Source organism: Bufo gargarizans, chromosome 9 (assembly GCF_014858855.1).
Source record: "Bufo gargarizans isolate SCDJY-AF-19 chromosome 9, ASM1485885v1, whole genome shotgun sequence".
NCBI lineage: Eukaryota > Metazoa > Chordata > Amphibia > Anura > Bufonidae > Bufo > Bufo gargarizans.
In genome coordinates, this window is record NC_058088.1 from 76484672 (window position 1) to 76628850 (window position 144179).

At 44.1% G+C, this 144179-nt stretch overlaps 1 protein-coding gene across 2 annotated transcripts; it reads right to left on the reverse strand.

Annotated features, from left to right (window-relative positions):
- Positions 1–9105: 9105 nt before the first annotated feature.
- Positions 9106–114325, reverse strand: CD99L2 (CD99 molecule like 2). Of its 2 annotated transcripts, XM_044306556.1 has the most exons (12): positions 114154–114325; positions 75950–76009; positions 62985–63029; positions 60610–60687; positions 54849–54905; positions 51386–51445; positions 49431–49478; positions 47954–48022; positions 46253–46303; positions 19374–19493; positions 15566–15631; positions 9106–12262 (listed from the first exon to the last, which is right to left on the reverse strand). In XM_044306556.1, exons 1-12 carry the CDS (start codon positions 114212–114214, stop codon positions 12198–12200), a joined length of 780 nt encoding a protein of 259 aa, XP_044162491.1. In that variant the 5' UTR covers positions 114215–114325; the 3' UTR covers positions 9106–12197. The 2 variants fall into 2 exon arrangements, with proteins under 2 accessions (XP_044162491.1, XP_044162492.1); XM_044306557.1 differs by lacking the exon at positions 49431–49478.
- Between the last annotated feature and the right edge of the window lie 29854 nt (positions 114326–144179).

Consider the following 144179-nt stretch of genomic DNA (forward strand, 5'->3'; position numbering starts at 1 on the left):
GTGAATGAGTCCGCATCCAACCCGCAAAAAATGTGGTTAAGATGCGAACAAAAATAAGTTTGTGTGAATGAGCCCTAAAACAAATCTTCATCCAACAAGGTACTTTATGAGTTGGGAAACCCTGCCCTACAGGAACCTGTGCAATGTCCATATTGCCTTCAGGGGTATTTTCCCACAATGCATGTATACCTCAAAACTTTAGTCTTTACCTCACACATTTTTTTGCTTGCAGAGTTAAAAAAGAAAAAGAAAAACATGTATAATTTGCAATATGTTATAGGACAGCATTTTTTTTTTATCATGCTCTTAAAAGCAGGAAGCTGCTGACTACAGCAAGTGTGTATGTAAAGTGAGGGAAGGCAGTTTTGGCCTCAGAGAACTGGCAGAGGAACCATCTTGAGAAGATCCTCATATTGTAGGGGTTAAAACAGCCATAAAAACAGTGGTATGTGAAGAAACTAAAGATTGCTTCATGCTGCAGCAGCAGTAACATACCGTATATACTCGAGTATAAGCCGAGGCCCCTAATTTTACCCAAAAAAATGGGAAAAATTAGTGACTCTAGTATAAGACTAGGGTGGGAAATGCAGCGTGTATGTGTATATAATGCACACACTCTACATTATATACACACATCTGCAAGAGGGTGACTCAGATTGATGGGAGTCTGACTCCCTGTATTTAATGCAGAGTGTGTGCATTATATACACACACACACACACACACACCCACACACCATTAAATACAGGGAGCCATCCACAGATCTCCCCCCTAAACAGTGCCATCCACAGATCCCCCCTCCCCTAAACAGTGCCAGGATGGCACTGTTTAGGGGAGGGGGGGGATCTGTGGATGGCACTGTAGGGGGATCTGTGGATGGCACTGCCATCCACAGATCCCCCTCCCCGACGCTCACAGCAGTATATTTATAAAGTATAAGCAGTATATTTATCAGTATTCTTTATTTATCAGTATTCTTTGGATATCTTACTTTATCGTTGCTCCGGTAATACGTCACTCTGAAGCGCCCCGGGAGCCGCACGGATGGTAAGTATACTGCTCCCCCGCTCCTACTATGGCAACCAGGACTTTAATAGCGTCCTGGCTGCCATAGTAACACTGAAAGCATTTTGAAGACGGATCAGTCTTCAAATGCTTTCAGTACACTTGTGTTTTTCCGGATCCGGCGTGTAATTCCGGCAAGTGGAGTACACGCCGGAGCCGGACAACGCAAGTGTGAAAGAGGCCTAACACGTTTTTTTTTTTTTTTTCTTCAGGCAGAAACAAAAATTTGCACAGAATTTCGACAAGACCGTCCACACCCCTGTGCAGATTATCTTTATAGTGGCCAGACATTATTCTGAGATCACCAACAGTTTCTTTTTCTGTTTTAGTCTACACTACGTGCAGAATTATTAGGCAAATGAGTATTTTGACCACATCATCCTCTTTATGCATGTTGTCTTACTCCAAGCTGTATAGGCTCGAAAGCCTACTACCAATTAAGCATATTAGGTGATGTGCATCTCTGTAATGAGAAGGGGTGTGGTCTAATGACATCAACACCCTATATCAGGTGTGCATAATTATTAGGCAACTTCCTTTCCTTTGGCAAAATGGGTCAAAAGAAGGACTTGACAGGCTCAGAAAAGTCAAAAATAGTGAGCTATCTTGCAGAGGGATGCAGCACTCTTAAAATTGCAAAGCTTCTGAAGCGTGATCATCGAACAATCAAGCGTTTCATTCAAAATAGTCAACAGGGTCCCAAGAAGAGTGTGGAAAAACCAAGGTGCAAAATAACTGCCCATGAACTGAGAAAAGTCAAGCGTGCAGCTGCCAAGATGCCACTTGCCACCAGTTTGGCCATATTTCAGAGCTGCAACATCACTGGAGTGCCCAAAAGCACAAGGTGTGCAATACTCAGAGACATGGCCAAGGTAAGAAAGGCTGAAAGACGACCACCACTGAACAAGACACACAAGCTAAAAAGTCAAGACTGGGCCAAGAAATATCTCAAGACTGCTTTTTCTAAGGTTTTATGGACTGATGAAATGAGAGTGAGTCTTGATGGGCCAGATGGCTGGATTGGTATAGGGCAGAGAGCTCCAGTCCGACTCAGACGCCAGCAAGGTGGAGGTGGAGTACTGGTTTGGGCTGGTATCATCAAAGATGAGCTTGTGGGGCCTTTTTGGGTTGAGGATGGAGTCAAGCTCAACTCCCAGTCCTACTGCCAGTTTCTGGAAGACACCTTCTTCAAGCAGTGGTACAGGAAGAAGTCTGCAAGGTAAGAAAAACATGATTTTCATGCAGGACAATGCTCCATCACACGCGTCCAAGTACTCCACAACGTGGCTGGCAAGAAAGGGTATAAAAGAAGAACATATAATGACATGGCCTCCTTGTTCACCTGATCTGAACCCCATTGAGAACCTGTGGTCCATCATCAAATGTGAGATTTACAAGGAGGGAAAACAGTACACCTCTCTGAACAGTGTCTGGGAGGCTGTGGTTGCTGCTGCACGCAATGTTGATGGTGAACAGATCAAAACACTGACAGAATCCATGGATGGCAGGCTTTTGAGTGTCCTTGCAAAGAAAGGTGGCTATATTGGTCACTGATTTGTTTTTGTTTTGTTTTTGAATTTCAGAAATGTATATTTGTGAATGTTGAGATGTTATATTGGTTTCACTGGTAAAAATAAATAATTGAAATGGGTATATATTTGTTTTTTGTTAAGTTGCCTAATAATTATGTACAGTAATAGTCACCTGCACACACAGATATCCCCCTAAAATAGCTAAAACTAAAAACAAACTACTTCCAAAAATATTCAGCTTTGATATTAATGAGTTTTTTGGGTTCATTGAGAACATGGTTGTTGTTCAATAATAAAATTAATCCTCAAAAATACAACTTGCCTAATAATTCTGCACTCCCTGTAAAGTATTATATTGCCTTTTTGTTAAGAAAAAAAAAAAAATAAACCCTAATTTCACCTGTTTTTCTTTGACCAGGGATCAGCAACCTCTGGCAAACTAGATGTTCTGAAACTACAATTCCTAGAATGCTCCATTTACTTCTATGGGAGTTGTGAGAATAGTCCAGCATGTTTGCATGCTGGGAGTTGTAGTTTCACAGCAGCTGGAGCGCCGAAGGTTGCTGAACTCTGCCTTAGACTCTCAGTTTAAGCAAGTTGATTTGCTTGCATTTCATCTCATCCTTATCTTTAATTTAAATGTATACAAATGTTTTGATCACATAGGAGAACCCAATACAGATAATGCTAGAGAAATGCTTAACACCTTCTGTCAAGTAGGTTGGAGAAACCGCAGTGGTATGAGGACGCTCATGTACGTCTCCCACCAAGCAATGATTATATAGAAAGCTTCTCTCTTTTCTTTACAGTACCACCATTTGATTAGAGCAAATCTTGCTATGAAATAACAGCCTTCTGCTATCAGAACGTGAGCATATATTGCCAATTTTCTTCATAGATCATTGGTGTCCATGTAGTATGGCCAGCTTATCAGCAGAACCTTCTAGCAAGATGAAACCATAAAAAAATGTCCTCAGACCGTTATAACAGCAAACTTTACTGTTCGCACCATGTATGTAGGAAGGGATTGTGTTATAGCATACGCTAAGTCCAGACACAACCATCAGCTTGATGATTTATTGCGTTTGGTTGCATCTTTGCTCTTGTGAATGGGGTTGAGCTGCAGTGCCAAGGGGGGTGGTTTTCTTGATCTGTACAACCCCTTTGAAGCGGTTTCCAGGATTTTGATATTGATGGCCTATCCTATCATCAAGATCCTAGACAACCCCTTTAAGCTTATCGACTAAATTTGGCATCTCCCATAACCATCAGGCTTTAGCTTGGGTCTTCAGCAGTGGATACCCATTACATGTCTGACAAAGTTATTATCCAGAGGGTTACTCCAAGGTGTGGACTTGTGAGGCCTTCTGGTTTGTGGGCAACTTTAAAAACAAAACGCTATTCTGGTTAGAAAAGGATATGAGGTAACTACTAGATCAAAGGGGTCCTACCTCTGGGACCACCACCAGTCACAAGAACAGAGGCCCCCACTGAAATACATAGAGTGCCAGGTCGGAATTGTGCGTCCATTTCAGGGGGCCATTTTCCTCCTAGCTGTAGAAACCCCACTGATCAAATAGTTATACTCTATCCCAGTGATGGCTAACCTTGGCAATCCAGCTGTGGTAAAACTACAACTCCCAAGATGCCCCCCTTGCTTGGCTGCTCTCAGAACTCTGTAGAAATAAATGGAGCATGCTGGGAGTCATAGTTTCACCACAGCTGGAGTGCCAAGGTTAGCCATCACTGCTCTATCCTGTGTATAGGGGATATGTTTTTCTAACCAAATACCCCTTTAAAGGGCAGAAGTTTGACAACATGACGTGTTTGAAAGGCGACATCCTATCAATGTAGTCAGCCAAAAATGCATTTGGTTTTACCATGTTTCCCACAGTGTGGTAAGTGGCCACACCGTTTTTACAGGTGAAACATGTAAAATGTATTTTACCTGTAAAAAAATAAAATAAAAAATGCACTGCACCTTAAATGCTACATGTGAATACATCCTATCAAAGTGACCCATTCTACTACATGGACATCACAGGGCTATTATGAAGCTGTTATCAGTAGAGTGAATGAATTGGCTGAGCCAACTATGTAGAAGGGATGTCCACATACATTTGGCCACCATAGATGAGATAAGAAAATACTGTAACGGAGCCTTCAATGTGACGCACTTCAAATAAAAACAAAACCGTCACACCGATGACGACGGGGCTATTTGGCAGGCCGGCACATTTCCCGACACTTCATTTTCTTTGTCTACAGAATCTCTTCATATCCTGAACAGAAGCTGTTTTACAAACTCGCATTAATTGTATTTGGTGACCTTGCTCCCGAGTAAGTGAAGCAGAATATTGATTCTTGGCTGCACGTCCGTATAATTTCCTTAACAGTCAGAACGTTCTTGTTAAGAGGATCAGATTTGCACATACAGACTACAAAATTAGTTGCATATTGCAGCATCCATCCATCACCGTAGGGAGCGATACAACATGCCGAAAACCACCACACGCCATAGTGAGGCCTGAGTGAAAGTGAATGAGAATAAGAGGGAAACGGCGCATCTCTATTTACTGCGGTCATCGGGTGTTATTCACACATGGCAAATTTGTTAACTGAAATTCATGTGACTGTGCGTGGACCATTACAAACCCTATTCAGACGACTGGTACATACTGCAAAAACAGCCCCATTCAGATGTATGGAACAGTCTTTCAGTTGCAGAAATTTCTGCAGCAAATCTGCCACTTGTGAATGTAGCCGTATGCCCTTCATTATGCAGAAAAGCACTAAAATGATAAAGAATGCATTATGGGGCAACAAACCAGGTCATTATATTGTTAAACAGCATCTCTAAGCATAACCAACCCTGTTAAATCAGACCTACCGCCTGTTAGGGTTGATCATGCAGAGTAAAAGAATCCTTTAGGCTATGTTCACATCCATTTTGTAACTCTGGTAGTCTGTTCCAGCAGAGGACCAGACTACCGGAGTTACCGCATGCAGCATAGCCAGGCACTGTCTGATTCCAGTTCACTACAAATGCCGGCTTTCTGCCGGAGAGATACCAATGCAGCAGAAGGCTCCCAGAGGGTGGAGAGGAGGCTTTCTGGCCTATGACAAATGCTTGGCTCAAGGGATGACTTTTCAATAGATCGCAGCAAGGTAGCTGCTCTGCTACGCAGGAAACCCTGACCCATTCCCGAGAGCTTGTGACATGCTGCAGCCTGTGCAGCAGCACACCATTCCTGTGCCTGTGCAGCAGCACACCATTCCTGTGCCTGTGCAGCAGCACACCATTCCTGTGCCTGTGCAGCAGCACACCATTCCTGTGCCTGTGCAGCAGCACACCATTCCTGTGCCTTACATTTATATCTATGGCTCTCCAGCACCCTGCCCACAATTCTGAATGTGCTATGTAACGATGGCAACACTCACTTTAATCTTAGCAAAAGTGTGTATATTATCCCCGATACAGGGATGGTTACGTGGCAATCAAACTACCAGTTTTCTATCACAATCACTAGATGGGGCTAGACAGTCGATGGCTTCAAACTATAGTAATGCAACTATCCATCAGAAGAACAGAAAACAAAAGAAAAAAGATTCTTTATTTTGAGCATCACTTATGCTTTTTTCATCTGTTTTAGCCATTTCCACCTGAAATCCGTTATTTTAGACAGAAAAAAAAAAAAGCACTTCATGAACTTTTTTCCCCTCTAAAATAACAGATCTCAGACGGAAATGGCTTAAACGGCTGCTCAAATTAAAAGATCAGTTTTTTGTTTGTTTTGAAACTGATGTGAATCTAGCCTTACATGCTGTGTCTTATCATTAAAGGGGTTCTGCAGTTTTTTTAAAAACTGATCTGGATAGATCATCAGCATCTGATCGGCGGGGGTCCAACACCCGGGACCCCTGACGATCAGCTGTTTCAGAAGGCAGCGGCGCTGGCAGTAGCGCCACGGCCTTCTTGCTGTTTACCGCTGGCCCAGTGACGTCGCGACTAGTATCAATGGCCTGGGCGGGGCTAAGCTCTGTTCACTTGAATGGAGCTTAGCCCCGCCCCCAGGCCGTTGATACTAGTCATGACGTCACTGGGCTTGCGGTAAACAGCGAGAAGGCCGCGGTGCTACTGCCAGCTCCGCTGCCTTATCAAACAGCTGCGATCAGGATAGATCATCAGTTTAAAAAAACTGCAGAACTCCTTTAAGTATTAGTTTATATAATGCAAATAGATATTGCCGTTACATACCGGTTATGGCGACCCCTGGTGTTCTTTGTATTCCCCCTCAGAACATCCACCTAATGTGATTAGTGCCGGTAAGAAGTCACTTCTCTTGTGCTGGCTCTTACTAGCTGGCCTGTACGATCACTTCACCTGTCGTGTAGAAGACCATACAGACTGTAGTACTGTGTGTGACTACAGACAACGGACCCATGAGGTAGACCGTCTGAAAGGGAATCTTAAGAACACCAGAAGGTACCATAACAAGCTATTCAAATTGAAAAAAATGCTACATTTTTCCTGATCTAACTGGATATGCCATAATGGTCCATTAGTGCAGGTCCCACCACCATGACCCGCTCCTATCGTAAGAACACAACCCACTCTTAGCACCAAGAATGGAGAGGTAGCCAGACATGCACGACTCTCTCCATTCACTTCTATGGGAGTTCTGAAAAAGCTGAGCAAGTATCTTCAGCTATTTTTGGAAATCCCATATTTATGGGGAAAGGTTATGTTTAAGTGCAACTTTGTTCCATATCTTAAGGGCCCATGCACACGACCGTATGTATTTTGCGGTCTGCAAAAAATACGGATGACGTCGGTGTGCATTCCATATTTTGCGGAACGGAACAGCTGGCCCCTAATCGAATATAGTCCTATCCTTGTCCGTAATGCGGACAATAGGACATGTTCTATTTTTTTGCTGAACGGAAATACGAGCATACGGAAACGGAATGCACACGGAGTAACACGGAAAGAAAATATGTTTGTGTGCATGAGCCCTTAAACTTATATTTTGGTGGGCAACAGTCCTACCAATACGCCTTTTTACTGACGTAAACAAAGGGGGTTTAAAACAGATAGCTGGTGTTAATCAATGATAATATGTACCCAAAATGGTGCATTAAAAACTATAACCTGTCCTGCAAAAAATAAGTCCTCATAAAGGTATATTGATGAAAAAACTAAAAAGTTATAGCTCTTGGAATGCAATTTTTAAAAAACGTGCATAGTCACTAAGGGGTTAATACTCCATGTATACCAGCAACAAGAATTTTCATTCTTGGAATATATACATATAAATGTGGTTCATCTGTTGGGAAAAAGCACAGGTTAAACATGAATTTAGCTGTAAAAAAAACAGAATATGTATTTTTAACCCATTTATTTAAATTGGAACATTTATCTTGTTCATCAAAAGCAGACAAATTCATTCAGCTGTGACAGTGACACAAAGTTAAAGGTGACAGGTTTTACACATAAAAGATTTGATTTCATTAGGGTGATCCAATGAGCAAGGCACCAAATTAAGAAATATCCATCACTTAAAGAATCACTCCCACTTAAATCTTTATTCTCTGACCTGTTAGAACATGATGTAAACTATAATGAAGGTAATCTTCTTACCAGAGATTTTATTTGTTTTGTTATAACCTCCCTTCTGATCCTAAGCTGTGTCATGTGACCAGCACTCTGACTCTCCAAATAACACAGCATCTTATGTGTGGACAAGAAGCCTATGGGAGCCTCAATGTCAGTCTCATAGGAATGAATAGTAAGTAACTGACTTCTTGTCCTGTGTCTGTTGGAGATTAGAGTGCTGGTCACATGACACAGCTGAGGATAAGGAGAGAGGTTATAACTCACAAATACATTCACTGGTAAGAAAATGACCTTCACTACAATTTACATCATTTACCTTTCTAACAGGTCAGAAAATAAAGATTTTTGTGGGAGTGCTTCTTTAAAAGAAGGGTGAAATTGAAGACTTCTTCGTAGCTTCTGCTCCCCTCCCCCTTTAGACAATGTCAATCCTGTCCATGGATTGTGTCTGGTATATCATAAACAGCCCGCCCATGGACCACAGCGGTGCTGTGTCTGGAGGAAAGAAATAACATGACCCTTTCTTCTAATCCTGGAGAATACCTTTGGTATTGAGGAATTAAAAATGGCCAAGCTGGCAAAAATTGTATGTAATGGTTGCATCCAGTGTTAATCATCAGAGAGCAGAATCTACTTAAGGCCGAATGCACACGGCCGTGTTCCGCGGCCGAGAGCGGTCCGTGGTATGCCGGGATGGATTCCTGTTCAGAGCAGGAGCGCACGGCGTCATTGGTTGCTATGACGCCGTGCGCTTCATGCCGCCGCTGGACAACAGTAATACAATAGTGTATTACTGTAGTCCAGCGGCGGCATGAAGCGCACGGTGTCATAGCAACCAATGACGCCATGCGCTCCTGCTCTGAACAGGAATCCAGCCCGGCATACCACGGACCGCTCTCGGCCACGGAACACGGCCGTGTGCATTCGGCCTAATGCTGTAACCAGAAAGTGGTTGGAGGAAATTAAAGGGGTTGTCCAAGTTATATTTATTGATGACCTATCCTAAGGATTGTATAGCCAGCAAATGTAGGATGTAGCACCTTTGCAATACAGAATAATAACATTTTGCTGCCTTCACTTTTAATTCCAGTTGGTTTTTCTGTGTTGCTGCTTGGAGACCGTCAACAAGCTGCTCGACATTCTTCTAATTCTTATCCCAGCAGTGTCTCTGGTCTAATTATCATCATAATCCTTTGTAGCAGGAGTAGGCATCACTGCGGCTAATTGGTACAGACCGTTTTTACAAAGTGTGCTGTCATTACACGGCGAGACAAATGCCTTAGGATTTTGATTAACAAGTGAAATATGTTTTTTTTAAAGGTAACCTTTTTTTAATTATTTTTAAGAACAGAATTTATTTGGGTGGTACTCCATGTATAGAGAGTATACTGCTTTTCGTGTTAACAATCAGAAAAGTATTGATCGGCAGTCTCCAGGAAAAGATGAAGCACAGCCCAGAAACCAGGGAGTTATAGGGAAGAGGCATACAGAGCTTTATCTGTGTACAGTCTTAGGCCCCTGCCTTACCTAGGCCTCCAGCAGAGCATTTAAGGGAGTTGTCTGGCCTAGGGGACAACAACCCCAATGGTTGTAACCTGCAGCACAAAAAAAAAAAAAAAAAAACCTCTCTGTGGCCACTCAACGGCACATCACTGCTAGTGACATGTCCTTCTAGAACGTGGCCGCTGATTGACCACACCATTCATGGGACCAAGCTGCTTACAGTCTGGCGCAGACCAGACGTGTGCAGGAATAGGCTGGACCATCAAAAGCTGAATTTTGTTTTTTAATTGGTCACAGGTTACGACAATTGAAGTGGTCAGATACTAGAGTGGACAACCCCAACAATTCCCTACCCTTTAATTATTTAAAAAAATCTTTATTATAGAAATACCAACAATACAAACCATTTTCTAACAAGCATCCACCCCCTATCACCACACCACTATTTGGTAAAGGGGGAGAAAACTCTTTGTATCCCTCATGTTTCAACCATGCCTCTCATATCCATAAAAAATTATCAACCGTTTCTTCTAGCCCACTTCTTTTCCCTTTCTTAGACATTCATTTACCAGGGATTTCACCTTCAAATTAGGAGGTTCCTTTATAATCCAGTTAGTTAATATAACATTCCTAGCTACAAATAACAAAGACATAATTGCTTTTATTCTGTTCACAAGTGGATCCAATTCCAATCTAACTCTAAAAATCCTATCTATTATTTCATACCAGTAGACATGCAACTTGGGACTCCTCCCTTTAATGATAATGAGATGACTCTGCTGACCTTGTCCCATTCTACACTGAAAAACAGAGCCGCTGAAAACAGGAAATATCATCCAATTGTGTGGACGTCAGTAACTAGTGAAAATAAATCTGTGATATTTCAGAATCCCAGTGTGAAGTATCTAAAATATAGTGATAAAAGTGGTATGAAAAAGATCAGGGAACAAGTAGAACATCGCTAAAAACATGTTCTGTAAAGCTCCTCTTTAAAACAGGTCATGTATTAGGTATTCGCCTGTGTTAATGCAGATTAGGAATTTGTGTATTATTAAGCAGACAAGTCATGGTATTAACAATCATAAATAAGAGTGAAGCCATAATAAGGCCTCATGCACACGAACGTATTTTCTTTCCGTGTCCGTTCCGTTTATTTATTTTTTTGTGAACCGTATGCGGAACTATTTATTTTAATGGATCCGCAAAAAAACGGAAGTTTAACCGTGTGTATTCAGTTACTGTATGTCCGTATTTCCGTTCCGCAAAAAAATAGAACATGTCCTATTATTGTCCGCATTACGGACAAGCATAGTACTGTCCTATTAGAGGCCAGCTGTTCTGCAAAATACGGAATGCACACGGATGTCCTCCATATTTTTTGCAGACTGCAAAATACATACCGTTGTGTGCATGAGCCCTAACACTGAATAACTATATAGCCAATATTAATCAAAGGTGAAGCTTCGTTTTAAAGGGTCACTGATTAAAAAGAAAAAAAAAAGAAAATTTTGATATGGCAGAGAGATATCAAACGGTTTGATTAGTGGGAGTGCGGAGACCCTGCCACTCGCTAGAACGAGACGGAAGGCACTCCCTCAACCTCACTACAGTAGAAGTCAATGAGTCCTTCTCTATTCCGTCCCCTGCAGCAAGGAGAGCGTGCAAGCTCTTCTCTCTCCTCGTTTTAGAAATTGGCGAGGTCTGAGATCAGACCCCCCACAAATCAAACTTTTTAATGTCTCTATGACATGAAAACTCGGGGACTTTTTAAAGGCTGTGTCCAACTTCACAAACCATTTTTAAATTGCTCCAATTTATCTAAAATGAAGCATCTGTGCAAATATTCCTAATCAAAAGTTTTCCCATTGCTGTGTTTTGGGCTCCTCTGCTGAGATCTGTGTGTTTCTATGGTAACAGACAACACGCCCTGTAGTCAGATCCTTCTTGCTAACCTAACAGGCAAATAAATAAGAATTTGGGACCAGATGATGGGAGTATGGCTGCAGGATCAGACAACGCAGAGTATGTGGTCTGTTACCATAGACATGGATGTGTTTGTCTGCATAGGAGCTATAGAAACAAACTGATGCATTTGGGCAGAAAATAAAGGGAGTACATAGCATTTACATCTAGTTTGTTCTGCATATTAGAAAGCCATATAAAATAAATTAAAATAACCTAAAAAGCTAAAATGTACAACACATTTAAAGGGATCATCCAAATACAATGGATACAAATCCTAAGCTTATGAGCTATGATCCCCAATAAATAAGAAACAAATGTACAACCCCCAACAGAAATGAGGTGGAGTATTTATGCAAGTGAGTGGCAAGGAAACCAAAAGGATTTTCCCATTGTAATCAGATTCTGTCATTTCGGTAGTGAGATAATAGCGATTAGGCAGCTATAGGAAATACTTTTCCTACTCAGCTGTTTTCATAACGGATACCATGGGTAATATAACTGTCTGGCTGCGTTGTTCACACTTTTGATGGGTCTCCCGTGGGCACTGCAGCAGACTGAGGCTCCAAAGCTGAATATTTCACTGAAAAAGGAAAGGTAAATCTGTTAGACTACAAGGCTCACATAGTCATCGCCAACATCTTATCAAACCCATTTCGCCCAGCTGCTGGGCTATGTTCACATCTGCATTCTGTCTAGGATTCCAGTAATTTTAATTGCAAGAATAGTGCAGCGTACAGCAAAAGAAACCATAATGGAACCCCATTCTAACTTTATTATATGATGGATAAGGCTGAGGGCTCATGTACACAAACTTATTTTCTTTCCGTGTCCGTTCCGTTTTTTTTTGTGGACTATACACGGAACCATTCATTTCAGTGGGCCCGCAAAAAAAAAGGAAGTTACTCCGTGTGCATTCAGTTTCCTTATTTCCGGGAAATAAAACAGAACATGTCCTATTATTGTCCGCATAACTGACAAGGATAGGACTGTTCTATTGGGGGCCAGTTGTTCAGTTACGCAAAATATGGAATGCACACAGATATGATCCATATTTTTTGCAGACTGCAAAATACATACGGTCGGGTGCATGAGCCCTTAGAGTTAGGTCGGGTGCATGAGCCCTTAGTGTTAGGTCGGGTGCATGAGCCCTTAGTGTTAGGTCGGGTGCATGAGCCCTTAGTGTTAGGTCGGGTGCATGAGCCCTTAGTGTTAGGTCGGGTGCATGAGCCCTTAGTGTTAGGTCGGGTGCATGAGCCCTTAGTGTTAGGTCGGGTGCATGAGCCCTTAGTGTTAGGTCGGGTGCATGAGCCCTTAGTGTTAGGTCGGGTGCATGAGCCCTTAGTGTTAGGTCGGGTGCATGAGCCCTTAGTGTTAGGTCGGGTGCATGAGCCCTTAGTGTTAGGTCGGGTGCATGAGCCCTTAGTGTTAGGTCGGGTGCATGAGCCCTTAGTGTTAGGTCGGGTGCATGAGCCCTTAGTGTTAGGTCGGGTGCATGAGCCCTTAGTGTTAGGTCGGGTGCATGAGCCCTTAGTGTTAGGTCGGGTGCATGAGCCCTTAGTGTTAGGTCGGGTGCATGAGCCCTTAGTGTTAGGTCGGGTGCATGAGCCCTTAGTGTTAGGTCGGGTGCATGAGCCCTTAGTGTTAGGTCGGGTGCATGAGCCCTTAGTGTTAGGTCGGGTGCATGAGCCCTTAGTGTTAGGTCGGGTGCATGAGCCCTTACCCTGGGTTCAGACCTGAGCGTTCTGAAACGAGCGCTCTGTATGCGCGATTGTACGGGCGTTTACAATCGCGCATACAGAGACAGGCGTGCACACATTGTCGCGCGTTCCCGAATAGCTATGTGCGGGAACGCGCGACAAACGGCCAAAAAAAAGCTCAAGCACTTGTTTGAGCGTCGGGCGTTTTACAGCACGATCGTACACGCTGTAAAACGCCCAGGTGAGAACCATTCCCATAGGGAATCATTGGTTCTTGCCTGTTGTGCGTTTTACAGCGCGTAGGAACGCGCTGTAAAACGCTCAGGTCTGAACCCAGGGTTAGGGTTATGGCTTCCTCTCCCATTATAAACAGAAGCTCTATCACAGATGTGAACAGAACCTTATCCAACTGTGTGGAAACCTTTAGGTTGCTCGAGTGCACAATTCCCTAGGAACAATTGTTTTTGTGAACAGCAGCAAAAGGAATAGTAGAGAGATAATTGTTTATGCATTAGGGAGATTGGACTGTGAAAATGGTGCAATGTGGTCAATTTGTCAAAATGGTGCACACGGTATTTGATACAACTCAGACGTTTTTGCTTAAAGGGTGACTGAGCTTTCACAAAACTTTTGGTATGTCATAGTGGCCTGAGTTCTAAGACCCTCACTGATCGCTAGAACGAGGAGACAGAAGCACCTGCATAGCCCCACTCTCTCCTTGCTGCAGGAAAAGAAGCGTTATACACTCAATAGAAAGTCTATGGGCCCCTTCCTGCTTGTGTGAGCGAGGAATGATAGAGAGCTATGGGAGTTAGCGGGGGGGTCTCAGCACTCAAACCCCCACCAATCAAAACCTTTGATATGTCTCTATGAGTTATCAAAAGTTTGTGAAAGCTCCGTGATCCTTTAAACCAACTCATCACTGACCTATTCTACCACAATATTGTTTATTTGACTACTCTTACGAGATTACTCTTACGGGGGTCCATTTTTCTGAATACTAAGGCTTCACAGGCACTGGAGGCGCGCAGCTGCTGGAAGGATGTATCCTTCCTGTACAGCTCGTCTTCAGCGAGCACCAGCACCCACATATTTACCGCAGCACGTCCTAGTGAAATGCACGATTTTACTAAAACACACTGACACCAATGACGGGGTACGCCATAATATCGCTGGACGACCAATGACTGAGCCACAGCGGAGGCATGAAAAGACTGGGCTAGGCGAGAGGTCTAGCCCTCGCCCAGCCCCTCTGTGCTCAAATAACTAATTTGCCTATAAATAAAAGTAAAGATATTTCAGCAGTGGTTCAACCTAGAAACAAAAGGTATTAATTTAATCAGCATGATTAACCTTACCATGCAGGTTTAAAAGGAGTGATGACAGACGCTCTTTAAAGTTGTATCCACATGTATTCTCGCTGGATGATCACTGCACCCGACAATCACAAAATGACTGCTCTCAAGTCCCTGCGCCATTTACTGACTGCAGCGCCAGTCCCATACACACAATGACTGGTGGGAGACCCAGTGGTCACATACAATATATATCACCTACCCTGTGATAAATACTGGACACAGGCCAACCCCTTTAAGATTCATAGAAAATATGCCCCAGAGTGGGCATTCATGCCAATTGTTACATATTTATACTCTTCTAGTCATTATCAATCCGTAAACTACATTTTGTTTTTCGGACTTGGCACACGTCTTACTTCAGTGCATGATGTAAAGATGCAGAGAAATGGATTGATCAACATTTTCCCATTCAACATTAAAAGAGGAATACAACATTAAAGGGGTATTCCAGTTACTTTACGTTATCCCTTATCCACAGGACAGGGGATAACTATTAGATCAGTGGGGGTCCTACCACTGGGACCCTCACCAGTGACAAGAACCCCCTCCAGTCCCCTGAAATAAATGGAGCGGCCGATTGGGCATGCACATAGCCGTTTCATTCATTTCTATGGGCATTCCGGAGATAGCCAAGTAGAGCGGCTATCTCCGGAATTTCCATAGAAATTAATGGAATGGCCGCACCGCACGGCATGCCTGACCGGCTGCTCCATTCATTCCAGTGGGTGTGGGGCCTCCGTTCCTGTGATCGGTGGGGGTTCCAGCGGTGGGATCCCCACTGATCTAACCGGTATCCTATATCCTGTGGAAGCTCAACACTTGTCTCACCTTGAGGTTCTTCTGTCATCACATTCTCCATGTTCTCTCCTTTCACATACTCAGCATTAAGTCCCTCTGTGGAATAAATAGGGTACAGTTATCAATCGCGGTTCTACAGGTCGGTATCAGAGGAGACCGCTACTAAACAGAGAAGCAGTGGAACGGCTGTGTCACTTCAGACCTCCATATACTGATCTACAGAGGCCCATTATCCCGCGTTCTGAGCAGCATTAATACAGCTGTCCTTGCTGGCTTCACATATCAGTTTCTTTGTGCTGGAGGCAACAACAAAAAATATCTAACTCTTCTGCACGCCTCATTTGATGTTTTCTGTTGCAGGGACCAAATGATGCTGTGTAGCAGTATGGAGACACCATTATGAAAGGCTTCACAAATACAGAATGGTGCAAACTGTAAATGACTGAACGGAGATTACATCACGGGGAAGTAAATGAGGGAATATAATTAGATGAGCAGTGAAAGCTGTTTGTCTCTGAAAGAGACATGGTATTAATAAGCACTCTACAAGAGGGCTCAGCACAGTTTAATCGTGTGGCGGCAAAATCATGCATGGCTGAAAGTAGCAGGAAAAGGCCCAAGCTACGAGAGGGCGCCATAGTGAATGTAGCACAATTTATATGCCTAGTAGCAGTGCGACGGCCTGACTGCCATGTGACGGTCAGCCGATGTGTCTGCACCAGAGACTGCATGGCCACAATGGCTTTTGGTCTTTAATTAGTACATAAAGAGGTTTTCCAGGGAGAAGAAACATTTTCAAACATCTTCTAGGGAAAAAATAAAAAAGTTTACGTAGCTCAACAATCCCCCACCACTCCTGTTCCAAGGGGCCGAGTCGTCTGCAGTTCTCTACCACCTCTGCACGTGTCCCAGTGTCAGGACATCATCGCTGCAGCAGGGAACCTGGCATCCTTACAATGGAAGCGATTAGGGATCATTGAGGGGGAGTATAACTATTTTTGACCCAGCTCAAAGGATTAAATATTTTGTTCTATGGAAACTCCAATTAAAGGGGTTGGTCAATTTAGACTAATTTTTTTAAATGCTGTAAACAAAAGCAAGCATGTAGTGTCATACTGTCCCCCCCAGGATCCTCCCATGCGCGCTTTCCTCTGAGTACTATTTGGCCCAGTGTATGCTGTAACAGCTTCTAATCAGGAAAAATGTCTTCATTATTTATTTTACTCAAATATATAGCGCTGACATATTCCGCAGCGCTTTACAGACATTAGCATGACACTGTCCCCAATGGGGCTCACAATCTAAATTTCCTATCAGTATGTCTTTTGAGTATAGGAGAAAACCAGAGTACCCGGAGGAAACCCATGCAGACACGTTGGGAACATACAAACTCCATGCAGATGTTGTCCTTGGTTGGATTTAAACCTAGGACCCCACCGCTGCATGAATTAAGTCAGTTTTTGTTGAAGTCGCACAAAGGATTTCGTCGGCTGTCCTGCGGTCCCAGGACAGCAGAGGTATGTCCCGATTTAAACTGTCTCTGTGTTTTGCCAACATCTCCCTGCTCCACCATACACCTAGCCTGCAGCACTGAATAACAGTGCATGGTGGGGGGTTAGGGTCCATTCACTTATCCGCAAAATGGGTCTGCATCCGTTCCTGTGGACCCATTCATTTTTAATAGGGTCTCAAAAGATGCGGACAGCATCCGTTCCGCGGGCCCGCAAAAAAATAGAACATGTCCTATTCTTGTCCGCAGCCAAGGACAAAAAAAAGGCATTTCTATTATAGTGTCGGCCATGTGCGGTCTGCAAAATGCGGAACACACATGGCCAGTGTCCGTATTTTGCGGATCCTCAATTTGCGGACCGCAAAACAGTTGTGGACGTGTGAATGGACCCTTATTATGATCATTCCCCAGCCTTCATTGCACTTGCTGCTGGAGAGAGCAGGATGAGCTCCATTCACCAGAGGAATGGGGCTAGGGGAGGGTTACTTTTTTATTTTATTAACAATACAGGCTTCACTGCTGTAAGGGAGCATTGCTTTCTACTGTGTTGGGACACTAGGGGGGCACACCTACTGTATGCTCATTAAGTGGTGGTGAAGCGTTGCCTGTAACCTCCCAGTGTTTCTGGGCAGCAGATCGCTGTTTACGCCGCATGTTCTGCTGACCAAAAACAATCATTTAGGTGCTCGGCTAATCATCAGGTGACCGGCTGCACCTTTGGATGGGAAACAAACGTTTGCAGCAATGTCTGATTATCTGGACGTGTAAATCCACCTTTAGGGTCACCACATGAAGAGGACAATGAGGACCTCTTGCCTAAAGGAATTTCCTGCAGCTGTCTATTCCTTATGATCCCGTCAAGGTTAGACACCATTTCCTTACAGTTGTGTCATCGGGTCTTAGGCCTTCTGTTCAATATAGAAATGATAATTTCCACATAGTGCATGAAAGCCTACACCACTTGTACTGAGAGGTGTTACTGTATAAACAGCATCTGTTCTGTGAGCTAGCGTTTGGGCTAAATGACTCATGTCACATGCGCCAATTCAGTGATGGCAGCCGTTTGGAGCCGACAAATTGGCAACTAATCGCTGGAAAAGTTCCAGAAGGAGTAAATGTGACATGAAAGCTTATTGTTGGACGTAAACTTATAAACCCGACCCATTTACTATACACCTGTAATTTGCACTCTTCTGAAGTGGTAAGAAAGGGTCCGGGGCTTCACGCCGCCCACCGCATTTACTATAACCTTTGTCAGAAAGAGGTGGAAGTTATAGCTGAAGACTACACCAGGCTGTAACTGGCGTAGTCCTCAGTTTCCAGTGAACGGCAGGGCAGAGATGCGCCTGATTTGTTGAGAGGCATCTGCAGGGAGATCAAGACTGGCGTATGGATGCACGAGTCATGATAAATGCCCCCCTTTGTGTCTACAGCTCGTAAGTAGGGACGAGCAAACTCAAACTTTACAGGTTCGGTGTTTGGGTGGTGAGGGGACTCCGTTATGGACTCGTAGACGGAATGCAAAACGGAAGCCTTTAAGAGGCATTGATCCGTCATAATAGAAGTCTATTGCCAAGCATAACGGATCCGTCTAGTTCCCGTTATGCAGTATGGAAAACAAAGTTCTGCACAAGGGAAACCAAACTGATCCGTTATGCTTGGCCATAGACTTCTATTATGATGGATCTTAACGGCCTCTTAAAGGCTTCCGTTTTTTAATCCGTCTACGAATTCCATTTTATATCCATAACGGAATTCCTAACCCACCCGAAAACCGAACCTGTAAAGTTCAGGTTCACTCATCCCTACTCCAAAGCAGACCTAGATTTATCAGACACCAGAAACTCATGTTTGCAACTTTTTAAATGCCATTTGTGCAAATTTTATTTTAGAAAATAATCTTGAGAAATCTTCCTAAAAGTTTCTGTTGACCAAGTTAGCAAAAAAAAAAAAACTTAGGGGGTAGAGTAATAAATGGTAGCAGGACCAGACTACACAACTGGCTTAGTTGCCCGGATTCCACCTTTCATTTTGGACAGTTCCTTTGGAAAATGAAAGGTGGAATCTGATTGGTTGCTATGGGCAACTAATCCAGTTCTACTTTACACCAGTTTAATAAATGACCTCCATAGTATGTTACTATGGAGATAAACAGATATCAACTGAGTAATACATTTTTAATAAAGACTTTGGGGGTCATTTAAGACCGGTGTTATATTGGGTTGCACTCAATATGCCTCCCACTATACGTCATCCTGTATAACACACCCTGTATGCTCTAGATCATTTGCACCCAAACCCTGGAACAGCAAATGGAAAAGCACATACGTTGAATACTGAAGCAGAATTTCTTTTGTTGATAGGAGATGTAACTGGACACGGCCCCAACTAATGCCATCACCAGAGCGCTTGCAATCCCTGCAATGGTTCCAGTTTCAGCCATATTTCCTGTCACAAGAAAAATTTAATTAAGTCAAAAATGTAATGTTCATGTTAAGTAGCATTTTCTCTCAAATAAAATACGGATGCCAGCCATGTGTGGAACAAGCAGCCCATGATAGAAATGCCACGAAATGAAGCAACAGATGCGGAAGTGACTGGGTCCGCATGTGAGGCCAAACAATGGTTGTGTGCATGAGCCCCAAGACTCTGCCACTGAGAAAGGAGCTGTAAAGTGGAGATTTGTTATTTGCCACCCAGCTTTTCTGATGCCTGCTCCCCTATAAAAAAAAAATACAGCATTCCCTCCACTGATCCTCCAACACCTGGGTCCCTACTGCTCTCCACTTCCTGTCCCAGCACTTGAGATGCTGGAAAGGCCCCGCTAGGCCAATCACTGAATGACGAGCGTCACCTCTCAGACCCTGGCATTTCTGGCACATTTAGCCGGGACACCAAGTGGAGAGCAGCAGGGACAGGAGCAACACCGGAAAACAGCAGCACGGTCAGTGGAGCCAAGTATTGCTGTCATTAACATCTTGACAGTTTTTTATTTTTTATTTTTTTATTATTATTTTTTTTTATTCCCCGCAGAAATACTTTTACAGATGCTGAGTAGTGATGGCTAACCTCCGGCACTCCAGCTGTGGTGAAACTACGACTCCCAGCATGCTTCATTCATTTCTGTGAAGTTCTGAAAACAGCCAAGCAGTTGTGCATCTTGGGAGTTGTAGTTTTACCACAGCTGGAGTGCCGGAGGTTAGCCATCACAGCTTATAGAGTCTTATTCCTCATGCAAGACACCGTACAAATAAATAAGACGCTGATGACGGGGGTCCTGCCTCTATGGGTATCGGGCAAGTCCATATTTCCCCTGCAATGTACAGAAGTCCAGGTCCGCCTGAACGAGAAACAAGCTTTGTAGCAGCTCTCTGCTCTTACTGATAGAGGTCCTCTATTTTAGGGCTCATGCACACGGCCGTAGCTGTTTTTGTGGTCCGCAAATTGCAGGAACACAAGACACAGATACTGGCCTCGTGCATTCCGTATTTTGTGGAATGGCCAGCCCCTTAGAGAACAGTCCTATCCTTGTCTGTAATGCAGACAATAATAGGATATGTTCTATTTATTTTATTTTTTTGAGGAACAGCCATGCGGACATACGGAAACTGAATGCACGCGGAGTCGTTTCATTTTTATTTTTTGCAGCCCCATTGAAGTGAATGGTTCCACATAGGTGCCGCAAAAAAACAGAACAGAAACTAAACAAAAATACATTTGTGTGCATGAGCCCTTAAGCAGACATTGTTAATAAGTCTACCAGACTTAAAATCCAACAGGTGCAGAAGGGGTGCAGAGCCATTCAATTGGGCCGAAAAAGATGCGGATAGCATACCACATGCTGTCCGCATCCAGAGTTCTGTTCCGGGGCCCTATTCTTGTCCACAATTGCGGATAAGAATAGGCATTTCCATCATAGTGCTGGCCGTGTGTGGAATGCACATGGGCCGGTATCAGTGTTTCGCAGATCCTCAATCTGCGGATCGCAAAACACTACAGCCGTCTGAATGAGTCCTTCTTACAAGGACAGCCAAGTGTGCATGCTGGGAGTTGTAGTTTCACAGCAGGCTAAGTGCCGAAGGTTACTGACCCCTGGTTTATCGTATCACCTACAGAACTAGCTGTTCCTAGCGCTGAATATCATTATGACTACGACCAACATCATCGTTTCCCAACTTGCACACCAATCCCTAAAGCGTCAAAAAACAAAATATAGTTCTACAAACCTGTTAAAAGCTTTACATTAGCTATGCTTAACACAATTAACCAGTTCTATTGGTTTTCTAGTTAAAGGCTTTGTACACCTTTGGGGCAATTTTTTTTATTTATTATTGCACCGATTTTGAGCTAAGAACAATTTTTCAAATTGGTCTTTATTAAAAAAATATGGCGTCCTTTTTTCTGTACAGAGCCGACATACTGTTATCGCAATTCATGTGATTTTCTTCTTCTTTATGTGGTGCCAAATCAATTAGGATTTTAAGTATGAGCTCATACAGCTTTCTCAATGAGACCAATACAGGCTGGTATCCTGGAAAATATGCCATCCTTTATTCAAGTAACATACACTTATATAGAAGATGTGAGGTAGACAAAAAGGGTGGTCCTTAACCACCTCCGGACCGCCTAACGCAGATGTGCGGTCCGGAGGTGGCGGCCCTGCGCAGAGTCACGCATATACGCGTCATCTCGCGAGGGCCGGGATTTCCTGTGAACGCGCGCACACAGGCGCGCGCGCTCACAGGAACGGAAGGTAAGCGAGTGGATCTCCAGCCTGCCAGCGGCGATCGCTCGCTGGCAGGCTGGAGATCCGAATTTTTTAACCCCTAACAGGTATATTAGACGCTGTTTTCATAACAGCGTCTAATATACCTCCTACCTGGTCCTCTGGTGGTCCCTTTTGTTAGGATCGACCACCAGAGGACTCAGGTAGGTCAGTACAGTCGCACCAAACACCACACTACACTACACCCCCCCCCCCCCCCCGGTCACTTATTAACCCCTTATAAACCCCTGATCACCCCATATAAACTCCCTGATCACCCCCCTGTCATTGATCACCCCCGCAAAAAGCATACGGACGTCTGAATGGAGCCTTACAGGGGGGTGATCAATGACAGGCGGGTGATCACCCATATACACTCCCTGATCACCCCCTGTCATTGATCACCCCCCTGTAAGGCTCCATTCAGATGTCCGCATGATTTTTACGGATCCATGGATCGGATCCGCAAAACACATGCGGACGTCTGAATGGAGCCTTACAGGGGGTGATCAATGACAGGCGGGTGATCACCCATATACACTCCCTGATCACCCCCCTGTCATTGATAACCCCCCTGTAAGGCTCCATTCAGACGTCCGCATGTGTTTTGTGGATCCGATCCATGTATCCATGGATCCGTAAAAATCATGCGGACGTCTGAATGGAGCTTTACAGGGGGGTGATCAATGACAGGCGGGTGATCACCCATATACACTCCCTGATCACCCCCTGTCATTGATCACCCCCCTGTAAGGCTCCATTCAGACGTCCGCATGATTTTTACGGGTCCATGGATACATGGATCGGATCCGCAAAACACATGCGGACTTCTGAATGGAGCCTTACAGGGGGTGATCAATGACAGGCGGGTGATCACCCATATACATTCCCTGATCACCCCCCTGTCATTGATCACCCCCCTGTAAGGCTCCATTCAGACGTCCGCATGTGTTTTGTGGATCCGATCCATGGATCCGTAAAAATCATGTGGATGTCTGAATGGAGCCTTACAGGGGGGGGTGATCAGTGACAGGGGGGTGATCACCCTGATCACCCCCTGTCATTGATAACCCCCCTGTAAGGCTCCATTCAGACGTCCGCATGTGTTTTGTGGATCCGATCCATGTATCCATGGATCCGTAAAAAATCATGCGGATGTCTGAATGGATCCTTACAGGGGGGGTGATCAGTGACAGGGGGGTGATCACCCTGATCACCCCCTGTCATTGATAACCCCCCTGTAAGGCTCCATTCAGACGTCCGCATGTGTTTTGTGGATCCGATCCATGTATCCATGGATCCGTAAAAAATCATGCGGATGTCTGAATGGATCCTTACAGGGGGGGTGATCAGTGACAGGGGGGTGATCACCCTGATCACCCCCTGTCATTGATAACCCCCCTGTAAGGCTCCATTCAGACGTCCGCATGTGTTTTGTGGATCCGATCCATGTATCCATGGATCCGTAAAAATCATGCGGATGTCTGAATGGAGCCTTACAGGGGGGGTGATCAGTGACAGGGGGGTGATCACCCTGATCACCCCCTGTCATTGATAACCCCCCTGTAAGGCTCCATTCAGGCGTCCGCATGTGTTTTGCGGATCCGATCCATGGATCCGTAAAAATTATACGGACGTCTGAATGGAGCCTTACAGGGGGGTGATCAATGACAGGGGGGTGATCAGGGAGTCTATATGGGTGATCACCCCCCTGTCATTGATCACCCCCCTGTCATTGATCACCCCCCCCCCCCCCCCTGGTAAGGCTCCATTCAGACATTTTTTTTGGCACAAGTTAGCGGAAATTTTTTGTTTGTTTTTGTTTTTTCTTACTAAGTCTCATATTCTACTAACTTGTGTCAAAAAATAAAATCTCACATGATCTCACCATACCCCTCACGGAATCCAAATGCGTAAACATTTTTAGACATTTATATTCCAGACTTCTTCTCACGCTTTAGGGCCCCTAAAAAGCCAGGGCAGTATAAATACCCCACATGTGACCCCATTTCGGAAAGAAGACACCCCAAGGTATTCCGTGAGGGGCATATTGAGTCCATGAAAGATTTAAATTTTTGTCCTAAGTTAGCAGAAAGTGAGACTTTGTGAGAAAAAAACAAAAAAAAAAATCAATATCCGCTAACTTATGCAAAAAAAAAAAAAATTTGAGGAACTCGCCATGCCCCTCATTGAATACCTTGGGGTGTCTTCTTTCCAAAGTGGGGTCACATGTGGGGTATTTATACTGCCCTGGCTTTTTAGGGGCCCGAAAGTGTGAGAAGAAGTCTGGGATCCAAATGTCTAAAAATGCCCTCCTAAAAGGAATTTGGGCCCCTTTGCGCATCTAGGCTGCAAAAAAGTGTCACACATGTGGTATCGCCGTACTCAGGAGAAGTTGGGGAATGTGTTTTGGGGTGTCATTTTACATATACCCATGCTGGGTGAGAAAAATATCTTGGTCAAATGCCAACTTTGTATAAAAAAATGGGAAAAGTTGTCTTTTGCCAAGATATTTCTCTCACCCAGCATGGGTATATGTAAAATGACCCCCCAAAACACATTGCCCAACTTCTCCTGAGTACGGCGATACCACATGTGTGACACTTTTTTGATGCCAAGGTGGGCAAAGGGGCACATATTCCAAAGTGCACCTTTCGGATTTCACCGGTCATTTTTTACAGATTTTGATTGCAAAGTTCTTCTCACACATTTGGGCCCCTAAATTGCCAGGGCAGTATAACTACGCCACAAGTGACCCCATTTTGGAAAGAAGACACCCCAAGGTATTCCGTGAGGGGCATGGCGAGTTCCTAGAATTTTTTATTTTTTGTCGCAAGTTAGTGGAATATGAGACTTTGTAAGGAAAAAAAGAGAAAAAAAATAAAATCTACATTTTCCGCTAACTTGTGACAAAAAATAAAAAATTCTAGGAACTCGCCATGCCCCTCACGGAATACCTTGGGGTGTCTTCTTTCCAAAATGGGGTCACTTGTGGCGTAGTTATACTGCCCTGGCAATTTAGGGGCCCAAATGTGTGAGAAGTACCTTGCAATCAAAATGTGTAAAAAATGGCCTGCAAAATCTGAAAGGTGCACTTTGGAATATGTGCCCCTTTGCCCACCTTGGCAGCAAAAAAGTGTGACACATCTGGTATCGCCGTACTCAGGAGAAGTTGGGGAATGTGTTTTGGGGTGTCATTTTACATATACCCATGCTGGATGAGAGAAATATCTTGGCAAAAGACAACTTTTCCCATTTTCTTTATACAAAGTTGGCATTTGACCAAGATATTTCTCTCACCCAGCATGGGTATATGTAAAATGACACCCCAAAACACATTCCCCAACTTCTCCTGAGTACAGCGATACCAGATGTGTCACACTTTTTTGCTGCCAAGGTGGGCAAAGGGGCACATATTCCAAAGTGCACCTTTTGGATTTCACCGGTCATTTTTTACACATTTTGATTGCAAAGTTCTTCTCACACATTTGGGCCCCTAAATTGCCAGGGCAGTATAACTACCCCACAAGTGACCCCATTTTGGAAAGAAGACACCCCAAGGTATTCTGTGAGGGGCATGGTGAGTTCCTAGAATTTTTTATTTTTTGTCTCAAGTTAGTGGAATATGAGACTTTGTAAGAAAAAAAAAAAAAAAAAAAATCATCATCATTTTCCGCTAACTTGTGACAAAAAATAAAAAGTTCTATGAACTCACTATGCCCATCAGCGAATACCTTAGGGTGTCTACTTTCCGAAATGGGGTCATTTGTGGGGGTTTTCTACTGTCTGGGCATTGTAGAACCTCAGGAAACATGACAGGTGCTCAGAAAGTCAGAGCTGTTTCAAAAAGCGGAAATTCACATTTTTGTACCATAGTTTGTAAATGCTATAACTTTTACCCAAACCATTTTTTTTTTTTGCCCAAACATTTTTTTTTTATCAAAGACATGTAGAACAATAAATTTGGCGAAAAATTTATATATGGATGTCGTTTTTTTTGCAAAATTTTACAGCTGAAAATGAAAAATGTCATTTTTTTGCAAAAAAATCGTTACATTTTGATTAATAACAAAAAAAGTAAAAATGTCAGCAGCAATAAAATACCACCAAATGAAAGCTCCATTAGCGAGAAGAAAAGGAGGTAAAATTCATTTGGGTGGCAAGTTGCATGACCGAGCGATAAACGGTGAAAGGAGTGTAGTGCCGAAGTGTAAAAAGTGCTCTGGTCATGAAGGGGGTTTCACCTAGTGGGGCTGAAGTGGTTAAAGGGAGTCTTTCACCTAAAATGACCATTACACAACACAAACATGATGATAACCATTACATTCCCCATATTATAATCTTACCTTTCATATTGCTGTCCGTCGCCTATTCTCTCTTAAAAACGCTTTTAATCCATATGCTAATCAGGTTCTGAAGGTGCTCAGGGGCGGCGTTTATGCGGCCGGTGCCCAGGCTCCACGGCGCTGTTCAAATCAAACCCCTCCCCTTTCACCCCTCTGGCCCGCCCTCGGTGGTTCGTCAGATACCATCCTCCAGTTAATGACAAATCCGGCGCCTGCGCCCTCCATTACCCACTAGGGCAGAGGCAGCAGAGCGTTTAATGCGCATGCGCCGGCCCGATCTAGCCGGCGGAAGTAAACTACCAAAATATCGGGATGTACGGGCCGGCGCATGCGCATTAAACGCTCTGCTGCCTCTGCCCTAGTGGGTAATGGAGTGTGCAGGCGCAGGCGCCGGATTTGTCATTAACTGGAGGATGGTATCTGACGAACCACCGAGGGCGGGCCAGAGGGGTGAAAGGGGAGGGGTTTGATTTGAACAGCGCCGTTTTTAAGAGAGAATAGGCGACGGACAGCAATATGAAAGGTAAGATTATAATATGGGGAATGTAATGGTTATCATGATGTTTGTGTTGTGTAATGGTCATTTTAGGTGAAAGACTCCCTTTAAAGGGAACCTGTCATGTGGATATTTGATTATAATCTAACTAATTATATACAATCATTAACTACTAAAAAGTGCCTTAGATGTATTCACTTACTGGTGTGACAGATGGTTAGCTCATAATATACACACAAAGATGCCGCATGCCACATGCTAATGAGCCGTTTCGAGTCCAGCGTATATTTAATTCAGAGCTATAGCCACTACCCTGCCCACCTGCTGCTGATTCATATGGCAAATAACTGTCAATCAGCAGCAGGTGGGCGGGGAGAGTCAGGAGCTCATGAATATTCATGACTCATCATTATCAGCTGGAGCTTTTCAATACAAGATGTTGGCAGATTGACTGGGTCAATTAAAGAAAGTGACCCAGCATTTTGTTAAGAGAATCAGTCACTTATTTATGATGCCCTTAGTTAGGACACCATAAAACTGGTGACAGGCTCCCTTTAAAGAAACATTATTGGCTCTTTGACAAAATGGGAGAAGTTTGGCAATTTTATCTCAGAGTTTCATTGGCACATAGGAAAAAACGCAACCTAACTCCCCCTCCCCTCCCACAGTGACCTTCAGACAAAGAAATGCACACGAGGCGCACATATCTGGTTAGCTGACATCTTGTGGACAGAAAAGAGTAATACAATGCATATATATAGAAAAATAAAGCCTGTCTCTCACAATACTCTAGAAGCACCCTGACTTTGTCTTTTCCATCAGGCCAGGAGCACTCATTATAGTTCAGTTCTTATCGTACTCTCAGTCGTTTAGAGATAAGGCTTATAAGATAACCTGCACAAAGTAAAAGTACCAGTCACACAGCTAGAAAAACAGATAACCCTTTGTGACAGAACCGTTCAATATTTTTAATAAAAGCCAATTGAAAAAATATTTTTTGCCAAAAAGGAGTAACAGGCAATCATAAAAAATAAAAATAAAAGACTCCGAAGGTGTACATAGCCTTTAAATATTTTTGTTACAAAATGTGCTTTTCTGTATGTTGGAAAAACAAGACTTTTTTTTTCTTTATATTGTAACTATAGTATACGTCATAGACTTTGCTATAGACTATTCACATACTTTTCATGTTAATGTTCCACATTACACTTGGGGCTCATGCACACAACAGTATTGCTTTTTCAGTGTTTTGCGGTCCGTTTTTAATGGATCCGTTGTTCCGTTTTTTGTTTCCGTTGTGTTTCCGTTTCCTTTCCGTTTTTCCGTATGCCATATACAGTATACAGCAATTACATAGAAAAAATTGGGCTGGGCATAACATTTTCAATAGATGGTTCAGCAAAAACGGAACGGATACGGAAGACATACGGATGCATTTCCGTATGTGTTCCGTTTTTTTTGCGGACCCATTGACTTGAATGGAGCCAAGCACCGTGATTTGCGGACAAGAATAGGACATGTTCTATCTTTTTACGGCACGGAAATACTGAAATACTGAAACGGAATGCACACTGAGACACTTCAGTATTTTTTGCTGAACCATTGAAATGAATGGTTCAGTATATGTTCCGCATACTGAACTAAAAAAAACGGCCGGTATACTGAACGCAAAATACTGTCGTGTGCATGAGCCCTTAAAGAGGGTATGCCCACAGAATCTGGTTATGATATGTCAACACGTTATGTAACAAATGGCAGATCATGAGGGATGCAAATACCAGCAAATACAGTGAATGGTGCTCCCCTAAAACCACCTTGAACAAACCAGTGCGGTCATGTCTTGTATGTGGCTGAATTTACAGCTTATAGCCCTGCTTACTATAAGCTAGCACTGTCCTCTGGTACCTCCATTATTCCCATACACATGTATGCATCTCCAATGCACATCTGTTGATCCATTCAAAGGTGGAGACATAGGAGCAGCAATCTGCTGATCACAGCGGGGTTACATTTAAGGCTCCTTTCACACCTGCGTTCAGGTGTCCGCTCGTGAGCTCCGTTTGAAGGGGCTCACAAGCGGCCCTGAACGCAGCCGTCTGGCCCTAATGCATTCTCAGTGGAGGCGGATCCACTGAGAATGCATCCGCCTGCCAGCGCTCAGCCTCCGCTCCGCTCAGTGAGCGGACACCTGAACGCTGCAAGCAGCGTTCGGGTGTCCGCCTGGCCGTGCGGAGGCGAGTGGATCCGTTCCGACTTATAATGGAAGTCAATGGGGACGGATCCGCTTGAAGATGACACCATATGGCTCAATCTTCAAGCGGATCCGTCCCCCATTGACTTTCAATGTAAAGTCTGAACGGATCCGCTCAGGCTACTTTCACACTTAGAAAATTTTTCTAAGTTATAATGCAGACGGATCCGTTCTGAACGGAGCCACCGTCTGCATTAATATGAGCGGATCCGTTCAGAACGGATCCGATCGAACGCTAGTGTGAAAGTAGCCTAAACCACCAATATTACACAAGTAATGTGGCAATTTACATCAACAATAGGCGCTATTGCCTATGCATCACAGCATTGAACCACTAAAGGATAAAGCCTATTTTGGCCTTAGAACACTGCCCCAATTTTCAATTAGGACACATCACTTGCGGTAATAACTTTTACTTATCCATACCATTCTGAGAGTGTTTTTCGTGGCACATTGTACTTTATATTAGTGGTAAGTTTGGGTCTATAGATGGTTTTTAACTATAAAAAAAAAAAAAAAATCCTAAAATGAATGCTAATTTAACAAACTGCTATTTTTTAAATCTGAATTTCTCCGCTTTTAAAATAGTCATAGCTCACAAAATAATTACTATTTTCCATGTTTCCACTTTATGTTGGCATCATTTCTCAATCGTACCTTTATTTTTTGAACAGGTAAAAGGCTTATAAGTTTAGCAGCAATTATATAAATTTGCAAGACATTTTCCAAATCCTATTTTTTTAGGAACCAATTCAGCTGTGAAGTGGCTTTGAGAGGTCTACAGTTCGGTCCATATATATATTTGAACATTTTTCAAATTTTTGTTCTGCACATTACCACAATGGATTTTGAACAAAACAATTCAGATGCAGTTGAAGTTCAGACTTTCAGCTTTAATTCAGTGGGTTGAACAAAATGATAGCATAAAAATGTGAGGAACTAAAACATTTTTTAAACTTAATCCCTTCATTTCAGGGTCTCAGAAGTAATTGGGCAAATTAAAATAATTGTAAATAAAATGTTAATTTCTAATACTTGGTTGAAAACCCTTTGTTGGCAATGACTGACTGAAGTCTTGACCTCATGGACATCACCAGACACTGCGTTTCCTCCTTTTTAATGCTCTGCCAGTCCTTTACTGCAGCGGTTTTCCGTTTCTGTTTGTTTGTGGGTTTTTCTGTCTGAAGTTTAGTCTTTAACAAGTGAAATGCTCTATTGGGTTCAGATGACTGATTTGGCCATTCAAGAATATTCCACTTCTTTGCATTAATAAACTCCTGGGTTGCTTTGGTTTATGTATTGGGTCATTGTCCATCTGCATTATGAAATGCCGACCAATCAGTTTGGCTGGATTTGAGCATACAGTATGTCTCTGACAACCCCAGAATTCATCCGGCTGCTTCTGTCCTGTGTCACATCATCAATAAACACTAGGGCCCAGTGCCACTGGCAGCCATGCATGCCCAAGCCATCACACTGCTTCTGCCATGTTTTACAGATGATGTGGCATGCTTTGGATCATGAGCTGTACCATGCCTTCGCCATACTTTTTTCTTTCCATTACTCTGGTAGAGGTTGATCTTGGTTTCATCTGTCCAAAGAATGTTCTTCCAGAAGTGTACTGTTTTTTTAAGATGTTTTAGCAAAGTCCAATCTAGCCTTCCTATTCTTGAGGCTGATGAGTGGCTTGCACTTTGCAGTGAACTCTCTGTATTTACTTTCATGCAGTCTTCTCTTTATGGTAGATTTGGATATTGATACGCCTATATCCTGGAGAGTGTTGTTCACTTGGTTGGCTGTTGTGAAGAGGTTTCTCTTCACCATGGTAATTATTCTGCGATCATCCACCACTGTTGTCTTCCGTGGGCGTCCACGTCTTTTTGCATTGTTGAGGTCACCAGTGCTTTCCTTCTTTCTCAGGATGTACCAAACTGTAGATTTTGCCACTCCTAATAGTGCAGCAATTTCTCGGATGGGTTTTTTCTGTTTTCGCAGATGAAGGATGGCTCGTTTCACCTGCATGGAGAGCTCCTTTGACCGCATGTTTACTTCTCAGCAAAATCTTCAAAATGCAAGCACTACACCTAAAATCAACTCCAGGCCTTTTATGTGCTTAATGGAGAATTAAATAATGAATGAATTGCCCATTCCTGCCCATGAAACAGCCTTTGAGTCAATTGGCCAATTACTTTTGGTCCCTTTAAAAACAGGGTGCCACATGTAAAGGAGCTGAAACTCCTAAACGCTTCATAAAATTTTAATGTGGATACCCTCAAATGAAAGCTAGAAGTTTGGACCTTATGTCCATGTCCAGTATATAACTATAACTTGAATATGTTTTAGGGTACTTTCACACTTGCGTTTTTCTTTTCCGGCATAGAGTTCCGTCACAGGGGCTCTATACCGGAAAATAACTGATCAGGTATATCCCCATGCATTCTAAATGGAGAGTAATCCGTTCAGTTTGCATCAGGATGTCTTCAGTTCAGTCGTTTTGACTGATCAGGCAAAAGAGAAAATCGCAGCATGTATGGTTTTCTCTCCGGCGAAAAAAACTGAAGACTTGCCTGAATGCCGGATCTGGCATTTTTTCCCATAGGAATGTATTAGCGCCGGATCCAGCATTCAGAATACCGGAATGCCGGATCCGTCCTTCCGGCCTGCGCAGACCGGTAAAAATGTGAAAAAATGTACAAGACGGATCCGTCTGTCCGCATGACAAGCGGAGAGACGGATCCGTCCTTGCAATGCATTTGTGAGACGACCCCCATAAATCACCCTATTTTAAAAACAGCCCCCTCAAAGTATCCAAAATGGCATTTAGGAAGTTTATTAACTCTCTGGTTGTTCCAAAGGAATAAATGCAAAATGGAGGTGGAATTTAAAAATATAATTTTTTTTTTGCCGATTTTCAGCTTCAATGCATTTTTTGGGACCACAGCAGGTGATAAAATATAATTAAAACCTATTTATTGCCCTGATTCTGCAGTTTTTAGAAATGTCCTATATTTCGTCCCAGAGTGCTAATTGACTCTTAGAATTGAAGGAGTATCTTGATCTTGAGGACTTTAAAGTCTCAAGTTTTTCAGGGACCATTTCAGAAACTTTGAGGTGCTAAAGCATAAAAGAAAACACCCCAAAAGGCCCCATTTTGGAAACTATACCCCCTCAAGGAATTCATTTAGTGGTGCAGTGAGCACTGGGGCATGAAACGCATTAAATTACATGTTAACAATATATAGCTGAAATGTTTTCATTTTTACAAGGGTTAACAGGAGGAAAGGAACCCAAAAATTGTTACAACTTCTCCCATGTACAGGATTACTCCATATGTGGTTGAAACCTGCTGTTTGGACATACAGCAGGGCTTGGGAGGGAAGGGGCGCCATTTGGCTTTTGAAGCGCAGATTTTACTCAAATGGGTTTGGGTGTCATGTCAAATGCCAATACCTGAGGTACCAGTACAGTGGAAACCCCCCAAAATAACCCCATTATTTTAAACTACACCCGCAGGGAATTAAGCTAGGGGTCTAAAGAGCGTTTTTACTCCACAGCGGTTTCATAAAATGTATTAACATTGGACCATGAAAATGAAAAATGATTTCTCTTCCCAACAGTACATCCACTTAGCCCTAAAGCTTAGGACCGGAGGGAGTGCATCATAGTGTCGCTCTAAACCAATGCTACCTCTCTCCACATCAAGCCCACCTGAGCCGTCATGGAGGGAACTTTGCTGCAGAGCCTCGGCACCGGCCTAGAGAATAGGGAGAGCCGTCCCTGTTGGATCCGACCTCAACCTGCACAGGTGAACCATTCCTTTCACAAAGATTCTTCTAAGGGTCCAATCACGCGTCTGTAGAATGGGTCCGCATCCATTCCGCAAATTGGGGAACGGGTGCGGACCCATTCATTCTCCATGGGCAGAAATGGATGCAGACAGTACACAGAGTGCTGTCCGCATCTGCATTTCCGGAGCGCACCCCCGATCTTCCGGTCTGCAGCTTCGGAAAAAAATAGAACATGTCCTATTCTTGTCCGCAATTGCGGACAAGAATAGGCAGTTCTATCGTGGTGCCGGCCGGGTGTATTGTGGATCCGCAATATACTACGGACGTGTGAATGGAACTTTAATCTTCATTACATCAGGGCTAAGAAACCCGCCTCTCTGCAGCTTTTGTTCTGTACAGGGGACAGGAAAAACACTGAAAGTTGAGGATGAGGAGAGGCCTTTTAAACCTCTCTGCGTGTTTTCCTGTCCAAACGAGGGGGGCGGGGGGCAAAGGGATCAATGAGTAAGCTGTAATGGAGACAACTGTGAAAAAGAAAAGAGCAGAGCGTGGGTGCACTGATGGGATTGGACCCACGCTTGATGCACTTAATAGCCCATTTGCATACACCTTAAAACAGTATGGATTACCCAATAAAAGGTACAGTTTTAATAAGGTGAGCTAACCCTAATTCGGCAGTGTGCTGGGTTGAATACATAGTTTCTTGCGGACAGGCTCCCTAGACTCTAAATAACAGGCTCACAACAGCATGTCCTGCACATGGTAGCTGCGGTGCTGGGTCATTTTCAACATTACCCACTTCAAGTAGGAGCAGAAATAAATGAACCCATGTGGTTCTGATATTGATAGTTTACTAATAGTCTATCAGTTTTCTCAATCCTCAGGGCTTATGCACACGGCCGTTGTGCAGCCGTACTCTAGAGGGGGCACAGAGGGCGTTTCTACTCTAGAGGGGGCACAGAGGGCGTTTCTACTCTAGAGGGGGCACAGAGGGCGTTTCTACTCTAGAGGGGGCACAGAGGGCGTTTCTACTCTAGAGGGGGCACAGAGGGCGTTTCTACTCTAGAGGGGGCACAGAGGGCGTTTCTACTCTAGAGGGGGCACAGAGCGCATTACTAATGTGAAGGGAGCACAATGGGCATTACTACAATGGTTGTACAATGAGGGCAATACTACTGTAAGGGGGTACAATTTATTTTTAAAGTAGTGGCGGGCGGGGGGGGGGGCGTGCCAAAGAAAGGACCCGGCCCGGGGTGGCAAACACCGTAGGCACGCCACTGAAGCAGGGAACTACTTCAGTGGCCCCATTTTAGGAGGAGGAGCGGTAACATGTCCGTCACATCTAGGACGCAGAGCACAGAATCTGATATTTATCGCTGTCCACTGTCCGGACACAGATCACACCCGAAATCCCGCGAGACTCGGGACTAACAAACTAGAGGAGCTACAAGCGAGAAGCCGGAAGTGTTCCACGCTGCTTACCCACCTCTTACGTCCATAGAGGCGCCTACAGGACATACTAATGGGAAGGTAGCAAGACTCCGGCTGTGAACTTTATGTGACGGACATGTTACTTGAACAAGTGCGATAATCCGATTTAGTAAAACTTGTACCTAAGGACATTGAGGTACGTGCTGCTATACGAACAGGAGCAGTCATGTTCATATGCTAATTGCCAGACTACACTAATACTGGACTAGAGCGTAAGAGTTTGAAATCTCACTAACAACTTGAGTACATGCGTGGGACATTATAGCGCAACAATACTAACAAATCCTATGATCCAGATAGAGTTGTATTCCAGCGTTTTTGAACATAAGGGATTGTTATTATGCAATAACTCCATTCAGTGGAATCTATCACTATTCATTTTAAATATATAGATTTTATATGTCTATTATAGTTTTTAGTTTTACTGTATAAGATACACGTGTTATACTTGTGATTTGATTAAATTTTATTTACACTGTCATTGTGGTCCAAGTGTTGAGTGCTCGCCCTAAGGGCTCTTTCACACTTGCGTTCTTGTCTTCCAGCATAGAGTTCCGTCGTCGGGGCTCTATGCCGGAAGAATCCTGATCAGTTTTATCCTAATGCATTCTGAATGGAGTGAAATCCGTTCAGGATGCATCAGGATGTCTTCAGATCCGGAACGGAACGTTTTTCGGCCGGAGAAAATACCGCAGCATGCTGCGCTTTTTGCTCCGGCCAAAAATCCTGAAGACTTGCCACAAGGCCAGATCCGGAATGAATGCCCATTGAAAGGCATTGATCCGGATCCGGCCTTAAGCTAAACGTTGTTTCGGCGCATCGCCGGATGCGACGTTTAGCTTTTTCTCAATGGTTACCATGGCTGCCGGGACGCTAAAGTCCTGGCAGCCATGGTAAAGTATAGTGGGGAGCAGTATACTTACCGTCCGTGCGGCTCCCGGGGCGCTCCAGAGTGACGTCAGGGCGCCCCACGCGCATGGATCACGTGATCGCATGGCACGTCATCCATGCGCATGGGGCGCTCTGACGTCATTCTGGAGCGCCCCGGGAGCCGCACGGACTGTAAGTATACTGCTCTCCCGCTCCCCGCTCCTACTATGGCAACCAGGACTTTAATAGCGTCCTGGCTGCCATAGTAACACTGAAAGCATTTTGAAGACGGATCAGTCTTCAAATGCTTTCAGTACACTTGCGTTTTTCCGGATCCGGCGTGTAATTCCGGCAAGTGGAGTACACAACGGATCCGGACAACGCAAGTGTGAAAGAGGCCTAACCTTGATTTGTACTACAAAGCCAGATATAGGTTGGAAGGAAAAAAATATAAAGGAAGGACTTTTCCTTCTTGCTAGATCCACTTGTTTTGGATAAGAAAACTGCCACAAAAAGGTGTTCTCTCACTTCAGCAAATAGCATTTTTCATGTAGAGAAAGTTAATACCAGGCACTTACTAATGTTTTGTGATTGTCCATATTGCCTCCTTTTCTGGCTTGTTTCATTTTTCTATTTCATTGTAAAATGCCAGTTTCCAGAGATTATGCCCACCACTATAATCCAACAGCGGTGGTGGTGCTTGCACACTATAGAACAAAGCGCCGCCCTCTCTGGTGGCTAGGACCATGGGAGTGTGCACAGGCACGTGCGCACCAGCTCCCCCCGACTCTGCGCTGCAGCAGTGAATAATGCTACTGAAAGTGGGGGGAAAATGTCACTGAGTCTTATGGGGCGAATACTAATGCGCGCTCTCATTATGGAAACGCTCATTCGTATCGGCGGACCAGGAAGTGGTGAATTCAGCGCTTCCTGGTCTTCTGCCATCGGCTGTCCTGTGACCTGTCACAGCACAGCACACGGCAGGAAGAAGAGAGAGCGCTGGATTCCTGGGAGCACGCGCCGTCTGGAGCAGGAGAGGCAAGTTGATTTTTCAAATTTTATTTTCTCTGAGGCATGGGGGGGGGGGGGGCTGATCTGAGGCTGAGGGCTAATCTGAGGCATGGGGGTCTCATCTGAGGTCTGAATGGGGGGAGGGGTCTTATTTATATTGGGGCTTTTAGATTAGGTCTGATTGGGGGTCATTCACATTTGGGTCTAAGCTGAGGTTTTATTGTGGGTCTGATCTGCGGTCTTATTAACATTAGGGGTCTGATTCGGGGTCTTATTAACGTTGGGGGTCTGATTAGGGCTGTGAGATGAGGTCTGATCTAAAGTCTAACGAAAAAATAATAATATTCTTATTGTCCTCCTATAAAACCTAGGTGCATCTTACGGGCAGGTGCGTCTTATAGGGCAAAAAATATGGTACCTTTCTCTACATGATAAATGCCGTTTCCTGAAGTGAGAACTCCTTTAAGGAACCAATCTGGTAAACTGCCATATAATTTTACCTGTACATGGTATTGTAAAGTATATAATATTTACTATTTATTTTACTTCCAATAATCACCATGCCCATCTCATCACGTGCTGCTGCCTCTATTCCTCTTAGGGATTATGGGACTGGTCGCATGATCGCCAGGATTCTGGTGCTAGGAGGCGATATTGGGTCTAACTAGACCCAGGAATAGTCACTGCAACTGTGTGCTGTGCTGCCCCAGTTACTGTGGGAGAGTATAGTGTCAAAAATAATATGATAATTAAAAAAATAAGTCCCCGATGATCTTTGGCGGAACATAAATAAAATTAAAAATAAATAAATAAATACAAAAGTTCACATCAGCATTAAAGGGGATGTCTGACTTCAGCAAATGGCATTTATCATGTAGGGAAAGGTCCGACCACCCTACAATCCAGCAGTGCACATAGGCACGCATGCGCAATAGCATGCGCAATGGAAACGAGCTGTGTATAATGCAGTGGAAAAAATTAATCAAGCCAGCACAGTAGACAATATGGGCAATCACTTTACATTAGTAAGTGCCTTGTATTAACTTTTTCTACATGATAAATGCCATTTGCTGAAGTGAGAGGACCGCTTTAAGGCTAGGACTACACAGCAGCACTGGTCGCATGACAACTGGTGCAGCCAGGATCACAGAGTTGATTTATTGTTTTTGTCCGATCTGAGGTCTGAATGGGGGTCTGATCTCAGTGTCTGAAAAGGGGTCTTATCTGGGTATCTGGGTGTCCGATTAACATTGGGGTTCTGAGCTGAGGTCTGATTTTTTTTTTTCTTATTTTCCTCCTCTAAAACCTAGATGCATTTTATTGGCAGATGTGCCTTATAGAGCAAAAAATGCCTTCATGGCAAAAGAAAATCCACTGCACCAGCGCTATCCTGGAAGAACATATGATCTTTATTGTGGTCATGCAGATAAAAGTCCAACTAAGGGTCCATTCACACGTCTGCTTCTTTCCTGATCTGTTCCGTTTTTTGCTGAACAGATCTGGACCCATTCATTTTCAATGGGTCCTGAAAATAAATCTGACATTGTGCTGTCCGTTTTTTTTCAGGACCCATTGAAAATAAATGGGTCCAGATCTGTTCAGCAAAAAAACGGAATAGATCAGGAAACAAACAACGGACGTTTGAATGGACCCTAAACATGCCTCTGGGACCAGCTCCTTCTTCAAGGATAAAGGATAGTAATAAAAAGGACATTTTGGAATCAGTTTATTTCCATATAAGCCCGTTTCTGTTTTAACTTTTTTTTTTTTTTTTAGCGTCTCCCATTTTTCACAGCCTTAAAATAGTTTCAATATCTATTATTATTTATAGCGTATAGGTATTTTAAAAAAATCTGTACACTTAGATTATAGCTAAGCTAATGTTTTTTTTCCATGTCTGTCGAGTTATATGTTGTCCCCATGTTAAACATGCAACTGTTATGGTATTTTTATTTGATTTTTAAAAAGTTTCCACTAGACATAAATGGTCGCATTCCATGTCTGCATAGTTATAATTTTGCCCCAGGTCAAAAAGGGATCTGTTATGGACTATTAATTTTGTGATCTACTTTTCTAATTTTCTTTTGGGTTTTATTGGTTTTAAATCTGTAGACTGGGACTCAATATACATACTTTTTTAGTCCCAGGACATCTTGCAGCTGTTATGCTTTTACTGTGTCAACAAAGACAACAGAACTGCAGTTCTGCAGGGGTGTTGATTTTTGGAACGCCTTTATTAGTGAGATTGTTAGGTTTAGGCCAGAAGCCTAAAAGGAAGTGGAAAACCTTGCCCAGAAATTTTAGTTCTACCTTCCATTCATATAGGTTTTTAACATTCTTCTCTCTTTCAACTTGTGTCACATGATCCATTTAGTTTTACACCTTCTTAGACAAGTCCAGCACTGCTTTTATTAATCTACACCACAATTATTAATCTACCACAATCGCCGTTCCCTTGCCATCGATTGGCACGATTAAGCGTTGTTCTGGAAATTAGAATAGAAAATGAATGTGCAAAAACATTAATGTTAAAAAATAATAATAATTCAGAAGCAGTAAAATAAAATCTAATTTCTTTTTTTTTTTAGGCCAAATGGGAGATTTTAGGTTCCAGGTGGTTTCTAACTGTGCAGAGACTGGCAAATGATTATCCTGTAAAAAATGTAAAATGGCTTGTTCGCTTTTGATAGATATAAACTTAAAAAAAAATTAAATGTAATAAAAAAAAATTCACATTTCCCAATCAAAAATTATTCTCCAAAAAATAAAAATTTTCATCAAACATATCTCAATAGATTATATAAAAAGTCAATAAAAAAAATACAAACAAAAAAAAGTATAAGTTGTAAACATTTTTTACGTTTGATAAAATCTTTACAAATAATACACCTTTAGGCTATGTCCACACTTGACTGGAAATACAACGGAACGACTGTGGATCTCACCTTCTCTATTGAGTAGGCTGAAATGCGCTGTGGAGATCAGTAGCATGAATTGACATGCAGCAGATTTCAAATCTGCACCGCAGCTCAATTTACGGTGTTGCTTCGTTACACAGAGTGTGGAGGAGATTTCAAAATGTCATTTGAATCCATCTTTCATTGGCTTCTATGCAACAATAAATAAATAAAAAATAACGGAAAGCTGCATGCCTTTTTCTGTCATGAAAAAAAAACGGAAACATGACGGATAGGAGGCAGACTAGGCAACAACGGATGCCAAATAAATCCAGTGTACTCTACTGGAATTTATATGAGACCAATCCTTTCTGTTTTTTGTTTTACTGGAACAGGAAAGGAACAGCGGTGATGTGAAATCAGCCTAATTGGGGCTAATTATGGTAGCAAAAAATAAATAGTTATAAGCAGTTTGACATGCAGCTGACAAATAGTGTTGCAGCAATAACTAAAAGGTGCTAAGGATTGCATGAAAATAAAACTAAATATATGTCGTACTAAGTAGACTACATACTGTATATTACATTCACACAGCAGGTATACATAACGCACAGTACAGTATACATGTAAATACTTACTTTTTTTTCTTCCTTCTGATGTTTTGTCTGATCTCCCTTAGCTTGTGTGGATCTTTCATGTCAGACCATTTGTTCTGTAACTCATCGTTTGTCCTTCGAACATGAAATTCTTACTCCAACACGTGCATATAAATCTTCATTAGGTTCACCTTTCATGTTTTCGGAATGTTGCACATGTCAATCATGTTGGTCCATTAACAGGACCAACATTGCAGTCTCGGCATCCAGCAGAGAAGCCATTTTTGTAACAAAATGGAACGCTTCTGTCACGTGACTCTACTGTGATCAATACGTCACGCATACAAAAGAATTGCCCGATTTTATCCATCCACGGCGAACAGAGGTTTGAAGGACGTCACACACCTGGGAACCACCTATGTCTGCCCAGAAGTTCACCTAGACATGAAATGCCTGATAAAGGTGAACGTCACTGTTACTACAAACACAAAACCTATAATAGTTAAGTGTACCTTTCCTATACCAAACAAGCCACGCTGATAACATTTTATCCCCCTCAGCGCAGTAAACTATTTTCACGTTGTTGCTCCCCACTTTCCAAAAGCCATAACTTTTTTTTATTTCTCTGTTCTCCTGTCGACAGGACTTTCTTTTCCGTCCTGCATAACTGAAACCAGACGGATCCATTATGCTTGCCCATTGACATCTATTATAACGGATCAAAACGGAATGCCTCTAAAGGCTTCCGTTTCGAACGCAGTCTCACGAATTCCGTTGTTTTCCGCTATAACAGAAAGCATTAACGAAATTCATAACGCCAATGTGAACCCGTCCCTTACTTTTGGGAGGGGAAAGATAACAAAAAAAAAAAAAAAAGAGTAGATTCAAGCATTTTGATTTTTTTTTTCATCCATTGTATTCATCGTGCAAGATAAATACTTTTATGTTTTAATAGTTCTAATATTTCTGGACACAGCGAGACCAGTTTTTTAAAATTGTTCATTTTATAAGAAAACTAAAAATCACCATGTTTTCTTCATAGTATAAGGCCTCATGTACACAACCGTTATTCTGGTCTGCATCTGAGCCACACTTTTTGCAGCTCGAGTGCGGACCCATTCCCTTCAATGGGGCCGCAAAAGATGCGGACAGCACTCCGTGTGCTGTCCGCATCTGTTGCTCCATTATGTAGCCCCGCAAAAAAAATATAACATGTCCTATTCTTGTCCGTTTTGCGATCTACAATGGGTCGCCTGTTCCGTTCTGCAAATTGTGAAAGGCACACAGGCAGCTTCCGTGTCTTCATTTCAAGTGTTTCATTCAGTCCAATTGCCACAGGTGTATAAAATCAAGTACCTAGCCCTGCAGTCTGGAGCGGTGTGTGTGGCGTAGTATAGAGGGGTGTAAAGCATGCCACCACTGGACTCTGGAGCAGCGGAAATCACGCTTCTTTATCTGGCAGTCCGGGTGTTGCAAAGTGCCAGGAAAACATTACCTGCCTGACTGCACGGAGCCAACCGTAAAGTTTGGTGGAGGAGGGATGATGCTATGGGGTGGTTTTTCAGGGGTTGGCCTAGGTTCCAGTGACATTAAATCATAATGCTTCGGCATACCAAGACATTTTGGACTGTGGGAACAGTATGGGGCAGGATCTTTCTGTTCCAGGAGTGTGACCCAGTGCACATAGGGGTTGGTTGAGTGGGGGATTTTGCTGTGGAACACTAACACAAAGCCATGACTTCAACCCCATCGGACATCTTTTGGATGAAATATAATAAAGACTGCAAGCCAGGCCATCTCATCCAACATCAGCGTCTGACCTCAGAAAAGTCCTTGTGCATGAATGGACAAAAGTTCCCACGGACACGACAAAGTCTGGTAGAAAGTCTTCCCAGAAAAGTGGAAGCTGTTTAAGTAAATAGGAGACCAACTCCATATTAAGGGATGGATTTAGAATAGGATGTAGGGGTATATATACACACACACACACACACACACACACACACACACAGCTCTATATGAATATATATGTTCCACTCCAATATGCTGTTGATGCTGCTGTACTTCTTTATTTTTCCCATAGTAGCTGCATTATTAAAAATGGAGGGAGACAAGGGACAGAGGAAAGCAGATACATCACACACCACTATGCTTTGTGGAAACAAGGGGACGATTTTATTCAAGGAAAACATACAAATAAAAGTCAAAATTTGCATTTTTCAGGCTTTTAACAAGAACACATAAACACGTTGGTATCAGAATTTGTGTATCAGCATATCCTGTGTAAAGTGCATTGTGCTATGTGATAGATACACTAGTCTACACCGCTCGCGGCTCCTAGAGGCATCACACACCAGTCTACGTGTCGACATAAGTGTGTAAAACAGCCAGCAACCATTCTTTTTTTTTTTTCAATTTTCAACAGTAACAGATTGATAGTATTGTGGAAAAGACAAAACCAGTGAGCCGTGATGACAAAGGCATTTTCCACAACCCAACAACGGTAATTAAAAAATGATTTTTTTTGTTTGTTTGAAAGTTTCTAAGGGAATGGCTTCATCCAATGACAATGCAATGAAAGTAAGGTTTGTGTTCTCTTTAGGGCTCATGTACACAAACATTTTTGGTTCGCATCCGATCCGCATTTTTACGGGTCAGATGTGGACCCATTCAATTTAATGGGGCCACAAAAGATGCAGACAGCACACAGAGTCCGACAAGGACAGGGCTGCTCTATTAGGGGCCGGCCGTTCCACAAAATGCGGAATGCACACGGCCAGTTTTCGCATTCTGCGGATACGCAATTGGCGGAAAACAAAACAGGCAATGTATCGTATGCATGAGCCCTTAAGGCTGAGTTCACATCACCATTTAGAGTTCCGTTCTTCTGATTAGACAAAAGAACTAAAAAAAAAGGATCCGTTTGCACCAGTCTGTCAACGATCTGTTATTTTTGAAGGAAAAAAAAGTCCTTTTTCTCCTTTCAAAAATAACGAATCTCTTGACGGAAGAGACACAAACTGATACATAACAGCTGGTCAAAATAACGGATGTGGTTTTGAAAAAAAATTCTGTTCTTGTGACGGATCAGAACGGAAAGCTAAATGGTGATGTGAACTCGGCCTTAGGATCCTCTGTAACATCGATAGCTGAACAATGGCTGCCACATCTGGAGTTGCCTTTCCTGGGTACTAACAGTGTCTCCCAGTACTCCGATACGGTAGGACCAAACCGTTTAATAGCTGGACAGACACATGGACAATAATATGAAGCATGTATGACAACACTAGCAGATAAGGGTACTTTCACACTTGCGCTTTTCTTTTCCGGCGCCGAGTTCCGTCCTAGGGGCTCCATACCGGAAAAGAACTGATCAGTTTTATCCCTATGCATTCTGAATGGAGAGCAATCCGTTCAGGATACATCAGGATGTCTTCAGTTCAGTCTTTTTGACTGTTCAGGAAGGAGGTAATACCACAGCATGCTACGGTTTTATCTCCAGACAAAAAAAACGGAACACTTGCCGGAATGCCGGATCCGTCATTTTTTTTTTACATTGGAATGTATTAGTGCCGGATCCGTCCGAATAAAAAAAAAAAATATATATATATATATATATATATATATATAGAAACGGATCAGTTTGTCCGTATGACAAACGGACGGATCCGTTCTTGCAATGCATTTGTAAGACAGATCAGGATCCTGATCAGTCTTAAAATGCCATCAGTTGGCATACGTTTTGACGGATCCGGCAGGCAGTTCCGGCCAAATCCGGCCAATTGCCGAAAGTGTGAAAGTACCCTAATAAGGAGGCAAGGAAATAGGAACTCATCAATGGATGACTGGAATAGGTGCACAATGGCAGTCAGATGATGAAACAGATGGATGATGGGAGTGATATGGTAAACTGATAACTGACCCTAGATCCATTCCTGAACACTGGTCCCAACACCAAACACCATTGATCATCACTGCCCTTTATGGAAAACCCTAATCTGCAATATTAAGCCCGAATGCACACGGCCGTATTCCGCGGCCGAGAGCGGTCCGTGGTATGCCGGATTCCTGTTCAGAGCAGGCGCGCACAGCGTTATTGGTTGCTATGACGCCGTGCGTTTCATGCCGCCGCTGCTGTACAGTAATACACTCGTATAGAGTATTACTGTACAGCAGCGGCAGCATGAAGCGCGCGGCGTCATATCAACCAATGACGCCGTGCGCTCCTGCTCTAAACAGGAATCCAGCCTGGCATACCACGGACCGCTCTCGGCCGCGGAACACGGCCGTGTGCATTCGGCCTTACCTCAAGACTAAATGACTAGCACAATAAAGTTAACCTGTTCCCAAAAAGCAATGAAAGAATTGCTGCCTTTTATTCATATTCTGCAAAAAATAAAACCTCACACAGCTCCAATGAGAGAAAAATAAATGTATGTTTGTCAGAAAATAGCTGTACTGGTACCCCAGAGGCTGTGCAAAAGTAACATGGCGCCAGTAAACCAATCCATCGAAATCTGCGCTGTACAAGCCAAGAGGTGGTCTTTCCCTTCTGAACCCTGAAGCATAACCAAGCAGCAGTTTACGTCCACATTTATGGCAGTTCCATAATCAGTAGAGCCCACCTAACAATTTAAAGGGGTTTTCTGAGATTTTTATACTGATAACCTATCCTTTGGATAGGTCAACAGTATCTGATCGGTGGGGGTTTGACACCTGGGACCACTGCCAATCAGCTGTTTGAGAAAGTATCGGCACTCCAGTGAGCACCGCGGCCTTCCCTCAGTATCTCCTAGACCATTGACAACCTATTCGTCAGTCACATAGCCTAGGAGCAGCTCAGCCTCATTCAAGTGAATGGGGCCGAGCACAATACCAAGCATGGTCGCTAAATCTATGCTCCAAAAGCGAAATAGCACTCCTTTCTTTCCGAGCCTTGCCGCGTGCCCATACAGCAGATTATATTCACATCTATGGCACTTCTGTACCCAGTAGAACATGCTTCTAATAATTAAAAAAAGTGTGGTGCAAGTCTCAGATGGCACCAGGTGGGCACTGAAATACCATATCTATGGAAAAAATGCTGTGCATAATTTTTTGCAATACACCTGTGGGGTCAAAATGCTCACTGCACCCCTTAATAAATACCTTGAGGGTCGTACTTTCCAAAATGAAGTCACTTCTCAACATTCCATTTATTATTTCAGCCCAGAGCCTTTAAAGTGGTCAGCAAAAGCTGAACAAATCACCACATTGGGCCTAAAATGCACAAGGTACTCTTTTACTCTTGAGCCCTGGGGCTAAAGCAACATTTTATTGGAAGAAATGAAATTTTCAATTTTCACAACCAAGTGTTTCAAAATTCTTTGAAACACCTGTGGGATCAAAGCACTCACTACACCCCTCGATAAATTGCTTGAGGGGGTGAAGATTCCGAAATGAGGTAAATTCTTGGGGGATTTTTTCACTGCAGGGGTACCTCAGGGTCCCTTCAAATGTGGTATGGCACCCAGAAAACATTGTAGCAAAACTTTCCCTCCAAAAGCCATAAGAAGCTCCTTCCCTTTTGATCCCTGCTGTGTGCCCATACAGCAGTTTACGACCACATATGGAGTGTTGCTGTATTTAAAGAGGACCTTTCACCAGAATTAAACTTCTAAAGTAACTATATAGACATGGAGAGCGGCGCCCAGGGACCCCCCTGCACTTACTGTTATACCTGGGCGCCGCTCCGTTCTCCCGTAATTGCCTCCGGTATCTTTACAGTTAGGCTCCGCCCAGGGGAACCTGCCGTCGGCTCATTCTCCCATGCTGTAGCGCTGGCCAATCACAGCGCTCAGCTCATAGCCTGAGAGAGAAAAAAGCCTCTCAGGCTATGAGCTGAGCGCTGTGATTGGCCAGCGCTGCAGCATGGGAGAAGGAGGCGCCGGCAGGTTCCCCTGGGTGGAGCCTAACTGTAAAGATACCGGAGGCAATTACGAGAGAATGGAGCGGCGCCCAGGTATAACAGTAAGTGCAGGGGGGTCCCTGGGCGCCGCTCTACATGCCTGTATAGTTACTTTAGAAGTTTAATTCTGGTGAAAGGTCCTCTTTAAAATGGGTGTGGGGTAGTTTTTTTCCTTTTACCCCTTGTGAAAATAAAAATAAAAAATTGGACTAAAGCAACATTTTATTGTTAAAAAAATGTAATTTATCAGTTTTTACAGACAGTGTTTCTAAATTCTATAAAATGTCTGTTGGGTCAAAGTGCTCACTACACCCCTTGAAAAATTGCTTGGGGGGGGTGAAGTAGTTTCGAAAATGGGGTCATTTTTAGGGAGGTTAATTTTAGGGGTACTGCCGGATCGTTTATTGGATTGTTTTGCTGTTAACCCTTGCTGTGTTACAGGAAAAATGGATTGAAATGATTAAAAAAAAATTTGCTGTAATTTCTGTGGAACAAAGTTTCTAAAATCAGTTTTGAATAATTTAAGGGATGTATTTTCTAAGATAACAAACTCCATGGACCTGTGTCTCTTTTCAACCTATGTATCAGAACGTTACTACAAGTAAAAAAAAAAAAGATTCGATCTATAACATTTTGTTATCTTCCCTCACTTTAAACGATTTCCTTTGTTGTTCTTTACTCACATACAGTAGAATACAATGTATGAAATATGATTATTATAATACGTTGTAATCACTAACAGAACATACCTGAGTTATCGTAGTTCTCATTGTCACCAGCTCGACCTCCAGGACTCCCACCTAAAAATATGCATCAAGTAAATACATTCAGCTACATACTTCCATCATGCGAGTTTCGGTGAGGATATGATTGAGGCCTTTCTCCACTCAGGACAAGTCCGATTTAGTAAATACTGATGGAGAACCTTTCTTAGAACTCCATTCTTTATTTCTGCCCGAGGAATAACAAAACTGATGCTCCCCTTTAAAAAGGACATGTCCTTACAAAATTCAACACTCCTGGATTAGTTCCAAGCAGTTCAAAATGGTACAGTGACACAACCTTAAAGGGGTTTTCCAAGAGGAATTATTTTTTATTTAATGCTTGCAGCCTAAATCATAAATGTCATACTTTCCTGCTCCCGGCCACTCTGGTCCCCTGGAGTGTTTACATCGGGAGCTGCATGGTCAATTGTGCTACTGCAACTAATAACTAGCTCCACCCGTGATGTACCGCATGTGGCCACATTACCGCTACAGCCAGTCATTGGCTGCAGCAGAGCATGTGACGATGCCCATGCAGTGGCGGATGTAAACATTGCAAACACCGGAACATGGACACATCAGAGGCTAAGGAGGACAGGAGCAGGGAAAGGGGAACAGGCAAGTATGAATTTTCAATATCAGGAGGCAAACTGTGGTATTAGATAAAAATGAATTATTCCTAGAAAATCTCTTTAAATGGTAACATCTAGTTGTTAATTTATTCATAAATTACCAGGAGGATCAGCAGAGGAACAGCACAATAGAGAAAGAAAATACTCATTATCCTGTATGTGTCAGCACCCTGGAGGAGACCTGTCCAGCATACGTATGTCTGTTTTACTAAATCCTTGCATTTCTATATGAAGGTGTATTTTTTCCTAGCCTACATTGTGCCGTTCCTCTGTAGAAAACTAGACAGTACCAATCCCAAAACAATGGGGCATGCCCCTACTAAGTCAGACACCGCCCGCACTGATTGGATAGTGTCAGAGTGTGGATCCTATTGACATGGGATCTGGTAATAAGTTGAGTTAGTCATTATTTCCAGGAGGAATAACATGACCCAGAGGCCTAAGTATAAAACAACATCTGAATTCTGTAGCTTTGGAGGATATTAAAAGGGATGCTAGCTTTATTCACACATGTATGTCAAATGTTCTGGGGGTTCTCAAACCTGTAGATACGTGAGATAAAGTAGTGATCATGTGGACAATTAATGCCCCATGCACAAAGCCATATTTAATTTGAGCTCTGCAAAAAAAAGGATCCTTGAAAAACAGCAGCTTCCAAGTGCATTCAGTTTTTTCCTCATTCCCATCTATAGAAGGGACTATTCTGATCCACAAAGACCGACAAGAATAGGACCTGCAGTGAGTTTCTCATATCATGGATCCGTATGGTGATGTGCATGAGGATTAACGCTACTGAAGGGCTTGCCATCAATTGCACTCTACACCTGAAATTGCAGCTTATAGAGAAAAAACATGCTATAAACAAGTCCTAATACAATAACTTGGTTATGGCCTCTTGTTCAACATGTATAACACCTTGATTACCACTTTACTTTGGCAAATTGTGTTCATTTGATTATTTTCTATGGAAAGGTGGTGACGGGTGGCACGTGCAGGAAGCCTAGTCTGTAGGTACGAGTGGTATTTTTATAAATGAATATGGGTGGACTCTTACCTTTTCCTTTTTCTGGCGTGTAGCCTCCATTTACTATGCCTTCTAAATCAGAGTCATCAAAACCTTTACCTTGAAAAGAAATAAGAAGTGGTTGTTGGTCTTCTGGAGGGTATATTTCTCTCCACAACCACCTTTGGCTTATACGCTGGTGTCATTTTGAGAACAAGCCACAGACAAAGAAGTTTTAGAATAAAAAGAATAGGAAAAGCCACACACCGGAATTTCATAAGCATCTGTACAGAATCCAGGAAGGAAAATGCCTCCAGAAAGCCCCCAGCGTAGGCAGAACACCCCTGAACTGGTTGGGAAGAATAGTAAAACTCATCCTGTCCTTGAAGGTCCCACACACCTTCAATCGCAGCTATCTCGATTGACTCCGTTATAACTCCCTCATACACATACATGCTCTGTTTGGCTGAGAGTGCACATGTTTCTAATGAGGAGGAAGCAGAAAGCTGCTGCCCGAAACTTCTGGCGGTGGCTTTGACTCACAGGGGCCACTTCCAATCGGTGGTGCTGTTGAGATGGTTCTCTTTCTTGGGAGACACCTCCTTTCATATTTATTTCCCATAAAGCATTGCCAATAAGTCTCCCTACCTTGGAGTACTTCTAGTAAGTATCCATACAGGACTGGTCTCTTTAAGGAGATTCAGCACCCTGCATAAGCCTCATCCAAGGCTACTCTGTACTGATGAGGTACAAGAACCTCAAAACAGTTGTCTATGGGTGGATATCTAGTTTGGCTATATTCCCTTCTCAACTCCCAAGGCTTGTTGGAAAGTCAGATTTTGACTGGAGAGATGGTTCTCCTTCTTGGGAGATACCTCTTTGTATACTTGCAGGAGAACAAAAACATTGGCCAAAAAATTTGCCAAGTCCTTTTCTCCCTTGACATCATCTGTCGGGTAAGATTGTCCATGCACACTGTATTACATTGTCAGCAGGTTCCTCTGAAAACAGCAGGTTTGGTCAACAATATACTAATGTTTATGTTTATGATTTTGGGGGCCCTTAGATAGTAAGCGCATACGTGAACATGCATGCTCCATGCAGAGGATCCTTAGCTGCATTTAAAACCTGGCAATGCAAGGCAAAAGTGCTAACCACCATGCTGCCCTATGTATGGTGGACAGGTAATGGTCAGAGACATGGGATTCTAGCTCCCTAGTGTCCTTGCCTCCAAAGTACCAGGCTACACAGACCTGTTAATGGGGGAGATGGGGAATCATTCTTAGGCCAAATGAACATAAATAATAAAATCTCCACGTTACTAAAAGTTCTGCCCTTCTTGCCTGTGGCACATGCATAAACCAATAGTCCTAGATCAACCAGTTTCTTGTGTTAATATATGTTAAACATACATTCCAGCCAAGCTTAGACTTTAAGCAGGAGAGCCTCAGAGGGGAACTTGTGTAAAAATTAAGAGATTAGAGAATTAGAGAAACCAGCAGCTGGTGTCAAATGAAGAATGTCTCACCTGCGTTTCTACCACCCTGGGATTTATCGTTATCATTAATGGTGGAACCTAAAGTCATGGAAATGTCAACAGTATATGCTTTATACCAACAACCACAGAGGAGGAGTTCATCCTCACCCTTCATATATAGTACCAACAATTTTGACATTTAATGAAGCAACAGAAATTACCAACTCATTTTAGGTTCTGTATTAAAGTGTCACTGCACTTTAAAATAAAAAATAAAACTTTTGACATCAGAGACATTAAAGGTTTTCACCAGTGAGGGCAAGAGTGCTGAGACCCCCACCGATCGCTAGAATGAGGAGACAGAAGCACCAAACTCTCTCTCCTCACTACAAAAGATTGAAGTGAGACGGACTCAATGGAAGTCTCTCGAATCATTCTTCTGCAGCGAGAGGGCTTCTCTCTCCTCTTTCTACTGATCGTGGAGGTCTGAGCACTAAGACCCACGCCAATCAAAACATTTTGATATGTTGCTATGACATATAAAAAAAAAATTCAAAGTGCAGGTACATTTTAACTCATACGTTACTGCTTTTTTGAAAGCTAAAACGTTAGAAGCAGTCAGCTTAAAGGGGTTGTCCAAAATAATAAAAAATCTCGGACAAGTCCCTGAATGCTAAGATAAAAAAAGAAATAGATGATATTTCCCTCTTCAATACTCCTGCCGCAACGGTGATAAGCCGGTATATGGCACATGACCGCTGTCTACCACTGAGGACAGCGATTGGCTGCAGCAGTGACTTGCTGTACATGTGCACGTCACAGTGATGTTGAGCTGTTCTACAGAGCTAGCACCAATGCTACTAATTAAAATACTTGGTACCAAATAAGTGTTCCTACTTTGTGATGCCTTTTTTACCATCATGTATGTATTTTTAGGCTACTTTCACACTAGCGTTGTTTAAATCCGGCGTTCAATTCTGACACCGAAACTGCCCGCCGGATCCGGAAAAACGCGTGAAAACGGATTACATTTGAATCCTGATCAGGATTTTGATCACAATGAAAAAATGCATTGGAAAAAACGGATCCGCCATTTATGGACCAACTTTTTTTTCACATTTTTCGGGTTTAACATGCAAAAGCCGGATCCGGTTTGACTGAACACACGGCGCAATGCAAGTCAATGGGAAAAAGACCGGATCCGGCGTTCAAAGTGTTCAGAATTTTTGGCCGGAGGTAAAAATACAACATGCTACGGTTTTCTGAAAAGCCTGATCAGTCAAAAAGACTGAACTGAAGACATCCTGAACGGATTACTCTCCATTCAGAATGCATTAGGATAAAACTGATCAGTTCTTTTCCGGATTTGAGCCCCTAGGACGGAACTCCGCGCCGGAAAAGAAAAAAACACTAATGTGAAAGTACCTTACATTGTTAATAAAGTTTATTTATGTTTACTATGTGATGATTTTTGTCCTAATCTTTTGGTGATAATGAAAATACTTCATTAGCAGCATTGGGAAGGCATACGCACAGGAAAGCAGCACAATGTCATGAAAGCACCGCCTGCATGTGTCATCAATGTAAAATAAGAGAGACACCCACCCCCAGAGGAGGCAGAAAGTTCTGACCATAAGCAGAGTGAAAGAGTTGAGATGGGACAAGCCCTTCAAGCCTTGGCTACACGCTAAACATCATCAGGCTGCAACTAAATCTGTAAGCTTCAGAAAAACTAAACCACAGCCACGCACGATTGGCGCACTGCTAAAATCTTCTGTCACCGCCTCATGCTGCCTGCAGCATAAACATGGTGACCGTTTCCCTTTAAGAACCACAGTACAGAAAATATGTGCTACATAGCTCTGCTCAATCAGTTATTGCTACCGTTTTATTAATAATTCTTGTTTAATACCATCTTAAGGGTCATTAGAAATGATGGTTAATATCCATTGGCATTGACATAACAGGTCATGTGTTCACCATGATCTTTTATCATCTCTACTTACCAGCTCCCTTTGGGTCATTTCTCCCATCCAAGGCATCTTCCAAGTTAAAATCATCATAACCTTTAAAATTCAATACGATATGGAACTCAGGTAATGCAGAATACAAATTATAGCATAAAAATACCAAATCAGCTTAAAAAATCAAAGGCAAAAATCAAGGGGCAAAACCATGCCATGGCAAAGACGCTAAAAGATCTACACAGAAAAAAGCTGCAATATTGGGCACCGCTATAGACAAAAGTGGCACAGACCTGTGTTTCTCAACCTTTCTCCGCTTTGTTCTACTCAAGTCAAAGAAGCCTACAGGGATTTCCTGGCAAAGCGGGATGGCCGGGAGGTGTGCAGAGTAAAGTTATGGCGGGTTTACAACCCAATGGTCGAGCAGATTATTGGGGACGAATTTTCCTGAGAACGCTCGTTCCCGACAACCTGCCGTCTAGGTGCAGGTGTAAAGTGCAGCCGATCACCCGATGAATGAGCAAAACGCCCATTTATGGGGTGATCCTGTCGTTCGTGCGGGCAAGTAAATTTGTGATGTCTGCTGCCCAGAATCAATGCAGCTGTATGAGGACGAGCGATCTCATACTGTAAAGGTGATCGCTAAATGTAAATACAGCACTTACGGTAACCCCCACTGAATGATCAGCCAGTTGTCAGGAAGGACCGCTTCCTTCCCGATAATCGGCTGCTCCTTAGTACGAGTAAACCCACCGTTAGAAGGAGATGCAGACTCGGTGGGGTTCATAAAGTGATAGTATATCCAACTATATGAAATAACTTTACAAGACGGGAATAATCAGAGGTCGAGGGAAACCCCCCCCCCCCCCCAACCACTCATGGGGTAACAAAATGTGGTTTTGAAAATTCTGAGAGGTGCCATTTTTAAAATAAGTCCAATGACCTTTTCAGAAAATAACTGAACAGTAAAAAAAATAAGTTTTAGAATTTTGAAAAATTGCTGCTAAAACTTATAAGCCTTCTGATGTCCTAAAAACTCCCAGAACCCCCGCCGATCAGAGATTTGAATGGGTAGAGGTGCTCTTGCAAACTCTGCTTCAGCTTTAAAAACCACCTGCGCGTCATCTCCTTTGTATAGACGACGCAGTGTAATTCCAACTGCTTAAAGTTGTAACTACACTGTACGACTGCTGCAAATGAGAAGGTCCACTGGGAATTCTGATGAGGAAGCAGCACTGGCACAAGTGCAACTACCCATCCAAATGGCTAAACAGCGGGGTCCAGTGAGTCTGACTCCTGAGGATCTGATATGATCTATTTTGAGGAAGGGTCATCAATATCTTTGCAACCCCTTTACCGCCTTAGGGACCAGGCCCATTTTTATTTTATTTTTTCCCAATATAAAGACTTAATGTTTGTGGAACAAGTTTTTAATGGAATCATTGTATTTACAATGTTTTGTACTGGAAAATGGGCAAAAAAAAAAAATGGGCAAAGGTTTTTTGGGTGTTGATATTATGACGTTTACTGCGAGCCAAAAATGGCATGACATTCTTATTCCGCAGGTCAGTATAATTATGGAAATACCAAATTATTTTGTTTTACTAAAAAAATTATAAAATGGCATCGCCATTTTCTGACATCCATACCTTTTTTTTTAGATTTCCATCTGTATAAGGACTTGTTTTTTTTCAGGGATAACTGTAGTTTTTTTAATCAACACTATTTTTGGGGTATGTACAACTTATATAAATTTATATATATATATATATATATATATATATATATATATATATATATATATATATATATATATATATATATATATATATATATACTCTAGCAGAAGGACCTGGCTTCGCTCGGGTATATTTAATCTATTTCATTTAATGTTTGTGTGTGTCGTTAAAAGAAAGCGAAAGTATCCCCCATAACAGTGACCTCTACAGCATCCCGCCCCTTTAACAGTGAACTCCACAGCCCCTCACCCCTTAACACTGACCCCCCCCCCCCACAGTGCCCCGCCTCCTTAAAATGAGACCTTCATAGCAGCCCATCCCCTTAACTTTGACCTTCACAGCAGCCCGCCCCTTTAACAGTGAGTTTCAGAGCAACCCACTCCCTTGACATGGACCTCCTCAGGGGCCCACCCTTTAACAGTGACCTATACAGCACCCCGCCCCTTAACACTGATCTCCATAGGGGATCGACCCCTTATCTGTGACCTCCACTGTTCCCTGCCCCCTTAACAGAGACCTCCACAGCACCCCTCCTATTAACAGTAACTGCCACAGTACAACGTTCCCTTAACAGTAACCTCACAGTACCCTGCTGACTTAATAGTGAACTCCACAGCAGCTGCCCCTTTAATAGTGACCTCCACAGTGCCTGCCCCTTTAACAGTGACCTCCACAGTGTCTGCCCCTTTAATAGTAGCCCCTGCCCCCTTAACAGTGACCTCCACATCAGCTGCCCCTTTAATAGTGGCCCCTACAACAGTGGGGCAGTGACCTCCACAGCGCCCTACCTCTTTAAGGCTAGGACTACACAACGACATGTGTCGAGCGAGATTTTGACGCACAAATGTCGCTCAACAATTCTTATAATGATAGGCTATGGTGTCGCACTGCGACAGGCGACTGACACGACAGTCGCAAAAAATCCATCCAAGATGTTTTTTTCTATAATTATGAAAAATTTATAGAAAGGGAGAAAGGAGGTGAGTACAGATTTGTGTGCTATTTTAAACCAATTACAGGGGCTGCACAAATTTCTGTTCGACCGCTTCAAGACATCTATATGACTCTAATCCCACACTAGTTCTCCTCAAGAGGTCCCTCCTTATGCATACTGGCATCACTTAGATATTGGCTTCTTGCATTTAGTGTGACACCTTACACACCAATAGTGTTTCTCTTTTTTTTTACTTTCATGATGGGTCAAGAAGGCATTTTATATTGTAAGCTTTTATAGGCAGGGATCTCTTCTATTAGGTGCCCCCTAGTTGTGACTAGAGTCATCAAGCATGTTCTCTTTTAAATAGGGTATCCCATAAAAAAAGATAAGTGATAAATATCAGATTGTGGAGGAACCAAGTCCCCCAAGTCCTTTGAATAGAGTGCACTTATTAGTCCTCCACTCCAGACGCAGACAATGCTCTATCAGTCCTATAGAACTGAATGGAGCAGTGGATTAACATGTGCACTGCAGCTCCATTCAGAGAGGGAAGTCTAAAGACTGAAGGTTTCAGCGATCAGCGCCCCCCCCCCCCCATCCCCCTCATCCCCCTCGATCCAATACTTTATCCTGGGGATAGGGGATAAATACTTTTTGTAAGACAACTTAAGAAATTAATCAGCACACAACTTTGAACCTAAAATCATCATGGTGTTAAAGGGTGGAGATTGACTGTAAGGTGGATCAATCCCAACCGCTCTACTTACCCGTTATTGCTCAACTAGTTCTGGAGATTAATGTATTATATAGCAAACACAAAAAGTCGTACCTTGCTTTTTTGGTGGCTTAGGAGTTACACGGGGCTTCCTAGTTGGGATGAATACATCTAGGGAAAAAAAAAAATGTAAATTATAAAACTGTATTCAGAGTTGATGCTGGGAATGTGCAGTGGTAAATCTCTCTACTGCTATGTATACTAGTTAATTATTATTTTTTTTATGCCCAATGTCTATTACAGGGTTCGAGTCCATCAGTCCTCAAGAAAAAGTCTACACACCCCAGTTAAAATGTCAGGTTTCTGTTCTGTAAAAAAAATTAGACAAAGATAAATCATTTCAGAACTTTTTCCACCTTTAATGTGACCTATAAACTGTTCCACTCAATTGAAAAACAAATTGAAATCTTTTAGAATTAAGCAATCATATTTAAAATCACATTAAATAGGAGTCAGCAAACATCTGCCATCATTTAAAGTGCCTCTGATTAACCCCAAATAAAGTTCAGTTGCTCTAGTTGGTCTTTCCTGAAATTTTCTTAGTCGCATCCCACAGCAAAAGCCATGGTCCACAGAGAGCTTCCAAAGCATCAGAGGGATTTCATTGTTAAAAGGTATCAGTCAGGAGAAGGGTACAATTTTTTTTCCAAGGCATTAGATATACCATGGAACACAGTGAAGACAGCCATCATCAAGTGGAGAAAATATGGCACAACAGTGACATTACCAAGAACTGGACGTCCCTCCAAAATTGATGAAAAGATGAGAAGAAAACTGGTCTGGGAGGCTACCAATATGCCTACAGCAACATTAAAGAAACTGCAGGAATATCTGGCAAGTACTGGCTGTGTGGTATATATGACAACAATCTCCCGTATTCTTCATAGGTCTAGGCTATGGGGTAGAGTGGCAAGACGAAAGCCTTTTCTTACGAAGAAATACATCCAAGCCAGGCTACATTTTGCAAAAACACATCTGAAGTCTCCCAAAAGCATGTGGGAAAAGGTGTTATGGTCTGATGAAACCAAGGTTGAACTTTTTGGCCATAATTCCAAAAGATATGTTTGGCGCCAAAACAACACCATACCCACAGTGAAGCATGGTGGTGGCAGCATCATGCTTTGGGGCTGCTTTTCTTCAGCTGGAACTGGGGCCTTAGTTAAGCTAGAGGGAATTATGAACAGTTTCAAATACTAGTCAATATTGGCACAAAACCTTCAGGCTTCTGCTAGAAAGCTGAACATAAAGAGCAACATCATTTTTCAGCATGATAACGACCCAAAGCATACATCCAAATCAACAAAGGAATGGCTTCACCAGAAGAAAATTAAAGTTTTGGAATGGTCCAGCCAGAGCCCAGACCTGAATCCGATAGAAAATCTGCGGGGTGATCTGAAGAGGGCTGTGCACTGGAGATGCCGCCGCAATCTGACAGATTTGGGGTGTTTTTGCAAAGAAGAGTGGCCAAATTTTGCCAAGTCAAAATGTGCCATGCTAATAGACTCATACCCAAAAAGACTGAGTGCTGTAATCAAATCAAAAGGTGCTTCAACAAAGTATTAGTTTAAGAGTGTGCACACTTATGCAACCATATTATTTTATTTTTATATTTTTTCTTCCCTCTACCTAAAAGATTTCAGTTTGTTTTCAATTGAGTACAGTTTATAGGTCACATTAAAGGTGGAAAAAGTTTTGAAATGATTTGTCAAATTTTTTTACATCACAGAAACCTGACATTTTAACAGGGGTGTGTAGACTTTTTATATCCACTGTAAATAGATATATATTGTGGGGTTTCGCTCTGGTAGATCGGGTAAGCGGGCGCAGTACAGAGTCAACTTGCTGGCAGTTCTGCCTCCAGTAGTCCACAGCAGGCTTTAGGGGGCCTGTTTCCCCAGCATTCGGCTCTCAGCCCTCCAGCACGGCACAAAGCCTCAGATCCCAAAAACAGAGACATCTCTGCTGAGCCCAGCTGCCTATTTAAGGACAACCAGGTGCTGCCAAAACCTGGACCGGCACTTAAACTCCGGTCCAGTATTTGACCTCACCTGGCTGGAAACCAGCCCAGCCGCACATGCTGAGAGGAAAATACCTGCCTTGCCAGACACAACCCCTCACTGTGTCAAACATATAATATTTTTTTCTTCTTTCATATACCGTATTTTTCACCCTATAAGACGCACCTGCCCATAAGATGCACCTAGGTTTTTGAGGAGGAAAAAAATAAAAAATAAATTTTTTACCAAAATGTGTGCTTTTGGTGGGTTTTGAACTAATGGTGGTCTGTGGATGACACTATTATGGGGAATCTGTGGATGGCACTGTTATAAGGGAGGACATAACAGTAGACATAACAATATCCATTGTTTAACTGTGATCCATTTTTATCCCATTCCGCAAAAAACGCATCGAAACCGCATGAAAACCGCACAAGCGTTTTTTCCGGATTTTATCTTTTTTACATCAATGAAGTCTTATGTATGTATTAAAAATGTTATACCGCATTAAATGTACAATTGATTGATAAATTTTACCAATACTAAGGAGTTTGTACTAAAACACAATGAATGTAGACCTGACTCTATATTGGAATATTATGAATGCAAACCTGCCTTGAGAAAAGATCCAGTCCTGGATTTAAAGATGTCCCTCACTGGTTCAACCAATGGTCCAGCCCATGTTCCAACCCACATTTGTCAATTATGGACACTATAAAAAACTGGACATTACACCTCCACTGTTAAACCACTGAGGAAGGGGTCCCTTTTACCCCGAAACGCGTCTGGTGAATGACAGTGAGGGACAACTAAAGAAAAGACTCTACAAACGCATATCTACATGAATTCGCGTTAAAGAAGTTTGAAAACCCCGCCTGGAAATACAGATCACGTGACCGCCCAGTAAACCACGTGGGACGCCACCTAGGTCCTGGAAGGTCAGAGCGGCAACACCAAGCTGCATCGCTACTAACGGCGTGGGGAACTTCATATACAGAGCCTACCAACAGGTCCTTACAGCTTACAGCAATACATTCTGCTGAAATCGGACACTTATGTGGATCTACTGCAGGAGTGGTAAAGTACATTCTAACACAATTGGGAAATTCAATGTTCTTATCATCATTGCCATCTTTGGAACATTGATATTGAACCCGTACCTACCTGCTAATAGTTATAGTCCCCGGACATGAATCAGGGTCAATAGAAAATAGCTCTTGAGAGACTCCATATATTGAATTACAGAGCTAGAGGTCTTTTGTGCGGCGTTTTAAACGTATAGTATATTTTATTCATTCAATTTTTATGAAATGTTTTATGTATATTGTTTTATTTGCATAGTTTGAAGCCTATATATAATATATAAAGAATTTATATGGATACCAATCACCGTGTGTTTGCCTTATATTGAGTGACCCCCATTACAAACTTTTCATCCCTGTGTAAATAGTGACCCCCAATACAGGGGTAGAGGCCGGCAACTGGTGTTGAAATCGCGGCGGGGCCCAGTGAAGTCACTGTACTGTATTACACCGAGCCCCGCACACAGCAGTATTTATATGTAAAGTGTAGGCAATCCATATGTAAAGTATAGCAATCCTCTGGGGGTAGCGCACTTCACGTAGTACTCACTATAAAACTCTTGTACTAGCAGGCAGGCTGGCCGGTCACTCACTTCGTTACACACATGCCCCTCCCACTTTATTAATGAAGCATGCGCGTGATTAAGTGAGTGACCGGCCAGACTGCCTGCTAGTATGGGAGTTTCACAGTGAGTACTACATGGATTGCGCTACTGGAGAGGATTGCTATACTTTACATATGGATTGCCTACACTTTACATATGAATACTCCTGTGTGCGGGACCCGGTGTAATACAGTACAGTGACTGTACCGGGCCAGCCGCGATTCCAACAGCAGTTGCCGGCCCTTAGCCCCTCCTCCCTCCCCGCTGATACATCACAGGCCGACCAGGCACAGGCGTCATCGTCTTGCATGGGCCAGGGAGCATCTATGCTGGATGAAGGACCAGTGGGCCTCAGTGCTGTTTGCTGATGAAAGTCGATTAACGCTGAGGAGAAATGATGGCCGCCAACGATGTTGTAGACATCAAGGAGAGCGCTATGCAGCAGCCACAGACGGGCCTTTGGTGGTGGTATTGTTATATGGTGTGCCTAGTGAATGGTAAAGTGACAAGCCCATACTACTTAAATAACATCATTAATCCAGTTTTACCTCTGCATGAACACAGGGAATTTCATCTTCAAGGACGACAATGAACCAGCTCATCAAGGTCGCATCATTACGGAATGGCTGCTGTAGACTGGGGTACCACAAATGGAGTAGCCTGCGCTTTCTCCAGACCTGAATCCCATTGAAAACCTATGAGATCAGCTGAGTCGCCATGTAGAGGCTCGTAACTCTGTACCCCAGAACCTCAATGACCTGAGGGCCGCCCTTCGAGAAGAGTGGGATGCTATGCCTCAGCAGACAATAAGACGACTTGTGAACAGCATGAGACGTCGTTGTCGAGCTGTAATTAATGCTCAAGGCCACGTGACAAGTTTTTGAGACACTGCACATTTTTGTGGGGGTATAACTACCACTGGTGTTGGCTTTTGTTTCAATAAATTGTTTGAGATGAGGAAATCACAGTCTACTTAAATGCCCGACTTTCATGATATAATATCACTGTAGCGTAAACTTTCTACATTTTCCATAAATTTTACCCAAAAGCAAAATATCCCTAACTTTTTGTGAGTAGTATGTGTGTGTGTGTGTATATCAGAGTCAAATTTCATACACAGCAACATCACAGGAAGTCTTGGGCAGCTAGGCACAAGCTACATGGGCGTCATACCCTCGATCTAAACTAACTCACTGGAACACCAACAAAATCCAAGAGTCCATGACTATGCTAAGTCACTTTGATTTGAAGATTGACGAGCCAAGACATCCACATGTCAGAGAGGAGATGAATACAACTAAGGCTACTTTCACACGAGCGTTCGATCGGATCCGTTCTGAACGGATCCGATCATAATAATGCAGACGGAGGCTCCGTTCAGAACGGATCCGTCTGCATTATATTGGCATATAAAAGCTAAGTGTGAAAATAGCCTCAGACGGATCCGTCCAGACTTTCAATGTAAAGTCAATGGGGGACGGATCCGCTTGAAGATTGAGCCATATTGTGGCATCTTCAAACGGATCCGTCCCCATTGACTTACATTGTAAGTCTGGACGGATCCGCACGCCTCTGCACGGCCAGGCGGACACCCGAACGCTGCAAGCAGCGTTCAGGTGTCCGCCTGGCCGTGCGGAGGCGAGCGGAGCGGAGGCTGAACGCCGCCAGACTGATGCAGTCTGAGCGGATCCGCATCCATTCAGACTGCATCAGGGCTGGACGGAAGCGTTCTGCTCCGCTCGTGAGCTCCTTCAAACGGAGCTCACGAGCGGACAGCAGAACGCTCGTGTGAAAGTAGCCTAAGAATGCTCATGGTAACACTATATTATGTACTTGGAGCAGCATTCTAGGAGGAGAAGTTTTTACTTGACTAGTACAACACAAAGTTTCTATAAACCATGTTTTTACAAACAATACAAAACTGATGGTGGTTTTAATTCTTGAGGTTTGAATATCACAAGTATTTGAGTAACCACTTCCTTTGTCTTCTCTATGTGCACCGCTTTACACTACTTTGTACTATTTTGTATATTCAGAGGCTTTTGTTAGCACTCATTTTACCTTCTTTCTCCTAAAACCAATGCTGCAAGCACATAAGCACCTATGCATACAGTACAGCTATCAGAATTACCTGGCTTCTTAGTTGGACGTTTGGGGACAACTTTCGGTGGTTGTGTGGCATCAAAGAAGTCTGTCAAGTCAAAATCATCTGCATAGGAAAAGGAAAAATAAGAATTATATTATATAAATAAAAAAAATTCAGTCCATTGAATGTGCTCATGGAGCAGAAATATCACCCTTATCACTCACGAAAATGTATCAGGTCTCATAACGCACCACCATATAATGCACCATTATAGTCAAGGGGGATCGGCGGTAAACTGTACAATCCGGCAATGGCGAATCCAGCAAAATCCGTCAGACTGCTCTCCGCCAGAACAGCACGCTGTATCCCTTAGTCACATACACAAATGTGCCATTTGTAGTGGTTATCCTTGACATCTAATATCTCTACACTAGCAAAAGAACAAGACAGTTGGGATATACAGATAGCATATATGTGTGCAGTATAGCAGTACTACACACTTTATGATAAGGCAGCACATTGTACGCGTGTGGTACAACAGTACTATGTGGAGTCAAATTTAACGAGCAGCGGTGGGGGGTTTCCTAATCTTTACCCAAGATAAAAAAACTTGCTTAAACTGCTGGTTGGACAAGTACCCTTGTTTCTTATTTCATCGTCATGTAAAGTGAAGAATATTTCAGCAGACAAAACCTAATAAATGAGTGTCTATAAAAGGAGATATGGAAGAAATCCAAAGCCATTTGTAGCCTCTGTGCTGCAAATCCGCAGACTCATCACACTGTTGCTTATGCTGTAGAATACTAGATCAGCCGTCAGCAATGCAGCTCACCTCCAAATCACAGGCTGAATGCGGAGAACGGCAGAACACATATGAACGGTCAGTGATCAGGAGCAAAATCTTAACCCAGTGTTTTCTGACCCAGCAGATCACTAATTAAACCCACTGATCTCCAAACTCAGTGCCTAGTGCAGGTCTCCTGTCGTTCTTTAAACCTGTAGTCTGGAGTGGAGGGTTTCATGACTGCCCTGCATCCAGTAGCACATTCATATCATTCTCATAAGTGGGAAGGATTTTGATGGTATCGTCATATTAAAGGGGTTGTCCCACGAGAAATATTCTATAGTTTTCAAACCAGCACTGTAATTAAAAATTGAGTACAGCCACGGAGTTATTCAATAAAAGGAATCTGTACAGCGCCATCTGCTGTTTGTTTTTTTCTTATTTCTTTGACCTGCTCATTGAGAAGGCCGCACATGCTCAGTTTCATCCTTCAACTGCCTCCTGAGCTGTGATAGGGAGAGCATGGACACGCCCCCTTAGCTTCAGCAGAAAAGACACTCCCCTTGAGCTGCCAGCTTGATATAAATCTAACAGATCATTAAATGGGCTTTGCTAGAAAGAAATTGTCATGTACTGTATGATGTCCGATTTTCATTTTTACATTAATCATGGGATAACCGCTTTAAGGAACACCTTGGCTCACAAAAGAATTGTCTAGGGTAATAGGAACATTTAAGAGAATTGCTGTACATGCCAATCCTTAAAAGGTTTTGTCCACTTTTTGGCTAGTCTTAAACAATGTGTATGCAAGATGACTATATGGCACTTACTAATATAGCCTTTATTGATATTCTGTAAAAACAAAAAAAAAAAAATTCCCAAACTCTGGTTCGGTTCCAAGTGGCTGCTGATGGAGGGTCATGTGACCAGACACATCACTAAGTCTCCTCCATTGCACACTCTGCACCTGCACTAAACTTCCACAAGTGCAAGAGTAGATGGTAGGCGCAGGGTCTGTAAATCGAGGAGGCCAAGTGATGTGTCTGATCGCATGACCCTCCATCAGCAGCCATTTTATGGACAGGATCTCTGTGTGGACAGGACAAAACACCTGCCCAAAAGAGGACATACCTTATAAAGTATAAAAATGGTAAGGTCAGATAGTCATCTCACATACACATTGGTATCCAGAAAGTGGCCATCTGCTTTAATATTCATGAATGATTGCATAATATCAGACCTATAACTGCTCAGAAACTCTGCACTAAATTGGTGGGGGTCCAACAACCGGTACCCCTGCCAATCAGCTGTTTAAAAAGGCACCGGCGCGCCGTGGCCTTCTCGCAGCTTTCCCCAGGCCAGTGACAACACGTTCATCGGTCACATGGCCAAGGCGCACCCCAGTCTCAATGAAGTGAAGCACAGCCGCTATACTATGTATGTATGGTGCTGTGCTCGGTGAGCTGAGAGAAGGCTGCGGCACTCACCGGTGCCTTCTCAAAACAGCTGCTCGCGAGGGTCCCAGGTGTCGGACCCCCACAGATCAGATACTGATGACCTATAGATATGTTTATATAAAAGCACAGCAACCCCCCTTTAACTATTACATTAAAGAAGTAGAAAGAAATATTCTTACCCACGTTGTGTGTTGGAATTTTTGGTGGTTTCGGTGCAGGTTTAGCTATTTCAGAAAACAGACAAAAAATACTAGTTATGAAGTTTACAATATCTCTGCACAGAACTGTCTTTTTAATTCAAGACGAAAAAAAATGTATTTCACTTATATTCAATATTTTCCCCGCTGTAATACCACATATCAAGCAGAGGTTATAAACGAGAGCATCAGAACAAGTCAAGAGCTCAGAAAACAGCATCAGAGCAGTGGAGTCGTTAAGCTGAATTTCCAACTCTGACTGCTCTATTTGTCCCCACTCCGAATCCAACCGCCTAAAACGGACTCAAACTTAAAGGGTTGTGTCACTTCGGCAAATGGCATTTATCATATAGGCAAAGTTAACACAAGACACTTACTAATGTATTGTGATTGTCCATACTGCTTCCTTTGCTGGCTAGATTAATTTTCCACCACATTATACACTGCTCGTTTCCATGGTTATGACCACCCTGCAATCCAAAAAAACAGGCCTGTCTGGTGGCTGGGAATGCGGCAGTGCACGTAGTCCAGCACTTTTTCCTATAGTGTGCAGGGAGGCCCATCATTGCTGGATTGCAGGGTGGTTGTAACCATGGAAACGATCAGTGTATAAGGCTACTTTCACACTTGCATTGTGAGGATCTGGCAGGCAAGTTCCGTCGCCGGAACTGCCGGCCGGATGCGGAAATCAGTATGGAAATGAATATCATTTGTAGACGGATCCGTCTGACAAATGCATTGAAATACCGGATCAGTCTCTCCAGTGTCATCTGGAAAAACGGATCCGGTATTCATTATTTTCACATTTTTAAAGGGAACCTGTCACCAGTTTTATGGTGTCCTAACTAAGGGCAACATAAATAAGTGACTGATTCGCTTAGCAAAATGCTGGGTCACTTTCTTTAATTGACCCAGTCAATCTGCCAACATCTTGTATTGAAAAGCTCCAGCTGATAATGATGAGTCATGAATATTCATGAGCTCCTGACTCTCCCCGCCCACCTGCTGCTGAATGATAGTTTTTTTCCATATGAATCAGCAGCAGGTGGGCAGGGGAGTGGCTATAGCTCTGAATTAAATATACGCTGGACTCAATGACATCACGCTGGACTCGAATCAGCTCATTAGCACGCGGCATCTTTGTGTGTATACTATGAGGTAACCATCTGTCACACCAGTAAGTGAATACATCTAAGGCACTTTTTAGTAGTTAACGATTGTATATAATTAGATTATAATCAAATATCCACATGACAGGTTCCCTTTAAAGGTCTGCGCATGCCTGAAGACCGGAACAGTCAATGCGGCAATTTTAATGCTGGATCAGGCACTAATACATTTCAATGGAAATTAATACCGTGTTTCGGAATTTTGGACAGAGAAAATACCGCAGCATGCTGCAGTATTTTTTCTGGCCAAATACCGTAAGAGGGACTGAACTGATGCATCCTGAAAAGATTGCTCTCTATTCAGAATGCATTAGGATTAAACTGATCTGTTTTTTTCCGGTATTTAGTCCCTGTGACGGAACTCAATACCGGAAAAGAATAACGCTAGTGTGAAAGTACCCTAATGTGATGGAAAAATGAATCCAGCCAGCAAAGGAAGCAATATGGACAATCGCAATACATTAGTAAGTGCCTGGTATTAACTTTCTCTACATTATAAAGGCCATTTGCTGAAGAGAGACAACCCCTTTAACAGCCCTGCAAGAGATCACTGTTTTCGACAAATCAGGGCCGTCAATAGATAGGACATTACATAAATTTATATTAGAATATCTAAACTTTCCTAAATTCCTATTAAAGTAAATGTGCAACAAGTTCAGCATTTAATACGGTAATTGGACAATAATAATAAATCATAGATAATAATGTCAGTCTGAAGCCAGGCAGTAACTCCACCGCCCTATTTACAACATTGTGAAAAAGTATGGCCCCTGGAGGGTTTGGAGGGAAGCACCCCATACTGACACTCTTCCTGCAGCAGCACTGTGACCTGCTTCATCTTCTTGGTTTTCCATCTTTCTTTCTAGTAGCCTTAGGCCTCATGCACACGACCGTTGTTTGGGTCCGCATCCGAGACGCCGTTTTGGCGGCTCGGATGCGACCCTATTCACTTCAATGGGGCCGCAAGAGATGCGGACAGCACTCAGTGTGGTGTCCGCATCCGTGGCTCCGTTCCGCTGCCCCGCAAAAAAAATATAACATGTCCTATTCTTGTCCGCGATTTGCGGACAAGAATAGGCATTTATATTGCCGTCACCCGTTCCGTTCCGCAAATTGCGGAAGGCAACACGGGCGGCTTCCGTTTTTTGCAGATACGCGGTTTGCGGACCGCAAAAAAACGGAACAGTCGTGTGTATGAGGCATTAAGGTCAGTTTAGGCTCCATTCACATGTCCGCAATTTCGTTCCGCAAAACGAAACGGAATTGCGGACCCATTTATTTCTATGGGGCAGCACTTTCGGGTCCGCACTTCCGTTCCGCCAAAAAATAGAACATGTCCTATTCTTGTCCGCAATTGCGGACAAGAACAGGCATATTCTTTTAGTACCGGCAATGTGCGGTCCGTAAAATGCGGAACGCACATTCCCGCTTTCCGTGTTTTGCGGATTCACAAAACACGTTGCAGACGATCCCCATGAGACCAGTTCTGTACAGTAATACACCTTGGGCATCTGTGAGCTTAGGTTTATTACACGGGCAATTGTAGTGTGTGTTATTTCTGTTCTGGTTTACATTTCACGACACTCTGCAATGCTAGAGCCTATTACTCATAATGCGTAATCTGTGCGACACTGGGGAATTTATTTTCTATTGTCTACTGGGTTCTTTCTGGTTTCCAGTGTTAATATAAAATGTAATATTACAGGGAGAAGAGGGACGCCCATATACATATGTTACACCTCTTGGTTTGCAGGGTACGTATACATAGATCTCTTCTTGTGTGTAATCAAAGTGCACCCGACAGGGATCAAACATAGGCGCGCATTACATGGGCCAATGATTGCGGCAATTATGGGAAAGAAGTAATTTTAGATATGATAATTTCCAATAATTGGTCTGTGTAAAGGTCCCGCTCGCTATCCCATGAAAAGCAAACACTCGTTCATCGTCCAAAAGAATCATTGATGCGGTCACCTATATCATAGTTTCTAGGCAGCAGATTGTGCTGTGTGAACAACGATCTGCTGCCCAGAAACAATGAAGGGTATAAGGTGACAAGCAATTAATGCAGTGATCACTCGTCTCCATACAAGGGAGGTGAACAATGCATGTAAATAGTTTGTTCTCGATAGCTGCCTGCTGTGTCGGCCCGTGTAATGGGGCCTTAAAGGGGTATTCCCATCACAGACAATGGGGGCATATCGCTAGGATATGCCCCCATTGTCTGATAGGTGCAGGTCCCACCTCTGGGACCCGCACCTACAATGAGAACGGAGCGGGGAAATGAATGAGGGGCACACTGCGCATGCTCAGCCGCCCTCCATTCATTTCTATGGGGCCGCCGAACATAGCCAAGCTGGGGGCGCGCATGTGCGCGGTGCGCTCCCATACACTTCTATGGGAGCAGCGCTTGGTGGTGGACGGACCATGGGAAATCTGGGGTCCTCCAGCAACAGCTCTCTGCTCTCCTCTCGTTATAGGTGCAAGTCCCAGAGGTGGCACCTGCACCTATCAGACAATGGGGGCACATCCTATCGTTATGCCCCCATTGTATGTGATGAGAATACCTCTTTTAAAAGGCCATGTACATTTTCGGGGGCAATTTTAATTTTTTTATGAATTGATTTTACTCATTTTGGGCTAAAAATATTTTTTTCTTCAATTGCATTTTATTAAAATATTCAGCACCTTTGTCACAAAGGGTTAACTGTTTGTCTAGCTGTGTTAATCCTACTTTCACTTTGTGCCTTATCTAATAAACCTCATCTCTAAATTACTAAATGGTGGCAAACACTTAAGCCACATTCTTATCAGTTAGAAAAGAATTGAACTATAATGAGTGTTTACAACAGGGGTCAGCAACCTTCGGCACTCCAGCTGCTGTGAAACTACAAAGGTGTGAGGAATGTGGAAATTATGATTTAATTTCAGCCATTATTTTGATTTGATTCAACTTCATGGTCAGTGCACAGGTATCAATACAGAGTAACGAAATGCAGCCATCTGCTGCCAGATAGCAGAGAACTCAGCAGGGGGGCCTTGCTCAAGCAGGCCACTTGCGTACATTTCACACCTTCACCCAGACAGCCAGGAACCCAGCTAATTTAACAGGAAAAACCTCTCTGTAGGGCTCAACCATTGCCCAGATCAATCAGATCCCTCAGACATCATGGAACCAGCGATTCATAAGGAATTATGAATCGCCCGTACATCACACGCATACGTCAGTTATATATCTGCGACCCTGCGGCCACGACGGGCATGCCCCTGGTCATAGGTTGGTAGTAGGGTGCCAGGAACGGGAGATACACAGATCTCCCCACAGAAACCTAGTAATGGTACCATGTTTGGGCTCTACCTATAGGCAGAACCTAGTCGGATCCGTTGGTCCCAGAATCATCTCCCTGTGACCTTCTGGCCTGGAGCTATGAGCCCTAATCGGTTTTGTGGGTTGTTGGGCAGCCAGGAGCAGCAGGGAGGGGGGGACCCCTCTCAGAAGCAGGGAGGGGCCGACTAAAGTTGAAAATGGTACAGCGTCTTTCATTGGTGGGGGGGGGGGGGGGGGTCACGTCGTGTAACGTGTTTGGAGGGACCGTGGACAAACTGCTTACATCAATGCCCCCATGTGGCTACAGCCAAGCCTTACACCAGTCCATTAATCACCACCACCCAAAGGACTACTGGTAACCCTTTTCTGTTTAACCCTGTTTGTACCACATCATCTGTACTTGCAACCTCAGACCACTGTATATATTCTCTGTGTGTATAGTGTTATATCTAGTGCACCCTTAAGGCATTTAAATATATAATTTAATCTTGTGCTGTTCTGGTATCTCGATCCACAAATTCCCACGTCCGAGTTTCGGCCTAGTTATACGCTACTGCGGGTTGGTTTCTCACCCTATATAATCCCGTTAGCGGACCGGGCTTACAGTCATGTGAAAAAATTAGGACACCCTTTGAAAGCATGTGTTTTTTAGTAACATTTTTAATAAAAGGTTATTTCATCTCCGTTTCAACAATACAGAGAGATTAAAGTAATCCGACTAAACAAAGAAAACTGAAGAAAAGTCTTTTCAAGATCTTCTGTAAATGTCATTCTACAAAAATGCCTATTCTAACTGAGGAAAAAGATAGGACACCCTTGCCCCTAATAGCGAGTGTTACCTCCTTTGGCTGAAATAACTGCAGTGAGACGGTTCTTGTAGCCATCTACCAGTCTTCGACATCGGTCTGAGGAAATTTTACCCCACTCCTCAATGCAGAACTTTTTCAGCTGTGAGATGTTTGAGGGGTTTCTTGCACGTACAGCCCTTTTCAAGTCACCCCACAGCATCTCAATGGGATTCAAATCTGGACTTTGACTTGGCCATTCCAGGACTCTCCATTTCTTCTTTTTCAGCCAATCTTTGGTTGATTTACTAGTATGTTTTGGGTCATTGTCATGTTGCATGGTCCAGTTCCGCTTCAGCTTTAATTTTCTAACTGATGGTCTCACATGTTCTTCAAGCACCTTCTGATACACAGTAGAATTCATCGTGGATTCTATGATGGTGAGCTGACCAGGTCCTGCTGCAGCAAAGCAGCCCCAAACCATGACACTTCCACCTCCATGCTTCACAGTTGGTATGAGGTTCTTTTCTTGGAATGCTGTGTTTGGTTTACGCCAAACATGTCCTCTGCTGTTGTGTCCAAATAATTCAATTTTGGACTCATCTGTCCAAAGAACATTATTCCAGAAGTCCTGGTCTTTGTCAACTTTATCTCTGGCAAATGTCAGTCTGGCCTCGATGTTTCTCTTGGAAAGCAAAGGTTTCCTCCTTGCACACCTCCCATGCAAGTTAAACTTGTACAGTCTCTTTCTGATTGTAGAGGCATGTACTTCTACATCAACAGTAGCCAGAGCCTGCTGTAGTTCTCGAGATGACACTTTAGGGTTTTTGGAGACCTCTTTTAGCATCTTGCGGTCTGCTCTTGGGGTGAACTTGCTGGGGCGACCAGTCCTGGGCATGTTGGCAGTTGTTTTGAAAGCCCTCCACTTGTAGACTATCTTCCGGACAGTGGAATGGCTGATTTCAAAATCTTTTGAGATCTTTTTAAATCCCTTCCCAGACTCATAGGCTTCTACAATCTTTTTTCTGAAGTCCTCTGACAGCTCTTTTGCTCTCACCATGGTGCTCACTCTCACTTCAACAGTCAGGAGCACACCAAACTAAATGTCTGAGGTTTAAATAGGGCAAGCCTCATTCAACATGCAGAGTAACGATCTACTAATTATGTGCACCTGGTGTGATATACCTGTGTGAGATCTGAGCCAATTTAAGAGGGAATACATGTGAGGGTGTCCTATCTTTTTCCTCAGTTAGAATAGGCATTTTTGTAGAATGACATTTACAGAAGATCTTGAAAAGACTTTTCTTCAGTTTTCTTTGTTTAGTTGGATTACTTTAATCTCTCTGTATTGTTGAAACGGAGATGAAAAACCGGAATTAGACTTACCGGTAATTCTATTTCCATGAGATCATCACGACGGCATACAAGGAGATTGACCCCTGACCTCTGTAGGGGCAGGAACAGAGAAAGGTTAAATACCCTCCTCCCACCACCAACACCAGTGTTTCCAAAATCACACAGAGCAACCCGGTGGTGGAGAACAGTAAAAAACAAGAAAAAAGGTATTACTCCATACCTTCTAGAGACCTGGGTAGGTCAAATAATTGAATCAAGGGAGGGAATAACGTGCCGTCGTGATGATCTCATGGAAATAGAATTACCGGTAAGTCTAATTCCGGTTTTTCCATAGCATCATCACGACGGCATACAAGGAGATATAAAAAATATATCAGTTAAGGGGGGGCTACAGCCTGGAGGACTTTCCGCCCAAAGGACAGATCAGACGATCTGGAAAGATCCAGGCGATAGTGCTTTATAAAAGTATGAATGCTGGACCAAGTGGCAGCACGACAGATTTCCTCCAGAGAAGCCCCAGCTCTCTCAGCCTGAGAGGAGGACATGGCCCGGGTGGAATGGGCCCTAATGTGGACTGGACATGTAAGATTTTGTAGTTGATAACAAAGACTAATAGTTTCTTTGAGCCATCTGGCTATAGATGACCGGGAGGCTTTCTGGCCCTTAAGTCTTCCTCCGAAGAGAACTAGTAGGCTGTCCGACTTCCTAAACTTTTTCGTCACAGAGATATAGTTTAAGACTGCCCGTCTAACATCCAGAGAGTGAAATGTGGCTTCTTTGTCATTAGCAGGGTGTTGACAAAAGGAAGGTAGGGTAACTTCCTGGCTCCGATGAAAATTTGATACCACTTTGGGGAGAAACCCCGGATCCAGACGGAGAATTAATCTATCATCTAGAATACGGAGGTAGGGTTCCCTGATCGATAGGGCTTGCAATTCTCCTACTCTGCGGGCCGAAGTTATCGCAATTAAGAAGGCCGTTTTCAAGGACCATAACTTTATAGGACAGTCAGACATGGGTTCAAAGGGCGGTAAGGTAAGGCCTGTAAGAACGATGTTCAGATCCCAGGAAGGGACACGAGCGGTGATCGTTGGGCGGAGCCTCGTCGCTGCCTTGATGAATCTTTTGATCCAACGATGACCGGCTATATCTTGGTCAAAAAAACAAGCCAGGGCTGAGATCTGGACCTTCAAGGTAGAGGGCCTAAGTCCCAGATCTAGACCTCGCTGTAGGAAGTCCAGTATTCTTTGGATGTTAGGCTTATGTAAATGTGGCGATTCATCCCCACTCCAAGAACAAAAACGTCTCCAGATCTTAAGGTAAATCGCTGACGTTACCTTCTTCCTGGAAGCTTTCAGAGTAGCAATAACTTCGTTTGATAGTCCCTGAAGTTTCAGGGTTTGGAACTCAGGATCCAAGCTGCTAATTTCAGAAACTGCGGGTTTGGGTGTAGAACTGGGCCCTGCTGGAGTAGGTCCTCCCGTACCGGAAGGGGCCATGGATCCTGTAGAGAAAGTCTCTGGAGAGATGAGAACCAACTTCTCTTTGGCCACAGGGGAGCGATCACAATCACCGTGACCTTGTCCTGGAGAACTTTCTGCACCACCTTCGGGATTAGAGGAAGTGGAGGGAAGGCATAGCATAGGTTCCAATGCCAATGGACGGCGAAGGCGTCTAATGTATGAGGCCTGTCCCTGGGGTTTAGGGAACAGAATGTTTCCACTTTTGAGTTGGCCCTGGTGGCGAACAGATCTACGTCGGGCAACCCCCATTTCCTTACCACTAACCTGAAGACTTCTGGACTTAGAGACCACTCTGTGTGATCGATCCTGTGGCGGCTGAGAAAATCTGCTTCTTGATTTAGTATCCCCTTCAGGTGAACTGCCGACACAGAGGCCACCTTCTGTTCTGCCCAAGCAAAGATCTTTGTTGCCAGTGCCTGAAGGGTTACGGACCGGGTTCCCCCTTGATGGGAGAGGTAGGCAATGGCTGTAGTGTTGTCCGATAGTACCTTTATATGATGTTGACACAACATTTCCTCTGCCGCCCTCAATGCTTCCCAGACTGCTCTCAGCTCCCTGAAATTCGATGATTGGGATCTGATCGAATCTGGCCAAGTGCCCTGAAATATACGGTCCCCGACCTTTGCGCCCCAGCCGGACAGACTTGCGTCTGTTATTACCTGCAACTGGGGAGTCTTCTGCCAGGGATTTCCCCGAGATAGGTTCTCGTGGTTTTTCCACCAATTCAGGGACTGCAGAATCCGAGATGGAGGACTTACTTGGCGATCTAGAGAGGATTGGCACCTGTTCCAGACACTCAGTATCCAGGACTGAAGGGGTCTGAAGTGTATTTGACACCAGGGGACTGCCGGAATACAAGATGTCAGCAGACCCAGCATGCTCATCGCCTCTCTGATAGAGCAAGATCTTCTCTTTTGAAAGGACCTGACCTTTTGTCGGAGAATTGATATTTTGTCCTGAGGTAGGAACACTGCTTGCTTTCGGGAGTCCAGGATCATCCCTAAGAAACGAACCTCCCTTGAGGGGGTGAGGACGGACTTTTCCTCGTTTACGATCCACCCCAGGTCGTCTAGGATGGAGAGAAAGACCTTCAGATTTGAATTGATTTGTCTGCGACTTTCGCTGACCAGAAGGAAATCGTCCAAATAGGGGATTATCATGAGTCCCTGTCTTCGGGCGAAGGCAACCATCTCTACCACCACTTTGGTAAATATTCTTGGGGCAGACGAAATCCCGAAGGGAAGGGCTCTGAACTGGTAGTGATGGACGTTTCCTGATATATCCCGGATTGCAAACCGGAGAAAACACTGGGAGCTGGCGTGAATGGGAATATGGTAATAAGCGTCTCGCAGGTCTATAGTGCACATGAAGACGTCTTTGCTTAACAGAGGGATTGTAGATGTTAGGGTCTCCATCCTGAATTTCTGATAACGGATGAATTTGTTTAGAGGTTTCAGGTTTATGATCGTCCGAAAGGTACCTTCTTTTTTCCTGATTAAAAATAAAGTTGAATAAAAACCCTTGCCTCTTTCTAGAGGTGGGACCAGAGAGATTACGTTCATCTGAAGAAGTTTCTGGACTCCTTGCCAAAGGTTCATTTGGAACCGTGTCAGAGAAAATTTGTTTGGGGGTCTTGAAGACCACTCTATCTGATAGCCTGTACCGACTACCTTGGAAATCCAGGGGTTCTGGGAGATGGATTCCCATGACCCCAGGAATCTTGAGAGTCTTCCCCCCACTCGGCCGTCATTGCTTATCTGAAGGTTTTTGCTGGGAGAAGGACTGACCTCTTCCTCTTCCTCCTTTTGGGTAACTCCAACGCCCCGATTTCCCTTTTCCCCTGTAGCTCTTTTCTTGACCCGAGGGGGGGCGAAAAGGATACCGGCGTTTGGAAGGGCGATCTTCCGGAAACCCTTTCTTCTTATCCGCGGCCTTCTCTAGGATCTTATCTAGCACCGGGCCAAACACGTATTCTCCGGAAAAGGGGATGGAGCATAGCTTTAGCTTAGATGTCTTATCCCCCGACCAACACTTCATCCAGAGGGCTCTCCTAGCTGCATTGGAGAGTGCTGCATCTCTGGCGGAAAACCGAACTGATTCGGCAGAGGCATCCGCCAGGAAAGCCGTGGCCGATTTTAAAAGGGGAAGAGACTCCAGAATCTGCTCCCTAGACGCTCTGTCTTTAATATGAGTTTCCAATTCTCCCAACCAAAGATACATGGACCGGGCGACTGAAGTAGCCGCAATATTGGTTTTAACGTTAAACATGGACGCCTCCCAGGATTTCCTGAGGAGACTGTCCGCCTTACGGTCCATCGAATCTTTGAGTTGGGAGGCATCCTCGAATGGAAGGGACGTCTTTTTGTTCACTTTGGCCACCTGCACATCAATCTTGGGAATTTCATAAAAAATTTTAGATTCCTCCGGATCAAATAGTAACCTATTTTTGAACGTTGCCGGGACTCCCAGTCGTTTTTCTGGGTCTGTCCACTCATCAAGGATCATATCCCTAATGTTTTCATTGATGGGAAACACACGGGTCTTCTTAACCCTCAGGCCCCCAAACATCTCCTCTTGTACCGAATGGGTACGTTGTACCTCCTCCACACCCATGGTCGACCTTACGGCCTTCAGAAGGTCGGATATTTCTTCCGTAGAAAAATAATATCTACGTCCATCGTCGTCTGAGTCAGAGACTCTCTCCCCCTCCTCCCAAGACTTAACAGAGTGGGCACTTTCCTCCGCAACGACTTCTATATCAGAGGGGGATGGGGATCTAGCCCGCTTTTTCTTTGGTTGCGGCAAATCGGGGGGATTAGCGGACAGGTGGGCCAGGGATGAACGGATCTCCTCCTGAATCATAGTTTTTAATTCCTCTTTTAGGGAGGGTGCCTCATCCCGTACGATATTTGAGATACAAGGTTTGCACAATTTTTTGGGGTAGCCGTCAGGGAGTCTACTAGAGCAGGAGACACATTTGAGTGACTTCCCCATCTTTTTCGGGGTTTCTTTTGCCTAAAAGAGATGAAACGGCAAGTATAAGGAATATGACCCACCAAGAGGAGGGTGGGGGGGGGGGGCGGGTGGATGTAGGGGCCTGCGCCCTGCCGTAGCTGCACTGAGCGTGGAGCAAGAGCCCCCTCCTCCTCTCCCCCCCCCCCTATATCATCGTGGGAGAGGGGGATCAACAGACTCCCTGACCCATTCATAAATACCCCCGAAGGGGACTCACAGTTAGCAGTGCTGGCGGCGGCTCCGCTCTGGGGGACCGCTCCGGTACCGACATGGTTGCTTCTTCCCAAAAGGTAAGGGTACCGCACAGTGGGGGACCGATCCTGGGAGCGTTTGTCCGGAGCAGGCCTCGGTTTTTAAATTAGGCTCCATGCTGCCGCCACTGACGTCACTTCCGGGTCGCCGGGCGTGACGTCATACATATGCGCCGGCGCGCACCCAGCTGCCGCTGATGCCGGAGGGGAGACTGCGCCGGGGAACAGGCCCCGAAAATCGGGACGAGGTAGAGCCCCACACCCCTGCCCAGCGTTAGTACTGGACCGCGGGAGGGCAGGGGGACGCCATGCAGGATGCCGGCGATTTCTTAAGGTATCCACGCTGAATTCCTAGCTTCATCTCCCTGCATACAGGGAGACCTTTCTCTGCCCTGTCCTCTGTAGGGACAGGAAACACTGGTGTTGGTGGTGGGAGGAGGGTATTTAACCTTTCTCTGTTCCTGCCCCTACAGAGGTCAGGGGTCAATCTCCTTGTATGCCGTCGTGATGATGCTATGGAAATAACCTTTTATTAAAAATGTTACAAAAAACCACATGCTTTCAAAGGGTGTCCTAATTTTTTCACATGACTGTATATCAAAACAAGAAACTGGTGGCAGATACCCGGGCTGAGAAAGCTCTGTTTCACTGGGACAGTGAAAAGGCTCTCTCAACTTGTGGTCTCTCTGTGCCCGCTTGGACAGGAGGCGTCTGTGTAAACTGTACCAAGCGGACCTTGCGTACTCCCAGGAGGGCGTAACATCACGTCTTGGTAACCAGTGACTATACCGTATCTCATGAGCTTGACGTCCGGTGGAGCCGTGAGGTGCCACATTCGTCACACCCGGCATGCTCCATCCATTTCCAGGAGAGTTCGGAAAAGAGCAGAGTAAGTATGCATGCTGGGTGTTGTAGTTTCACAACAGCTGGAGTGCTGGAGGTTGCCTACCCCTGGTTTATAATGTCATAGATAAGGAGCCGTCAGCTGAGCTGCCTGAGGTGAAACAGTAGAAATGCAGAGCAGCTAATAGAGAAACTCAAGGCTGTACAAAGAAAGGGGCTCAACATTTTTTAATTAAGCCCAATTGAAAAAATGATTTCTAGCCCAAAATAGGTGCAATGCATTCAAAAAGAAATTGTCCCCAAAAGTGTACATAACCTTTAAGACTCCTTCAAAACAAAAGAAAACCAGCAAATCAGATGTGATCATACTTAGCCAGTAAACTAGACAGAAGTATTGTTTTAAAAGGATTGTGTGTTAATTTATGGCTCCTTGATTAGTGTCCTACTGCACCCACTAATTTAGTGTTGTTGCAATATCTTTGCAAAATGATGACAATGGCTTTAATAGATTTCCATCTAGTAGTACTAGTTAGTACAGGGTACTAAATTTATCCCTTTCTTTATATTTTACCTTCTCAGCACAAAAGCGAGGATTATGGCTAAAATGTGTAACATATTTGCATATTTCAACCCCAAATGTGAATCCTACATTTGTCATTTACCAATGAAACACTTACGCTTCTGAGTTGGGATATCATCAAAAGCATCTTCCAGACTGAAGTCACCCTGTCCATAAGCTAAAATACAAAAAACAAATGCATGTCAGCAAAATATAAATTACTATAGAAAATTATACTGCAAGTGCTACAAAATCTCTGTGCTTGCAATAACTTCTCAAAAAGCACCTCCCATTTAATGCCACCGCAGTAGGTAAAAGGTGTTTCATAGTAAGGAGTGGTGTGAATATGACATTTTATTCTGTCAGGTTCTGCTCCTGCAAGTGCAATAGAGGCAGATCTTCTCTTAGGCAACTTTCACATCTGCATTTTTGCTGGATCCATTATTGATCCCTTAGGATAATATGACCGTCTGCATCCGTTATGAAAGGATCCAGTTGTATTATCTCTAAAATAGCCATGATGGACCAATTTAAGTTAATGGGTGCTGGATCCATTTTCATTTGTGTTCTAGAAAACGGATCCGGCAACATTGACTTACATTGTGTTTTATACCAGATCCGTCTTGCTCCGCATCCCATGACGCACTCAAAAACGCTACTTGAAACGTTTTTTTGCTCGGCATGGGAACACAACCAAACTGAATGGAATGCATTCTGGAGCACTCCGCTCCGTTCAGTTTTTGGGGACAAAACTGAAGCTTTGAGAGCCTTGTGAAGGATCTCAATACAGGAAAGGAAAAACTCTGATGTGAAAGTAGCCTTATCTATGAAGCGGTAGACTACAATCAGGAGACCACTACAGCTGTCACTCAGAGCAGAAGGGAGGGGCTATGTAATAGCTCAACGAAGAGAGCACTTCACAGTAAAGCTCCGCCTCCATTGTAATTGAAGTTCATATTTACACTACTCCTGATAATAAAAGCGCCACACAGGTATGTTTGTCCTGGCCTCCCAGGCCCCTACCTAGTGCTGTCAGCAGTTTAGCATGGTCAGAATACTGACAGATTCCCTTTAAAATAACGCTACAGTATACCCAAATAACTCTCTAGAAGTATAAGAGAACTATATAATAGTGGACTAACAAGAACCAATAAAGAATTAAGTTGTTACTGTCCAAAATATAGAGAAAAATGCAAATCCTTTGTTAATCCCATAGAAAAAATAAAATCATTGAAAATGAAATAGGACATGTTCTATTTTTTTTGCAGGAACGGAAATACGGACATACAGAAACGGAATGCACACAGAGTAACTTCAGTTTTTTTTTGCGGACCCATTAAAGTGAATAGTTCCGCATACAGTCCGCAAAAAAACGGAACGGACACGAAAATAAAATACGTTTGTGTAGCCTTAACACACAAGTTCTAAGTCACATGGGTAAAAAGAATGAAAAAGCTATGAAAATATATATGAATAAAAATTATAGCAATATACCAATATGAATATAATCTACAAATAATATAGTCCAAAGTAAATAGTGTTGGAAAAACTATGATAATAAAAAATATATTGTATACAGAAGTCGGCAAAGTTGTAGCAGACCGGTAAAAATTTGAAAAAAAAAATAGAAATGGATCCGTTTGACAAACGGACTGACAGATCTGTTCTCGCAATGCATTTGTGAGACGGATCCGCATCCGTCTACAAATGCTGTCTGTTTGCATGCAGATTGCAGGATCACTCTGCCGCAAGTGTGAAAGTAGCCTAATAAAGGTTCCTTCGAAAACAAGTATCAATATGGAGAATACGCTATAGTAACAAAGAATAAAGATACTTTGCAACACCACAGAAATGAAGACTTGGCACAAATGCTATGAAACTCACATACCCTTAGGCCCCTTTCACACGAGCGAGTATACAGCGCGGATGCAATGAGTGATGCAAACGCATTGCGCCCACACGGAATCCGGACCCATTCATTTCAATGGGGCTGTGTACATGAGCGTTTTTCACACATAACTTCTGCGTTGCGTGAAAATCGCAGCATGTTCTATATTCTGCGATTTTCACGCAGCCCTGACCCCATAGAAGTGAATGGGGCTGCATGAAGATCGCATCCACAAGCAAGTGCGGATGCGATGCGCTTTTCACGCATGGTTGCTAAGAGATGTTGTTTGTATACATTCAGTTATTTATCATGCACGTGCAAAACGCATTAAATGGCATTGCACCCTCCTGATAAAAACTGAACACGATCGCAGGCAAAACTGAATGACTTTGCATGCGAAATCGCGCATTTTTCACTGAACGCATTCTCAACGCATCCGGACCTAATCCGGACACCTTCATCTGCAAGGGGCCTTAGGGTCCATTCACATGTCCGCAAAATGGGTCTGCATCCGTTCTGCAATTTTGGGGAACGGGTGCAGACCCATTTATTTTCCGTTCCGCGGGCCCGCAAAAAAATACAACATGTCCTATTCTTGTCCACAGACACGGACAAGAAAAGGCATTTCTATTATTGTGCCTCCCATGTGCGGTCTGCAAAATGCGGAACGCACATGGCTGGTGTCCGTGTTTTGCGGACCCACAATTTGCGGACTGCAAAACGGTTACGGACGTGTGAATGGACCATTAATGCGAGCAGACCTTGGGACAACTTCTACCCCAAAGCATGTTATGGAGGCACCTTTGTCTGGGGGCCTCCAGAAAAAGCCATCACCGAAACGTGCGTTGTGGTAGCGGCTGTCATGTGGTCTACTCGCATTATTTTTACAGCATTTGTGCCAATTCCTCCTTTATTCCCTCCCCTAGAGTGAAGTGTTACCAGAGGTGTCTGCAAATTATTTATCCTCCCTCCTTAAAATTTTTGGTGACACATTTCCTTTATCTGCCAGTAAAAATCAGATAGTAGTGCGACTTTCACACGTTTTTGCTGGATCCAGCAGGGCTCAGCAAAAACGCTTCCGTTACTGATAATACAACCGTCTGCATCCGTTATGAACGGATCCAGTTCTATTATCTTTAACATGGCCAAGACGATAGTCAATGTGGGACGGATCCGTTTTCTATTGTATCAGAGGAAACTGATCCGCCCCCATTGACTTGCATTGTAGGTCATGCCGGATCCATCTTGCTCCGCATCCCATGACGGAAAGAAAACCGCAGCTTGATGGGGTTTGCTCTCTGGTATGAGAACGCAACAAACGGAACGGAATGCATTTTGGAGCAATCCGTTCTGTTTAGTTACATTTTGTCCCCATTGACAATGAATAGGGACAAAACGGAAGCGTTTTTTCTTATGGTATTGAGCCCCTATGACGGATCTTAATACTGGAAAATAGAAACGCTAGTGTGAAAGTAGCCTAACATCTCCTTTTTTTAATGTTTTTATTTTCTGATTGTAGATTTTTTTATTCTATTTCCTGAACATGATTATGGGGGCGGCCATCTTGCCTGAGCTGTTTTTAACAGCATTTACGCAGCATTAAACCATTTCCTTTATGGCAGCCACATGGGCCATAGACAAACACAATGGTCAGGAGGGCACCTCATTGACTTCTATGGGGGAGTTTTCTGGGCATGCTCTGTGACCTGCGCAGAGGTCATTGTACAAGGGAAGAATAGATAAGCTTTGACATCACCTATTGTGAATGGTGGATCCTGTCTTATCTATACACAGAGGTGATATCATAACAGGCCGGATTAGAATGAGTTAACTGCAGTAAAGTGATCTGTATAAACCAAGAAGTGGCGCCAATTATTGCACATAGTGGCCAGTGTGAAAACTGCAGGATTTTTTGTTTTAGTTTAAAGGGAACCTGTCACTGGGATTTTGTGTATAGAGCTGAGGACATGGGTTGCTAGATGGCCGCTAGCACATCCACAACACCCAGTCCCCATAGCTCTGTGTGCATTTACTGTGTAAAAATAATGATTTGATACATATGAAAATTAACCTGAGATGAGTCCTGTCCCTGACTCATCTCACGTACAGGACTCATCTCAGGTTAAGGCCTCATGCACACGACAGTATTTTTTCACTGTCCGCAAAACGGGGTTCCGTTGGTCCGTGATCCGTGACAGTTTTTTCGTCCGTGGGTCTTCCTTGATTTTTGGAGGATCCACGGACATGAAAAAAAAGTCGTTTGTGTCCGCCTGGCCGTGCGGAGCCAAATGGATCCGTCCTGAATTACAATGCAAGTCAATGGGGACGGATCCGTTTGACGTTGACACAATATGGTGCAATTGCAAACGGATCCGTCCCCATTGACTTTCAATGTAAAGTCAGGAGTCCCTTTTATACCATCGGATCAGAGTTTTCTCCAATCCGATGGTATATTTTAACTTGAAGCGTCCCCATCACCATATATATACTGTCGGATATGAGTTAGATCATGAAACTCAAATCTAACAGTATATTCTAACACAGAGGCGTTCCCATGGTGATGGGGACGCTTCAGGTTAGAATATACTAAAAGAACTGTGTACATGACTGCCCCCTGCTGCCTGGCAGGTGCTGCCAGGCAGCAGGGGGCAGCCCCCCCCCCTTTTAACTCATTGGTGGCCAGTGCGGCCGGCCCCCCCTCCCCCCCTGTAGTTAACTCTTTGTTGTCCAGTGCGGCCGGCCCCCCTCCCTCCCCTGTAGTTAACTCATTGGTGGCCAGTGGGCCCCCCCTCCCTCCCCTGTAGTTAACTCATTGGTGGGCAGTGGGCCCCCCCTCCCTCCCCTGTAGTTAACTCATTGGTGGGCAGTGGGCCCCCCCTCCCTCCCCTGTAGTTAACTCATTGGTGGCCAGTGGGCCCCCCTCCCTCCCCTGTAGTTAACTCTTTGTTGTCCAGTGCGGCCAGCCCCCCCCCCCTCCCTCCCCTGTAGTTAACTCGTTGGTGGCCAGTGGGCCCTCCCCCCTCCCTCCCCCTCCTAATTGAAATCTCCCCCCTATCATTGGTGGCAGCTGAGAGTACCGATCGGAGTCCCAGTTTAATCGCTGGGGCTCCGATCGGTAACCATGGCAACCAGGACGCTACTGCAGTCCCGGTTGCCATGGTTACTTAGCAATTTGTAGAAGCGTTATACTAAGGCCTCTTTCACACTTGCGTTGTCCGGATCCGGCGTGTACTCCACTTGCCGGAATTACACGCCGGATGTGGAAAAACGCAAGTGTACTGAAAGCATTTGAAGACGGATCCATCTTCAAAATGCCTTCAGTGTTACTATGGCAGCCAGGACGCTATTAAAGTCCTGGTTGCCATAGTAGTAGTGGGGAGCGGGGGAGAGGTATACTTACAGTCCGCGCGGCTCCCGGGGCGCTCCAAAATGATGTCAGAGCGTCCCATGCGCATGGATGACGTGCCATGCGATCACGTCATTCATGTGCCTGGGGCGCCCTGACGTCACTCTGGAGCGCCCCGGGAGCCGCACGGACGGTAAGTATGCTGCTCCCCCGCTCCCCACTACACTTTACCATGGCTGCCTGGACTTTAGCGTCCCGGCAGCCATGGCAACCATTCAGAAAAAGCTAAACGTCGGATCCGGCAATGCGCCGAAATGACGTTTAGCTTAAGGCCGGATCCGGATCAATGCCTTTCAATGGGCATTCATTCCGGATCCGGCCTTGCGGCAAGTGTTCAGGATTTTTGGCCGGAGCAAAAAGCGCAGCATGCTGCGGTATTTTCTGCGGCCAAAAAACGTTCCGTTCCGGAACTGAAGACATCCTGATGCATCCTGAACGGATTTCACTCCATTCAGAATGCATTAGGATAAAACTGATCAGGATTCTTCCGGCATAGAGCCCCGACGACGGAACTCTATGCCGGAAGAAAAGAACGCAAGTGTAAAAGAGCCCTTAGGGTAAGTGACAGGTCTGTGCGGCGCATTGCTTAATGATCTGTCACTTACCAGTAGGAGGAGCTCCCGGGCCGGACACAGACATCGCAGCTCGCAGGTAAGTATAATGCTTCTAGAAATTGCTAAGTAACCATGGCAACCGGGACTGCAGTAGCGTCCTGGTTGCCATGGTTACCGATCGGAGCCCCAGCGATTAAACTGGGACTCCGATCGGTACTCTCCGCTGCCAACAATGATAGGGGGGAAGATTTTAATTAGGAGGGGGAGGGAGGGGGGGGGAGAGCCCACTGGCCACCAACGAGTTAACTACAGGGGAGGGAGGGGGGGCCCACTGGCCACCAATGAGTTAACTACAGGGGAGGGAGGGGGGGGCCGGCCGCACTGGACAACAAAGAGTTAACTAGTTAACTACAGGGGAGGGAAGGGGGGGGGCCGCACTGGCCACCAATGTGTTAACTCAGCTCTGAAAAAGCTTTTATGCAGACGGATCTTCGGATCCGTCTGTATGAAAGTAACCTATGGCCACGGACCCATTGACTTGAATAGGTCCGTGAACCGTTGTCCGTCAAAAAAATAGGACAGGTCATATTTTTTTGACGGACAGGATACACGGATCACGGTCTCGGCAGCAAAACGGTGCATTTTCCGATTTTTCCACAGACCCATTGAAAGTCAATAGGTCCGCGAAAAAAAAATGAAAACGGCACAACGGCCACGGATGCACACAACGGTCGTGTGCATAAGGCCTAATTTGCATTTGTATCAAATTGTTCTTTTTACACAATAAAAGCACACAGTTATGGGGACGGGGTATTGCGGATGTGCTAGCGGCCATCTATCAACCCATGTCCTCAGCTCTATACCCAAAATCCCGGTGACAGGTTCCCTTTAAATATAAAGAGTGACATAGAAAATAAAAAATAGCATCATCAAAAATTATTTAAACATACGTTAAACATAAAAAAGTGATTTAAACAGCAGGTCATTTGCTGATGACACATTCCCTTTAAGGAACGTGGGCTCTCTCTCAGCTGATCTGAGCCTGGTTGTTTATGAGGGAGAAGGGGGAAATGGTCAGGAAAATGAAGTATATAGCCAGGATATCGGTGCAGACAGAGGTAAGTTATTATTTACGGTCAGCCTATTTGTGCCTCAAGCAATGCTGTCAGTTTCTGCTTGCAAAAGGAAGCAGAGCTGCTTACTGATTGTATGGAAGGAGATCACGTAGCGAAAATTAGTGAAAATATAAAGTAAAACCTTCTGATGCAGCACAGGGTGGAAAGCAGCTGACCTGCACATTACATAATGGGGGATAGATTTTTTTAAAAGTATTGGACAGGCTAGACATGCCTAAATCACTGTACACATATATAACAGCAGGAAACCAGACTGATCCGATGATGTCCTAACTAGGGATGAGCGAACTTCATATTTTGAAGTTCGTGTGCGGGTTATGCATTCAGTTACCACGGACCATAACGCAATTCCATAACGGAATGTATAACAGTTAACGTTATAATAGAAGTCTATAGCCTGCATAACGGATCCGTCCGGACGCAAATAATGTTTTGTTACAGACTTCCTGTAGCTGAATGTCATTTCAATGGCGATGTAATTCAAACAGAAATCCGCAATTTATTCACAAAGAAAATACCCATCCTATTAAGTTGCGGAAAAACCTGCAACCAAAAATTCCAACTTTGTATCCACACATGTGTGATGGCGCCCTAGCAGTACCTACACCCGTGGCAGAATTTTCTGCCAGAAAATCTGCAATATCAAGACTATGTTATCCTAAGGAGCTGAAAATTGTCAGGCCTTGTGTTGTATTCCCCAGTGTAGATATTGTTGGGTAGCGGATCAATGTGAAACCAATTCTTCAGTGGAATATGCTGCGGGGAAAAAAAAAAAAAACGCACCAAAATCAGCACCGTAATTCACACACAAAAAAATATGTAACATGTAAATATGTAATATGTGGAAAATTCCACCGTGTGTGAGTGCACCTTAAAACCTCTTGTATCCTCAGTAGGATTATCGCAGCTATTCAGCCCTGTTATGTGCACTACCACCACAGACACCCACATACTGAATTCCAAGTGACGAAACACCCAGCGGGATGAAAACCTCATTGTGCAGTCTCAGCCAACACACATTTATGGAATCCTTTTTCTTAAAGGGGTTGTCTCACTTCAGCAAGTGGCGTTTTACAAGGCACTTACTAATGTATTGCGATTGTCCATATTGCCTCCTTTGCTGGCTGGAATCATTTCTCCATCACATTATACACTTCTCGTTTCCATGGTTATGACCACCCAGCAATAAAGCAGTGGTGGCCGTGCATGCACACTATAGGAAAAGGAACGGACCAGGACTGCGGAAGTGCACACGACCACTGCTGATGGACTGCAGGGTGGTCCATGGTAACCATGGAAACAAGCAGTGTATAACGCGATAGAAAAATGTTATCACGTCATCACGTCGCACACAAGATTTCGCACCAGATCTTCAAGCAAGATGGCGGTGGCTGGCCCGTTGCGAGCAAATGGATCCGGCAAGTATGATTTTTTATTTATTTTTATCAGATGCCGCGATCATGTATGAATGCGGCATCTGAGAGGTAAAATGACGAGGAGCAGCACAATCACCGCTCCACGTCATTGCACCCATTACTTAAAGTAATTAGTCACAAAGTTAATTTATTTGTAAATTTTGGTGAAGCAGTCGAATCGTACTTTTGAATAATTTGCTAATCACTAATCGCTACAATATCAGATAAAAGTTCTTTCACTAAAAGTCAGATCTTTTCTCACATGTATTGACTAGAGATGAGCGAAATTCCGGTTATGAAATTTGTTTGCAATTCGTTGGTAAAAGGCAAATTGCATTATGGATTCTGTTGCCACGGACCATAACGCAATTCTAGGACGGAATGCATAACGGAATGCCTTTAGAGACATTCCGTTATTCATTCCATCATAATAGAAGTCCATGGGCTGCAAAACGGATCCGTTATGCAGACCATAGACTTCTATTATGACATAAGGCCTCTAGAGACATTCCGTTATGCATTCCGCCATAGAATAGCGTTCTGGTCCGTGGTAACTGAATCCATAACGCAATTCACCTTTTACCAGTAAACGAAGATTGAACGAATTTCAAAATATGAAATTCGCTCATCTCTAGTTATGACATCTTACAAAAGAAAAAAAACTTGTGACATCTTTAACAAACCAAGAAACGGCTACTAAGAAAAGTAAAAGTGCATTGCTGTCAGTTCGCCAGCTGCACATCTGGTCTTCCCCGGCAGCGCGCTCAGATGAGGTTTTCGGAGGGGTGCCACGTTCTACACTTTACTGTAATGGACTGTGACAGAAATAGAGATTAATGCTGCGTCTTATTCCTGCTTGCTGCAGCGCTAAACAGGAAGGTTAACATCTATTTTCTCCTCTGCTGCTTTCCTGGACTTCACACAAACCGGCTGTTCTACAACTACAACCACCAACTGCCTGATGCTGGACAATGATGTGAACTGCAGTTCTGGAAACATTCCCTATACATGGCTATTATACTTTCACACTTGCGTTTCGAGGATCCAGCAGGAAGTTCTGTCGCCGGAACTGCCTGACTGATCCGGAAATCCATATGCAAATAAATATTATTTGTAGACAGATCCGGATGCGGCTCCGTCTGACAAATGCATTGAAATACCGGATCCCTCTCTCCGGTGTCATCCGGAAAAACAGATCTCAAATTTTTAAAGGTCTGCGCAATACATTTCAATGCAAATGAATGTCGAATCCGTCATTCCAGCAAGTGTTGCAGTATTTTCTCTGTCAAAAAAAACGTAAGAGGGGCTGAACTGATGCATCCTGAATGGATTGCTCTCCATTCAGAATGCATTAGGATTAAACTGATCATTTTTTTTCCGGTATTGAGCCCCTAGGACGGAACTGAATATCGGAAAAGAATAACGCTAGTGTGAAAGTACCCTAACCTCTTCTTAAATGTCTGTTTTAGTAACTTCTTGTACAGGGAGTGCAGAATTATTAGGCAAGTTGTATTTTTGAGGATTAATTTTATTATTGAACAACAACCATGTTCTCAATGAACCCAAAAAACTCATTAATATCAAAGCTGAATATTTTTGGAAGTAGTTTTTAGTTTGTTTTTAGTTTTAGCTATTTTAGGGGGATATTTGTGTGTGCAGGTGACTATTACTGTTCATAATTATTAGGCAACTTAACAAAAAACAAATATATACCCATTTCAATTATTTATTTTTACCAGTGAAACCAATATAACATCTCAACATTCACAAATATACATTTCTGACATTAAAAAACAAAACAAAAACAAATCAGTGACCAATATAGCCACCTTTCTTTGCAAGGACATTCAAAAGCCTGCCATCCATGGATTCTGTCAGTGTTTTGATCTGTTCACCATCAACATTGCGTGCAGCAGCAACCACAGCCTCCCAGACACTGTTCAGAGAGGTGTACTGTTTTCCCTCCTTGTAAATCTCACATTTGATGATGGACCACAGGTTCTCAATGGGGTTCAGATCAGGTGAACAAGGAGGCCACGTCATTAGATTTTCTTCTTTCATACCCTTTCTTGCCAGCCACGCTGTGGAGTACTTGGACGCGTGTGATGGAGCATTGTCCTGCATGAAAATCATGTTTTTCTTGAAGGATGCAGACTTCTTCCTGTACCACTGCTTGAAGAAGGTGTCTTCCAGAAACTGGCAGTAGGACTGGGAGTTGAGCTTGACTCCATCCTCAACCCGAAAAGGCCCCACAAGCTCATCTTTGATGATACCAGCCCAAACCAGTACTCAACCTCCACCTTGCTGGCGTCTGAGTCGGACTGGAGCTCTCTGCCCTTTACCAATCCAGCCACGGGCCCATCCACCTGGCCCATCAAGACTCACTCATTTCATCAGTCCATAAAACCTTAGAAAAAATCAGTCTTGAGATATTTCTTGGCCCAGTCTTGACGTTTCAGCTTGTGTGTCTTGTTCAGTGGTGGTCGTCTTTCAGCCTTTCTTACCTTGGCCATGTCTCTGAGTATTGCACACCTTGTGCTTTTGGGCACTCCAGTGATGTTGCAGCTCTGAAATATGGCCAAACTGGTGGCAAGTGGCATCTTGGCAGCTGCACGCTTGACTTTTCTCAGTTCATGGGCAGTTATTTTGCGCCTTGGTTTTTCCACACGCTTCTTGCGACCCTGTTGACTATTTTGAATGAAACGCTTGATTGTTCGATGATCACGCTTCAGAAGCTTTGCAATTTTTAGAGTGCTGCATCCCTCTGCAAGATATCTCACTATTTTTGACTTTTCTGAGCCTGTCAAGTCCTTCTTTTGACCCATTTTGCCAAAGGAACGGAAGTTGCCTAATAATTATGCACACCTGATATAGGGTGTTGATGTCATTAGACCACACCCCTTCTCATTACAGAGATGCACATCACCTAATATGCTTAATTGGTAGTAGGCTTTCGAGCCTATACAGCTTGGAGTAAGACAACATGCATAAAGAGGATGATGTGGTCAAAATACTCATTTGCCTAATAATTCTGCACTCCCTGTATTATCCATGTAAAGACAATTCAAGACCATCTACTCCTATGACTGTGATGTGCCTTTCCTTTATTATTCCTACTAGAAGTTACTGTATGAATTAATTACTAGAAATTTGCAAACAAGGTCCTTATGGGCGTAACCAGTTGGGGGTAGGTCTCTGCACAGTCTGGCATTATCCAATCAGTGATGCCAGTGTCAGACTGTGCAGGGACACACCCCCATGTGTGTCTAGCAGAAATAATAAAGTTATGGCACAACATAGAGTCTTACGAACAGATGCTCCAGAATTGTTATTACATGGGCTACTCCAGGTGCAGTGCAGCCCTGAGCTCCACCCTCACCACTGTCCCTACCTACTTGGATGATCCACCCCAAACAGCAGACCACAACTGGGTGATGGTCCCTAGCTTAACAAAGTCACAGAACATAAACGGTTTAAAGGGGTAGTCAGCCAAAACAGGTCAAAACCTGACAGTCAGTCAGTAACAGAACCAAAGGAGGGACAACATGAAGGGTCAAATCCCAAGCTGGGTCAAAACAGGAGGTGACATCAGAGATCAAGGATCCATAGAGCATACAACAAAGCTTGTGAGGCAGTAAGACCAATCACAGGCAACTGTGGCCAGCAGTTGCCTGGTTAAATACCCCGCCAACAAGAAGCACACAATGCCAGCACAGAACCTGATCATCTGCTGATTGTCTGCTGGGCTGGTTGCCATGGTAATAGAGTGACATTGGAGGCACCGCACTAAAAGAGGCTGGACTTGCCGCAAGAGAGTGGACGGGTAAGTAAATGACACCAGGATGGTCTTTACTGGGGGTCAACCGTTGTTTACATGGACTGATTCACAAGCAATTAGGCCTCATGCACACAGCCGTATGTATTTGCGGTTTGCAAAAAACGGATCCGCAAAAAATATGAATGACGTCTGTGTGTATTCTGTATTTTGCGGAACTGAACAGCCGGCCCCTAATAGAACAGTCCTATCCGTGTCCGTAATACGGACAATAATAGAACATTTTTTTGCAAAACGGAAATACGGACATACGGAAATGGAATACACACGGAGTAACTAACATTTGTTTTGATGACCCATTGAAATGAATGGTTCCGCATATGGTCCGCAAAAAAACAAAAAAAAAACAGAACAGACACGAAAAGAAAATCCATTCGTGTGCATGGACCCTTATAGTGAAGGAACAGAACGCTCCCAGTTATTGCCTGATCATGAGCGGAGGTAAGGGCTGCATTTACCAATGATCTCCTCTGTAATGGGAAAGAGTGATCATTACTGTGATCGATCGCCCCATACAGATTCATTGTTTGCCAGCAGCAAATCTCTTTTTAACTCAGGGCAAGGTGCTGACAGCAAACAATGATTTTATCTGCCACAAAACATTTTACATTGGGCAATTTTGGAGAACAAGCCTTTGTAGGACCGCTCATCCCCGACAACTGTCCCAGTCCTTGGCCAAGATAAGAGGGATATTGCTAATTGCACTGGATAGTGATCATTGTAGTTTACTTACCGGTACTTGCAGTTTAGGCTACTTTCACACTGGCGTTTTGGCTTTCCGTTTGCGAGATCCGTTCAGGGCTCTCACAAGCGGTCCAAAATGGATCAGTTTTGCCCTAAAGCATTCTGAATGGAAAAGGATCCGCTCAGAATGCATCTGTTTGCCCCCGTTCCGTCTCCATTCCGCTTGCAGCGTTTTAGTGTCCACTTGACGAAACTGAGCCAAACGGATCTGTTCTGACACACAATGTAAGTCAATGGGGACGGATACTTTTTCACTGATACAATCTGGCACAATAGAAAACGGATCCGTCCTTCATTGACTTTCAGTGGTGTTCAAGACGGATCCGTCTTGGCTATGTTAAAGATAATACAAACTGATCCGTTCTGAACGGATGCAGACGGTTGTATTATCTGAGCGGATCTGTCTGTGCAGATCCATGACGGATCCGCACCAAACGCAAGTGTGAAAGTGGCCTTATATTTTGCATTGACAGTGACGTTGTGTGTGGAGACACTGAACAAGCAGATGTGCGCTGTACTGAATGGGGGTGTCAGCGACTATCTGTATTCAGAAGCCTCCAACCACAGATTCCTTTAAAACTAAAAAGCAAAACAGAGCAGCCATGCCCCAAGATGGGACACTGATGGACCCCATTATAATCAGTGGGGTCCATCAGACGCCATTCGTCATGCAATGGATCTGGTACATCAATTAATTTCGGGAAAGGATAAATGCTGCAGTAACTTGGCACGGGCGCTACATTGTGTACAGAGCTGGGCCTTTAGAATTAGTGTTGAGCAAATCAAAGTCAAACTAATTGACTTCGATCCGAATTTCCTCGCACTTCGTGGTAATGAATCTATTTTTCCTTAAATGGCGGTAAAAAATAAAAAACACACATACTCACATTATCCATTTGCTCGTGGAGAGGTTGTCGCAGCCGTCTTGATTGAAGAAACCGCACAAAGTCTTGCGTGGCGACATGACATCATGCCCAGCCAGTGTGATGTCATCACATCACTGCTCGAGATTTCTTGCAGTTTCTTCAATCAAGATGGCTGCCTCTCCGCGAGCAAATGGATAAGGTGAGTAGGTTTTTTGTTTTTTTACCCTGAAAGGCCTTAATTTTAATGTCAGATGCCGCAATCAGTGATGAGGAGTTCAATGACGGGGGACGGCGTGATCACCTTTCCCCGTCATTGTGCCGGCTACATACAGTGAAATGATGTTGTTTTATGTAATGATATTTCTTTCCCTTTTTCCCGTCCAGAGATGAAGGGGAACTTAGGAGAAAATTCTGTACTGTCCAATTAAATCATCTTTATAGCGGCAGAACATACATTTACAATGCGCTGAAGACCTGCAGCCAGCACTAGAGGACGCATACTATACATGAGGTGGATCCATGAAATTGTGTACATCACTTTTTGCTCGAAAATTAGCAACTTAATTTTTACGTTCCTTTTGAAAAAGTGGGCAGGCTTAGTAGGAGGGCATGACCTCCAGTGGTCTAACAAATTTACTTTAAATTATGCAAAAAACTGTCAAACTATAGCTCAAATCAATGCTAGGCTAAGAGATAGTGTAGATTTGAGTTTCTAGCGCACAGACTTCCATAAGATGCACAAAGTTAAGACGCCTATGCCTCTTAAGTTAGGACATCTTACGTGCTTGGCAGCTGAAGACATCTGTGTTGGTCCCATGTTCATATGTGCCCGCACTGCTGAGAAAAATGATGTTTTTGGATATGCAAACAAGACTTGGAGCAACGGGGGCGTTGTCATTACTCCTAGAGCCTCTGCTCTCTCTGCAACTGCTGCGCCCTCTGCACTTTGATGGCCAGTGAAAACGTGATCACACCTGAACCTGTCAATCACAGTGGAGAGGGTGCAGAAGTTGCAGAGAGAGTGGAGCCTTTAGGTGTAATGACCCCCCCCCCCCCCCCCCCTCATTGCTCCTAAAAAAACATCATTTTTCTCAGCAATGCGGGCACATATGTACATGGGACCAACACAGATGCCTTCAGCTGCCAAAAGCACATGTAACAGGTCAGCCAGTGTCATAGGGAGAAATCTGCTGACAGATGCCCTTTAATATGTTCTATTCATTGTATAGTAAGACTTTTCGTGAGATTTTCCGGGATTTTAATACTGATGACTTGGTAAGGGGCAGAGCTGCACAGATTGATGCCACCAGACAGTACTGCTGGATGATATATAAGAAGGCGTTGCTGGGTGATAGAAGACAACAGCTGAATATATGATACATCCTATAAGGTGTTCCTTATGAATAATGCTGCGTGTCCATGAAATGTATCCGGCAATGTATGTGCACAGCACTAATTACAGCCTGTGATGTGTGCGCAGAAAAAGCTGCGTGACTTACCTATGAAGAAGCAGTCGCTTTGGTAAAAGGAACCCATCAGGAGGATCATTCTGCACAAACTATGGGCAGAATGACATTCTGACAGGCTCCCTCATTATCGGCGGCTAGGTTTACACCGCAGCCTGCACCTCTCCATAATTTTGGGTGATCGCAGGAGGGGTCTGTGGACCAGAAGCTTAAACTTACATCTACGAGTTCAGGCGTTACTTATGTAAGTTTTCAGACATCTTAAAGAGGACCTTTAACCTGAAAATGCAAGTTAAACTAAACTAAAGATACACCCTTACTTGCCGGCCCCCGATAGTGCAAAATGAAGAACTGAATAAGCACCAAGTGCCCCCGTTTGTCCGCGGTGCCCCCCGCAATATTTCCCGTCTTCTATGCTAATGAGCCATTCGGCTCAACTGGGCGGGCCTGCAAAAGTTCTCCCGTGCGTGTCTTATTTCTCCCTGGCACGGAAGAACTTTTGCAGGCCCGCCCAGTTGAGCCGAATGGACAAACGGGGGCACTTAGTGCAAAATGAACAACTGAATAAGCACCACCGGGGGCCAGCAAGTAAGGGTGTATCTTTAGTTTAACTTGCATTTTCAGGTGAAAGGTCCTCTTTAAATCTACCAAGCCACACAGGACAGCCCCCTCTCAATTTAGGGGGGAAAAAAAGCCATTAAAGGGGTTTTCCAGGAATAATTGCTTTCTATCTAAATCCCACATCCTGCCTCCGTAAACAGAAAATTCAGACCTCCCTGCTTCCCGCTGCTCCAGTCCTCCGCATCTATGTTCCGGTCCCCGCAGTGTTTACATCCGGTGCTGCATGGTCCAGTGCTCCGCTAATGCCAATGACAGTGATGTGCTACATCTTCTACAGACAGACGAGGATAGACCTGTCAATCAAGTCAAGCATGGAGAAGCTGGTGGGAAGCTGCCCAGATGACAATTCCCTGTTCCTGGCTCACCATGGGCAGCATGAAGCTCCCAACAGGTTTCCTTTAAATTCTGAAGAGGATGTAGCGCTCCTTTAAACAGCTGATCGGTGGGGGTGTAGGGAATCAGGCCCTGCCAATCTGATACTAATGACCTATCCTCAGTATTATACCACTGCACCACCCCTTTAAGGTATATAAGTTCTCATAGGGCTGCTTTCACTATAAACATTTAGTATTACCGACCTAAGACTTATTGTCCATCAGGGATGACCAGAGTAAGGCCCCTTTCACACGGGCGAGATTTCCGCGCGGGTGCAATGCGGGAGGTGAATGCATTGCACCCGCACTGAATCCGGACCCATTAATTTCTATGGGGCTGTGCACATGAGCAGTGATTTTCACGCATCACTTGCGCGTTGCGTGAAAATCGCAGCATGCTCTATTTTGTGCGTTTTTCACGCTACGCAGGCCCCATAGAAGTGAATGGGGCTGCGTGAAAATCACAAGCACCCGCAAGCAAGTGCGGATGCGGTGCGATTTTCATGCACGGTTGCTAGGAGACGATCGGGATGGGGACCCGATTATTATTATTTCCCCTTATAACTTGGTTATAAGGGAAAATAATAGCATTCTTAATACAGAATGCATGGTAAAATAGCGCTGGAGGGGTTAAAAAAATAAATAAATAATAATTTAACTCACCTTAATCCACTTGTTCGCACAACCTCATAGATGAAGACAGAAGAGATGCCGGCTGCGCGAACAAGTGGATTAAGGTGAGTTCAATTATTTTATCTTTTTTTTTTAACCCCCTCCAGCCCTTTTGCACTATGCATTCCGTTTTAAGAATGCTATTGTCCCTTATAACATGGTTATAAGGGAAAATAATAGCAATCTACACAACACCTAACCCAAACCCGAACTTCTGTGAAGAAGTTCGGGTTTGGGTACCAAACATGCCGATTTTTCTCACGCACGTGCAAAACGCAATAAAATGTTTTGCGCTCACGCGGAAAAATCGCAATTTTTTCCGCGACGCACCCGCATCTTATCCAGCCCAAAACCATGACGCCCGTGTGAAAGAGGCCTTATCAGTGGCCGGTCATCTAATAAACCTTATCTTTAAGAGGTTATAAACATTTAAGCCATATTCTTAACACTAAGTTAATAATTGAGCTATAATGAGTGTTTATAAGGTCAGAGATCAAGGAGCTGTCAGCTGAGCTGCCTGAAGGGACAGAGTTAAAATCCAGATCCTGCTACTAGAGAATCTCAAGCCTGTACAGAGAAAGGGGCTCAACATTTTTTCGAAAGACCTATTGAAAAATGAATTTTAGCTCAAAAAGAGTACAATGAAATAATTAAAAGAATATCCACAAAGGTGTACATTGGCTAGAAATGTCACAATTTTTCATTTGTAAATGTTGGCAAGTATGCGAGTATTCAAAGATCGAAATATATGCGTTGTGCACCAGATCAATAGAAAGTCCAGTTTAGGTCACAGGTCAAGGTCAAAGATGAGGCCTCTTTCACACTAGCATTACGGATTGGCTCCGGATGCGTTCAGTGAAACTCACAGTTCAGTCAGTTTGCAATTGCGTTCAGTTGTTCCGTTTTTTCCGCGCAGGTGCAATGCGTTTTGATGCGTTTTTAACGCGCATGATCAAAAACTGAAGGTTTACAAACAACATCTCTTAGCAACCATCAGTGTAAAACGCATTGCATCCGCACATGCTTGCGGATACAATGCATTTTTCACTGAATCCCCTTCATTTCTATGGGGCCAGATCTGCGTGAAAAACGCAGAATATAGAACATGCTGCGTTTTTCACGCAACGCTGAAGTGATGCGTGGAAAAAAACGCTCATGTACACAGACCCATTGAAATGAACGGGTCAGGATTCAGTGCGGGTGCTATGCGTTCACGTCACGCATTGCAACCGCATGGAAAACTCGCTTGTGTGAAAGGGGCCCAACAGCAAATAACAGCGTATACATTTCTGACCCTGTGCCAGAACTATAGGCAGTGATCTAATACATGGGCCCATTGAGAAACTATTCCCTAATGTCGAAACTGCACACACATCAATCGTCTTCTTATTCCTGGGTAAGTAGTTCTATCAATCATTGATTATGGCTGTCATATACAATTACTGTATATTATAGCTTCATACTCCTTCCCACGGAACTGCCAGTAGAATTACACGCAATTTATATTCCTTTAATTCAGCGTCAATGAGACTGAATAGATGGCAGCTTATCAAATACTGTGAAATATCAAAAAGTCATAGAAAAGTATATAAAACGTAATACAGTGTAAAGATAAATAACCTATATTAAAATAATTTACAGAATGTACATTTTCGTGCAACTTTTGTCCACTACTCTGGACTGCAGCTGTACAGAACTGAAAAAGGCGCATGACCAAAACTCCTCATGCTCCCTAATCCGAAATCACCTAAATCAGATGAACTCCTAATTGCTCGACTGTGCTCAGTCGCCATCGTTTTCTTGCGAAATTCCACATTATATTGCACCTCTGTGCTGAAGAAAAATGCTGACTTATTGGAGTATCAGATGTCAAATTAAAGGAAATTCACAGAATTGTTCCTTCTTTTGAATCCTTTATACAATCCTATTATAAGTTAAAAAACAAAAAAACAAAAAAAAAAACTAATATTCTCTTACCGATCCCACAACGCTCCTGTTCTGAAACTTCCCGGTTCCTCCACTGGTCTCCGCTTCCGGGTCCCTCCTGACACACAGGAAATGGCTCATTTAGCCAATCACTGGTTGAGACCGGTCACCACGTGCCCAGTGATTGGCTGAGCAGTCACATTTTTATGCCAAGAGAAGCCAAGTAGTGGAGACTAGTGGGGGACCTGTAAGCGTCTGAGCAGCAGGGGATCATTCTATCTAGAGATAAGCGACTCATATCTATCATCATATCTAATCAATCTAACATATTACATTTGTTCTGGAGCACCGAGGGGCTGGGTCTACTGCTCAAGAGACTTCTCGCCTGGTGCAGAGATCTACTGCTGCGACCTGATGGGAGGGAGAAGCCTCCTGAGCCGCGGGGTCAGCCCCTCCGTGCTCCGTAAGGGTGACTTTTAACAAATTCAATTCATTAGAATTGATCTCCTCATCTATATTTATTCCCCCCAGCCAAATAATCCCTTAGGATACTTTCACACTCGTGTTTGGTGCGGATCCGTCGTGGATCTGCAGAGACGGATCAGTTTACAATCGTCTGCATTCGTTCAGAACGGATCCGTTTAGTTTGTATTATCTTTAACATAGCCATGACGGATCAGTCTTGAACACCATTGAAAGTCAATGGAGGACGGATCCGTTTTCTATTGTGCCAGATTGCTGATCCGTTTGGCTCAGTTTTATTAGACGGACACCAAAACGGTCCGCCTCCAAAGCGGAATGGAGACGGAACGGAGACAAACTGATGCATTCTGAGCGGATCCTTTTCCATCCAGAATATACTAGGGCAAAACTGATCCATTCTGGACCGCTTGTGAGAGCCCTGAACGGATCTCAGAAACGGAAAGCCAAAACGCCAGTGTGAAAGTAGACTAAAAATAATGTAATTAAATGGGTTGTCCAGTATTAGAAAATGACGTTTTTCCCCAGAAATCGTGCCACTCCAAACAATCATTTGTCTCAAATGACTGTGGCACAAGCTGCAATACCAGGAACATAACCCAATACCAGAAAAAATATATATTTTTAATCCTGGACAATTTAATACTTTTAACTGTTTTCATACAAGTGTTTTTTTTCTGACATTCTTCTGCATTTTTTGCTCAGGTTTTTTTTTTTTTGTACCAGCGTTCTACTTCTTTTGTGATAAACCAGCTCCAGATGTTAGCTGAAGGTCTATGGGAATTATCTATTGCAAGACACACAAGTGTTCAAATGTTTTTGCTCCTGGTGTTTTTGTTCATTAGATGACTTTTTTTTTGTCTTTTTTGCTTCTTTAAAAAAATAAATAAATAAAAATGCAGCATGCTGGAGATTTTTCCAGACGTTTTAACATCACCTTCTCTATATAGTGAAACGTTACACAGAAAACAGTAGTGGTAGTTCAAACTTGGGCAGGTTTTAGGCTGTTTTCACAAGATATTTATACAGGTGACCTATCCTCTCAATAGGTCATCAGCATCTAATCAGTGGGGGTCCGACACCTGGGACCCCCGACGATCAGCTGTTTGAGAAAGTAGTGGCGCTCCCAGCGGCGCTGCGGCCTTCTCTTAGCTGTTCGTGGCCTAGGCGCAGCTCAGGCTCATCGAAGTAAATGGGCTGAGCTGTGATACCAAGCTGATCAGTGGGGGTCCCAGGTGTTAGCCGCCCCCCACCGATCAGGTACTGATCACCTAAGGATAGGTCATTGGTATAAAAAAAATCTCGGAAAACACCTTGAATGCTTTAATGCCACTTTTAAGTGCATGCCATATTTATGCTATAATTTGGAACTTTTTTGCCTCTCGACCCGTTTTTAAAGTGGTGATGGCCCTGAACTGGCGTAGATTTGAGTTTCTGGCACACAGAGGGCCAGAGATGCGCCACATTTATTACCAGCCATAAATTAGCCTCACTCCAGCGCACAGGAGACTGGCATGCAGGACCGCCCGTCTTGGTAAACCTCCCAAATACAGCAGGAAAGACGCCACAAAAACCGCAGGTGATCAGCACTTATTCTGGCGGGGTTTAAAAATGCGTCCGAGCCATATTCATGTGTGGAAGAGCACCAATCCTGCTAAAATACTTGTCTGGCTTTAACCCCTTAAAGACCTGCGCCATACATGTACCACGCAAGGTCCGCAGGGCTATCGGGAAGGATCGAGGGTGAGTCGCGGCACCGGGTAAGGGCAGCATTGTGCTGCACCGCCCCTCTGCAGCTCCAAGCGCTGTGATTGGCCGAAAAATGAGACGGCCACATCGCAGAGCAGGAAGTTGTAAGAAGCATCGGGGTGGGGCAGGAGGAGGTCAGGGGGAGGTAGCAGGTGCTGAACCGGTTAGCAGCGGTCACCTCCGAGGTAAGGCAGGGGACACCAGTGTTTTGGGTCCCATGCCAGCGCTGCGATTGGCTGGAACAACACTCCAGCCAATGGCAGCACTATAGCTGCACAGGAAGAGGCAGAACTTCCCTGCATGCATCCATTCTAGCTGGTGACTGCATGCAGAGATGTTCTGTGCCTTTCTGTGCTGCTTGTGGCTTGCTGGGACTTGTGGTGAACACCACTGCGATTTAACCCCTTTCCTGCTGAATAGAAGAAAGAAGAACAACATCTGGAAAAGCTGCACAGGCTTTTTTCTCATTTGCAGCTGTTCCAGATCCCTAAACCACCCCACGTCCCTTGTCAGAAAAGCATTTATTTTGTGCAGCAAAGACTTTTTTTTGTGCAAAAAATACTTTTTTTTTTCTTCAACTTCTCTTCTAAATTTAAATTTGAGATTTATTACAAGCCCCTTCACGTATGAAAACAGTACATACACACCCCTCACACTAAAAGGTTTCAACATTTCACACGTCACACCCAATAAAATAGAAATGGCCCGTCTATCCCAACGACTATACTCAGCTGAAGAGGCGTAATGCCATGCTTGCCTCCGATACGGAGACTGCCCGCGAGGGAGAAGAGGATGCCACTTTCCTCTACTACTCTACCCCCTCATCATCATCCGCTGATGAGGGACCCTCTAGAAGGCGCCCCAGGGTAGCAGGGGAGGCAGCCCCCCAGTGACCCCATATGGACCCCACCCCATGATGATTATCAGCCCCAAATTGCAGAGTTTGTGGGAAACTCTGGAATCCAAATTGACTGCACGGGGTTCACAGAAATTGATTTTTGTTTTTTTTTAAATCTTTTTCTCAAAAGATTTTATAAATTTGATGATGACCCAAACAAATTTATACGCCCAATTTATTTCCCAGAACCCTACTTCGCCATACACTAGACCCCTAGGTTGGACCCCAGTAAGTGCAGCAGAGATGATGACATATGGGCGTTATAAAAAAAAACAACCATTAGGCAATATTGGAGTTCGGACATTTTCTACCAGACTCTAATTTACAGTAAGACCCGGAAGTGATTTGAGTCTATTAGCAAATTCCTACACTACAACAACAATGCACAGTGCCCACCCCGAAATGACCCGACATTTGACCGTCTGTTCAAAGAGGCCTGTCATTGACCACTTCAACACAAAGTTTGGCAAGGTGTACAACCCCGATAGAAATGTATGTGTAGATGAGTCCCTATTACTGTTCAAAGGGAGGATTAGATTCCGCCAGTACCTGTCTAGCAAATGGGCATAAAGTTATACAAACTTTGTAAGAGTAGCTCCGGGTCCACCCACAAATTCTGCGTTTATGAAGGGAAAGATTCCTGGATAGAACCCCCAGAATGCCCCCCATACTAGGAGTTAGTGGGAAGATCGTGTTGGATTTACTGCACCCAGTGCTGGATAAGGGTTACCACCTCTATGTGGATAACTATTATACCAGCATACCCCTATTCAGAGGTCCCTAACTGCCAGAGGTGCTGTAGCTTGCAGCACAGTACGCAAAAATCAGAGAGGCCTCCCTAGATCCCTGGTAGGGCAACCACTGAGAATGGGTGAAAGTAGGGCTCTCTTCCATGAGAACATGCTGGTGGTTAAGCACAAGGACAAGAGGGACGTCCTTGTACTGACCACCATTCACACTAATGCCAGCTCCCCTGCCGCTGTACGAGGTACCACTTCCACTGTTCCCAAACCAGTTTGCATCCTGGACTACAATAGGCACATGGGAGGGGGTGGATATTTCAGATCAACTTCTAAAGCCCTACAGTGCCACACGAAAAATGAAAGTGTGGTACAAAAAGCTGGCCATACACATTGCACATTGCCATCTGTACAATGCGTACGTGCCATTTCATTCTGCAGGCCACACAGGAACTTTCCTTCAGTTCCAAGAGGTGTCAATCAAGGTCCTAATATTTCAAACCCAGGCCGGGGAGGATCCTAGTACTTCTGAAAGTCATGGTGCCCGTGTTGTACCCTCTAGTCCCCCAGACAGCAAGGAAGGGAAGGACCCAAAAAAGAAGCAGGGTGTGTTCCAAAAGGGGCAGGGCTCCAGATGGCGACCAAAATGGTCGCCAATGCGACTTAGAATTTACAAATGGCGACAAGACTTTTTAGCATAAAGGGGCTGTGGCCACTGCGCCACCAATGAAGATAACTGACCTGTTAATACAAATACAGGAGGCGGGTGCCGGAATCACATAGCCGGCACCCGACCTCTATGACAGGGAGCTGCGATCCTCAGGTACCGCACCTGAGGGGTTAACCCCTCCAGCCCCATTTTAAAAATTTAATTTGGATTCTATTTTTTTCAGTTCAGGAGCCAATGGCTACTAGGTATTTTTTTGGGGTCTGGAGCACTGAAAAGGGGGATAAGGAAAGACACCATTTACCACTGCAAAACCTGCCCCGAAAAACCTGGCCTGTGCATGCAGTAGTGTTTCAGAATCTACCACACAGTTTGCCTGCTGTGCGCCCATACAGCGGGCTAGAAGCACATATCGGGTGTTTCCTGATTGGGGAGAAAATGGGAAACACATCCTGGGGTGTATTTTCTCCTTTAACCCCTTGTTAAAAAAAATAATTTCACAAAAGTGTGCTTTGAAATGCTTTCACAAGTGTTTGTCTTCCGTGAGACAACTGTTTGCTGAAAAGTACCCATTCTACCACTTAAAATGCTCGTACAGAGGTGCTGTTTCCGAAATGGGGTCACTTGTTGGGGTTTTCTATTTCTGGGGACCTCAGGAATTTATTTAATGCGACATAGCACCTAAAATACATGTCTGCCAATTCAGGTCAGCAAAATCCATATTTAGCTGTTTGACTCTAGATCCCTGCCATGCGCCCTTACATCATTTTTTTGAGCGCATATGGGGTGTTGGCGTATTCGGGGGGGAATAGGGAAAAGTTATCCCTTGTGAAAATGTGGGTGTAAACCAACTTTTTCTGGAAAAAATTGTCATTTTTCATTTTTAAAGCCAAGCGTTTCCTAAGGCTCCATTCACACGTCCGCAGAATGTGTCCGCATCCGTTCCGCAATTTTGCGGAACGGGTGCGGACCCATTCATTCTCTATGGGGATGGAATGGATGCGGACAGCACAGAGTGTGCTGTCTGCATCCGCAATTGCGGAGCGTGTCCCCGATCTTCGGGTCCGCAGCTCCGCAAAAGATAAAACATATCCTATTCTTGTCCGCAGCTTGCGGACAAGAATAGGCATTTCTATGGGGGTGCCGGGCTGGTGTGTTGCGGACCCGCAACACATCACGGACGTATGAATGTAGCCTAATACTGTGAAATGCTTGATGGGTCAAAGTGCTCACTACACACCTTGAAATATTCCTTGAGGGGTGTAGTTTTCGGAATGGGGTGACTTTTTGGGGGTTTCTACTCTAGGGCCACCTCAGGGTTTGTTCAATTGCAAGATGGCGCCTGTCAATTATTCCGGTAAAATCTGCCTTCCAGAAGCCATTTGGTGCTCCTTTCCTTCTGACCCCTGTGGTACCCCCATAGTAGTATACCAGCACATATGGGGTATTTCTGTAATCAGGAGAAAATGGGCAATAAATTAGAGGGTGCATTTTCTCCAGGTCTCCCTTGTGAAAGTGAGAAATTTGGGCCTAAAGTAAATTTTTGGGGGAAATAAATTGTAATTTTTCATTTTCACAGCCAATTCCATGAATCACCTTTGAGGACAAAGTTCTCACTACACATCTTGAAATATTCCTTGAGTAGTGTAACCCCATTATGGAAACTACATTTTGGGGGTTTCCACTCTAGGGGTACCTAAAGGTGTTTTCATGTGAGACATAGCTCCCAAAAGCCAATCCTGCAAAATCTGTCCTCCAAAAGCCCTATGGCGCTACTTCCATTTCGAACCCTGCCATGCACCCATACATCATTTTTTGAGCACATATGGGGTGTTGGCGTATTCGGGGGGAAATAGGGAACAAAATGTGGTGTGAATTTTGTCCTGTTTCCCCTTGTGAAAGTGAAAAATGTGGTTATAAAGCAACTTAAAAAAAATAAAAAATAAATGTTTAATTTTTCATTTTCACAGCCAATCATTTCCTAATTCTGTGAAACACCTGATGGATAAAAGTGCTCACTACACACCTTGAAATATTCCTTTAGGGGTATAGTTTCCGGAATGGGGTCATTTTTGGGGGTTTCCACTCGAGGGCCACCTCAGGGTGTCTTCATATGCGACATAGCTCCCAATTACCATTCCAGCTAAATCCGCTCTCCAAAAGCCATATGGTGCTCCTTCCACTCTGAAGCCTGCTCTGCGCCCATACATCAGTTTTTGAGCACACGTGGGGTGTTTCTGTAAACTCCTGATGCAGGGTAATAGTTTTTGAGTTTTGTTTGGCCGTTAACCATTGATGTGTTGCAGAAAAAATAGATACAAATTTACAATCTGCTAAAAAAAAAAAAAAAATTGACATTTCATTCCCATTTTCATTTAATTCTCGTGGGGCACCTAAAGGGTTAACAAAGTTTGTAAAATCAGTTTTGAATAGCTTGAGGGGTGTAGTTTCTAAAATGGGGTGATTTATAGGTGGTTCCTAATATGTAAGCCCCAGAAAGTGACTTCATAACTGAACTGGTCCTGAAAAAAAAATTTGGGTTTGGAAATGTTCTTAAAAATTTTAAGATTTGCTTATAAACTTCTAAGGCTACTTTCACACTTGCGCTCGTCGGTCCGCTCGTGAGCTCCGTTTGAAGGAGCTCACGAGCGGACCCGAACGCCTCCGTCCAGCCCTGATGCAGTCTGAATGGATGCGGATCCGCTCAGACTGCATCAGTCTGGCGGCGTTCAGCCTCCGCTCCGCTCGCCTCCGCACGGACAGGCGGACAGCTGAACGCTGCTTGCAGCGTTCGGGTGTCCGCCTGGCCGTGCGGAGGCGTGCGGATCCGTTCAGACTTACAATGTAAGTCAATGGGGACGGATCCGTTTGAAGATGTCACCATATGGCTCAATCTTCAAGCGGATCCGTCCCCCATTGACTTTACATTGAAAGTCTGAACGGATCCGCGCAGGCTACTTGCGCACTTGCGAAATTTTTTAAAGTTATTAATGCAGACGGATCCGTACTGAACGGAGCCTCCGTCTGCATTAATATGATCGGATCCGTTCAGAACGGATCCGATCAAGCGCAAGTGTGAAAGTAGCCTAAACCTTCTAACGTCCCCAAAAAATAAAATGTCATTTTCAAAATGATCAAAACATGAAGTAGACATATAGGGAATGTAAAGTAATAACTATTTTTGGAGGTATTACTATCTGTTATAAAAGTAGAGAAATTGAAATTTGCTAATTTTTTTATTAATAAAAATGAAAAAAATTTTACTCAATTTTACCACTGTAATGAAGTACAATATGTGACGAGAAAATCTCAGAATGGCCTGGATACGTTAAAGCGTTTTAAAGTTATTACCACATAAAACGACATGTCAGATTTGCTAAAAATGGCCGGGTCCTTAAAGGGGTTCTGCAGTTTGTATTAACTGATTATCTATCCTCTGGATAGATCATCAGCATCTGATCGGCGGGGGTCCGACACCCGGGACCCCCGCCGATCAGCTGTTTGAGAACGCAGCGGCGCTCTGTTTACCGCTGGCTCAGTGACGTCACGACTAGTATCAACTAGCGTGGGCGGGGCGAAGCTCCATTCAAGTGAATAGAGCTTAGCCCCGCCCACGCTAGTTGATACTAGTAGTGACGTCACTGGGCCAGCGGTAAACAGTGAGAAGGCCGCGGCGCTGCTATAGGCACCATTGAAGTGAATGGGTCCGCATCCGTGATGCGGACCCATTCACTTCAACGGGTCCACAAATCCAGAGTTGCGGAATGGTACGGAACGGAACCACGGAACGGAACATGTCCTCTTTTTGCGGAATGGCCGGATCGTGGACCCATTAAAGTGAATGGGTCCGCGATCCGCTGCGGCTGTCCCACGGTAAGTGTTCGTGCATTGTTGCCCACAATTTGCAGGCCGCAACATGGCCACGGGGCGCACACAGTGTGTAAGAGGCCTTAAACATATACACTGAGAATACATTTTCACTGCTAGCCTTGCCAAAGGCAAAGGCAGTGACCAGAATACTACTCAGGACACCATAAGTCCTCGCTCCTTGGATCTACAAATCAAAACTATGATTTTGATTAGGGATCGACCGATTATCGGACGTACCGATATTATCAGCCGATATTCAGGATTAAGTACATTATCGGTATCGGCATTTAACCTTGCCGATATACCGATAATGCGTATAAAGCGAATACTAGTGAGTGCTTCCATTATGGAAGCGAGCACTAGTATGCATCGGGTGTCGGAAGCGGGGAAGAAGCGGGATACTCACCCTCCCTAGTCTTCTTTGAAGGGGTCCGCGCTGCGCTGTCTTGACGCCGTACAGCGTCCTGACGTAGTGCGCGCACTATAATCTGACGCTGCACGCTGTCAGGTGACAGTGCAGCGCGGGCCGGAGAACACAGGGGAGTGAGACGCCGGACCCGGAGATGAAGAGGAGCCGCGGCGCAGGAGAGGTGAGGAGTTTTTTGTTTTATTCATCTGAGGTCTGATAGGGGTTAATAAAGGGCTCATCTGAAGTCTGATAGGGGTTAATAAAGTCAGTGAGGAGGGGGGATGGTGTGGAAATTGGCATATGGCACTAGTATATTATAAATTGACTACCAACTAAGGGCTTTATTAATTTACATTTATAATATACTAGTGCCAAATGCTAATTTCCACCACCTCAGTGACTACCAACTAATATATATTATGAGAAAATACCGGCTATCGGCCTGAAAGTTCACAGATTATCAGTATCGTCTCTAAAAAAAAAAACAATATCGGTCGATCCCTAATTTAGATTAATCTACAAGTATGTGAAAAAGATATCCGCTATCACCAGCGATTACAAGAGACGTGATGTATTCCCTGGAACGGGCGGACTGGTTATCGCGGCAGCAGGAGAATCTATTAACCGGATGTTTGGTCTCGCACTGAATAACATCTTGCCTGAGGTTGACAGCTAAAATAACTTGATTCTCTCAGTTAAGCAGAAATCTACTCGCACACGCTGCCAGCCGGAGATGACAGAAGGGCTGCCCGCTCAGCTGGTCTGTACTGGTGGCATTTGTAAAAGTCATTCCTTAGGCCGGGTTCACACATAGAGGGCAACATGGCCAGTTACTGCGCAGTAAAATCAGTTTTAATATGTGAAACATGTCTAAGGCCAGTGGTGTATCTTGGTTTTGTGCTGCCCCAGGCGAGACTAAACTCGGGCACCCCCCTAATGTAAATTTGACCCACCCCTTCTCCCCCCTCTAACCACTCAATGGGTCCCAACCCCCTTACCCCATAAAACAACAAAGTAATAGATTTTTTGTGAATTACTGTAATTTAAGTACTTACAGTTTTTGAAGACAGCAGGCTCAGGGATCAGTGCATTGGTGGACGGGGCCTGGCCTCAGTGTTGACGGTGACCGTGTGCAGGATCCATTCTGCACTTAGACGGCAACGCGTGGACGCAAAAGGCAGGGGAGGTCGGGAGGAAGTCAGGAGGAGGAGGAAGTAAGTCTTTCAATTCCTTCACTATGCGGCGCCGGCGATACCGCTCGCATAGTGAAGGCTCGGATCGGACAAGGAGCAATAAAAATATTTAAGCATATTGTGTAACTATCACTAAGCAAACAAGGCATTTTGCCGCCCCATTGGCAAGTGCCGCCCTAGGCAAATGCCTTGTTTGCCTTGTGATAGATACACCCCTGTCTAAGGCCCCTTTCACACGAGCAAGTTTTCCGCGCGGGCGCAATGCGTGACGTGAACGCATAGCCCCCGCACTGAATCCTGACCCTTTCATTTCAATGGGGCTGTGTACATGAGCGTTGTTTTTCACGCATCAGTTCTGCGTTGCGTAAAAATCGCAGCATGTTCTATATTCTGCGTTTTTCACGCAGCCCTGGTTCCATAGAGGTAAATGGGCCTGTGTGAAAAACGCATTACATCCGCAAGCAAGTGCGATGCATTTTTTACTGATGGTTGCTAAGAGATGTTGTTTGTAAACCTTCAGTTTTTTATCACGCGCGTGAAAAACGCATCAAAACGGAAAAATAAAAACTGAACAACTGAATGCAATCGCAGATAAAACTGACTGAACTTGCTTGCAAAATAGTGCGAGTTTCACTGAACGCACCCTGAACGCATCCGGACCTAATCTGTAACCCTGGGTTCACACCTGAGCGTTCTGAAACGAGCGCTCTGTATGCGCGATTGTACCGGCGTTTACAATCGTGCATACAGAGACAAGCGAACACACATTTTCGCGCGTTTCCGTTAAAGTCTATGTACGGGAACGCGCGACAAACGCCCCAAAAAAAGCTCAAGAACTTGTTTGAGCGTCGGGCGTTTTACAGCGCGATCGTACGCGCTGTAAAACGCCCAGGTGAGAACTTAGGGTTAGGCTTGTGTGAAAGAGGCATAACACTTGCATTGTTAATTCCTCTGCCGGATCGCAATACCGGAATTAAACGGATCCGTTTTGATTTTACACATCAGGAGGCATCCGTTCTGGTAGGATGCAGTTGTATGAAATCAAAAGGAAAAAAAATAAAAATAAATCGAAAGTCAATGGGTCTGGTTTTTTAGACTCCATGACCGGACACAAAATCGCAGCTTGCATCGGTCACAAAACAGAATGCTGCCGGCATGGAAGACATCCTGATGCATCCTGAAAGGATCCCTTTCCATTCACAATGCAAGAGGACTAAACGGAAATGCTTTTTTTTCAATACCGGAAAATAACAGCGCAAGTGTGAAACAGGCCTAACATATTTCACCTTTGAAAATCACGCAGCTAATAAAGGCATTGTAAAAACACAGCAATTCATGGTAAAATGTATCAGTTGTGGTAGTTGGCCGCTGGACACACTACTGCTACCTGTGAACCCAACCTTATGGTGCTGGCACACTAACGGCAGAGCTGCGGGTTACCGCTAACTGCCAGGCCGTACCTGATGTGGTGTCAAGATGCCAGTTCTCAGTCACATCGCAAACAACCATCCGTGGCCGCAATGTGGAAACCCTGCTGGAGGGTGGGTTCACAAGTGACTGAAAAGTCAGCAGAAAAATCCGTTGCCGTTTTTGTTGCTAGCTTCCGCAGTAAGAAAATGTAAAACGCAACAAGGCTGCACACATTATAAGCCGTTTTTGCTGAAGAAAAACCAGCGGATTTCACCCTCTTCACTGTGAAGGGTCAAATCCGCTGGATAAATTGACATGCTCTGTGTTTCAAATATGCAATACCGCAGCATGTGGATGAGAATTCAGAAATTCTAATTCTCTTAGCTGCTACTGTACAACACTGCGGGTTTGCCGTCCGAAAATCCACAGCTAATCAGTCACGTGTGACCCCCGGGCCAATGGTTAATTTCACGACAGCGTGATAGGACTGGGAAACATGCTACGTATGGCGGCTGCATTTCCCAGACCAAATATTACTCCCCCTGACCTGAACTCACAGCATCATAATGACTTAAAGGGACTGTCCTGAGGATAAAGGAATAAGGCCTCATGCACACGACCGTTGTGTGCATCCGCGGCCGTTGTTCCGTGTTTCCAGTCCGTGAAAAAAATAGGACCTGTCCTATTTTTTTCACGGACCCATTCAAGTCAATGGGTCCGTGAAAAATCACGGATGCACACAAGATTGTCATCCGCGTCCGTGATCCGTTTTTTCCTATAATTTCAAAGGCAAACTTGACTTAGATTTATTTTTCATGTCTGTGGATCCTCCAAAAATCAAGTAAGACCCACGGAAGAAAAAACGGACACGGAACAATGGAAACCGTTTTTGCGGACCGCAAAAAAAAACATTTGTGTGCATGTGGACTAAGTCCCTGATCAGCGGCAGTATGACCACTGGGGCCCCCACCAGTCACCAGAATAGGGGCAGTGTCCACCGTCTGAAGGCAGGTCTGTGCTCCATTCAAACAGGGGAGCATATGCCCCCATTACAGTGGGTGGTGAGGGCCCTAGAAGTCAGAACCCAACCGATCAGACGCTTATCGCCTTGCTGGCATCGGAGCAATGGGGAGGAGACTGCCCTGTTTCTCAATGGGCGTCTCCTTCTCCCAGGCTGTAGCGCTGTCCAAAGTGCAGAGCGTCACAGCCAGGGAGAAGGGGAGATTTTTCTTTCTCCCAGGCTGTGACGCTTTGATTGGACAGCGCTACAGCCTGGGAGAAGGAGACGCCTATTGAGAAACAGGGCAGTCTCCTCCCCATTGCTCCGATGCCATGCCAGCAATTAGCATACAGGGCTGGAGGATATACCGGGGGCCACAGCGGGCGACAGGAATAATAGTAAGTTCAGTGAGATCCCTGGGCGTCGCTCTACATAGCCTGATAGGTCCAAACATTGTAAACTATGAAAGGTCCTCTACTATCATTGGTGGCGCAGTGCGCCCGCCCCTCCTCCTCCCGTCTCTATTCTTATTGGCAGCAGTGGCGGCGGCACAGGGGGGAGGGAGAGAGCTGTCTCCTCCTCTATGCTGCTGAGGGAACATCAGTGCGCTCATGTTCTCTGATGCTAGGCTGCGCAGTAGGGCAGCTAGTATCGATACCGGGGAAAAAGTATCAATTGGGTATCGCTATTTCGAAACCCACAACAACCCTAGTCTAAAGTCTGTCCTCATGACATTGCAACCATGCAGCCACATGGCAACATATACTGTATTGGTAATTCCCAGAAGCAGTAGATAAAATCTGAGAACCTCAAAAAAGCATCAGTTACCAGCCTGGTACTCAAACCCGTCAACCACAGCAGACATCTAATAAAACAGCAGAAAATCCTGTTATAAGGGGAAATAATACAATCTACACTACAACTAACCCAAACGTGAACTTCTGTGAAGAAGTTCGGGTCTGGGTACCACAGTCAGTTTTTTATCACGCGCGTGCAAAAAAATTTGCACCCAAATTTGCCGCAATGCACCAGGACGCATCCGGACACGCTTGTCTGCAAGTGGCCTAAGGCTGGGTTCACACTTGAGCGTTGCGCAAACGCGCGTTTTACGCGCGTTTTTGACGCGCATTTTTATGCGCGTTTTTGTAATAGTAAACGCGCGTTTGACGCGCGTTTGTGTGATTCACTACAGTGTCCTATGGCCACAAACGCCCCAAAAGTCGCTCATGTACTTTTTGGAGCGTCGGGCGTTTTACAGCGCGATCGTACGCGCTGTAAAACGCCCAAGTGTGAACCATTCCCATAGGGAATCATTGGTTTCTCCTTGTTGAGCGTTTTACAGCGCGTAGGAACGCGCTGTAAAACGCTCAGGTGTGAACCCAGCCTAAGGAAAAGATCTGCACCTGTTCTGTGTTTAGACCCGCACCTGGTTTTGGCTCACAATCACTGATGGAAATCACTGACCAAGCACTGAGGGGTTAACTGCCGGTGATCGCAGCGCCCTGTCATAGAAGTCGGGTGCCGGCTATGTGATTCTGCCGCCAGCACCCGCCTCCTGTATTTTTATTAAAAGGTTACTTATCTTCATTTTCAGCCCCTCCCCTCCTCTTTCTTCTTATTGGTGGCGGCAGCAGTGGCACAGGGGGGGGAGTGAGGGACTCCTTGTCCCCTGTGCTGCTGAGGAGAACATGGTGCGCGCTGAGAGCAGAGTGCGCCAAGTCCTCTGATACTAGGCTGTGCAGTAGCGCAGCCTAGTATTGGTAAATGTCAGATCCCAGTATCGAATTGATACCGGTACAAAAGTATTGATTGGGTATCGATAATTCGATACCCGCTACAACCCTAGGGAGGAGCGATTGTAAATGCCATTGTTCGTCCCTATACTGACTAGTTGTTTGCCGGCAGAGGAGCGCGATTACACAGCACAATCTGCGGCCAGTAAACAATAATTTTGGGGTACGCATAAACTATTGAAATAACCGATGAACGGGTGTTTCACTAGTCCATCGGGTAATCGCCAGCACATTTACACTGCCAGATAATCGCTAACGAGAGCTCCTATGAACAGCGATTATCTTTGGGATTCTCGGCCTGTGTAAAGGGTCCTTTAATCAAACAGAACCCAAAAACCCTGCACGCCCTAGGAGAGGACGATCGCCCGCCAAAATTGTGATTTCAAACAGATTCCACTTTTGATACATATGGGCCAAAATACTGTCTACAATGGAAAAGGTAATATAATAAATGTACGGAAATGCAATGAACGCTCCGGATTATAGAGATCATCTTAATAACATAATTCCACAAGCCCAGATCTGAAACCACAGCCGCAGATAGTCTGATGCGGTTACTACATAATCCCAATGCTATTCAGGCACTGAGGATTAGCTATCTTGTTTGTAGAGAACAAAGCAAATGTTGATGCAACAGATTTCTCCATAAGTGGAAACAATAGCCAAATGTCATAAGGCCCGCGTAGCCGTGTGTGTCACCCGTCAGGATCAGCCAAGTAACATGGGCAATAGCCAGATACTGACCAGCCTGCTCCAGACACTTACATCTTAAACTGGCCACATGTAGGGCCTCATGTGCCGGTCGTGCCCATGCTGCACCGCCGTCTGTGGGCGCGGACCCATTTACTGGAATGGGGTCCATGATCCGTACTGCAAGATCAGAAAACCGTACTGCAAGTGAATGGGTCCACATCCATGATACGGTGCACACATGGCCAGTGCCCATATATTGCGAACCCGCTGTTTGCGGGCACAGTCCTGCTACAGTCATGTACATGAGGCCTAAGGCTGGGTTCAGACCTGAGCGTTTTACAGTGCGTTCCTACGCACTGTAAAACGCTCAACAGGCAAGAACCAATGATTCCCTATGGGAATGGTTCTCACCTGAGCGTTTTACAGCGCGTTCCTACGGCCTGCATACGACGGGTCTGCAATACACAGGCACCGGCCCGTGTGCACTCTGCATCAAGGATGCGGACCCATTTACTTGAATGGGTCCGCAATCACGGAGATGCGGAACGGACGCACGGATCGGAACCCTACGGAAGCACTAAAGAGTGCTTGTTCTATTTTTTTGTGGTGCGGACGGACACATTTAAGGCTACTTTCACACTAGCGTTCTGCTGTCCGCTCGTGAGCTCCGTTTGAAGGAGCTCACGAGCGGAGCAGAACGCTTCCGTCCAGCCCTGATGCAGTCTGAATGGATGCGGATCCGCTCAGACTGCATCAGTCTGGCGGCGTTCAGCCTCCGCTCCGCTCGCCTTCGCACGGCCAGGCGGACAGCTCAACGCTGCTTGCAGCGTTCAGCTGTCCGCCTGGCCGTGCGGAGGCGTGCGGATCCGTCCAGACTTACAATGTAAGTCAATGGGAACGGATCCGCTTGAAGATGACACCATATGGCTCAATCTTCAAGCGGATCCGTCCCCCATTGACTTTACATTGAAACGGATCCGCTCAGGCTACTTTCGCACTTAGAAATTTTTCTAAGTTATTAATGCAGACGGATCCGTACTGAACGGAGCCTTCGTCTGCATTAATATGATCGGATCCGTTCTGAACGGATCCGATCAAACGCAAGTGTGAAAGTAGCCTAAGTTGAATGGATCTTGATCCGTCCTGGCCGCCGCCCGTGCATTGGGTACCCCACGGATGCCCAACGTTCGTGTGCAAGAGGCCTTAGGCCTCTTTCACACGACCGCTTTTTTTATTTTAGTTTACGCGCCGTTTCTAGCGTTCCGTATACAAAACCATTTATTTCAGAGGTTCCGCAAAAAAAAAAAACGGAATGCACTCCGTATGCATTCCGTAACATATGCAGATTCTGGTGCAAAAATGATGAGAAATCCACACAAAAACTCCATGCAGAAAACCTATATGTAAACACGTACCCCCAAGGCCTCATTCACACGTCAGTGATTTCCATCAGCGATTGTGAGCAAAAAGCAGGATTGGGGCCTCCACAGACATAAGGTATAAGGGAAAGATCTGCTCCTGTGTTTTTCACGTGACACAGGCCCCACAGAAACGAATGGGGCTGCGTGAAAGTCGCAAGCATCCGCAAGAAAGTGTGGATACAATGCGAATTTCACGCATGGTTGCTAAGGAGACGAGGAATGAGTGACCCCGGACCCCATTTACTTTATTATTTTCCATTATAACATGGTTATAATGGAAAATAATTGCATTCTTTCATTCAGAATGCTTAGTAGAAGGTCCATTGTGGGGTTAAAAAAAAAAATATATAAAAAAAAAAACGTAACTCACTTGATCGCGCTGCCGGGCTCTTTCTTCTTGCAGGACCTGGCTGGAAAAGGACCTTCGGTGAGATCAGTGCAGGTCCTGCTAAATGAAGATAGAATTCTTCTATCTTCATTCAGCAGGACCTGCGCTGACGTCACCACGTGGTGAGCGCGATTACGTCACCAAAGGTCCTTTTGAAGGCCCTGAAAGAAGAAGCAAGAAGAGGACTGTGCGATCAGTTTGATGGGGTGAGTTTAATTTTTATTTATTTTTTAACCCCTCAATCTACATTTTACTAAGCATTCTGTATTCAGAATGCTATTATTTTCCTTTATAACAATGTTATAATAGAAAATAATAAAATCTACAGAACACCGAACCCAAACCCGAACTTCTGTGAAGAAGTCCGGGTTCAGGTCTGGGTACCACAGTCAGTTTTTTATCACGCACGTTCAAAACGCATTGCACCCGTGCGAAAAAAAAACTGAACATTGGAACGCAATGACTGCAATTGCGTACCTACTCGCGTGGTTTTCCCTGATCGCAGACGCAACGCACCCGGACACGCTCGTCTGCAAGGGGCCTATGAGTTAGGATAGGCTCACACTTCCATTTAACAACCTGCCGGAGTTTACCAGATCCGGCGTAGCCTGGATACTGACAGACCCTATTGCCCATAATGGGATCCGGAGGCCGGATAAAAACCGCTGCATGCACAGCCACCTCTCCATTCACCGCTATAGGACTGCAGAAAATAGTCCAGCCTGCACTTCGCTAATTTTGGGACTCCCATAGAGGTGAACAGAGGGTGGTCACGAAGGTGCGACTTTCACTTTGAGGGACCAGTTCTGCAGATAGAAACGGGTCACGGAGGTGGGACCTGCAGCCATCTGATGTTGATGGCACACCCCTGTGATGTGCCATAAATGCTGAGATGGGACAACCCCTTTAAGGGGCTTTATTCTATCGGGGGGCATCCTTTACATTCTGCAGTGTCATTCCCCCTGTAGCTTCCGTGATCTAAAAGCATTATAAACTGCCAAAACAGTGCCTAAGGTTGAGCCTGACACACGTGAGCTTACAATCTACACATAGGAATATGTGAATAGGACCGAAACAGGACACACTTTGTGATACGCGCCCCATGGCGGTGGTATTGGCACTCTAGCTCCATGAAACCACAGAGCACCTTTCACTCCATCAGACCCAGTGCACACAGGAGCGCTCACCCAGCTGCCAATGCACTTAGCATGACAATGGCATGGGCCGCGGCTATTTCAGTGCCATCTGGACACATTGGAGGGATTTGGGAACATCTGGGGAGGTGGCTGCACATCCTGCTCCATCCATATTAATAATAAAAAAGAGCATTAAACTCCGCTTAGGATAAACTAATACAAAGCCATTGAGGAACATCAGGCCACACGCAGGAACGCGCATGAACGGGCCACGCTCCACGGCACAGGTGCACCACAGCCTCTGGCACTCCTCTATTCTAGACTAGTCGCTTCATACAGAGAGGTTGTGCCACACTGTGAAGAATACACACGAAACCCGCACTATAGTGACAGTCACAGTAAGAGAACAGCGCTAGGGCTCATGCACACAAACGTATTCTTTTCCGTGTCTTTTTTTTTTTTTGCAGCCCGTATGAAGATCCATTCACTTCAATGGGTCCACATAAAAAACGGAATATACTCTGTGTGAATGCCGTGTCCATATGACCACATGGCCGTCCTGCAAAAAACAGAAGCATCACAGGGGGGCAGACGACACAGGGCACCCCTCCTCTAGCATCACAGGGGGGCAGACGACACAGGGCACCCCTCCTCTAGCATCACAGGGGGGCAGACGACACAGGGCACCCCTCCTCTAGCATCACAGGGGGGCAGACGACACAGGGCACCCCTCCTCTAGCATCACAGGGGGGCAGACGACACAGGGCACCCCTCCTCTAGCATCACAGGGGGGCAGACGACACAGGGCACCCCTCCTCTAGCATCACAGGGGGGCAGACGACACAGGGCACCCCTCCTCTAGCATCACAGGGGGGCAGACGACACAGGGCACCCCTCCTCTACCATCACAGGGGGGCAGACGACACAGGGCACCCCTCCTCTACCATCACAGGGGGGCAGACGACACAGGGCACCCCTCCTCTACCATCACAGGGGGGCAGACGACACAAGGACCCACCATCACAGGGGGCAGAAAGCACAGGCACTCCCTGTCAAAGATGTCAAATAATGTATACACATCCTTATAACTATATCTGTCACAGGGGATACAGGCGCACCCCCACCAGTGACAGGGGATACAGGCGCACCCCCACCAGTGACAGGGGATACAGGCGCACCCCCACCAGTGACAGGGGATACAGGCGCACCCCCACCAGTGACAGGGGATACAGGCGCACCCCCACCAGTGACAGGGGATACAGGCGCACCCCCACCAGTGACAGGGGATATACATACACACACATATATATATATATATATATATCATCCCTATGTGCACCTCTTTACAATATACATAGTCCCTGATAAAGCCTCTTTATAAGAATACAGCATATGCTCCAATATACAACCCATCTACAGAACACATGCTGCCCTATACTTAGCTATGGAAGAAGATGCGGCCCTTCTAGAAGATCTGCTGAAGACACAATGCGCTCCCTGCAGACCAGGGGGAACACCCGGCCCCATCACAGCACCTGCACACAGGGGCCACAGACAAGGAGTGCCACTTACCGCTCCACGCCAGAGCCACCACCGCCAGGGACAGCACCAGCCTGACTCCGAACGGCGCCATCCTGACTGAGCTCCTATGGGACAGTAGTGAGGAGGAGAGGCCGCAGAGTCGGGCGCAGCACACAGGGGGAGACGCAGCTGCGGCCGCAGGGCAGACACTGAGCGGCGGTGATTCTCTCCGGCGGCGGGAGGGGGAGCTCTCAGTCCCCGCCCAGCGCTGACAGAGGGCTGATAGGCTGCACCGCAATGGACCTGACAGAAACCAATGAGCCGTACGCTGAGGGGAGCGAGTGCCGCACTGACACTGAGGGGACACCTTCATTATAGGGGGGCACGTGTGTGGAGGGCACATACCGGTCACACTTACCTCCCACCCATGGGTCAGCTATAAATAGTGGTGCTATAAAGAGCTCACATGTTCCTCTGCCCAGCACAGGATTGCAGATGGATTTTTGCTATGGTCATTTTGAATTGGTTTTGGACTAAATCAAATATTTTAGGGAATTGCACAAAGAGCAATTCCCTAAGAAATCTGATCACATTGTAAGTAATGGCAGTATCTCCAGTATCTTCCGTTCCTATGGTGCTTTTGGCGCTGACTGATGGGACCGACGTCGCACCCTTTAGGTCTCGTTCACATTTCCGTGTCCGTTTGACGTCCGTGACAAAAATCAGTCACTGTTTTATCCGTGAAGAAGTCTGTGAAGGATCCGTGTTTCGTCGGTGCATCCGTTTTTGCCGCACTTTTGTTGCCAGTGGTTTAGACATTAATCGCTGTGTGTTGAGTTACTTTGAGGGCAACCCAAATTTACAAGGTGTAGGACCGACTACATTACATTGTGTCAGTGTCTGATCTTCAGTGTTGTCCCTGGAAAAGATAGCATAAAATACTTACTAAAATGTGAGGGGTGTGCTCAGTTTGGTCAGATACGCTCCTCCGTGCCCCTGTAGGGGGAATAAATACATCCCTTTTTTCACCGCAATCCTCTCATTTGGAGCTAACACCCATTCCCTTTATTGGTTGGTGCTGCCATATTTTCACTTTTTGTATATTTGGCTTTTTGGCTGAACACAACCATTGTGTTTTGTTCATTTTATCCATTTTTTTTAAACAATATTATTTAGTGTCATGCCAAGTACCGACACTCATCCAGCGGTGTCACCTACTCGCGGGAGGAGACCGAGCGTATTATACGTGGGATACAGGGAGATGCTACCTTCCTAAATGTACCATCACTTAAAGGGGTATTCCCATCTCAATGATCACTGTTAAATCTGTTAATGATTTGACAGTGATCATTTTTGTAAATACATTTTATTACCCAATTCCCACCGTTTTTGAGAAAATAAGTCCCCTCTTACCTGATTGTTGTCTTTCGTCTCCCCTGGTTACAGCCACCTCACCTGTCGAATCCGGCCGGGCCGCGCTTGCGCAAAAGACTGAAGATTTTCTCCCGGCCGGACCGCGCAATGTCCTGAACGTGCACGCCGCCGCGCATGCGCCATGATGACTTCTTCCTGGCCAGTATAGTACAGAGCCGCAAACACGCACATCGGCTCTGTACTATACAGGCCAGGAATCAGTCACCATGGCGCATGTGCGGCAGCGTGCGCGTTCAGGACATTGCGCGGCGCGGCCGGGGGAAAAACTTTAGTCTTCTGCGCAAGCGCGGCCTGGCCGGGAGAAGACTTCAATCAAGCCCAGTGAACTTCGCGCTGGACGCAGGTAAGTATGAAAACTGATGATGGGAATACTCCTTTAAAGAACTAAAGAGGAAACTTGAATCTCTGGCTAGGAGATCCTTGTCATTCTGCACATGACCACCTTGGGGGAATATTTCAAGGAGCGCAGGATACTGAGAGGTATGCCCTCAAATTTACGTCCCAACTTGTTTTCAGGTGATGAACTTTTTTCCAAAAGATTTGAAATCCTTTCCAATAAATATGCGTTAGATTTTATTTTGATGACTATTGAGTACCTCCAGCGTGAATTATGTACCCTATCGTGTGACATAGCGGACATTGTACACAGATTAAAGACAGAGATGTCGATTGACGACTTTAATACTTCTACCAATGTTTTGAATGAACATTTGTCAAAGTTCCAAATCCAATCAGAGGAAGGTAAACGCATCAAATGGAACAGGGACTCTGATGATTACAAGAGGGGTTCAGTATATACATGGCACAGTGAGTCAACATCGTGTTCCAGGGATAACAAGAAAAAAAGGTGATGGATTCCAACTTTTTCATCAGAGGGTGATTTTTTAGGCGACAGGACACAGAAATAAAGAAATGTATATGGGCGAGCACTCTACCATATAGCACACATTTATTGTAGATAAAATAATGTGATATAAAACAAATAGCTAGCAATATAAAACATATAAAAGAACACAATAAAAATACATCAATATAACCACAATGGGGTAGATGAGTAGGATCAATGTCCAAAAATTATTATAAATCCTCTGGCGTAGATTGTATCTGAGGTTCTTTATGGGGCCTTCTAGTATGGCCTATGTCTCCCATGGAAGTCCAATATGCCCCCAATGATAGGTGATAGATGTAGAAAATACCTATGCGACGCTAGGAGGATTCTAACAATCGACTGGTACTTCATATGTCGGGCAACAGTCCTATAATGCTTGATGATATTTCGGACAAGAGAAAGAAGTTTTCAGCTATTCTGCCGCTTTCATACTCGAAAAATTGAATATTCGAAAAATCGAAGTTTCAAACCATCGGATCGAATATAGAAAGACGTCACTACCGGATCACACAGGAAGTTACGTAAGTGTAATCCTGCAAGCACTGAACGCGGCCATTAAACAGCGCAACGTGAGACGCCGGTCTCATACATCACCCGGTGTGCCTTACCCGCTCCGTTCGAGCAAACCGCAGGACTCAAGTGGACTATCCCTACAAAGGGGAGGTAAGCGGCAGAATAGCCGAAAACTTCTTTCTCTTGTCCGAAATATCATCAAGCATTATAGGACTGTTGCCCGACATATGAAGTACCAGTCGATTGTTAGAATCCTCCTAGCGTCGCATAGGTATTTTCTTCATCTATCACCTATCATTGGGGGCATATTGGACTTCCATGGAGACATAGGCCATACTAGAAGGCCCCATAAAGAACCTCAGATACAATCTACGCCAGAGGATTTATAATAATTTTTGGACATTGATCCTACTCATCTACCCCATTGTGGTTATATTGATGTATTTTTATTGTGTTCTTTGATATGTTTTATATTGCTAGCTATTTGTTTTATATCACATTATTTTATCTACAATAAATGTGTGCTATATGGTAGAGTGCTCGCCCATATACATTTCTTTATTTCTCATTCTATCCAGAGAGGTAGGGTGTCCTCTCCCTGGGCTTGCAGCACCACACCATAGGCTATATAGGAGAGCAGCCACCACCATTACTATACAGGACACAGAAATAACCCAAAGGAAACACAGAATCAGACGTGGCGGTCGACGCTACAGACGAAACTGACAAACCACGCATTTTCAAGACCCGAGGCACGTCCAACAAAGCCATGAACAAGAAGAAATGACTGTGGTTAATCTCTCTTCTAGAGAACTCGCCGCAACTCAAGTGAGTGTCTTAAACAAAGGTTTTTCTTTCTGTCCCACCATGCATGTTGATTGGTTGAAACTTGAATATGATTTGTTTTCCTTCTTTCGTTCGATCAAATTAAAAACCTGGTTTAGCAGTGTGGCAAAACCAACCTCGCCACTGGGTTTTGGAGAGGCCTGTTTACCAGCCTCTTGCCTCAGGATTACGGCCCTTTAAGATACTTTTACTAACTTTTAAACCCCTTAACCTATTCAAGTGAATTTTGGATAGGTTTCTCCCCAAGTTATACTGGTTAAATTGATATAAGTTATATGTATGCACAATGTAAACTCACAAAGTTGTAACAATTTATAAGAAGTGTAACTTTTCAGCGTAAGAGATAGTTGAGTAGATACAGAAATTGACTCCATTATCTCCTAGACAGAGGGGAGGAAATGCTGTGTATGTTTCTATTGTCCCATTGTGCCTTTGTCCCATTGTGTGTTTAAATGGTGATGTCTGTCCTGTTGTCTCCACATGTGTATTGGCGATTTCCCTTTGTCCTGAGAGATAATTGAATTGCTCCTCGGGTGTCTCCAGGGCAGAGAGGAGGAAACCATGATGCATTGTGGGGATTTGTTGTGTCTGTGTATCCTGAATTGCTGCATATCTGTCCTGTGTCACAGTCTCCCTTCTGGTCCCCTAGGGGCATGTTCACCAGATGGGGACCTGCATAAAGTACGGGCGAGTAGCCCTCAATAAAGAGTGCCTGTTTTATCCTTCATCACGTTGAGGCTGGTATTTGGATAACTGATCAACACTGCGGGATTGCTATACGCTGAAGATTTGCTATACTCCCCTGGCTATACTATTAGCTCTTGTAAGAGCTGTTCCTGCTCTCGGGATTTAGGAGAGGTTCACTCGCTGGAGCCTGGAGCCTTGTCGTAGGTCCAGGGTGGGTAGGAGACGGAGAAACCTCAACCAAGCTTCGGCGGTTCGTGGGGTCTGCAGCGCTTACGGTGTCAAGTGGAGTCCTCGGAAAGCACTAGGAGCATCTATAGACGGAGGTACCCGGTCGGGTGCCAGGAGATCCGTTACAAGCAATAAAACATATAGAGCTACTGGTAAAACGAGGGAATTATCTTTCCGTGACTTTGATTTATATACCAAGAACAGTTTCACTCCTGATACGAGTGAACCTGCTATTGACGCATTTATCAAAGGTGTACGGTTGAACATTGAGAGGTTGAAATCCAATTATGATGATTCCACCTTCAAACACCCCAATCTTACTAGGGATGAAGCACATGCTTTACAACAACTCAGGAACGACACCGCCCTTGTTTTCAAGCCTGCGGACAAGGGTGGTGCCGTCGTTGTTATGGATTCTAAAAAGTATGTGGCTGAGCTACTACGACCATTGGGGGATACTGAGGTTTATGGAATCTTCGATGGTGTAAAAATTAATTAGATATACCACCTCTGTGTTCGTGGTATGTAAATACACCCAAATATAGCAGAAAAAATATTGTAAACTGGGATTCAATAAAACGTAACCTTTACTAGGTCATTTAAAATAATGTATCACACTGGGTGAGAGACGACATTGACAACACTAACAACAATAATCTCCTCCACTGTATCAGTTCATATATTATTATTAAAAAATTTAATGAAAAAAAGGGTGGATCTCACCTCGTCTGGGCGGGGTCCACGACCATGGAGGACGGTCCTGGCGGTGATGTTACCTTTGACCGCTGTGACCAGATGCTGATGTGGTAATTGGCACGGTATTAACTCCTGGCACACCCTATTATGGCTTTCCTGCCTGTCTAAGGGTCAAGGGGCTGTTCTTATAGCCTGCCTACCACAATGGAGCACCCGCCCCGACAGGGGCGACCCCACACCGAACCTTTCCCTCAGTATGGGTCTAAAGTTCTATCAAGCCCTAACTACAACGCCCTACATGCCATGTTTCTGTCTTTTCCAGACATCATCAGGGGACTTCACATGTATATTCCAGGGCAATGGAGATCAAGGTGATTTTAGCCTCGTATCCTTGGAGAACATGATAGGTAACTCTTGTCCTCACTGTTACAGGGGAAGTGTCCCATGTCAGTCCATGTCTCACCACAAATAACAGTGATTTGGGTGAGCCAAATGTTATTTGTGGTGAGACATGGACTGACATGGGACATATCTTATATGTTAGGGAAACTTCCACGGATTTTTAATCCAGAATGGATAACTATCAGTTAAGTATGCAACAAAAAAGATTGGATTAACCTGTTTCCAAACATTTTGTAAATATCGATCACAAGGAAAGACCTCAAATGCTGGATTTTAGATCATGTACCAATGCCCAGGAGGGGTGGCAATAGGGTTTCACTGCTAAAGAAAAAAGAAATACGTTGGATATACACCCTCAACTCTTTGAGACCACAAATGCCTCAATGCAGACTTTAATTTGGGATAGGTATTTGGATGCTAGCTTTGCCCTTGTCCCACTGTAGGTTCGCTCGTCCCTTCACCTTCGAGTTAGGTTGTAATGTAATCATTACCGTATACTGTAATATGTGGAGGGTATATGTATATTAATTACTTTTTCTCTCTTTTTTACACATAGATTGTGGTGAATAGCCAAGGACCACATGACTGATGGACGGTGTGATGTGCAATCAACGCAACTTCAACCCCAGAATTATTTTCTATGCGTCTTTTTTAATGCGTTATTGCCTGTGATAATATGGTAGTTCAGTCTCCTTAGTATGATTGTGATGACATGAGGAGATCCCTCGTAAGTCACGGGATCAGCAGGTGGAATCGCTGGTAACTCGGCTGCTCCTACATGGTGCTTCCCTGTATTGTTGGTGCCTGACGGTATCTTCAGTAGGATACAGATGATCTTATAAGTAACAGTGTGTCGAATGTATGCATAGCATGGTGCTGCCACCTTCTGAATGGTAGTTCACATGGGTGATGACGCTGTGTATTAGCTGTGTCTGACCTATGTTTTACCTCTTCCAAGATGGCGATTCTTGAGGAGTACTGAATACAGCGCAGGCGCATGTCTGTGATGACTCTTCTATATCACATTTGCATGACGCGCCGTTTGGCGCATGCGCACTGGAGGACCGGGCACGCCGTGCTCAGCAGTCGATTCGGAATGGGGGTATGTAAGTTGCCTTGTTATGTGCCTTCACTCACGCCCACCACCATGTGTTCCTGCCATTCCCCATATACAATGAATTGAGATAACTTTTATAACCATTTATTGCTGGGAGCAATTGTTAAAGCACTTTATGTACACATTGATTTTGCACTTATCATGTATGGACACTTATGATATTGTTTTATTGTACTGTACTATGAATGAATTAAACATGTTTTATGATGAATTGTAACATCTCGATGTATTTATATTGCTATTGATGCCAGCATGGTTTTTTTTTGTAACCACTTCCATTTGATGATGTCACTTCCTTGCACTATATATGTCTATTTTGCATTGTACACATTGCTTGAGAAAGGCTCCATGTTGCGTCACTTATGGGTGAATAAATGCATCCCTTTTTTTACCGCAATCCTGGAGTGCTGCTCTATTTTTCAGTTATATATATATTAGAACATTTTCTATAGTTTTGCGGTGTGGAGGCATGGACCGGAATTCCACAGAAGTGCTCCATAGCTCCATAGTGCTTCCATGGACTTCTGCTCCGTGCCTCCGCTCCACACTGCTCCGTATCTTGTAGATTGCAGACCCGCTGTTCGTGTGCATGAGCCCTAAGACCTCTTTCACACGGGCGTCCCGGATTTGCTCCGGATGCGTCGCGTGTGCATTGCGGGAAAGCGTTTTGCACGCTCGTGATAAATAACTGAATGTTGTACCCAGACCCGAACCCAGACTTCTTCACTGAAGTTCGGGTTTGGGTTAAGGTGTTCTGTAGATTTTATTATTTTCCCTTATAACATGGTTATAAGGTAAAATAATAGTATTCTTAATACAAAATGCTTACTAAAATGTTGATTGAGGGGTTAAAAAAATAAATAAATTAACTCACCTCATTTAATTGATTGCGCAGCCGGCACCGTCTTCTTTCTTCTTCTTTCAGGACCTGCCAAAGGACCTTTGATGATGTAATCGCGCTCAGCACGTGGTAACGTCAGCGCAGGTCCTGCTGAATGAAGATCATTTTGACATAGGGAACTGGAGGTTTTTTGCCAGGCCTTTATAGGGAAGATATGATTAATTTATCGGACATTGGGTTGGACATTTTCATAGAGGATATTATTGAGAGGGCTGTGGTGTTTTAAGAGGCGCCATGTAGGTGGTTACCCTACATGGCTTGTGGGTTAGTCACCCAGCTTTGCTGGGGGACATGTTTAATGCTTTTTATGGACAGTTTTGTACTTTTAGGGGGTCATTTATTATAATGAAATATGCCTATATTAGGCATATTTTAGGCACAGATGGCAGCGCAATGCTTAGTTGTGCCGCTATCTGATACTTCTCCCCGCTCACGTCAGGTCTAAAATTGTGGGAGTGGTGTGGTTTCTACGCCTGTTTTTGGTGTAGAAACCAAAAGGAGGGGGCATGCGGGAGTGGGTAATTGCCGCACGCCCCCTCCTTTCCTTCAATTCTTCAGTTTTAATAGCTTCTCCCACATTTCCGCTCAATCACAATTACATTTCATCCATTGACCTCCCTTGAATGTGCTATCCCTTTCTCATGCTCCCTCTCCAGTGTGGATCCCTGATTCGCCGCTAAACGTGATCAACGTGGTAGGCGCAGAAAAGAACATTGAAAGTTGATAGAGCAGATATCCAATTGGATTGTGGACATCATGGGGACGTGCGACATGGTGGGGCAGTATGTGTGCACACGCCTACACAAACTGACTGATGGGTCTGCCCCCTGCAACTTCTGGGTCTCCAAATTGGGCACATGGCCTGAGCTTGCCCTTTACCCCTTGGAGGTGCTGGCCTGCCCTGCAGCCAGTGTATTGTCGGAACATTTGTTTAGCACAACTGGAGGAGGTTATCACAGGTTATATTTCCCAATATTTTGGGGTGTACCCTAATTTAAAAAAATAAATTTAAAACCAAAAAGCAGTGTAGGCTACCTCCTCCTCCTCCACCGCCGCTTCCACCTACACCGCCTCCTCAACCTTCTACTCCATATGGACCTCGTCCTCCTAGATCATTATTTTTAATTTTATATATTTTATGTTATTTAAAGTCATCTCCCTATCCACATTTGTTTGCAGAGCACTTGCCATGCTCTTAACCACATTTTTCTGGCATTTGCAGCCCTCTAGCCCTTTCCATGACATTTTTAGAGCCATTTTAGTGCTCAAAAGTTTGAGTCCTCATTGACTTCAATGGGGTTCGGGTCCCGTACTAAAAAAAAAATTTGTGTTATTTGGCCGAACCCGAACATCCAGGTGTCCGCTCAACTCTATACCCTACCGAAGATAATCACCCAAAATCTGAAAAAACTATGTCTCTCAGAATATGGAGACAATAAAACATGATTTTTTTTTTGTTTCAAAAATGACATTATTGTGTAAAACTTAAATAAATAAAAAAAGTATACATATTAGGTATTGCCACGTCCATAACTACCGGCTCTATAAAAATACCACATGACCTAACCCCTCAGGTGAACAAACGTACAAAAATATAAATAAAAATTGTGTAAAAAAAAGCTTACATCACAAAAAGTGTAATAGCAAGCAATCAAAAAGTCATACGCACCCCAAAATAGTGCCAATCAAATAGTCATCTCATCCTGCAAAAATGGTACCCTACCTAAGATAATAGCCAAAAAACTGGAAAAAACTGTGACTCTCAGAATATGGAGACACTAAAACATGGTTTGTTTGTTTTTTTCAAAAATGAAATCATTGTGTAAAACTTACATAAATAAAAAAAAATAGACATAGTAGGTATCGCCACGTCTATAATAAACTGCTCTATAAAAATATCACATGACCTAACCCCTCAGGTGCACACCGTACATTTTTTTTATAAAAAACTGTGTAAAAAAAAGCAATTTTTTGTCACCTTACATCACAAAAGTGTAAAAGCAAGCGATCAAAAGGTCACACACACCCCAAAATAGTGCAAATCAAACCATCATCTCATCCCTCAAAAATCCTACCCTACCTAAGATAATCGCCCACAAACTGAAAAAACTATGGCTCTCAGACTATGGAGACACAAAAACATGATTTTTTTTTGTTTAAAAAATTAAATCATTGTGTAAAACTTACATAAATAAATAAAAAGTTGACATATTTGGTATTGTCGCATCTGTGACTTGTCAGATGAATGTTGTAAATAACAAAAAATAAAAAACGGAGCAAAAACAGCTATTTCTTGTTACCTTGCCTCACAAAAGGTGTAATTTAGAGAAACCAAAAATCATATGTACGCTAAAATAGTACCAACAAAACTCCCACCTTATCAAGTAGTTTCCAAAATGGGGTCACTTTTTGGGAGTTTCTACTCTAGAGGTGCATCGGGGGGCTTCAAATGGAACATGGTGTCAAAAAACCAGTCCAGCAAAACCTTCATTCCAAAAACCGTATGGCGTTCCCTTTCTTCTGCGCAATGCCGTGTGCCCGTACAAAAGTTTAAGACCACATATGGGGTGTTTCTGTAAACTACAGAATCAGGGCCATAATGATTCTGAAATTTAATCTCTATTTTCCATTAATTGTGGAACACCTAAAGGGTTAACAAAGTTTGTAAAATTATTTTTGTATACCTTGAGGGGTGTAGTTTCTAAAATGGGGTCAATTTTTTGAGTTTCTACTCTAGGGGTGCATCAGGGGGGCTTTAAATGGGACAAAATCTGCCTTCCAAAAACCATATGGCATTCCTTTCCTTCTGCGCCATGCCGTGTGCCCGTACAGCAGTTTACGACCACATATGGGGTGTTTCTGTAAACTACAGAATCAGGGCCAGAAATATTGAGTTTTGTTTGGCTGGTAACTGCTTGATAACTGAAAAAAATTGATTCAAATTGAAAATCTGCCAAAAAAGTTAAATTTTATCTCTATTTTGCATTAATTCCTGTGGAACACCTAAAGGGTTAGCAAAGTTTGTAAAATCAGTTTGGAATACCTTGTGGGGTGTAGTTTGTAAAATGGGTTCATTTTTGGGTGGTTTATATTATGTAAGCCGAAAAAGTGTGTTTTTGGAAATTTTCTAGATATTCTTCTAAACTTCTAAGCCTTCTAACATCCCCCCCAAAAATACTATGTTATTCACAAAATGATCCAAACATAAATGATTTTTTTTATAAATAAAAATGTGTTCTTTTGACTCAATTTTACCACTGTACAATACGTGACGAGAAAATCTCAGAATGGCCTGGATAATTAAAAGCGTTTCAAAGTTATCACCACATAAAGTGACATGTCAGATTTGCAAAAAATGGCCGGGTCCTTAAGGTGAAATATGGCAGGGTCCTTAAAGGGGTTGTCCAGGTTCAGAGCTGAACCCGGACATACCCTTATTTTCACCCCGGCAGCCCTCCTGAGCCTGGCATCGGAGCATCTCATGCTCCGATGCGCTCCCGTGCCCTGCGCTAGATCGCGCAGGGCACAGGCTCTTGTGTTTTCAATAACACACTGCCGGGCGGTAACTTCCGCCCAGCAGTGTGTTCGGTGACGTCACCGGCTCTGAGGGGCGGGCTTTAGCTCTGCCCTAGCCATTTTACTGGCTAGGGCAGAGCCAAATCCCGCCCATCAGTGTCGGTGACGTCACCGGGGTTCCTGTCAGCCCCATGGAGAGCCCGGTACGTCACCGGAACTCTGAAAAATGCCTTTGCCCTGCGCGATTTAGCGCAGGGCAAAGGAGAGCATCGGAGTATGAACTGCTCCGATGCTCATGTCAGGGGGGCTGCCGGGGTGAAAATGGAGGGATGTCCAGGTTCAGCTCTGAACCTGGACAACCCCTTTAAGGGGTTAAAGAGGATGTGTCCCCAAGACACATGCCTTGTTGGAACATATGGATGTCACAGAGGGGGTTTCCACATTCAAAACCCCTTTCAAAATAAAGAGCATAGACTGTCTAACACTCTGGCGGATCAAGCTCATCCAGATATAATCGCTGACCTGCATGTATAATCAAGTGGGCAGGGAAAATGTATTGTTAGGGCTAACTTTCCCCTGAAATTACAGCTTATCAAAGGTAAGCTGGACCTGCAGGAATCAGCTGATCAATGGCCCAACTGCACTTCCAAAATGGATTTAAGGGGGCCTTCTGAAACCTCAACAAAAGTTTGATGAAGTCTGGGAACAATCTAAAATGTAAAAATAAATAACTAAGACGGTCATGTGACATAGTCAGGTATGTCATCACTGCAGTGAAGGCAACAAAGTCCGCCCAGATAATTGGCGCTGGAATGCGATTGTGCGATCTTTTCTTTACCTTTTTATACATTAGATGGACATGACCTCAACATTTTTTCATAACTATTGTAAAATCACAAATTGCAATTCTCTGGTATTTTTCCCCGGGCATAACAATCCTGCAACCTGTATATAAAACCAGCCTGAAACCTTTTCAGTGCCTTCAGCGGATTTTCAAACAGCTCTAGGCCATTGGAAATAGACGGACAGCAATCACTGTGCTTGTTTTCCCACTGGGATCCTGATGATTTATTAAAGGTAAATGGTCACAAGGACGGATCCTTTCATATTAAAAGAGTTGTTATTAAATGCAATTCCACCTACCAAAGTGCCGATTGGTGAGGCTCGAATTTTTCATGTATGTAAATGTGGTTTTCTGTCTGGCAGTGGGCCCTTTTGGCTAGTGAGGTGACCCATATACAGGGGTGTAGCTATAGTGGAAGCATGGTAGGCAGCTGCTACAAAGCCCAAACTCAGAAGGGACCCACCCAGGAGGAGGACTAACTGATTTTATTGTCAGGGCCACTTGAACAATATAATACAATCACATTACATACAGTGACAGTATATACAGCGACATGACATACAGTATATACGTGTAGGAAACAGACGGGTGCCAGACCTGGTCTGAGACAGTGATTTTGACTAGCCACAGAAGTGGGGGTTGATCAGAAGGAAGGGGTTGAGAAAAATTTGCTGGAGGGGGGACCCATTCAAAAATTTACTGTGGGGCCCAGTCATTTCTAGTTACACCACTGCCCGTATGCATTTCTCTACTACTTAAAGGGGTTCTCCGGGAATTAAGAAAATAAAAATACTTAAATATTACTTTATTATAAATATATATCCAAATACCATTCATTAGTTTTAATGGCTCATTTTGTCTAGGGACCAATCATTAGGAGTAGAGATAAGTTCAACTGCTTTGCCAAATTTCACAAATAAATTTTATTTGTGATAAATTACTTAAGTTAGAAAGAGCATTCCTTCGTATGTAGTGGGTGCAATGACGGGGAATGGCGATTGCACCGTTCCCATTATGGATCCCCTCAGATGCCACATTTATCACTAATCGTGCATCTGAGAATAAAATTAAGGCCTTTCAAGGGCTATTCGCCTTATCCATTGGGTCACCGAGAGACTGTCACAGCCATCTTGATTGAAGTCATGGTGCAATATCTTGCACAGGGACATGATGACATCATCACGCTGGCTGGATGCTGTGACATTAAATTGAATTTTTCCTGAAATCCGGATCAAGGTCCACTTCAGATACTTTGATTCGGTCAACGGTAATTAGGAGAAATAAAATAGTCACCGTCCTATTAGTATGCATAAAACCTGTTCTAATCACACAGGAAGACAAATTACTTCAGAACACTGAGCTACAGAGCTGCTATATCCTCATCTCTGCTCAGTATGTCAGGGATTATGATCCTGAACACAGCCAATCTTCAGCTGAATCTCTGTAGGAATGGAGTTCATGAGGAGACATGAAGTACAGAGAGGACGGACAGGACAGACTGTGGTAATGGAGACTGCATACAAGTGTTGCTGCTCATTATCCACATCCCTATACTGTCTGTTCTTCATGTCTTCTCATCAACTCCATACCTACAGAGATTCAGCTGAAGATCTTATCATCTGTATTCAAGATAATAATTCCTGACAAGAAGAGCAGAGAGGAAGATGAGGCAGCATTTTAGCTCAGTGTTCTGTAGTAACTTTTGTGTGATTAAATTAATATTTAAGTATTTTAGTAATTTTATTTTCTTAATTCCAAGAGAACCCTTTTAAACTCACTTCTAATAAGAACTAGAGTGTCACATAAGCCTGCTTACTACCTCTGACTGTCTTAGCATAGGGAGAAAGGTCCAGTGGTAATTAGGTAATGCATAATGTTTGCAATACACTTTCGGTATCAATTCCTCAAAATTTTCAACATCTCTGCTTGTACTCATACATTAGGAACCTAAAATCATCCTTGGTCATGTGATGGTCCCACAGGTACATAGATTGTAAGAACACAGAGCTTTGATAATGGTTTTTGTTTCCAGCGGCTGCAAAAACATCTGTATGGGGGGAATGCTGGACCGCCACCAATCTGATATTGGTGACCTATACTGAACCCAATTGAAATAACACTGAAACACTTCAGTCATTATTAAAGTAGTTTTCCAGGACCTACAAATTGATGAACTAACTTTCAGGCCCCTTTATACTGGCCGACAAAGAAAGCAATTATTGGGAATGAACTGTTTATCCCCGATAATTACCTGCCCCTTGTAGGAGATGAGAGCTTCATTTACATGCAGGAACTGTGCCCTTCGCAGCGATATGAACTACTGCTCCCATTGTCCAATCAGTATAGTGAGAGTTTACTTAATGCAATCAAATTGGGCCTGGTCTTTTCCTCCGTCATCCGCCAACCTGTGTTTCTGCACTCCTGCCTTGCATCCTGCCAAACACCCAACAGCAAGGCCGCTCAACCTAACACCAGGCAAGAGACCCCAAAAGTCCAGGATGAAAGGGTGTGCCCTCCAGTCACTGGATGGCCTTAGAGAGCAATGCTGATAGTAAGGGGTGTAGTTTGTGAAAATTCACCCTGAAATGGATAGTTTCTAGGAGCATTACTGGATGTTTTGAAGACAGTCCCAGGGAGGGGATTAAACGTCCTGAATTATTCTGCCAACTATGCATATAGTACTGAAGCTCAGACCCATTCACTTCAATAGAGATCAGCTACAATACCAGATCCAAACCACAGATAGATAGATAAAAACACGTTCTGTAATCACACCAAAAACTACGGGGCCTTGCTGTGTATCATGGGCAGCACCCCCAGTTTTCATTGGTGAGCTCCATTATGTTCATTATAAAGTCATGGGGGTAATATTTTGGTTCTGAACACCCATTCACATATGATATAAATAACCAAACAGGTTTTGAAGTGCTTTCAATATAGGAAGAGAAGGCAATAAAAAAGTGTACCCCCAAAATGACATTAATCCCATCCTTACAGTGGACGGACCCTCCACCCACCCTGAGTACTCTATAGCGTGCCTATTGTGCATTAGGACAGGGTAACATCACGTGTCTCTATGTGAATATGTTAAACATGCTGGACAATTGATTTCCAGTCAACTGGTTGTACCTGCGTGCCGGAGAACATTGTGACCATCACCACTGGATCATGTTGCGTCTCCGCTGTCTATCTTTACTGCTGCTTATATAGGACGATTCCTTTCACTATCTTTTGCTATTGATTAGATTAAACGGACTAGACTAAACAATTAATGAGCCGTTGGGGTATAAGGTACCTGGTAATTATGTAGAGCAAAAAATGGAATAATGGTCACCTTTAATAATTAACTTTTAGTAATATTTGTAATAAAATAGTTGCCCTAAGATGAGGTGCAGAAAAACAAGAGAGAGGGGCGGGTATCCACCCTACTCGTGGTGAATGTACAAAAATTCTAGGGAGGGAGGGAGGAAAGGGGGAAGGGGGGTGCTGGGTCTCAGCCCCTATTGTTACCCTGATGAGAGGGCCCTATTCCTACACACCGCAATCTCCTAGAAGCAGATGAGGTACAAAACCTACAGATACGCTCCCAGGTCCCTGGTAGCGACTGTGAATAGTACACTAGACCTGTAAGGATCAGTGTACTGCCACTGTTGCTGACATCAATTCCTTTGGGCCCCTGACGAACTGTAACACAACAGAGAAACGCGTCGGGCCATCTTATGGTTACTGAGCATTTCAGCACGAATCATTGTATATGTGTGGGGTGATCACCATGCGACACCCATACACACCATTTCTCTCAGGACGCTGATCATTACAGGTCTATTGTACTATTCAAAGTCGCTACCAGGGACCTGGGAGAGTATCTGTAGGTGGTGTACCTCATCTGCTTCTAGGGAATTGAATAGATTATACTTATCTTTAAAGAAGGTAGATTCTCACAATGCTGATGAGATGAAGCCTATAGTCGGTCTGCCCTTTCTGAACAACTCCTAGTGCGGTACTCCAACCAGGGCTGAGTATTCCATTTATAGTGCGACTGTTCGTATACAAATATAACTAATCAAATAGTCCAGCTATCAGTCCATTTTTCATTTTTATCTCATTGTTGTCGCTACAGACAATTTGTACCGGTTGACTATAAATAAGGTTTATTGAACCAAGCACTGTCCGGGCGCCTACTTTGTAATATACTCCTTGGAAGTCTCATGGAGTTTGCACTTGTTTACATATGATAAAACTCATGGATGAGATGTGACTGTACAGGCCAATGTCACCTTGATCCCTCAGTCTGAGGAACTTTTACAAAGTAGGGGCACACAGACTGCCTGTTTAAAAGGGGCCACATAAACTTTTACTCTACATAATGGCTGCCTCTAGTGTGATGATGGTAGACAGAGCCATAGAGAAAGTTCAAATAGATTCCAGTCATGTATGTATCTGTTCCTTCTAACCCTCACTGTTATCCTCATATGCTGAGAAGGGTATACTCATTCTGTGTTCTCCAAAAGTTCTTTACAGGAAGTCCTTACAGTAAGTGTCCCGGATGAGTCTGCTGACATGTGGGAACTAGTGCGAGGGGTCGTCACGTGCTGTCTCACTAGCTTGTTTCAACATTTTGCAAACCAACTTTTCCAATTCCTTTCTTGACGTTTGTTCTTCATCCAAACTTTGCTTTATCCTTTTGTTCTCCTGTCAAGATAAAGAGACAGTGTATATATATATATATATATATATATATATATATACTGTGTTTATGACATTTAAAGGGGTTTTCCATCTGAGACAATGGGATCATATCATTAGGATATGCCCCCATTGTCTGATGGGTGTGGGTCCCACCGTTGGGACCCGCACCTACACCGAGAATGGAACGGGGAAGGTGATGATCAAGCTAGTGCTCGGCTATTTTCGGTGGCCCCATAGAAAATAATGGAGGATAGCTGCGCATGCACAGTGAGCCCTCCACAACTTTCGTGCCTCCATTCTCAGTGTAGGGGACTCGCACCTATTAGACAATAGGGGCAGCCTTGGACTGGCCCATAGTGGTACAGGTGAATCCCCCAGTGGGCCCCTGAGCAAGGTGGGCCCCTTGTAATCCACCCCCTGCACAAGTGGCACGAAACACAGTAGACTTACTGCACTACATACATATATTCAATGTACAGCTCCTCAACAGCCTATGTTTATATATAAAACTTGACAGATTATTAAAGAAACTCCCCAGTTTATTATTATAGACAAAATAAAAGCTGATATGACTTCTAGGTAGAGAGGAAAGCTACCAGTGTCCTCTTTTCCCCAGGACCTACCTTCTCAAAGTTGCTGCAGGGACCCCATATTCAATAATCTGGTAGCATCTTGCTGCTGTGTGAGCAGGTAATATTGAATGTATCTGTACGGTGGGCCCCCAAAATAAATTTTACTGATGGGCCCTAGGAACCCCAGTCAGACACTGAATGGGGGCATATCGTAGCAATATACCCCCATTGTCTGAGATGTGAAAACCCTTTTAAGTAACTTAAAGCTAAGGGTTATTAGAGCACAAAGTGAAGATGAAAGTACCAGTCACACAGCTAAACAAACAATTAACCCTTTGTGACAGATCAGCTCCATATTTTTTATAAAGACCAATTAAACAAATTATTTTTACCCCAAAATGAGTACAATTCAATCATACTCGTAAAAAAAGAATTCTCCGTAGGTGTACATAGCCTTTAACCCCTTAAGGACTCAGCCCTATTTCACCTTAAGGACTTGGACATTTTTTGCAAATCTGACCAGTGTCACTTTAAGTGCTCATAACCTTAAAACACTTTGACTTATCCAGGCCATTCTGAGATTGTTTTTTTCGTCACATATTGTACTTAAGACACTGGTAAAATTAAGTAGAAAAATTCATTTTTATTTATTAAAAAAATACCAAATGTACCCATTTTTTTTTTTTAAATTGAAAATTTCCAAGTTTCAATTTCTCTACTTCTACAATACATAGTAATACTTTCAAAAATAGTCATTACTTTACATTCCCCATATGTCTAGTTCATGTTTGGATCATTTTGGGAATGATATTTTATTTTTTGGGGATGTTACAAGGCTTAGAAGTTTAGAAGCAAATCTTTCAAATAAAAAAAAATTCTGAAATTTTCAAAAAAAACTATTTTTAGGGACCATTTCAGGTCTGAAGTCACTCTGCGAGGCTTACATAATAGAAACCACCCAAAAATGACCCCATTCTATAAACTACACCCCTCAAGGTATTCAAAACTGATTTTAAAAACTTTGTTAACCCTTTAGGTGTTCACAAAAATTAATGGAAAACAGAAATACGATTTCAAAATTTCACTTTTTTGGCAGATTTTCCATTTTAATAATTTTTTTCCAGTTACAAAGCAAGGGTTAACAGCCAAACCAAACTCAATATTTATGGCCCTGATTCTGTAGTTTACAGAAACACCCCATATGTGGTAGTAAACCACTGTACGGGCACACAGCAGGGCGCAATAGGAAAGGAATGGCATGCGGTTTTTGGAAGGCAGGTTTTGCTGGACTGTTTTTTTTTTTTACACCATGTCCCATTTGAAGCCCCTCTGATGCACCCCTAGAGTAGAAACTAGATAAAAGTGACCCCATCTAAGAAACTACAGCCTTCAAGGTATTCAAAACTGATTTTACAAACGTCGTTAACCCTTTAGGTGTTCCACAAGAATTAATGGAAAATAGAGATACAATTTCAAAATTTCACTTTTTTGGCAGATTTTCCATTTTAAGAAGTTTTTTCCAGTTACAAAGCAAGGGTTAACAGCCAAACAAAACTCAATATTTATGGCCCTGATTCTGTAGTTTACAGAAACACCCCATACGTGGTTGTAAACTACTGTACGGGCACACGGCAGGGCGCAGAAGGAAAGGAATGCCATACGGTTTTTGGAAGGCAGATTTTGCTGGACTGCTTTTTTTTTTACACCATGTCCCATTTGAAGCCCCCCTGATGCACCCCTAGAGTATAAACTCCAAAAAAGTGGCCCCATTTTAGAAACTACAGGATAGGGTGGCAGTATTGTTGGTACTAGTTTAGGGTACATATGATTTTTGGTTGCTCTATATTACACTTTCTGTGAGGCAAGGTAACAAGAAATAGCTGTTTTGGCACAGTTTTTATTTTTTGTTATTTACAACATTCATCTGACAGGTTAGATCATGTGATATTTTTATAGACCAGGTTGTCACGGATGCGGCGATACCTATTATGTATACTTTATTTTTATTTATGTAAGTTTTACACAATGGTTTCTTTTTTTTAAGCAAAAAAAATCATCTTTTAGTGTTTCCATAGTCTGAGAGCCATAATTTTTTCAGTTTTTGGGCGATTACCTTGGGTAGGGTATAATTTTTGCAGGATGAGATGACGGTTTTATTGGCACTATTTTGGGGTGCGTGTGACTTTTTGATCACTTGCTATTACACTTTTTGTGATGTAAGGTGACAAAAAATAGTTTATTTAGCACAGTTTTTATTTAATATTTTTTACGGTGTTCATCTGAGTGGTTAGGTCATGTGATATTTTTATAGAGCCGGTCGATACGGATGCGGCGATACCTAATATGTATACTTTTTTTTTATTTATGCAAGTTTTACACAATGATATCATTTTTGAAGAAAAAAAAATCATGTTTTAGTGTTTCCATAGTCTGAAAGCCATAATGTTTTCAGTTTTTCAGCGATTACCTTGGGTAGGGTATCGCAAATAAAGACCGGCACTTCACTCCTTGTTCAGATGTTGCTTTATTGTAAGCATAGAGGATACACAGCGCAGAGGTAGCGACATGCGTTTCGGCTCAAATACGAGCCTTTTTCAAGCATGAACATGCATTAACAAAAAACACATTTAAATAATGCGCCATTGAAGCAGGTTGTACTTACCCTGGACGCGAGCACCACGACTCCGGTGGAGGAGTGCCGACTGCCTGTATTTCTTGGGTAGGGTATGATTTTTGCGGGATGAGATGACGGTTTTATTGGCACTATTTTGGGGTGCATGTGACTTTTTGATCGCTTGCTATTACACTTTTTGTGATGTAAGGTGACAAAAAATTGTTTATTTAGCACAGTTTTTATTCTACATTTTTTACAGTGTTCATCTGAGGGGTTAGGTCATGTGATATTTTTATAGAGCCGGTCGATACAAACACGGCGATACCAAATTTGTATACTTTTTTTATTTGTATAAGTTTTACACAATAACAGATTTTTTTAAACAAAAAAAAATGTTTTAGTGTCTCCATATTCTGAGCCATATTTTTTTTTTTTTTTTTTAGGCGATTGTCTCAGGTATATAGTATAAGAATAAGGCGGCTCTCTATGACTCAAAAAGATGGATTAGGTGCTCAACCCAGACAAAGCGTACCCAACGCTTGTGGTAGGGATAATGTGAGAGAGAATAGAGGGATGGCACTCAAAACATTTGTGTTGTATGGATAAATATATTTATTGAGGGGTTGGTGGCTTAATATGCCTGATGTAGTAAAAATTGGTATGATAATCAGAAAAATGTCTCAAAATTAAAATACATATATGTAATCTCAATATAAGAAAGCAAATTGTAACAGCATATCAATAGCATAAAATCCTGTTGGAAAAAAGAAGGGGAATAAAAGTCCTAAAAATCTGTAAAAGAACTGTTTAAAAAAGGATCAATTGAAAAGATACAGTCTCAGGTTGTGATATCTGGTAGAAAAAGTTGATAACGTATCTTAGTATACAATGTCCTAGTATACCATAAAATAAATGTCAATTCTCCTGATATATCATATAATATCAATATCAATTTGTGAAGGAATCCTGCTGAATAAAAGGGAGAAAAGGAAGGAATGTCTTTGTATACCTGTAGGGAGAAAGTCCAGGCTCATACTATGGTATCCGAAAATATAATGCAGTATAATATCCTGATATGAGCTGAAATAAAACTTCCTTTGAGAAGTAATATGTGGAATAGGTATCTCCTTACTATTGGAAATAATCGCATCCGATTTAGTATATGGAGTTGGTGGTGCGCTGTGGAATAATCGACTGCTGCTATGAAAGCAGGTACATTACCCTCCTGGTGGCCGTCAGTAAGTCGGGGAGTGGCTCCTGCCTGCAAGTCGGCGTCCACGTGTGCTGCTCCTGCCCGCTGTGTGATCCGGCCGTTGGTTGCTGCTGTTGTCGTCACTTCCGGTGACGTCACACGCGTGTGAAAAATCTCCCGCTCGATTCAATGTCGGCTTACCACGTGGAGATAGGTGGCGGGAAGAGACGTTGCAGCTTCACAGGAGGGAAAATAAGCTCCGGAGCTTCTCTTTAGTTGTAAGATCCTTGTGTTTGGTGCTAGCTAGTTTCAGTAGGCTGACTCAATGCCCCATACGCGTTTCGGAGCGTGCTGCTCCTTCATTAGTGGGGCTCATTTTTTGCGGGATGAGGTGATGGTTAGATTGGTACTATTTTGGTGGGCAAACGCCTCGCTTGCCGTTGTACTTTTGATCGCTTGCTGTTGTACTTTTTGTGATGTAAGGTGACAAAAAATTGTTCATTTAGCACAGTTTTTATTGTTTATTTTTTACGGTGTTCATCTGAGGGGTTAGGTCATGTGAAATGTTTATAGAGTCGGTCGATACGGACGTGGCGATACCTAATATGTATACAGTTTTTTTCCCCCCTATTTACAATGCATTCCAATACTTCAGTATTGGAATGCCTTGGCTGTATGACTAATACTGTGTGTATTACACATACAGCTTCCGGCCTGTGAGATTCAGGGGGCTGGATCTCACAGGCACATCAAAGGAAGGCAGCGGGCTGCCTACCATGCCATCGGGTCCCCCCTACAGCCCCATGGGGACCCGATGGCACCACCGCCGCCGCACCAGGTAAAAGCCGCAAACCGCAGGTCTGAATTGACCTGCGGTTTGCGGCAATCGACCCCCCCCCCCGGCGTTGTGACAGGATGCCCCGCTGAATAATTTCAGCGGACATCCTGTTCCGATTAACCCCCGCCACGCCGCAATGTACTTTTAAAGTTAGGACGTACCGTTACGTCCTGGGTCCTCAAGGACTCAGCAAACATGGCGTACCGGTATGTCCTAAGTCCTTAAGGGGTTAAAGTTTTCTTAAGTTTTAGATCAGCATTGATATTTCTCTGTACTCAGCCTCCAGCCATCTTCTATCAGTTATCCTTCTCAACTGCCTCTCAGTTTCTCCTGGTACCAACTGTCAAAGTAACCCACATCCCTTCATGTTCAGTCCCATCTTTTAGTTCTGACTGAGACTCCCTCCCCACATTTTACAGTGCAAACATTCCTAGGCTTTAGCCAATGAGTTCTTCCTGCTGATGACAAGGTAAAACCAAAAGTCACCAAGGTGATGATACAAAAACTGTGCCCTAAATATTTAATAGTAAAGAAATGATTAAACCTGAATGTTGAATATTAAGATAAGATATTTTGAGCTCTGTTTACCTGAAATGGTTGATATCAGGTAACAATAGCCTTCGTGCAAATAAAATTTGAGTTTAATCATAATTAAAGACAAAGTAACAAAATGAAACACAAACTGAAACATTTAAGCCAACACACAGGTAGTCATGTGCATTTCTGTGTGAACCATATTAAATATATTCCTCTATTTTGGAGTCAGTGGCCCTTTAAGTTGAACATTCTACACGTGGTGCTGATGTCATAACCGCGGCATTGTGAGAAGATTGGATTAGAACCTGGCTCACTCAGTGTTCTGTAGATTGCTGGACTTTCTTTCAAAGGAGCAGCAGTGATATTGGTGAGCGCATCGAGTGATTAGGAGAATTTTGGGAATTTTGGAAGATGTGGGAGTCAGACTCATTTGACTATAGCTCAGTAACATCTAGCTCTGAGTCTGACCTCTCAGACTTCTCATCTTCCAATCAGTATGGCATGAAGTCGACACTACCATCTAAATACCGCCTAGGTGACAACTACACTGAACACAGGGACATGGCGGCTCAGAGAGTGCTGGCCAGACTGACCAGTAATACTCAACTGAGAAACCCTGAGAGACACCCATCATCTAGTGGCTATGAAAGAACATCAGGATGGAATATTCCTATGACATCGGAATCACCTACATGGTCAAAAAGAGCCACAGCAAAAGAAGACCTTGACCAAGTAGCTAAATATTTGGTACTCCTCAAGAAAAAGATCTACGAGAAGAAGAATTCTTGCCAGGCATATCCATCAGGACAGTTGCCAAAAATAACATCTGTGAATATGGTGCAGTATAAGAATTCCCAGCTACATCCAAGGGACCAGCATGATGAACCTCCTGCACCCAAGACAAAGACATCAGCATTACCACCTATAAGAACATCATCGAGTCATCATGCAATAAAAAACCAGAATGCTAACCCTAACAAACACCTAATGGAACTGTCCCAGCCCAATACGACAGCTGCTGAGGCCCTGAGCCTGCTGGGGAAAGAGGACTGGGAAAACAAGATCCAAGGGATTGATACCATCGTCTCCCTGATATCCTGCCATACTGAAGCTGCGCTACCATCCGTACGAGGACTGAGGATCGCTGTAATAAAAGAAGTGACCAACCTAAGATCGGCCGTGTCACTTGCAGCTATCAAATGCTTGGATACAATGTTCTCCGCAGTGCAGACACACATGGACTACAACCTCCAGCAGACAGTCAGTGTGTTATTAAACAAGGCAGGGGATTCCAGCTCCTTTATTCGGGAGGCAGTGAACAGCTCTTTAACATCAATGGTGGAGAATGTCAGCCCTGGCCACGCTCTCACAGCCCTGATAGAAGGAGGACTCTGCCACAAGAACACCACGGTGAGATCCACCACAGTAAAACATCTTGCAGGTCTGGTGGATAGAATGGGACCAGAGTTTTTCCTGTCTGGAAGAAAGGGCATCACAGATAGGGCAATACCAGCTGTAGCCAAAGCTGTGCAGGATAAATGCCCACAAGCCAGGATGTATGGCAGGAATATCCTGGGCATGTTAGCTGAACACCCCAGACTGGAAGCAATGCTGACTAAGTATCTACCAACTAAAGACTTACAAGCCTTAAAGCTCCAGTTGAAGAAATTACCTCATTAACTAATTACATGGAAGAGGAATATTACATGATGCCCCAAGAATAAGTCATCAGTGTTTGATAGACATATGTACCTGTGGAGAAGTGACATAACCTACAGTATCTGATAAGGTATGAGAAAATGTGGAAGAATGTATATGTTGTCGTACATGTATTTATATACACTAATAGATATATTTTGGGGAAAGCCTATGTTACTCTGTTTGCCCAGAGGACTTCTCATGTCTTATCCTCTTATAGGAATACATTTGATATATGTTAAAGGGGTTTTCTACTTATATATCATTATGGGCTGTCAATTAGACACGTCATAAACGTCATTGGTGACCACTGGGAGCCTCAATAATGCAAAAAGCAAAAGGGGACGCAACTCTCATTTTAATTGAAAAAGTGGCCAAATGTTTGATTTCTGCCTTAATCATAATAAATGGGACACACGTAAAACAAACCCATCACACTTAGGATTTTTTTTTAAGTTTCATTACAACAACTTATCCACTATCCACAGGATTGGTTATAGGTCTGCTCAGTGGGGTCCTGCTGATCAGTAGATCCATGTTCTGCTGTTTAAATGGAGTGGTGGACCTATATGTGTGCTACTGCTTCATTCAAGTCTGGTAGACTGCTGGAGATAGCATTCAAACACTCAGCTATCTCTGGCAGCCCCATTGAGCTGAATGGAGTAGCAATGTGAATGCCGCTACACTTTAAACTAGTGATTGGTTGGGTCTCAAGTGGTCGGACCCCCTCCGGTCAGACACTTGTCCCCTATCCTGTGAATGGATAGGAGATAAGTTGCTGCAGTGTGACAACTCATTTAATGATGACCTGTGTAGAGACATAATTATAGGGATCTATGTGCAGGTTTGAGTTTATCTGGGAATCTTGAAACTGGTAAAACATTTCCACAATTCTGTATAAATGCTTCGCACTTCCCATGTAACCTGTTCCTCTACCCACAGGTCTACAAGTATATAAGAAGCTTTGGAGCCATCATACATGCCACCAGCCAGAGCCTTCTTATGTCATGAAGAATATAGCCCTGGAGTGATGAGCCCCTGGATGAACGCTGCTGCCTTTGGGGTGGATAAGCCTGCCATATCATACCTCCATTCCTCCGTCTATATCCAAGATTGATGGTAATACAGAAGCTAGAAAGAAGCCACCTCCTTCCTAGCTGTTTTCCATTATTGCGAGGACATGATGTAATACAATTGTAGCTAAGAGCGCCACCTGAAAGAATGCACAGCAGTCACACATCATCTGTTATATTGTGTTTCTTCAACAATAATAAAATATTTTCTGTTCACGAATTATTGTCTGGATCCTTCCTGCCTACAGTCTCCACTTCTTGGGGAATCTCAGAAGTGTCCTATTATAAACAGTAACACAGATAACCCCATAGAAGTCAGTAATCCAGGCAGGAAGGGATTTCGAATAGGGGGGCTCCACTGAGCTCTGTCTGGAGTTCTTCTTAAGGCCATATTCACAATCAGGCCAATATCAGCCTGATCAGGAGAAGACAAATCTGCAGTGGAGGCTGGTGTGCCGGTCGTCCAGTAATACAACGTCTAAGGATATTCTTCACATCCTATTCAATACCCTATGATGCTAACACTAAGTGCCAGCCATACTATTTCTAAAGAATGGGAGGCCAAATAATTTTTAGAGCCCTCCTGCATGGCAACATTTTTGGTCCCTCTCCTGCAGTATAAAAACAGTGGTCATACACTTAACCAGGTCATGGCCTGCCCTGCATGACCAGAATGGTGAGGCACAACAATCGCAGGAGACCGGGAACCACATACTCTCTGCTGAATGGAGTTACACCTCCAGGGACCTTCTCCTACAAGAAGCAGCTTCTTAAGGTTTGAGATCATGAGAGTGGGTGAGGGGTAAGCACAAGTAAAAGTGCACAAGTAAAACCAGCCATAATGCAAACATAAGGCTATGACTAAGGATATTACACATATATAAACGTACAGGCAGACATTATACAAGGTACGTACAGCTAGACATTGTAAGAGGCACCAACAGACAGGCACCATAAATGAAATGAAGAGGAAATATTTTCTTGTAGCTGTAGGGTTTTTCCCCAGAATAAAGTCCACTTGTGGGCCCTAGGCTCCTCAGTCTGATGCTGCTCCTAGATAGAAGTTGATTCTTCTAGGCTACTCTCCCATGAATCCCTATCTGGCCCAGTATCTAAGGGTATTCTGACTTCACAATCTCCTTGTTTGAAAGGGCAGCAGGCTCATGAGAGTGCTGCAGTCTCACCAATGTCTACCTATATGTCATCTACATGGCATCAGGGGGTAATCCACTGCCTCGAAATACACAATGGCGATTAGAACTACACATTTCTGGTACGTGCATTCAAATATCAGACCATTCATCCAATTGTGGCCGAATACGCTCATGGCTACAATGACAGTGATATTATAGTTTTAGAGGCAATTACACATATGATCTTTATTCTGAACCTTGTATTATAACATATTTTGTATTCATACAAATACAGATTAGTCACCTGTACAGGGCCTTCCCTGGGATCAAGGGCGGGCTGGGCCGGGGGGCAGGGAGGCAATTGCCCCCAGGCCGCCCTAAATAAACGGCCGCTGGGCCGCCCGTCTAAAAAAAAAATATATATATTTTTTTATTCTTCAGGGCCGCACCGCCAATCACCACAGGCGGCGCGGCCCTGGATGTAATTGCGGCCGTGCTGTGGGGCAGGGGAGGGAGAGGCGTGTCCCTCCCCTGTTCTTCTGATAGGCCGCGGGCACTAATGCCTGCAGCCTATCAGAGGCCGGCTCAGGCAGCACGATGACGTCATTATCATCGCGACGCCTGAGCCGGCAGCACACACACAGCAGGGACACAGGCCTGAAGAGGCTTGCATCGCTGCTGATGGAGGTAAGTATTTTTTTTTCTTCTTTGCAGGGGGTTGGCACTATGGGGGGGGGGGGAGATCTGGCACTATGGGGGGAGATCTGGCACTATGGGGGGGAGATCTGGCCCTATGGGGGGGAGATCTGGAACTATGGGGGGGGGGGGTCTGGCACTATGGGGGGAGATCTGGCACTATGGGGGGGGGGAGATCTGGCACTATGGGGGGCACTATAGGGGGAGCTGGCACTATGGGGGCACTATAGGGGGAGCTGGCACTATGGGGGGACTATAGGGGGAGCTGTCACTATGGGGGGGGACTATAGGGGGAGTTGGCACTATGGGGGGGACTATAGGGGGAGCTGGCACTATGGGGGGGACTATAGGGGGAGCTGGCACTATGGGGGGGCACTATAGGGGGAGCTGGCACTATGGGGGGGACTATAGGGGGGCTGGCACTATGGGGGGGCACTATAGGGGGAGCTGGCACTATGGGGGGACTATAGGGGGGCTGGCACTATTGGGAGAGCTGACACTATGGGGGGGCTGGCACTATAGGGGGAGCTGACACTATAAGGGGGCTGGCACTATGGGGGGGAGCTGGCACTATAGGGGGAGCTGGCACTATAGAGGGGCTGGCACTATGGGGGGAGGGCTGGCACTATGAGGGGAGGGCTGGCACTATTGGGGGAGCTGGCACTATTGGAGGAGCTGGCACTGTGGGGGCATTTCTTACTGGCACATTATGGGGGGGGGGCACCATGGGGGAGAGGAGCACTATGGGGGTAACTAGGGGCTCTAAAGGGGCTTTTTTTTTATTATTGGCACATTCTGGGGCTGGGGGGCACTATAGGGGAGAGCAGCACTATGGGGCATCTGGTGCTACTATAGGGGCATTATTTGTGGGCACTATGGGGAAGTGGGGGCTCTAAAGGGGCCTTTTGTATTGGAACATTATGGGGGGCACTATGGCATTTGGTGGCACTAAGGGGGCATTTTTTACTGGCACATTATGGAAGGCACTATAGGGGAGAGCGGCACTATGGGGGAGTGGAGCACTATTGGGGCATATGGTGGCACTAAGAAGGGACATTTTTTTACTGGTACATTGTGGGCGAGAGGAGCACTATAGGGGCATCTGCTGGGGGCACTAAGGGGCATTTTTTTACTGGCATATTATGGGGACACTATGGGGAAGGGGGAGAGGAGCAGTATGAGGGCATTTACTGGGGCACTATATAGGGGTATTTTATATTGGCATACATTATGGGGACATTAGCTCAACAGCGGGCACTAAGCGGGGGTATTTCATGTACGGTCATATTATAGGGAAAATTAGTACTACTAGGGGGTATTATGGGGAGCTTTACTACTACTAGGGGCTATGAAGAACATGATTACTAGGGCACTATAGGGGCATTATTACTACTAAGTGTGCTCTGGCAGAGAATTATTTCTATTGGTGGGATTTTGGGGAGCACTGTTACTTTGGGGGTACCCTGGCATAGTATCAGCTTAGCACAATTATTTTTGGGGGACATTATCTTTATACTATAAGTGTCTGGGCGCAGTTATTTTTTAGAGCACTGTGTGCCAATAATTGTTTAAGGGGGCACTATCTGTGTGGTAGCAGTATTTCCAGGCGGACTGTTTCTGCAGTATAGTATTGGGGGCATAGCGGGTACAGTATTGGGGGCACTATCTGTGTGGTAGTTTGTATTTCCAGGGGGACTGTTTCTGCAGTATAGTATTGGGGGTGGCAGGAAACTAATGTCTGTTTCTCAATCTCTGCAGAGAAGGGAGATGGCAGAAAAATCATCATGGCGGTCTGGTCTGAATGGAGAAGATGAGGAAAGAGAACGTCTACAACAAAGGTGACATCACTGGATGTAAGAGGTATGTGGCGCTATGTAGGAGAGGAGATGCTCCGGCTCCTCCTCCTGCCATTTGCAGAAGGAGGATTCAGAACTGGGTGAGGATGATGAAAGGGGGCAGCAGGCCACGGGCGGGTGGCAGATGGTGGGGGGAACCACAGGCCTTGAGCAGGATCAGGGTAGGGAGGAGAGCGGAGGAGCTTCCTGGCTGTAGCTTGTTATATAAGCAGGCAGTGCAGCCAGGACAGACCTCCCCCTCTCTCCGTATGATGTGTAGAGACAGGCCGCAACTATAGAATAACCTATATATAGCCCTAACAAAATTGCGGGCTTACCCCTAATTAGAATATATATAACCGATTGAAGGAGTAAGGTAGGTAAAACGTAATTTAATATAAAGAAAATATACTGCAATAGTACAAAAATACTCAATTTTATTAAGAAAATCACAAAAGACACATGATCAGCACTGGTCACAAATAAAACAATACATACAGGTTACAATACATGTTAGAAACCAAGTGAACCGATGGTGGGCTGCCAATACATATATCTAGGGTAAAGTGCGAGTGCAAGATTTTATCCAAATGGTCATTGGTAGTGGACATATAGTATCCCAAAGCTGTAGCTATTAGACACCACAATTATCCACATGTATATATGTGTCAGAATTTGCCACAAGCTGGTGTGAAGATATACACCAAAGTTAACAAAATTAGGGCAATAACGATAATCAAAATTATATTTGACACATGATGGAAACCATTATATATACTGACCAATTTGATTCGATTGTATCGTGCAGCAATACCACCGGTCCACTCCCCAACGCACGTTTCGCGTACAGCTTTTTCAAGGGGTGTTGGTTGGCAGAGAGGAGGGTCATCCATAAATAGGTCAGGTAAATACATTTGATTGGTTATTGGACTAGTGGTTTTTAACATGTATTGTAACCTGTATGTATTGTTTTATTTGTGACCAGTGCTGATCATGTGTCTTTTGTGATTTTCTTAATAAAATTGAGTATTTTTGTACTATTGCAGTATATTTTCTTTATATTAAATTACGTTTTACCTACCTTACTCCTTCAATCGGTTATACGCAACTATAGAATGTCAGCTGTA

What these genes read in the sequence shown, in the direction of transcription:
- CD99L2 (XM_044306556.1), bottom strand. Translation starts at nt 114,214, where the DNA reads ATGGCGCCGTTCGGAGTCAGGCTGGTGCTGTCCCTGGCGGTGGTGGCT. An exon ending in AATTCCAACACACAACGTGG is followed by an intron (nt 60,688 to 62,984) that starts GTAAGAATATTT and finishes TTTCCTATGCAG; the next exon opens with ATGATTTTGACTTGACAGAC. An exon ending in TGAGAACTACGATAACTCAG is followed by an intron (nt 19,494 to 46,252) that starts GTATGTTCTGTT and finishes TTCTTGTGACAG; the next exon opens with GAAATATGGCTGAAACTGGA.